Here is a 144,179-nt window from a genome sequence, read left to right as displayed (position 1 = left end):
CTCTGCTACAGTCTCTGCTACAAGGGCTATCACAGCAGTAATACTCACCTCCTCTGGGATGTTGTGAGCATTATTTAACATTTGTAAATGTTACAGTTATTGTTATTGTAAATGTAACAGTTTTCAAGTTGCAGTGGGGGAGGTTTAGATTGGATATTAGGAAAAACTTTTTCACTAAGAGGGTGGTGAAACACTGGAATGCGTTACCTAGGGAGGTGGTAGAATCTCCTTCCTTAGAGGTTTTTAAGGTCAGGCTTGACAAAGCCCTGGCTGGGATGATTTAACTGGGAATTGGTCCTGCTTCGAGCAGGGGGTTGGACTAGATGACCTTCTGGGGTCCCTTCCAACCCTGATATTCTATGATTCTATAAACACTTTGATGACAAATATTACATTGGTGATAACCACTGGAACCATTCACTGAGCATCATAGTGGATTATCCATCACTGGCAATTTTTAAATCAAGATTGATTGATTGATTTAGAAAAGAACATCCAAAGATATGCTCTAGGTACTATTTTTGCCTATGAGCTATGTTATACAGGAGGTCAAACTACATGATCACAGTGGTCTATTCTGGCCTGGGAATCTATATTGTTGCTAAGTATCAATATTGTGGCCTTAGATAATGACAAAATTTTAGCCTCAGAAGTTGTTTGCTTATTAGTTTGAATCAGACTGATAACATCTGGGGTTTAGCACATGTGTTTGGTGCCTGATTTGTGTGTGTGTGTGTGAAGAAAGTGGCATCCTTTTTGTGTTTTCAGTGTGAGCATGCAGTGATGTACATGACTGCAGCTGTAAATCAGAACTTGGCTGCCTAGATGAACTAGAGTGAAATTAAAAAAAGAGAATAGGCAGAGGTGCAAAAGTGCATCTGAAGTTGCTTTCATCAGCAAAATTATGGGTGTAAAAGCAGGCTCGGGTAAGGCTGGTAGGAAAGTCAGGTCCTTTATGTATAATCATCAGCATCATACTTGCTAATACAAGCTCTAGGAGAAGAGCCAACATGTAAATAAATCTTCATATACAGCCAGAGACAAATAGCCATAACAGCATACTTAACACTCCCTCTTCTGTGAAGTCTATAAACTAAGAATTAGAAGCTTCAATAATGGGGGTAGGGAAATAGCACATATTGTACCAAAATATCTCATCTCAATCTCTGGCTAGCCTAGAAAAAGGAAACAACAATTAATTTCATCCAAGTGGTAGATATAAACAGAAGTCTTATCTAATGACAAGGCTAATAACAAGCCCAAGATGTGGGTGGAATGAACTAACACAGATAATCAAGTACATAGACATGTTCACAGCACATTCAATTAAAATAAAAAAAATTAAAATAAAAAAAAAACACCAACCACACCACACTGAAAAATAGAGTTGTCTGATTGCATTAATAGAAAATTTGAGGTTTCCTCAAAACTTCGTCCTCCTCAGTTTTTCTATTCTGAGGCTCAGAAATGGGATTAAAAGGGGATATACAAATTTTCACTTCAAAATAATCCTGAAATACATATTTCTGGGTCTTCCAAATTAAGTATAGTTTAGCAAGAAACAGTAGTGCATAGGCCAGCCCTGAAATCAGCTTTCAAATATAATGGGCTTGATTCACTGCCAACTGCACTGCCAACCAAGGGGGGCTGTGAGAATGTGCCCTTATGGCAGAAAGACAGCCTCTAGAGGGTGTTAGCCAGCAGATGGGGAGCTGCTTTAAGTTGGATTCTGGTTTAGCATGCTCCAGTCTAAGAATGTGTGTGGGTGGAGGGTGTTAAAAAGAAAGAAGGCTTGGGTGTCCAAGTGAGAGTCGGTGATAGGAGAAGTGGGAGTTGTATATGCTGGGGTTAGTAATCAAGAGGATCCAATAGATTTTTGCCTGTACTGTTAAATTTTCTTTGCAATTTTGCACAGTTAATAGGAGAGAGAAACTGATTGATGAAGTAACAACTATCATCGGCAGTGTTATATCTATTGAAAGATTGAAATATTGACACAGAGATTTTAAAAGCCTTCATTGGAAGTATGAGACACTCCCTGAACATCCGGATTATTTCACTTGTCCTTTTGATAATATACCTGACAAGCCATAAACTAATGTCATTACTGTTTATCTCCTGTTTTGTGCTGGCTCTGAACAAAAGCTGTGCATACTGGAATTCCTCACTATTTTATTTTTTAGAAGCTACTTTTCCAGATGGAATAATATGGGTAGTGTTTATATTTCCCCTTCCCAAAATCTCCGTAGGCTCTTAGCCTTGTTGTTAAGTTCCTGCCAAGTTCAAGTTTTTAAAAATGGAAGCTATTTTGAGCAAGTATAGGCAGGCTTATGGGACAAGGCATTTCCCACGAGGCATCAGAATTTTTAGCCTCTGCCCTCCTTTAAGTGGTAGAAGATTAAGCAGAGAATCCAGTGAAATATGAATGGGAGTCCTAGGCTGGCTGGGCGTCCCAGGCCTAACAGAACTTAGATATACACATCCATTGAGGTAAGTCCCACCACCGGAGAAGAATGAGCTCAGGATTTGAACATGTGCAAGCTCTGTTTATCCTCTGTAGCCTTTCGGTTTTGAATTTAGCTTAGTACTATATTATGATTGATGTGGCGTTTCATTCACACAAAGAGTGAAGCTGAACGCAGGTTAAATGGAACAAGTGAAATTTTAGTAAATCCTGTGGACTGCTCTGTCCATGTGTCTGAGTTGTTTCAAGGTTAGCTCTCTACATTCCCTGTTCCATGGGTGTCCCCTCAGTAACAGTCCAGGGAGCATGGGCCCTCTGACTTCATTTCAACTGATCATAGTACTACCCTTATGTCCCTGTGTCCCAGAGGTGGTGATACAGCACTACTCACCCCCCATTGCTTAGACTATACTCAGAGCTCCCTCCTTCCTTTGCCTGTAGATTTTTGCCTCCCCAGTCCTATGCTGGAAAGCCCTGGCATCAACAACAGTAATACATTATAACTGGTCCTTAGTTCGGACTCTACATGCCAACTTTCAGCTCAAAATGAAATCTGATTTACAAGACTCTAAAAATAGGGTTCTCTAATTAACAGGGGAAATGGCACCACTATGATTTAATGAGGATTTACTAAGCCTAGCCTATCATTTTTAATAGGGTAAAAGGTTTTAAAACATATTTGTTTAAAAATGATTTATTTAGACCACCGCTGAAGCCTATAAGATTGAAGACGGCTTTCAACTTGTTATTCAGCCTGAGGTCTCTTGAAAGAGGTAGTGATAAATTTCTGACATATGTCCTACAAGTACAAGCTAACTTCTCTACTGGGGAAGTATTTGATCACTATTGAAATGTGATTGGTTCTTATCAGCCCAGACTTCCCTGTAATTTCACAGTTGCCTGTGAAGGCTTATCAGGTAACTCCTCACTTAAACTTCAGCAAGTTCTTGAAGGCAAAACCATATGGGATAAAATTCCCAGGCCTTCCTATGTAAAGTAATTCCTTACTTGAAAATCCTCCTAATTTATGACCCTGTGCTAATGTCTCAGGCTCTTTGAAGAACTATTACATAAATCTTTTTTAACTGCATTATCATCTCTTGCACACAAACCATAATTTATCCTAAGGACTTCAAAGGTCATCCGTTATCTTGGCTGCAGCTCCAGCCTGATGTGGCAATCTATTAAAAACAGAAACACTTTTGCCCAACAAAGTTTTGCACTTAACAGTTTCAGTCATCCGGTAATTTAAAGAGCTCACTTTCAAACTCATAGTTCTCATATTTTTATCATCTTAAAAAGCTTCTGTTCTACTTCTGCAGTCTATTAAGCCATCAGTAAACTTCCTCATGGCCTTTATTTTCTATGTACTATACAATATTCCGTTTATGATACGTGTATGTATACTTTGAAGTCACCAAGTTTTATTCTTAGGTATCATTTTCAAACACATAAACCCATCCGACTGGGGCATGCATCAGAGTCAAGCGGCTTTTTCTCTGCAAATATGTCTGGAAGAAAGACAGCCTTTTCCAAATATTTCAGTCAAGATCTCTCTGGAGTTCAGTTGAGATCTGCTTGATTCACAACTGTTTATACCTCTGGTTTGAATTTCCTCTTTATATCAAAAAGGATAAACCTTCTGTAAAAATATTTTGAATGTTTCTCTTGCAAAGTCCAAATTATACCTCCAGAGGAACTGAAACAATATACAACCAAAAGAGAAAACAAATAAAGGCTTGAAAGCAAGTCAAACAGAGGGATTTACCAAATGAAAAAGAAGGTTGTAATGGCTGAACTCCCTTTATCAGTATCCTAACAAATAACACCTCCTGTGCTTTAAATATTTAATGTGAAATCCGAGGATTTATATAGCTTACAAAATGCCAGGGGCTTATTATCTTTACAGTCTGCATGACAGGAATATTCATATCATTTGATTCCACTGTCTATGACAACAGGAATTCCTCCAGGTGCTAATGGTAGATAACTTGCGTGCTGCTTCAATAATCTACTAATGATAGAATCCCTCAGGTAGAACAATGTCATTAATCTGATTAAATTATTTATATTGCTGGAAAGCTAAATCTTATTAGGTTCTTGGTATTTTATTTTGTATGTTGTGCAGCTCTGTGTATGGTGGATGGCGTGTAGTAGCAGTACTGTACCTTTAACCGCCATTACCAAAACTGGCAAAGAAAGGATATAGGTTAGGATGAAGCAATGTACCACTCAAATACTGATACTGGCATTTGCAATTTCTACTGACTGCTTTTGCTTGTATATGGTATCCATGAGTAGCTTGCCAAGGCCTCTGAGAACTATTATGCTTGAGCGCCTATTGCTATGTTATATCAGCAAGGTCAGGCATCTGATAAGATTTTAGGTTTATCAGAACAATTTATTGTTAGATCTATGAATGCATTCTGTTACCACATACACTGCTGTAACTGTGTTAATGTCAGTGGAGTTATCAGATACTTACACTAGTGAACAAGAGTGCACGATCAGACGCCTAATCTCTAAATTAAACTGTATGGGGTCCTTTGTACCAAATACGCAAGAAAAATATACTTTGTCTCTTCATATGGAACACCAAATATCATCACTAAACCTAAATTTTCAAACAGGAGACAGTGAAGAAGAATGCTATTTACCCCCCACCTGTTTGTAAGTTTGGGTCTGGTTGTTGTGGTACTGGAAAACAGCTTGCCATTTACCTTAGATAGCAAAATAAAAATTGCAGTTACTTTAAACACTGCAAATACTAAGATGAGCTATTTTCTGTAATAAGTACAATGAAGATAATGAGTTTATATATCCATCAATTTTAGATAATATTGGTATGGTTCAGTACCACCACTGGTATACCACTGTTGGTTGGTATATTTTAAGATCAGTCAGCTCTTTGGGGCAGTAACTATGTCTTCCTGAGTTTGGAAATAGCATAGTTGTGACCAGAGCCTCTGGGTGCTCCTGTAATAGAAGGCAACCACCACCAAAAGTGCAATTTTAATTTAGGACTAATTAACATTATAGCATAAGTTCCTCTCCAATCTGTCAGCATTCAAGATTCCATAATATTCATGGGACTTCTCATATGCTTAGAGTTAAGCATGTGCTTAAGTGTTTGTAGTGTCACTCCAAGCAGCTCTTGGATGGCTAGGAGGGTGCGGGGGCATGACTAGCAGGAGACTGACTTTTCTCACTTAAAAATTATTTTTCTTCCATCTTTTAAAAACGAAGGACATTAAAAATGAAAATAAATGAAAATATATTTTGAAGTACTACTTTTTCCTGTTTTGCACAGGTCAGACTGGATGACCTAATAGTCAGTTCTGGCATTAAAATCTGTTAACTTTAAGGTAAGAAATTTAGACACAAGAAAATGAACATTTGGTTCCATAGTGGCCATAACTTGCACACCACACATATAGGCATATATTTAACTCGTCTAAATACATCAAAATATTATCTATTTGGGAGAATAAAACTTTTTCTCCTCATGCCCAGCCAAGTGTCAAAGCCCAGCTGTCCAACTCAATGCTGGGTGTAGATCACTAGTAAAGGATACCTGGAAAGGGAGAGAGGCAGCATTTTTAGTTGAGTGATGTAATTTGTCACAAAAATCAACTTCCTGTAACTTCAGTTTCATGATTCATCTTTGCTCCTGGCAATAATAAACGAAAGACAAAACCAGATTTGCGCAGGACAGAGGTGAAGTGGCATCTAAAATGTGGGATGTTCCTCCTAATGAGAGAAAGGTTTCTCTTTCAGAAACAGCTCCTGCAGTGAGTCTTGGTGGAAAGCAGCATAAATCATAGCACACTTTCTCAAGCTAAATTATCTGCTAGTTGGCAAAGTTCCAACTGAATATGACAGAGATACACCATCAGAAAATGTGTCCCTCCATCTACCAAAACAGTTTTTGATGTGCTTCTTGAGAATGAGTTGTCTGGGAAAGCTGTGATAGAAAGAAGTATAACTGGGCACAGAAAAGAACTGAAGAAGTTCATGGAGGATAGGCCCATCAATGGCTATTTGCCAAGATAGACAGGGACACAATGCTATGCTTGGGATAACCCTAAACCTCTGATTACGAGAAGCTGGGAGAGGAAGACGGGGTGGATCACTCCATTATTGCCCTGTTCTGTACACTTCCCCTGAAGCTCTGGCACAGCCGCTGTCAGAGACAGGATACTGGGCTAGATGGACAATGGGCTGACCCAGTATGGCAACACTTATGTTCTTACAGACTCAACTTCCACTGCCACCAGCTTAAGTTACTTCTGTGTTTCCAGACTATGACTGGTATGAAGTAACCATCAAGCCAGAAACATCCTTCTGTTGAATTGTTAGCTATCTTTGCTTGCAATAGGTGGCAGAAATACATCTGTGTTTTTTTCTGGACCATGTGAGAGCTAGGTTTTTCATGGGGAGGGAGTGATTAATAATTCTTTAGCTGTGGAAATAGAGAACCTGTGGAATTCTGCATTTTTTTAAGCGAGTCAGAGAGCCATGCACTATTTGCGCCACTTGCTTATTCAAAACAATAACCTCAGGTATAAAATTCACATTTCAGGCACTGATAAATCGCAAAAATAAATAAATATTCATAATCAATCAATCAACTCCTTGAAATTGGAATAGGCTCTAGCAGCAATGTTTCCTCCAGCAAGCTAGTATTTGATGCCATTTATGAGATTTAACAACAAATATCTGCAAATAAAAATGTACTTATTAGGAGAAAAGCACACAGTCAGACATCTACTGCATTCTTTCATCTGCTCTTCCACACAGGGGAGGGCGGGGAAAAAGAAAAAAAAAAAAAGGATATATCTGTCACTCAGACTTACATCTTTTATCCAGAAAGGTATGTTGTTCCTCAGTATATTGGACTGTTTCTTCAGATCAGACTGGTATTTGATCTAGTGAGTGCGAGAACCCTGATAAGACTCAGAAAGTTCTTCCCAATAGCCATGGCCTGTTTCCTAAGAATGTACCAGACTATAAACCTAGACAGAGTTTTATTATACAAAGTTAAATTATTGTGATGCATTAATAACATAATTAAACTGCATCAATAAATAGTGATTATACATCAACAACGGTGTATCTTAGATATTTCTAACATGCCCGTCATCAAGGAGTGCCTCTCTAGGCACCATTACTAATCATCTATACACACCATTTGAACTAAGGGCTTAAGCGTCAAAACATAGTTAGCCTAATAAATAATAGTAACATTATTTTAATGTTTAAAACAGTTCAGCTAATGCAAAATTATGTTCAAGTGCCCCTCATAGACAATGTCCTGCTGCCAGCATCCCCCTTCTTTTACACCAAGGAAATTCCAGCTTGAATGCCACAGCTAATTGTAACTACGGCACCATCACATGGGGATTTCCCACATCTAGAGTGGGAGAATCAGATACTTTGAGTCTAGTGCTTGGAAGAGTCTGAGTCTACACTGCAAAAAAAGATCCATGGCAGAGAGCCTTAGAACCTGTGTCAAGTGACTTGGTCTCGCAGGGCTTGTGCTATGGGGCTAAAAACAGCAGCGTAGATGCTTGGGCTTTGCCTGGAGTCCAGCCAGCTCTGAAACCGTGGGGGGGAGGGGCGGGTTGCATCTCAGAACCTGGACTCTAGCCCAAACCTGAATGTCTACACTGCTATTTTTAGCCCCATAGCATGAGCCCATGTCAGTTGACCCAGGCTCTGAGCCGCGTGACTGCACGTCTTTTCTTTTTAATTTTAAATAAACAGTGTAGGTACACCTGTCGTGCATAGCACTTTGGACCAAGTTATATAGAATAATCACTGTGCAAACCCATCATGAATAGAGCCACATGCTTATTCTTTTAACAGAACGCTTTCAGATATTTAGTTTCCACATGCCATACCACAACGCTGAAGAGATACATGAATACTAATCAAGGAAGCATTTTCCCCTTGACCATACAGAAGCTCTCAGAACATCCTTTAATACTTATGTGAAATTCATAGGCAATTTTGATAAAACTCAGGTAGAAATGAATGCAAAATAAGTGGTCCTGCGTCATTGGTGTGCACATGCAGCACTCCCCAGACTCACTGATTTACGAACCATCTGCATTAATTTCTAATAGTTCAGCCAACCTGTGATAGTAGGTAAAGCTGAGGCATGCAATGAGAACACTAATTTTCTAATGTTAAAATTCCCCAAGAGTATGTTATTGGCACTTCACTGTACTGTAGATAATTAGTTCTAATCCTGTTTAAAATTTGCATTTCAGGAACAAATATAGGCCTGGTGTATTCCAGAAAAATGTGGACAAGCTAGCTATCATGTGGTCCTTCTGGTGTGCCTGTAACACTCCTAGCATTCACACACAGAATTGTTCCCAGTGGTGCACCGGCATTCACACTGCCATTCGAATTAGACTTCCTATGAAGGACACTAACCACTGTGTGGTCCTCTAGTCATCACTGGTACAGTGCCAGAAAAGATGTTGATAACAAATAGTCCTCATGACCATCTCACGATGTACGATCGCTACTTAAGTGGATCACTGGATTTACTTTGTTACCTGTTTAGCTGGAAGCCAGTTAACTGAACAAGTACTGGCTGCACACAGTAGAGCTCAGGCTATTTTCCCAGTGATTGACTTCAACAACTTCTTCTTCTCCATTCTGCTTCTACCCATAACACGTCCAAGAGAAGGTCTTCCTATGAGCAAGTTGCCACATGGCCAAAAGCTAACGTGCAGCCATTGGTGGCCATCTGCGGAGATGAGGTGATCCAGGGCTGGCTGCACTCAGTCATAAAAAGGTCTCTGATGTAAGACCATATGTCTGAGGTGAGTTGTGATGCATGTTAAACATCCTGCAAAATAAATAACGCTCAAAAGACATGTGAGGAGATAATGTGTGTCTTTTTGTGTATTTATATAGGTATGAGTAAGGTCGACAACATAACCAACAATCCCTGTCTATGCTGTATTCTGATCATTCAGAGGTCAAAAGAACATCCTATCATTTAAATGAATTGTAAACATGGGATATCTCTGCATTCATCTTTCTCTGAAATGTATAGCAAATAATCAGTGAATGGTGGAGGAACAAGCAAATTGCCTTATGTTAAATCTATGGCTAAGAACCAGTGGTGGACCTCCTTCAAAGTCATGCTAATTACCTTTTGAACTCCCATCTTGCCAAAAGACATGAAATTGTATAAAAGATCCTTGGGTCCTGATTCTGTCATCTCAGATCTGCTTAGGCTTCATTAGGGGAAGTTTGAGTAGCAACACTGAGGCCCCAGTTATGCTGGTACGTCCTGAATATGATATTTAGACATTGGACTATAACCTATGAACTATTTCTGAAATAACTCTTTGTAACTACAAAGCTCACCATCTGTGCTATGAATCTGCACCTCAATGAATTGAATGTATTTATACTGATCTTTTAAACCATACTCTCTTGTTTTTTAATAAAGTTTAGTTTAGTTAATAAGAATTGGCTGTAGTGTGTATTTGGGTAAGATCTGAAACATTCATTAACCTGGGAAGTAATGTGTCCGATCCTTTGGGATTGGTATAACCTTTTCTTTTATATGATTAAATAAGATTTACAGAATTTATCATCATATTTGACGTGGTTACCTTGATCTAGCCTCAGGCCTCCATCCCTTTAAGGGAACTGTGTTGTTTGGACTTCTGAGTAACCAGAAAGGTAATAAAGAAGATGTTTTATGTTGGCTTGGTAAATCTAAGTATTGGAATATCCTCCAGCTTTATGGGGATTGTCTGCCCCATTCTTTGCAGTTCACCCTAATTGAGTGACTGTAGCTGGCTCCTCACTAGGATCCCGGTCACAGGGGCATTACTCAGACCAGCACACAGTGCCAAATAAATAAAATTAAAAGATCAAGATACTTAAAGCCATTATAACAAAGTCTAAAATAATAATAATATGTCCAGTTTAGGGAGAAACGTGTACACATTCAATGATGATATAGACTGATTCATTGGAACTTACCCCTCCATGCAGCCTGAGGTACTACTGGATAGCTTTGCGGTACCCAGCAGTACAGTAGTGAGGGACAAGGAGGATATATTGGCTTCTATGATCTGGACAGGGAGCTAAAGTAAAAGATATCTGAGGTGTTGCTGTGATGCAGGATCTTTTGGCAAAGACTCAAGATACAGAAAAGTAAGAAGAAAATGTGTGCATGTGTATCTTAATATACACTACAAACGTCACATAAAATTTCTCCTCTCTAGTAATTTTTGGTCCCAGAACACTTATTTTCTTACCCATAATGTATTCATCCTAAGATGCTGCTTTGTGTGTCTATTTCAGGATCATCGTTTAACTCTTACAATATCTGATCATTTTATAAAATGTAAATAAATGTATTGCAACAACTGCCTTGTGAATTATATAAGGGGTATCATTCCCATTTTACGGACTGCAAACCCGGAGCATCAAGAGATTGAGTTACTTGCTCAAGGTTACACAGGGAGTCTGCTGCAGAGTCAGTAACTCAACCCAGAAGTCATGAGTCCCAAGGCCTGAAACTCAAGGCCATCCCTCCCCAGATACTAAGTTGCCTCCCTGATGTTACACAAGAGTGAGTCCAGGATGGACATGTTACACCGCTTCGCTCCATCCTTAATTGTTCCCAGATCTGTACCCTCCAGAAACAAGATTAAGGAAATATTCTAAAAAACAAGTTTTTCCTGAAGTCTAACAAAACACCGCAGCTAATTATGTACTAAAAATTCCAGGGATTATCCAAACAAGATACGTATTGTATACATTGAAACAGAAGGGAAAATATTTTGTATATAAAGAAAGAATACTTCACAAACAGCAGCAACAGTAATGACATTTATTTAAAAGCTGTTTTATGAGAAGTCTTACGAACATCCTCTTAGAGAGGCTTATATCACTCTGGAGACATCCCCTGAATATCTTTTCAGTCACTTTGGGGAATTTTCAACACTCCTCCTTTAATCTTTCAGGTCGTCCCAAGAACAGTTTTAACTGCAGATTCCAACCTCTTACTCTATTCGAGGTGCCCCAACTTCTCCTTACTCATTTATTCCATGAGACAGTAAGTCAAAGGAAATAAACATCTTTTCAGTAGGACTTCCAAAAGCAATGTAGCAAAATACACCTTCTTGGCATGGTTTCCCATCAGAGCAACCAAAACAATCGTGGTTGCCAAACAGGACCTGAAACTGGGAGCAGTTTATTTTTATATACAATTCACATATGGGGTAGTTACAGAGATGATGTATGGATCAATTTCCAGATGTTCAGCATCTAACTATGCACTATTTTCTAGTTCTTCCCTTCCATTCCCCACAATTACGACCCATACAAGTGGGAAAGAATTACACATTGATGTAATATACAGGCAGCATCACACTGATTATAATAAAAAGTAGAATATGTCCCATTTCAAAAATTCTTTATGTTGTGTCCAGTTGAGTTTCTAAGTTTATTTGGGCTAATCCATTTTAAAACTGATTCTTACAGACCCCAAACTTTTCATTCTGAAGATTTGTTCAGGGCAACTGATATTTCAGAAATGTTAAAATTTAGGTCATCTCCACCATTCAGTGCCACAACAGCTCAAGGAAGAAAAAAAATTTCTCGATCAATGACTCAAATTTTTGATGTCAAGGAATTTTGTCTGTAAAATCATTTTTAAACTAATTTTTTCATATGAAAAAGGAGGACTGATTCCTATTTCTGATTTTTATCATGGGAAAATTCACGGCACTTCCTGTCAACATTTTGCAATGTTGAAATAAAATGTTTCATTTTGAATTGACAACTTTAATGTTTTTCGTTTTGTTACTGCCAAGTCAAAGTTTTTCAGAACCTTTCATTCTATGTACATTTTTTATGTTTTCATCCCTGCAGCAGGGACTTACCTGGTCTGGATTCAGTTTTTTCCACAGTCCCAGAATTCCCCCTCAGAGTTCCTTAGTAACTCCTCCTGTGCTCTAATGTGTCAAATATTAGAGTTCAAAAGAAAATTCTCACCTCACCTTCCTAGCTGGTTCACCCCCCTTGATCAAGGGTTTTTAGTCCTGTCCCTCCTGAGACTTTCCTCCAGCCAGCTTGTGTCCTTCGAGCCTTCCTAACTGACTCCTGCTCCCTCTGCAGGCTTGCACTCCACAGGCCCTCTTTCCAGGGTGCTAAGGAGAATCTCTGTTTGGAGCCTGCCACACAGCCCTGGTGTTTCTTTAAGCCCCCACCCCACCTCTCTGAGAGTTCAGATCACCCTGGTATTCTCCAGCAAGCCTGACTCTGAGTCACATGCCCCCATCATATTTAGATTGTACAGTCCTCAGAGCGGGGACTGTCTACTACTGACTGTTTGTACAGCACCTAGCTCAATGGCGTCCTGTTCTCAGTTGGGTTTTAGTGACAAAGATGAGTACTAAATAAATACTAAACATGATTCCTGGGTTCCTTTCCTTCACCTGGTGAGGTATGCTACACCTGGCACAGGTGAGGAGGCTGAGACATAACCCCATCAAAGATATAGCTCACCTTGTGGCATTCCCATTTTGGGATGAAAAACAAGTGTCATATCAGAATTTGCCTCAGAACAAAATTGTCACTTTCCAGGCAACTCTGATATGCAAGAAGAGGTTCTGTAGGACATTGTGGCTATGATATAGTGAGTCGGGACTGGATGCCCCAAGTGGTCTTTCTTGTCTCTACTCTGATATAGCCACACCAGAAGCTTCCCTCTATCCTTACAGGAAAGAGCCCTTTCTTTCTGCCTTCTGTTTGGCATTGTGACTATTCCATGTTATAAGCTGTGCACTCTTTACAGAGTGCTAGAGAGAAACTAGCCTCTGGAGCTACAGAAGGGTAATCTATTAATTTGTTTTGCCACATCTGTGGGCTGCCCTTTGCCAGTTCTGCAATCCCACAATAACGTCATATCAAAACACCTTCTGTATTTCTTGACAATGGTCTGCATGCTGTGGACTTTCGCCTTTCCCAGAAATGCTGACAAGTTATTTGTTTGGACAATAAGCCTATAAGGCCTTGTCTGCTTCATTGCAAGGCTGACATTTTTTACTTGCTTGCAATTTGACATTTGACATTTCAGTGTTCTGCCCTCATCCACAAAGATGACCCCCTACTGATAAGACAGTTCAGGAAGGCGAGGTTCTCTGTTGATCAGGATTTACAATATCAACATATATTATTGGCCACTCTCAGTAGACTGATATCTTGATAGTCACCTTGCACTTTATGCATGTCAGAAAAATTTGAAACTCACCATTAGTTTGAGCAAGAAAATGGGCTTACCTTGAATTCACCAATTAAGCAGCCTATTCCTTCATAAAGCTTTGGGCAAATCACCATTTTTCTCATTCTTCTGTGTAATGTTTTATGCTTCTGTAACTGATGTTGATATTTTCTTGTCTTGCAATACAAAGCTTTTTCAGGGGAATACCAGGGAGATGTAAAATTCAGTTCCTGAAAGCCTAATTCTTAGTGCTTTGGCTTTTAAGTTGTCTCATGTCCTTGGGGAGAGCAGTGAAATCCTGCAACTGCAGTTTTATTTCCTTTTAACAATGAGAATTATTTGCTTTGTTTTTTCTACTTTTACTATTTGCTTTCTTCTTGTAATACAATTGTTCGTCTTTTAGTCTTAGATCTTTAATGTACCACTTCAGTTTGTTATTGCCTGGAAAAACTAAAGTGCTGTAACTGTAAACCTCAGATGTCCTTAGAAAATTCAAAGTGCTTGAATTAAGCTGTTCTCAGTTTCAATAATGTGGGTGTTTGGAATTAGCACTTGTCACATTTATCTTGTGTCACAGCAGTTACAAATGTATCGCTGCAATAATGACAGTTTAACAGGCTACCAAGGGAGGCTGGGGATAGAATAATAATACCTACCTCATATATTATGCTTTTTAATCCGTCAATTTCAAAATGCTTTATAAAAGGAAGGTAAGTATCATTATCCCCATTTTACAGATGGTGCCACTGAGGCACAGTGGTGAAGTGACTTGCTCAAGGTCACACAGCAGGCCAGTGGCAAAGCCAGGAATAGAACATAGAACTCCTGAATCCCAATCTATCCTCTATCCACAGGGCCAAATTACCTCTAAGTTAGATATTTGTAAAGTCTATCAGGGAAAGTTGCAGAATCGTTTTTCACATAGTGTGTAATTGACTGTGGAACTCATTGCCACAAGACATCTTTGAGGCCAAAAATTTAGCAAGACTAAAAGGGACAATACACTGACTTAGATAAGAATATCCAGTTATAATAGTTAACACTAACATACTTTGAAAGTGATATTAAATCATATGCTTATGGCAAAACCCAATCTCTAACTACTAGTAATTAGGAGGCATTTTTACACCACCTCTGAAGCATCTGGTTCTGGCCATTGTCAGAGACAGGATATTGGACTAGATGGACCCCAGATCTGATCAGTTATGACAATGCCCATGAATAAATAAAACAGTCCTCCCATGATGCAGGAGGACTGACTAGGTAACCCAATAGAGGTCACTTCCCACCAAAATGATTCAGTGAAATTATAAATCCAAGAGAAAAAAATTGTATTAAGACAGAGTTAGAGTTAAGAGTGTGTGTCAGTAATTTAAGGGTAAAACACAACAATATATTACAAAGATGATGTAATTACCCCAAACAAACCTCTAACCCAGAAAATTCAAAGTTAAGGTTACTCTTAAAAATCCAAACACATTAAAGCATGGAAATGCATAGCTAAAACAGCCATACAATAATCATGAATGCATTTTAGCCGTCATGGTCCCAAATTAAGTTTAGTTTTCCCCTCATGGGGACACAACAGGTTAAGGCTATCTGGGGGCCGTAACTGTGCATTTTCATATCTTCAGTTTTTGTGAGATTAGCCTTAATTCCCTGGGTTCATAATATTTGGCGGGGGGGGGGGGGGGGAGGGAAGAGGAAAAGAGAAGATGTTGTTCTAACTATCCAAAACAAAAACATCCCTATAAGATTTTTACCTTCAAGTTAGCAACAGGTACTTCCACTCGTAACTTTAGTTTAATATAGTTTTGGTCTGGGAACATCAAGGAGTTTGAATTCTTGCTGTAAGTGCAAAAATCCAGAACTTAACCTTAACTATGGAGCCATGCTTGGCACCTCTATAATACACCTGAAAAATTTTTTTTATATATATATATAAACTCCTGGTCAAACTACATCTCCCATGCTTCACCATAGCCTCTTCTCTTGGTGTGGAGAGGCAGTGAATCAGGGAAGTCAAATGGCCACAGTGCATCATGGGAGATGAAGTGTGATGGGGGCACTCAACCCATGGAGAAGAATAGGAGCTTGAGGCACCCAAATTATCACTCCCATGAGGCACCTCTGTAGCATTTCAGAACCTAAATATTTTGAGGTTTGGAAATTCAGTTTTTCAAAAAAAACAAAACAAAACCAAAAAACCCCACACAAAAACAGTTTTCCACAGAAAGCAGACTTTTTTGCCAAAAGTTGTTTGGTCAGAAATCCAATTTTACTTCATAACAGTTTCATTAGAAAATTTTCCACCAGCCCTAACCTGGACCAACAGCCATTGTATTACCCACACCATTGCTCTTGAAAGGTGCTCAGGGCTGCAAGCATACAAAAGCAGCAGCTATACAAACCAAATTCCTTGGGTTGTTCATTATAACAACAATTAATAAGTTAACTTATCTGATACTAATGTGAACCTAATATGTGCTTCCATGGAAATTTCATTGCAAATGAGCAGGTTATTGGTGTCCTGTAATTTTCACATTGCCAGTGTGATATATATTGCACATTAAAAGAGGCAGAATTATTAATTTTTGCTTGCAAGTCATATTTTTAATCCTTGTTTTTTTTATATAAAGTACAAGTGCACAAAGGAAATGCAAGCATTCAATAAACTGAACCCACAGTATCCAAGAGTTTATACATTTACTCTTTTAAAAGATTTTTGGCAGTTGGTGCTCAAGATATTTACATGCTTAAATATACATTGGTTAGATTATTCATTTGTGGCTTTCTACAGTACAAATATTTAAACTGCAATTAGATTTGTCAGAGTCTCAGGAAGTGGACAATGGTGTCATCAACTGTGGTTTAAAGAAGGGACAGGAAAAGAAATAAAGAAGCAGAGAAAAAAAGGACGAGAGCATGATTGTAAAGTGTGGGTATTCGAAAGCTTTCAATTACATACAAGATGGTACCTGCAAATAACCCCCGTTTGAACTCTGCTGAAACACAAGAAGGTGGGGAAAAAAGAGCATGGGCCTTTGTATGGTTATATATTCCAGCAAACAATGGCACATGGCAGTTCATAGCCCTCCTATTCCCTGAGCTAATATTTGGAGTACATTGTATCCCAGAGGCAATTTCTGAAGCCCTCCATCTCTCCCCTCCCCCCCCCCCAAAACAAATTGGGAGTAAGGAAAGGTACACTTTTATCATCCAAGGTCAGTATCAAAACTCTGCAGTAAGTAAAAGATGGAATAATTAAATGACCGTGAATAATTACATTACCTTAGAGGGCTAAATAAATGTTTATGGCCAGGATCCACTTGTGACAATCCATGAAGTCTAGGTTATTTGCTTCTTCGAGGAAGGAGAGTTAAATCACTCCCAACTCACCAGATCATGCACAAACCCCTCTCTAGTTGTCCTGCAGAACCCAGCTTTGATCTTTGAAAATTAAGATGCTCCCTTTTCCACCCCTGTAGATCCTCCCCAGACAGCTTTGTTTCTTGCCTGTGTTTTCTTCTCAGAGGAAATAAGAAAGGAAGGTTTTGAACTCCAAGGGCTGCCTCTATCACCTGTGCTAGCAGAGTGGCATTGCCATTCCCATGGAGCTGGAATTGCTGTCCCTCCAACCCCGAGAGAGAGGTCTAAGAAATGCTCACAAGCGGAGAACTCTCGATCTAGGTACTTACATGGAGACCATCAGCGGTAGTTTGAACAATCTTTAAGATAATTCAGAATGCTACCTTGGAAAATTTAGTCACTCTCACATGCTTAATGAGCAAGAGAACCTGATTTCTATGCTCATTTTTGGATTAGAGGCTTTTTCTTACTGGAATAATTTAAGCTAATCCATTTTTTTGAAAACTGAAGGAATTTTAAATTCATTAAATGGGCATCACTAAACTGTGACCATGCTACCTTCTGTACCCTTTGGACCACCACAAACAGGCTTGGTGTTTTCCAGGTTTATAAACACCAGGATGTTATTTATTGGGTCCCCTCCACCAGTTCATCAGTATAGCCTTCTAAAGCAACACACAAGTTGGCATAAGCTTCCCCCTTAGCCTACTCTCCAGGGAGTGAGGGGGAAAGATCGCCTCATCCTGAGACCCTGGCCCTACCAGTTTCCTCCCCTGGTCCTTCCTTCCACTCCCTTAGTACATCAGCCTCCTGCCTAATTAAACCATGGAGCACTCATCTCCCAATTAAGGCCAATCCTGGGGGTAATAGCTAGTACCTTAGTGACCAGAGTGCTGGGTCAGATCTAGACTCCTAGCACCCTGAGCCAGGGACATACAGTAAAAATTTCAAAAGTGACTTTTAGGCACTTGAGTCTAACTCACTTTGTAGCTTATGAATTTTTTTACCTGTAATTTTTTCCCAGGTAGCAGAGGTTGGACTGTGATGTTCTCTGGCCTGCCTCTCCTTTTAGTGAAAGCATTGTACATGTGCCTCCTAGTATTAATTGTGATCAAATATTGCAAATGCCGCTAATGTAAGTTTAAAAATTCGTAGTGACATCGCGAAGTCTCGTTCCTCACATTTAAATTTTTTTTTTTTTTAAACAATAGTGATGTCCTTGCATTTGGTCAAGTGGGATCTTCAGCATACAAGAGAGAGAATTACAACAGGTTTGTGAAAGAATAGCTGAATGGTTAGGGGGCTTTTGAAAAACAAAAATAAAACCATTAATGAGATTCAGCTTCCCTTCTGAAGGCTGACAGCTGTTTAAGATGTCTTTCACTCCAGGGTAAGTATCCCCCATCCCTCTCTCATACTGGGTAACCCAGAGATATAATTTATGATGGATTCACAAACAAAATGGTCAATGGTTCAGTACAAACCAAACATGAGCAGACACATTTCTAAACCCGTCAGTCATACTGCTTACACAATCTGTTGATCCACTGAACAAATATATGTTGAAAGATTAGGTGGGAGTTGACTGCCATTCAGTAAGATAAATTTAGAGTAGACTCATTTTCTGCCCGACTTAACACTTAAGGATTTGTATTAAAGGGGGGAGAGGGGGAGGAATTCCAGCCACCTAGATCTTTGGAGTGAGATAATCCTGCCAAGGACCTCACACAGAGGTGCCTACCAACCCTCCTTCACATGCTGAGCTGCCTTTGTTTTTTCTGCGCAAAATTGCTAGGAAAGCAAATGGGTACTCAAGGAGTACTAGCTCTGGCTATTCACACTTTTTGATGGCAGAAGGGGGTGGGGGGAAGGCAAAAAGATGAAGATAGAGTTTTATACAGTATGGTTTTGAGTTGAAAAGAGCCAGCTGGGCTGTCATAAAGTCTCTTTATGAGACAATAGTATAACAAAGGAGCTGCAAGCTATTAAGCCAGACTGAGAACTGAAGGCCTTTAAGTAGGAATCATAGTGCTCATGCTGTCCAATGCCATCCCCCGGCAGATAGTATCTCTAACCTTTACTCAGCTGTTGTTTGTTGACACTCTCCAGTGTGGGGATGAGGCAGGTTTTCTAGAGCTGTATTTGTCCAGTTTTGCCAGCTGAAGGAGACAGCCCTTGCCTAATAAGAACTTGTTTTAAAACCTATAGGTGCAAGGTTATCAGGACTATCCTGGCTTGTAACAGAGCAGGATGGATGGAGGAAGGTAATTCTGTTTCATGTATATGTTCCCATTTGGGCACCCTGATGCATGACCAATATCAGGAATGCTTACATGCAGTTGTCCCTATTCGTCCTGCATCATATAGTAGTTACTCTGGTAGATTTTGACTTAGTTAAATAGATAAGGGCTCATTGTGCTAAGCTTATCCTGCCTTCCAAAGTTTGTTTAGTCTATCTGTTCTAACATAGATTACAAACGCTTTAGCAACTGGGGTGTGTTTTTAAATAAACGTTTGTCCATTTTCTAGCATAATGGAGCACTGATCCTTAGACATACTGCAATACAAATAATAATGTCTTAAATAGATAGCGAATATTGTGCAATATTATTGAATTATTTAAGGTAATTGTCAAGTTAAGGGTAGCTATAGGTCACTCAAATATACAATCACCAGTATCTGCATATCCTTTCAAGCTAACTTTACTGTAAATCTTACTAACATTTTATTAAATAAAGATGTTTTTGCTTATACTGACCTAATACATATGGCGACAAATGCAACTTCACTCACTTTTCCAATGTGTTTGATATTAACATAGTTCTGCTCTCAGACACAGTCTGTTCCTTCTTTGATCTTTGTATCTTTATTGTGGTACTGTGGACATGGCAGATGGTTTATGTGCCTCTGAATACTACTATCCTTCATTCTAAAGCCGTATTCAAACTGCAGCCTCATGAGACTCAGCCACAGAAATCAGCCAGTCCTTGGCCTGTGAACAATCTTGTGATGATGCCCCACTGTACGACTGTCACAGTGCATTTGGTACAACACAAAGTGACACCTGGCACACACCAGTCAGCTAGAATTTGATGTGACCTAGGGTGTTTACACAGGCAGTCTCAGCAGAGAGAGTATTGACGGGCCAGGGAGACTGAACTGCTCTCTCAGCAATAGACCTAGTCTCTGCAGGGCAGGATCGACACAGACAACTTAAGGGAGTAGCACAGAGATGTTTGCACTGCTGCTGTATTTGCTGCACCTTTTCTATGGTCAAAGAGGGGAAAGGAATCTGTTTCCACTATCACCACTGGTTCTAGGTGCACTTTAAGGGAGAAAAGTGTTACCAAAAAAGTCAGTAAAGTGGAGACTCTTTAAGCCTGTGACTTTCATTGCACTGTCTATTTTTTCCATTGATTTGTTAGTCATTTCTTTTAAACAATTTCCTGCTAGACAGTTCAGAGGACACACAATTTAAAAGTCACACCTCTGTCTGGATTTTTTAGCCTATTATAGCTACAACTCTACCAGAACCATTTATGACTGTAAACGAAAGTCACGAAAAACAACTTTTTTCATCTGTTCCCCCCCACCCACCCCGCCCCCAGAGGTACTTGAATTGGTGCACTAGACAGCACTTAGTAGATAGTTTCACTATTTCTCTTGGACAGACATTCCCCCCCCCCCCAGTGTTTGTGTGGGTCTTTCACACAACAGAAAGGGGAACTTTTTGTTTCTTTATTAGAAGATATAATTGTCAAACCCCCAAATTTGGCATGGGGATGTGTGGCATCTGAAACTGGATTTTTATTTTAATTTTTTTTTAATATTAACTTGATCGCAAGTTGACACTGTCCGCTTAGAGACCATACAATAGGTCTCCTAATTATGATTCACCCTAGTGCTCATTTTTATTCTATTGTCAGATATCTGCCTTCTCAGTTTAACAGCAAGTTCATCATCAAAAGGGGTTAGTGAACAGCACACAGTGCTCTCTTACATCAGATTTGTTTAAACTTCACTGCAATTTTAGCTTGAAAGGAATCATTTGAACACCACCAGTGAATTAAATTCTTCCATGCCCTGTGTTTATTTAACTTATTTAGATTTATAACTGCAAACGAGAATCCTATGGGCTTCAGGCATCCTTGACAAATTCTTAACAATACAGCACATCATAAGTGGACTGTGGATAGCTAGCTGCTAATAGCACTGAGACAGGAGCGGGAGTCAGGGCACGTGAATGACAGTAGACATCCTGTGTGACTTAGGATAATTTTTTTCCAAATACACATACTTCAAATTTGGCACCTAAATAAATGACCTGATTCTAAATATCTAAAGGTTGTGGGTGCTCAGTACTGTCAATTGTTTAGGTTACTTTGGTCTTAATCTTCTATCCTCATCTGTAAAATGGGGTGGTGAGATCAGTTAAATGTTTGACAAGCAAGCTGAGATCCTCAGATAAAAGCAGTTTGCACGAATATAAAGCCTAATAGGCTTGTTTGCTACCTCTCATGCAATAAAGTACATAGAAAGAAGTGTCTCCATTAATTCCATTTGGGAGGTGAGGCACAAACTACAGGATTTGATCCCAAGGACTCCATAGAAGTCCAGGGCCATCCATACCATCTATGGCCCGGTGTGCATATTCACCCATACTTTGAAAGAGTCACTCCAGCAGAACCACTCTATCACGGATTAAGTAGTCAATGGTGGCCCCAGGAGATCTGGTATTTTTCCACTATGAACTCCACAGGGCTCTTATGGGGGTACAGTGTCATCACCTTGAGCCTATCCTCCCCCCACCCAAGACCTGTCCCTACATGGATCCCAAACCCATGGAAAGCCCTCCATAAGTCCAGGGGAAGACATTGCAGTAGCGGTAGCAGAGCTGCTTTGTCCACGTGGGCATGGCACAATCATTGCTCAGAGAACCATCTCTGTGTATGGACCAGGGCAGAGAGACAATTCGATTCAGTATTGTTATCCCATTAGTGTATTCTTAACTTATTCCTCTCAGCCAAGGCCAGCACGTTATCTGGCACACCATACTCCATGCCATCAGACATAACAGTACCTGCAATTTTTGTTTTAACTAAAGTTGACGATTTTGAACTGCTTAATCCTAAGCATCTGATCATCCCTCTGGAAGTCCTAGACACAAAACCTTACCGCAAAAGTTATACCGCAAAACAAAGATACAACATGGATTTCACGCATTCACTGGAGTCAGTTTGCATTGTAAAGAAAACAAACTTGACCATCTAGATTAAGTTGCTGCAGATTGTTGGGTATTTATTTGCCTTCAGCCCATACTGCCAACATATATGGCTAGAAGCATCATATTTAGCACAGCAGTAACCTGTGATAGGCAGCATGGCTCTTTTGAAAGCCCTACTCCACTGAAATGAGGACCGGTCAGAAACTGAAGTTAGTATAGTGAAGTATAAGAAGAAGAGACACATAGGGGATTCACAGTAAGGAAAAATAAGGGTCAGTGGCTCTTCAAGTAGCTCAGATATAGGGCCATTCTCAGTAGGTGTAAGCTTGTTTGGCTGCACTGAGCTCAATGAAGCTATGCTGATCTACATCTGCAGCAGACCTGGCCCTCACTGTCTACGGAGCATCTAGCTTTACTTCCTGGAAACAGTTAACTGCATTTGTATTCTGCCAGAACCAAGTATTCACAACCTTACCTTCATGTTATACTAGATAAACTTAAGACATTCTAAACATATTTCCATGCGAATTTTCAAAGATAATTAAAAGAAACCCCACTTCAAATACAGGGCGTTAGATTAGAATCTTTGCATGGAGAAGCCCCACTGTGTTCTAAAATACCAGAATCAGCAGAAGGTAAGAAGCAGCATGAAGCATGTATTTATTATGTCTTGAGATTATACCACAGATCACCCCTGCTTTCTGTTTACACTGCAGTGACCCTTCAAGCTCCAGGAGCAGTTTGTTCAGCTGTGTCTACAACCAAGGTTTTGTACTGTATTTCATCCATTAAGCCACACTTTATCTTACTAGTACTATAGTGTAGATAAAATACACAAACTTTCTGAATAGTCTCATTTAGACTGTAAGCTCTTTGGAGCAGGGACCATGTCTTCTTGTGTATTTGTACCATTCTTTGCACATGGGGGCCCCAAACCCCCTTTGTGATTTTGGTCACCACTATAGTACAAATTAACAGTATACACATGATATATACTGCTTAGTGCTATGATCATAACGAATGTACAATATATATTTAAATATATATATATTATATATTCTTGATCAGTGGATTGTGGTTACTGGAAAAGTTACATGAGGACAGTTCTAACACTCCCTGTGTGACTTTTCCAATTACCACAACGCACTGCGTTTATATTCAGTAGAAATAGATCAGTGTTCCACACCATACTAATCAGGCTGGTTTATAGTACAGTCTCATCCTTTATTTTGCAGATAAAGGATGGGTTTCAGAGTAACAGCCGTGTTAGTCTGTATTCACAAAAAGAAAAAGGAGTACTTGTGGCACCTTAGAGACTAACCGATTTATTTGAGCATAGTGAGCTGTAGCTCACGAAAGCTTATGCTCAAATAAATTGGTTAGTCTCTAAGGTGCCACAAGTACTCCTTTTCTTTTTGCGAATACAGACTAACACGGCTGTTACTCTGAAACCCATCCTTTATTTTGGAAACTGCTCTGTCAAGATACATGAAGCCGTTGGTCGGGATCAGCTACGTGAGATAAGTGCATGCAAGCTAACAGTTTGATGATTTTGATGTTATTTTAATTATGCATCCTATTGTAAGCCCATCTCCATATACTCTAGACTGTAATCTTGACGTGGGTGCTTAACTCTAGATAGAGAGGATTTACACTGCTTCACTTATCAGAGGGGTAGCTGTATTAGTCTGGATCTGTAAAAGCGGCAAAGAGTCCCGTGGCACATTATAAACTAACAGACGTATTCGAGCATAAGCTTTCGGGGGTGAATACCCACTTCGTTGGATGCCTGTGACTGCTTCACTTGTATTTTTCAAGAGCACATCAGTTACTGCAGGAGGGGAAGTGATGTGCATGTGACATCTCTGGGATCCCCACATATCGGAACCACACTGGTATTTTTAATGTACCAATTTCTTCTTCACATAACATAAGCAAAACTCAAAGAGCCCAACGGTTTTCTACAGCCCACTCTACATTGAATCACACACAGAGGAGAACACAGAATAATTTAATCTTTCAGTGTTCTCTTTTTTCCTTCCTGTCTGAGCTTAATCTCTTCCAGTTCTTCTCTCCTATACCTCTGTCTGCTAATTTAACATCTCCTCCCATCTTCTCACCTCCACTCTCCCCATTTCTTTCCCTCGTTCCCTACTATAGTGTCTCCTCTTTCTCCTGAGCTCCCCCGCCCCCATGATGGGGGCTGATGTAACTTGCTGTCACTACAGAGTGCTGGTTGGTGAAGCTACTGGCATAGATTGTTTCCCTGGTTCCTACTGCTTGCCCCACTTTGCTAAAACAAGAGAAACAATGAAAACTGGGCAAGTGGGGAAGTGGAATGGGAGAAATGCAGAACTCAGGTAGCTCTGCTCAGAGACACAATAGTTCATAGGAGCCGGAAGGTTGCCTTACACCCTATTAATTCTCAAGACAGGAGAACACAGATCACCAAGAAGAAATCTGGGATTTCCCAATCAGATCTGGACTTCTGGCAAGAATGGGCTGGCTGGGAAGTTAAAAGAGAGAAGGAGCTTAGACACCTTTCTGAGGTGACCAAAAGAACAAGAGGTAGAATTTTCCCAGCATGAGGCTTAATTCATTAAAGGGATCATGATGAGAGACTAAGTGGGAATTGAGGGACTTGGCAGGGTGGGGGAGAGAAGGAAAACTAAAGAAGGATTAGAGTTACTTGACTGCGATGGGAAGGAGCATAGTCAATAAGGAAAAGAGGAAGAGAATTCTTTTAATAACTGGGGGGAAGAGTAATGCCTTTGTGCAAGTATAACTGGTGGACATGAGGTGGAAGTTCACATATGTAATTTTGCCTTCAGTTGTACCAGTAGACAGGTTTGGATTCATGGAGCCTACTCAGAAAGACCTTATTTTCTTCAACAGTTTATCTTCCTCCCAAACAGGTCCTCTTGCAGATGCTTGAATTAGGGACAATGGGACTCCTTCAGGAAGGAAATAAAATTTGCACGAGCTAGAGCTATCAAAAGAACAAAACAGCTCCTCCCTTCCATCCTGCATAGGTCTGCTAGACTGCTTCTCATTAGCCCCAGAAGCAGCAAGAGTACATGCGCCTTCTACATCCTGGAAACTCAAGCACAGAAAGGGTGGGATTTATTGCCATCCTTACAAAGTCTTATTTATGAGGTCAATCACAGTTTACCTATTCATATGAAATAGTGCAAATAACTCAGCCCTCTGAAGAACTTGGAGAACAGGGTTGTTGTTCTTTTTAAAATCAGGAAAGATAAGAGGATAATCTGAGAATTCAATAGACCTTTCTTATCTCCCACACCTAAGACTAGAGAGACAAAATGTGTGTAAAAAGTGAATCTTTTTTAAAAAAGCTCAAAACAACAACAACAACAGGAAAGAAATCAGTTAAAATGAAATCGAATTAAAGTTTCTTTTCTAGGAGGTGGAAGTTGATTGCTATGGGATACTCAGACAATTTCTCTGAAGTGAAGCTGTTCTTATTGTTTAATTTCTGTTTTCTTTCATTTTGCTTTTCATAACATGAGTTTCTTCAGACCAGCATAGCAGCAAGCTACCTCCCAGGGAGCTGGAGAGACAGTCAAATAACTGGCAATGTTTTACTTTTGATTGAATGTCTTGCTTGAGGCATATTTTCAGGCTTTGGAGGAAAGCATGGGAAATTGCTATGGATAAACCTCAGACTTTAAAGTAGTAGTGTAGTGGGGAAGACACTTGCTATAACAAATATTGTAGTACATTTCAAAAACAACGCATCAGAACACAATTCTATTCTTGGTAGAAGAAGATTCTAAGTCACCGTGTATAAGATTTTAAAACAAAACAAAACAAACAAAGCCCCACACAATACAAAACCTATTTTAGCCTTTTCTACAGTACCCACAACACCTAAAAAGCAGCACTCTCACCAATAAGTATGTTTCGTTATATTATTTGTCATTTTGCACAGCACAGAGAACAAGATTAATTGTAAAACATTTTAAATAGTTCAGCCTAATGGTTTTAAGGTGACTTCCCTGTAACACTCAGCAGTTTGGGGCCTTTTGCGGCAATGACCTATATATATACACATACACACACACACACTTCTTGTTCATCTACAAGACAGTTTGGTAGCTTCTACCTACCAACAATAGAGGCGGCAGATAGGACTGTGAACGAGACTTCCTCCATGTAAGCCCCTAGTCCACCTTACTCCCCCAGGCCATTTGTCTATTTTAATAAGGAAGCATGGAGACTTCACCTCACCCACTGAGCTGATATCTGCTCCCATTCCTCCCTAGCTTCTAATTCTGCTTAGGCCCCTTTTAAAAAAAAAAAAAAACCCCACACATGGAAGAGCCATGATCTTGGACCCTTTCACAGAAACCAGTTGGTGTTATTGCAATCAGAGGGAGAGGTTGGAAGACAAAGGGCTATACAGCTCAGGCCCCCACAGAAGGCAAGGGGTTATTCTCAGGGGAGACATCTCGGAAGCCAGGACGTATGCTCACCTCTCTGGAATTTGATATTGCAGGTTCTCCTGTAGTCCTTTCCATCATATTTGGAAACATGCCTGATTTCTCTAGCTTCCCTCAAGGGCCAATATGGTCTGGAGATCCCACTATTTTAATCTCTTAAAATGTCTTTCCTTCTTACCCTCTTGCTGCATCACCACATGGAGCCCAACCAGGTGGCCTCGGAGCATTTGGAGGCTGGAGGAATTGAAACTGAGCATCAATATTCTTGAACTTCAAGTAGAACTGGAATCCTCTGCTTCCCAACTCTCATTCTACTTGTCACTTCCCTGAACAGGAAGGGGACACCCGCAGGGAGACCATTCTCAAAGGCCTTCCACCCAAGGAAGTGGAAGTTCCCCACGAGAACAACAATGCCTAAGCAAACTGGTTCAGCAACTGACAACAGGGGAATCTGTTATGAGATTTTAATACATACATTACATGACTGCCAAAAATGTGTCACACATACAGTATACTGGTTAGCCAACCTAACCTGGTGGTGCTCTCTGAGCTCAAAGCCCACAATCATAAATGTGTGCATAGAATTGCAGAGTGGAACTGGAGTACCGGTTCTTTTACAAGCCATCTCCCAAAGATACTTGAAGTGGGAGCAAATCAAGGACAGAGAGAAATATCATCACTGCTCTCTTTGTTGTCCTCACTCTCCTCAGTCAGATCTCATGAATTTGATATTCCATCTTGGTTTCTCCTTGACCTCCGCTCTCATCCTCACCTCCAAGTTAACAGCTTGGAAATATGCATAGCAGCTTCCTGAAGAAAGCTCCGAGGAGGTTACAGATCAGATAAATAGAAGCAAAAAGCCCTTTGGCACCTTCTGGACTGCAGTCTGGAACACAAAGGCTCATTCTCGAGCTCAGCAGGCTACAATGGCCTTCTTACCAACTGGTATTTCAAAAGGGACACACTCTGTCTATAAATAAAATACCTCAGTGAGTGCAGAGTGGCAACATGGTCATCTCCTCACACATCCATAGAATAAGACCAGCTGGATCTACCTGCCATGTAAGACACTTCCTTGGTCAGGTGTGGCAAACTAAACAATGAGGTAAACACTTGCCCCATTGAAGGTTGCCACTTCTTACATTTCTTTTCCATGGTTTCCTATAGCTTATTCCTGCTATGGGAATTTCGAACTGGAGAGAGAGGGTGGACTGGCACCTTGCCTTCTGGCTACACCTAGCAGGATACAAGAACACGAAACTTGTAGACTGGGAAAAATTAAACCATGATGAATGGAAATATTGGCGAGTAGTTTTTCTTCCTATAGGCTAGCCAAATGATGCCCACTTCCACAAATTGGAGAACTACTCTGAATTCAACACGAAGAATTCCAGTAAAGACAAGTGCAAAGTACTTCACTTAAGAATAAAAAAAAAAAAAATCAAACACACAACTACAAAATGGGGAATAACTGTCTAAAAAATCATACTGCTGAAAAGGATCCAGGGGCTATAGTGGATGACAAATTGAATGAGAGTCAACAATGTGATGCAGCTGCAGAAATGGCAAGTATCATTCTGGGGTGTATTAACAAGAGTGTTGTATGTAAGACACAGGTGGTAATTGTCCCACTCTACTCAGCACTGATGAGGCCTCAGCTGGAATACTGTGTCAAATTCCAGGTGCCAGACTTTTGTGAACAAAGTAGAAAGAGTCCAGAGGCGAGCAACAAAAATGACAGAAAGTTTAGAAAACCTGACTTATGAAGAAAGTTTTAAAAACAGTGCATGTTTAGCCTTGAGAAAAGAAGACATGAAGCCCATAGACACTATAGAAGCCAATAGAATTTAGTCCAGGGTTTGGTCTATGCCACACTACAGAAGTATAGGGGTTTAGCTTACCTCTCTGACATCAAATCTCAGCCACCGCCTCGGTTCTCCCTTTCAAACATGTCTCAGTGTCCCCTCCGAAGACAGTGCTCTTATTCTGGCAGCTGGGTGATTTGGCTCTCCAAACAAATATAAAGTCATCTTCAGAGGTAAATCCAGAAGTCCAAACAAACAGAACAGTCTCTCTTATTGTGGGGCTCAGTAATACTTTGACCTCAGGTCTCTCTGACCTGCCCCATCCAATTTGCTGCAGTGAATTGAAAGAGTAGGGCTTCTTTTCTGGGATCCCTAAAAAATAAGCTGATATTGATACGATGACTCAGCCCACTGTGTTTGTCCCATCCATTTTCCTTTACTTGTATAGGGACGGGGCTGTGGGGACAGGGGTGGAATCAGGGCATATCCCCACCAGCCCCACTCAGCCCTCTGCCGAACCCAGGCCGGGACCCTGGCAGGCAGCGAGCCATTAAAAATCCTGCCTGCCTTGGCCCTCTCTTCTCCGCCCCTCCCTGCCCCCAGGCAGGGTGAAGAAGCTTGGTCCTGTTGGCTGCTGCTGCAGAGCAGACAAGCTCACCCCCACCTCTTCCCCCAGCATGCTGGGTTTCTGCCCCTCCTCCTCTCCCTCCCTGCCCCCAATCAGCTGATGGCCCTTGCAAGCGAGCGGGAGCGGGAGAAGCAGAGTCGCAACATGCTTGCTGCTCCCGGGAGGCAGAGAAGAGGAGGGGGTGGGGGAGGGCGTGGGAACGGGGAATCAGGGCATATCCCCTCCAGCCCCCTGCCGTGAGCCGCTCAGGGCAGGGGGCGGGGAGCACCCCTGCCCTCTGCCCTGACCCCTGCAGCCCCCTCACACACCCCCAGCCCTCTACCCTGACCCCTGCACCCCCCACGACCCCAGCCCTGATTACTGCACCCACGCACTCACATACCCAGCCCCCCCACACCCCATGTCCTGACTCTTGCACCCCCTACATTCCCACCCCTCACACCAAATGGGAGCTACCCAGGTAAGCACTCCACCCCCAAATCTCCTGCCCCAACCCTGAGCCCCCTCCCTCATTCTAGCTCCTGGCCAGACCTTACACCCCAACCCCCAGCCTGCTCCTTCACCCCCAGCCCTGTGCTCAGTGCACTCCCACCCTCCGCTCAGTGCAGAGAGAGAGGAAGAGAATGGGCTAGAACCAGGGAGAAGGTAGGTACCCACTCTATGTGGGCAGTGCTGGGATCCCAGACCAGCAGCAGGCTGAGCGGGGCCGGCAGCCGGGACCTTGGCTGGCAGAGGCCAACGGACAGAACCCCAGACTGGCAGCGGGCTGAGCGGGCTCAGCCCGCTGCCAGTCTGGGGTCCTGGCCGCCGGCCCCGCTCAGCCCACTGCCAGTCTGGGGTCCTGGCCGCCAGCCCCTCACCAGCCAGGGTCCCACTCAGCCTGCTGCCAGCCTAGGTGAACAGAACCCCAGGCTGGCAGCGGGCTGAGCGGGCCAGCGGCGTAAGATCAGCATTTTAATTTAATTTTAAATGAATCTTCTTAAACATTTTGAAAACCTCGTTTACTTTACATACGACAATAGTTTAGTTATATAATATATAGACTTATAGAGAGAGACCTTCTAAAAAACATTAAAATGTATTACTGGCACGCGAAACCTTAAAGTGAATAAATGAAGACTCAGCACACCACTTCTGAAAGGTTGCCGAGCCCTGGTCTATCTACTAGGCAGTTACAGCTGTGTTGTGAAGATGGCCTAAACACAAGGTAGCACGTCTAGAAATAGGATATGGGGGGAGGGTTCATTGCATGTTGGGTTATAAGAGAACGTGAAATGAATTTTAAAATTTTCACTCAGATTCTGGTTGTAAATGTCTGGCAGAGAATTTCCTGGCAGAGATGAACTCCTCACTAATTAAAGCTGGCAGAGTTGGAGTGCCAGCCACCTCCACCCCCAACATAGGTGGCAGAGAGTGGGCTTTACTCTGCTACAGTGATCCTCCACTAGTGTGTGGCCCACTAAGAATCTAATGCCAGTGGTATAAAACAGAGCAGCCACTAGGCTGATTTTACTCTTGCCAAGGCTGGGCCAGTGCAGGGGATTATCAAATTCTGTTGCTTTGAGATTAGTTTGAGAAATTTCTTTGGAACATTTTCTTTAAGACATTTTGAATTTGATTTTAAAAAAATGCTGTTGAAATGCTGAAAGGTTGCTTCTGGGTGATAGAGTTTTATCTATAAGTGCCCCAACAACCCCTTTCCATCCTCCAAAAGTAAAAGAAAAAAACCCTATCAGTAATATTTAAGCTTCCTCAGGCAGGTTGGCTACAAGCCTGGCTAGGATAATAATTTGTTCCCTCCTTCAACCAGACATAATACAGTCTTTATTCAGAAAATAGCAAAGTCGTTTCACACCAAGCCAAAGGTCAGTTTTTGCTGTATTAATAGCTGCTCTGGGAGGGTCAGTGTCGTGCTATCCTACATTTTTTCCAGGGCCTGGAGATGCAATTTCCTACAATCTGCAGGCAATTTCCCACCAATTTTCTTGGGGAGCTAATAGGCTGTGACAGGAGATGGAGCTAGCAAGCAGCAGGCGGCTACAGAAAAGACAAATTGCATCTCTGCCACCTAACTGGGCAATCTAAATCGACAGAGTTTATAGCTTTGTAGTGTTATTTGGCCCCATGCTAACAGCAAATCATTCAAGCTGCTATCTGAATTTCATATTCTTTTCCTTCTGAATTTGTTATCACCACATATCACTTTGTAGCACTTTTGCTGGAAACCAGAGTTAAAAATGGACCGCATATGATTAGTAGTTTAACTGTCTTTTAAATAGCTTACTAGACATTGTTCACTTTTAAAAGACAGGAATGTACAGTTTAATTGTTAAATGTGCAGTGATGTTTTCTCTTTATTTTCATACCTGTCAGGGGTCTCTGCACAAGGCATGTGTCTACAAAAAGGGATTAATTTGTTGGCTAAATTTGAATGTATTGCATTAAGTAACAAACTAAGGAAACAAAACAACAACAAAGCCCTTGAGGGACTCACTTTTTGGGTGTTTAAAAAAAACCCTTGTCTTAGACCTCATTTGAATATACATTTTCATGAAACAAGACTCTAAAACAATAATCAGATGTTGACAACACAATCTCTGAAGACCAAAAGTACTTGAGAACTATAATGTGAAACTGATGACTGTAGTTTCACTTCATCAATTTACTGACACACAACTAAAACTGAACTAAACAAAAAGTAAATATTTTAAATCACCTCATTAAAATGATCTGGGGATTAGTAACAATGGCAAAGATTTTTAAAAGTATTATCTTAATATCTTTTTGTATACAGATAGGTATATTGGTAGCTTGAAGCAGCTAAACCCAGACAAAAACAATTTACACTGAAAGAACCATTAAAAATTAACCTCAGCTACTTTTACTACTGTTTTTCCCATTTCAAGTATAGTGAAAATTGTAGGAGAAGGGTAAATAATGTAAACATCTTTTTTAATGGCACCTTATAAGTGAACAAGTTTCTAAATGATATTTGTGTCATTTAAAATAATTTTAATACTCAGGAAATTATAGTCATTAGAAGTAGCAAGGTTAAAAAAAAATTCCTCAACATGAATAAACTAGGTAGAATAAAAAAATTCCCATTTAAGTTAAGGCTGTCTGTTGGCAGAGAAAATTAGTTTGTACTTAGTACTGGGCTTTATAAACTTTTACTATAATTCAGCCCTAAGGATTTTTTGAATTATCTCAGTAATGAAAAATATAAAGTTACTGTGAACAAATGTTGAAATATTCTAACATCCATTCTCAAATCCTCAATTTGAAACCACTTGCCATTTCATATTTGAGCTTTTAGTGAGCTATTTAAAAACATTGCAGGAGTAGGGAAATTATAAATACAGTATCAAGACAATGACATGCACATAAAAAATAGCCGACAAATGATAACGCTAATCAAAACTAAATAAAAAAGCAAGCTACTCATTGCTTAATTAGCTGGACTGGCAACATGCACTGGTATCATAGCTACCATGATTGAGTGGAGTTTAACAAATCAAAAATAATGCTGGATAAATGTATATGGACTTATATCGAGTGAAGTACATATTTAAAGACTCAATCATCTTCCAGATCACCCAACTGATGTCAGCAGCACACATTATGCACTGTATTAAATTATTACACTCTACTTTGATTAGGTTACTTCACTGGAAGCACTTTGTATAATGGGTTAGAACATCTCAGGAGAATTGATATGCACTCAAATGGACGCAGAGTGAGGCATGGTACTGCACTGGGTCACTGCATGGAATGTGATCACACTCTGTCCCAGGAAGAAACAAGTGTCATTTTTATTTCATGTGAGCTGGAAATAAGAAATCTGAATAATCTGACCCCAAAGTCCTGGAAACGTATGCTGTGTGCTAGGTTACTAACATTCTGGACAGAAGTACGTAGCTGAATCATCAGCCACAATGAAAACATTTTGTTAAATGCCAGTGTTCCTTTAGAATTCGCCAACAATAAAATGGTGCATTTACTTTAAACCCAATTAAAAAAATTTCTTGGGTTGGACTGGAAAAACAAATTATTGGGATCATTCAGAAGAATAAAGGGAAGCTTGGGCATTTTCCAAAATATCCTGATGCAGTTACCCACAAAAATAAGAATTATTAGTTTATCAAAATTGCATAATTTTTTACAGTAATGGAGTAATCCACTGTGGATTGCTGCAAGGAAGTGGAACAAAGAGTGTGAAACGAACAGATTGATTTTATTTTAAACAAATTAGGCCCACTACCAAGGATGTAATAAATGATTTCTTAGTTTTCCATGATATAGGTTAACTTCCCTTTGTGACCTTTTCAGTTTGCTTGCTAGTTTTTTCCTGCCATTAAATGTTCTCCTTGAAGAAACATGAATGTTTATTATTTTCAGTTGCAAGCTACCATCTCCATTTTCTATGCTCATAACAGAGTGCATCAAAAGACTAAGCATAGCAGTATGCGTGATTACTTAATCTCCAACTCATTCCTGGCAGAATTCACAGATATAAAAGACGTTCAGGAAATATAACACCTTTGTTCTGTGGACACAGCAAAAAGGCAGCCCTCGGTAAGCTATGTACAGTATCAGAATTTCATAGTACTGATTCCATTATCTTGATATGAATTAGTGTGGCCATAACATGGGCAAAATTTGCATGGAAAATTACAAAAAAGGATTAGTCTCTCTATCCAAACCTTACAAGGGGTGAATATAGGTAGCAGACCCTCTCACCCACAAACATAGTAGATAGCCCAAAAAGAAACAGTTCGCCAGAATGCACAGACTAGTTCAAGAGATTACTGCACCTCCATTTGTACTCCTTGCTTTCAGAAAAGATGAGAGATGCACCACACCACACCACGTTTATAATATTCTGTATAATGTTGAGAACTACTTTTTTTTCAAAAATGAAAGTAAGACTAAGTTACTGTTACAGACCATCAAACTCATATCCCACCATTTCTGGTTGGAAGAGTTCATCTCAGATTATTTTACATTTACCCCACAGAAACCACCAAACAACTAAGTATGCTGATTACCTGGTATTTGAAAAATACATTTTAAAAGTGTGGTTGTTCTTGTATGTAGGAAACAGTGACACCTTCTTACTCCAGGCTTTTCCCTGAGCAGTTTTCAAACCCTTTCTGCTTACTTCAATGAGATAAGTAAGATACTATAATTTACTCTTGTCAGTGCTGCAGAGCCAACACACAAGTGGGAGAATAAACCAGATTCTTTTTTGGCCCATGCATCACCAACAGATCTGCTCACTAAGGTGCAATTCCAGAATCTGTACTGCTGCTGATCCATGAACCAGAAAGAAAAGCTTGTTTTTCATATTTTAGGAAGAGCCTGTGGTGCTGGCAATTAGAAATATAAGCCAGCCATCTTCTTAGTTGTAAACTGTAGAGTTGATAAGGACGTCACTGAGATAACAAACACAGAACCCCACAATGTCAATTTTACAGTCACTTTTGCAGAGCAGAATTGCACTTTTAACTCCAACCCAAGGAAATATAAATCCAGCTTTGTGAGGTACTATAGTCACACACACATTGTCTCAAGGCAAGTATCTCTCACAATACTGGGTCCTCTGAACACAAACTGCTTCTCATTCAGCTTTCTCATCTCCTTTGGGTGTTTTCATTATTTGTTCTGTTCACAATTTATAGAGTGGGCTTTTTAAAAGTATTTTTATTTTACATTATTATATATTTGCAGAACCAAATTTGCCAACACAATAAATACAAACAAAAATGAAAGCAAAACACAGAACAAAACATTGTATTAAATATTTTTCTAGTTCTATTACTGGACTAGATCTTGAAGATATTTAGACATTTGAATAACTTTAATCATGTGAGTAGTCTCATGGAGTTCAGTAGGATCACTGGGTAAAATTTGCAAAAGCATCTAAGTGACTTGGGTGCTTTTGAAAATTGTACCCACTTACACAAATGATGTTGCTAATATAGTGAAGTGATTTCAATGATGGCCCATATTTTGTATATAAATGTGTATGTTAGATTGCATGATAGACAGAGAATCAGTTTTGACATTTACACTATGGCAAAATGTAATTTTACCATTTTAAATGTCTATGCACTTAATATTCCATTTGCTACACATACTTCTTTAAAATAAGAGCTCTAGAAATATTAAAGCCTCTTAAAAGAATCCATCACAAGTATTCAGACATATTCAGGGTCTTTTATTGAGGACTGGAGGCTTTTGGGTTGATGGGGGGAAAGTTCTTTGCTTTGAATGATATAAATAGGATTTTATATAAATAGGATACATTACTGGGAAATGTCTCATAATGTCATGCTGTAATTCATAATATAAACAGACAAAATAGATGTGTGAACTAGTACAATGTCTTTGATATTTCCACAAATCTTGTCTCCATCAGTCTTTGTTTGCATTGACAACCAATATATAATTTATAAGGCTTCCCTGCTTCTGTCTGACATTAAAGTGCTCTTGTGTGTTGTTTAGGCAATACAAAGTACTGAAGGCCACACAGCAAGTCAAGGTAGGTATTTCCAGAAAGGGGCTAAAAAGGAGACTCTTTTATAACTGAAGGGCAAGAAGAAAAATAGAGAGACGAGGTGAGTGAGGTAGTATCTATCTGTTGGTGAAAGACAAAAGTTTTTGAGCTCCACAGAGCTCTTCTTCAGGTTTGGAAAAGGTAATCAGTGTCACAGCTAAATACAAGAAGGAACAGATTGCTAAGCATACGGCGTTAACACATGTTGGAAGAAACCTAGCTGTGACACTCCAATTACTTTTTCAGACCTAAAGAAGCGCTCTGTGGAGCTCAAAGGCTTTTCTCTTTCACCAACAGAAGTTTGTCCAATAAAATATATTATGTCACCCACCTTGGTCCCAGGATATGAAAGACAATATAAGAACATAAGAATGGCCATACTGGGTTGACCAAAGGTCCATCTAGCCCCGTATCCTGTCTTCTGACAGTGGCCAATGCCAGGTGCCCCAAAGGGAATGAGCAGAACAGGTAATCATCAAGTAATCCATCCCCTGTCGCCCGTTCCCAGCATCTGGCAAACAGAGGCTAGGGAAACCATCCTTGCCCAACATAGCAACAACACCACCACTGCAAAGAAGACGATAAATATTTTAAATGACTTTGCAGTTACTCCTAGAATATCCCGAATGCTCAGGTCTCTGGGTGCGTCTTTCAGTGCCATTTCTGCTACTGCAGCAGCACACAACACAGGAAGAATTTTGGCCTGTTTCTCTCCCCAATGCACACCCTACTCCACCCATTATTTTACTAAAAGTTACAGGTTCTACAGCTGCTGGCTCTTGTTGAGAAGTTTGCAGAAGTGTTCCAAGATTTTACTGAGTGAGGGAGCATCTCTTTAAGAAAAAAAGAAAAAAAAAATGGAAACATTTAGGAAGTTGATGTGTCCTTTGCCGTGTTTCATGGGAAAAGCTTGACAGCTTGATAGTCATGTTGAAATACAGTTGCAAAACTTACAAAAATGCCCAGAAAAATTAAATGACTGAGACCAAAGAGCAACAATATGGATTCAATATTAAGGTCCTGATCTGTCAACTTACATGTGAGAGGACTGTTGCACCCACAATTAACCCCAGTGGATTCAGTGGGGATGGTTGTAGACACAGTAGTCTCCCCAAAGGCACCAAAAAATTCCTGGATCAGAACCTGAAATAAATGTGATCAGGGATCTAGTTGTTCTCCTCAAGAAACTGGATTTAAAGTTCCCCAAATCTTTTATGTAACGTAAGCTTATCTTCACAAATAACATTCCAACTCTGTGGGTGCAGAGCCTAACCACACAAATCAGGGGTTGTTAGTGAATTGCCATCGGATTAAATATTATACATAAAAGGTGGTGGGGGACATTTTAGGTGTAATTATGTTTTTCTATCCCTCTTGGTTTTTTTAATGCAAACTGGCATTTGCAAAGATTACAAGGAGCATCCCAGACTATCAAAAGCAAAGCATTCTAGTGCCATTTCCTTGAAAATACGCATGAAATAAAAAATATAAAAGGAAACTTTAATAAAGTTAACATATTAAAAACTTTAGCCCTATTTTTCCATCTAGCATTAGTCTCTTTTGGGATCTACAATTACTGGTTAGCAAAGTGCAATACAGACAGTAGGCTCCCAATAACTAACATTTTTGAATAGTAGGGACATTTTTAAAAGAGTAACTTGGAGTAAGCTTGTACATTTTTTTTTTAAACTCTTCTTTTTAAAAATGGTTTAACATTTTAAAAAAAATCGATTGTGCAGTTATATCAACCATGCTTCTGGATGGTGAAAACCAGAGTGTTTCAGCCTCACACCTAACAATGTACCAAAAGAGAATGAAAAATTTTAACCACATCTGGTCGGTCTATCATTGTCATACAGATGCACAGCACTAGGCACATGTATGGATTTGTATAGATAAAGCATCAATTTTAAACGGCAACAAAACTAGACTATCAAGAATGGTTAACATTTTACATTTGAAATGCAAAGTTCTATATTACGGCTATTACAATTCCATAGTGCTATGAAATGGTTTCAGTAGAATGGTCACATAAATTGAAAAGAAAACTAATGTCTCGGCAGGCATTGGAAACCAGAGAGGAAATTTTCTCCCACATGGGACACACTGCAGCCAGCTAATGAATCTCTCAACCACAGCCTTGTCTTCCTGGTAACTTGTCTTTTTTTGTAAGAGCAGAGATGTGGGCCACTTATGAAACATCAGGAAGAAAATCCGTTCTTTGCCAATAAACCTTAGTTTGCCATTTATATAACCTGAAGCATCAGTTCAAAGACTTCCCTCCTGTTCCTCTGTACTCTCCATATATAACATGCTGTTATTCAGCTTATTATCTATGACCAAGGTACATATGTGACTCTCCTTAGCATAGTAGCTGAGTTTATCATGCAAACATTAGTCCTAATTAATAGGATTTTGTCTATCATAACCAAACAACAGATGCAGTTTTCCAAAATATACACAATTTAAGTGCATCAGCAGTAGTCCTCACAAACTCTCTTCCCAGCTCTATCTTTAAAGCACATGATGCCAAGTCAGATAATTTGGGGGCTTCTAGCCTTGGTAATTGGCATCAAAGCAGAGTTCTTCAAAACTACAATAACAGTGGCACAGTCAATGGCAGGGATACGATCCAATTTAACTCAGGGAGCCCTCACTAAGATTTCACACAGCCTTAGACATACAGAATGACCATAAGTTGCCAGGCCACATCACTTCCTCAAAGAGAAACTAGAATCTGAAGTGGTATAATTTGTCCAATAATGTTTATTCACTTTAATCTCCATTTAATACACGAGAGATTTGATGTATTAATTTAAAATGTAGTTCTGAGTGAACTTGATTAATTAGGTGTGTGAGAAAAGTCACCTCTTACTGTATGCGTTTTGGAGAGAGCTCAATGGGTTATAATTAGGCACACATATGTATATTACATCTGCCAAATCAAATACATATTGGACATCTGAGAAAAATTAGAGTTAAATGCACATCTTTATGAATTGTTCTTCAATTTTTATATTGGCACTAATTGATCAGTTACAAAAAAAAATTATTTTCAGTTTTCTGTAGCATAAAACAGTTCCTACTGAATTTTATAAACGGGTCTGTGAAACTACTATTTTTCAGGTATGATAATGAACTTGATGGTTAGTAAATAAAGCATAGGACATAGTTTTTGCATTTTCCTATAAAAGGTATTTATATCGCCAAAAAGTCTTTAAATAGATCACTTAATAAGTGAGAGCAAAAAAGACTGTTGGTACTAAAGCCTTTACTGTAATAAACCAAATATATTTACAATTTATACAAATGTTTGACCTTCAACAAAAATACAAAAACATATCACAAGATGCAAAACCTGAAAACAAGTTCATCTGAGACACCACCGCTCTACACAGGACAGAATGCAAGTTGAACCGCAAGGAAAAGAAAAGTAATCCCACATATTCAGGCAATGAGAAAGATCTGCATGAGGTCACAAAGAAAGAAAGAAAGAAAAATAAAAGGCTTCAACATTCATCAGCAGACTCAGTTTTTTTCAAATCCCCCAAACCTAGGTTACATCTGTCCATCTTGCCTCTGTGTTTCATTTGGTCCAGGTAGCTGATACCTAGTTGCTGGATGTTGCCTTTTATTTTATTTTGTATACTTGGAGTTGTTTCATTACAAGGTCTGAAAATGGATATTTTGTTCCTTTTTTAAAAAGGCAAAACCTCTCTACTTCTACAAATTAAGAACATTTGGCCCAGTTCAACTCTATAAGTTATGTCCCCATCACATTTTTCAGTAGATGACTTCATAGACTGTAGCTTTCTTGTCTCCAGAGCCAGTGACTATGTATTTATCATCCACAGAGATGTCACAACTAAGCACAGATGAGGACTCTTTGGACTAGATGGGGAAAAAAACAACATAAAAATTTGTTACTAATTTGTTCAGTAACTACTGTTCTTTGAGGCGTATTGCATATGTCCATCCACTTCAGGTCTGTGTGTGCCCAGTGAACCAGAGGTTTTTCCTTTAGCAGTACCCTTCGGGGAGGTGAATGCACCATCAGCCACCTCACGCTGCTGCATGATGGTATAAAGAACAGAGCCACCCCAGACCCTCATTTCCTTCTAACCAGACAGACTCCAATATAGAGGGGATGGAGGGTGCATCACGGAATGGACATGAGCAACATGTCTCAAAGAACAACAGTTACCGAACAAGTTAGTAACCATTTTTAATTCTTCAAGCGATTGCACATGTCCATTCCACTTCAGGTGACGCACAAGAAGTACAATCCAAAGGTGGGTTTTGGAGTCTACCTGAACAAGGACTGAAGAACTACTTGTCCAAAAGTGGCATCATCTTTGGAATGCTGAGATATAGCCTCATGAATAGTAAGATACACTGATGACCAAGTTGCTCTACAAATGTCTATTATAGGTACATGAGCCAAAAAAGCTGCTGAAGCTGCCAGAGATCTTGTAGAGCATGCTACCGTCCTTTTTTTGGAGGGGGTACATAGGCAACACCATAGCACAGATGTATGCAAGATGAAATCCTCTGAGTTGAGACTGGAAGTCCTTTCATTTTTACTGTAACTGACACAAACAGCTGGGACAATGATCTACAAAACCTAATTCTGTTCAAATTCTCTTCTAACATCCAAGGTATGGAACTTCTCCTCATCCTTATGAGAACGGGGCTTAGGAAAGAAAGTCAGTAAGTATATGGCCTGACTGAGGTGGAATTCCAATACTTTAGTCAGGAATTTCAGATGTGGGCACAAGTATACCTTGTCCTCATAAAAAAACTGAGTGAGGAGGGTCAGCTACCAAAACTCATAACTCCACCATCCTTCTCATGGAGGTAATAGCTACTAAAACCACTGCTTTCATAGAGAGATGTGGTAAGGAGCAGGTAGCCATTGGTCCAAAGGGAAGACCCATCAACCTTGTTATCACTAGATTTCGGTCTTAGGGAGGAATGGGATCCATGACATGGGGATATAGCCTGTCCAGACCTTTTAAGAATCTGACTGTTATAGGATTAGAAAACTCTTGAGTGGCCTGCAATTGGTGGGTGGAGAATGGAAGCAGCTGTCAGATAAACTCTGATGTAAGTAATCAATAGGCCTTTTTGTTCAGATGGAACAAACAGTCCAAAACACGTTGGATAATGGCCATGACTGCAAAAACACCTTTCAGCTTTGATCAGAAGAACTGTTTCACCTTCAACAGGGAAGTGTATCTAGTAAATGGCTTCCTGCTATTCATGAGAACATTTGCATATTCTCCGAACACTCCACCTCTAAAAATGTTAAGCATGGAGCATCCAGGCAGTAAGATGGAAAATGGCCATGTTGGGATGTAGCAGGCAACTGTGGTCCTGGGAAATCAAGCTGGGTTCTGTAGATAGCATCAAAGGAAACCTGGAAGAGAGGCTCAGCAGACTGGAGAACTAATGCTGGCGCGGCCAAGTTGGTGCTATGTGGACCATACAAACATGACTCTTCTTGGGCTTGGGAAGTAGCAGAATAGGAGGGAAGGCAGTTTGTCTTTCCAAGAAAGCAGGAACGCATCTGTCAGCAATCCCTGACTGTGAACAAAAGAGCTGACACTTCATGAGTAGTTAAGAGGTCTATGTGAGAGACCTGGTTTGAAAAATGAACCTCACAAGCTCCGACCTGACAAGACCACTCATGATCTATGCTGGACAAACTGCTCAGGCAATCTTCCAAGTCGCTCTGAACACCAGGAAGGTGACAGGCTTTGAAATGAATTGCAAAACTCCCAAAGATGTATCACCTCTTGACAGAGATTGTCTGACCTGGCCCTTCTCTGTCTGTTCATGTAGAACATCGCTGCAGTTTTGTCCATGAGGACTTAGAATCATAGAATATCAGGGATGTAAGGGACCTCAGGAGGTCATCTAGTCCAACCCCCTGTTCAAAGCAGAACGAGGCTAAAGGCAGGAACACCCTGGCTACTGGAGCATTCAGGATTGTTCTATACATTGTATTCTCTGAACTGGGAAGAAGATTGACTTGTCCTGATTGTTCAACATAACCAGAATACTGAAGAGGGATTGGATCCTGGATCTAACTTCCACCTCTAGCTTGGATCGATCCCGTACCAGCCAGTCATCCAGGTTAGGAAAGACTTGGAACTCCTGCTGTCCTTAAGAATGCAGCTACCCCTGCCATGCATTTTATAAATACACAGACGTAGGGCAACAGACAGGCAGAAGGGTAGGATTGCAAACTGATAATGGGTCTTGTTAACCAGAAATCTTAGGAATCTCCTGTAGTTTTGAGGTGCAGCCACATGAAAATGTGCATTCTTCAAGTCGAGGGCAGCACACCAGTCGCCTGGATACACAGAGGGGGATGATGGAGGCTATGGTTATCATGCATTATTTTACTTTCTTTAAAATTTTTACAAGTCCAGGATGGGTCTGAGACCTCCTTTTGCCTCTGGAATCAGGAAATAATGTGTCTAGAAACCTCTATAATGAGGAGAGCCTCTTCTATAGCTCTCAAATGGAGATGAGACTGCACTTGTCAGAGGACAACATACTTGTGAGAGTGTTCTCTGAAGAGAGGTGGGGAAGGAATTTGCGTGGGGGGGAGTGGAAATAAACAGCAAGATACTGTTTCACAGTACCTAGGACCCACTGATCTGTGGTAATATGGGACCAAGGATATAGGGACCAGGAAAACAAGTTAGAAAAAATATGGGAGGGAGAAACTGGCACATCACAATCCAGTACTCCGTCCCCAACAAGACAATCTAACAGACTGCTGGGGATTTCCCTACTGTCTCAAAGAACCCACTGAAGTAGAAATCTGAGGAGGAGGTGGTCTTATCCTGTGGTTTTTCCCCTCATTTTCTAGAATGTTCAGGCTGCATAGGTGGGGAAAACAGAGATCTCTAAAGAGACTGAGAGCAGACTGCTTTCTTTTAAAGAAAGGCATGTAAATTCCCAACAATGTCAATGTGGCCCTCGAGGCTGTGGACCGTCTCATCCATCTTCTGAGAGAAGAGGGTAGGACCTTTCAAGGGGAGACCCTGGGTCATCTGATGGACTTTTTGCAGGGGACCTGAAGACTGAAGCCATGAACATCTGTGCATAGATACTGTAGATCCCGTTGTGTTGGCTGCTCAATCTACCCCATCTAAGGATGTTTGCAGAGAGGTCAGAGCCACCAGCCTGCCCTCATCAAACAGGGTTTGGAATTCCTGTCGAGCAGCATCTCACAACTCGTCTGAGAACTACAGAATATTGTCACAGAGGGAGAAGTTGTATCTGGCCAATAAGGTTTGTTGGCTAAAGATATGAAATTGTAGCCCAGATGTAGAATAAATTTTCCTATCAAAAATGTCCAATTCTTCATGTCTTTTTCCTTTGGTGTAGAAGATGGTCAACCCTGACACACTCTCATTCACCTCCAAGATAAGTAAGGAACCTGGCAAAGGATGGGTATAAAAACGTTCATAGCCTTGAGAAGGGACATGGCACCCTCTGTCAGTTCTCTTAGCTGTCAAAGGCAGAGGATAGCATTTCCCACAAGGATTTTGTAGATGTTGCTGATGGGCAGAGCCACTCTGGAAAGCCCTGCTGAATCCATAATGCTGAACCCAAAAGCCTATGGGAAACTCTCCTGGAATCACTTCAGCAGGAATATCAAAAGAGGTAGCTCCTCTCTTTTAAAAGTTCTCTATAAGCCCTGACGTCATCCCCTACAGGTGAGGAATCCTGGGGGACTACAGACTCATCAGATGAGATGAGGGAAAATACAGAGGAGGCTGAGGCTAATCCTCCTGTGGTGCAGTGGATCCATGTTTGGAAGTATGAAGCTGGTATTGAGAGTCTTCTTGGTATGGACCTTGTGATTATCATCTGCTAGGGGATCTATAAAGCTAGGAAACCAAGGAGGATCTGGAAGTGGGAGGCATACCCCACAGGTTCCAGTAAGGCATAGATATGGCATAGGACCCCAGACACAACTACTCCAAGGATCCATGTCTCTGCACATGTGATCGGTACGAGGAACGGAATTCCTGCAATGAAGGTGAAGGGGAGCGTTGTCAGCTAACCCAGGAGCAAGGGGCATAGGAGCCTACCTCACAATCAAGGAGGACCCTGATTTGTAGGACTATGGTGGTAATGTGCCAAGCAGTGCCAGAGCCTGGGGGTGTCTCTCCAGAGATATTGGAACTGGGAACAGCATGCTGTTTACCTCTGGATGGAACTGAATGAGAAAGTGCTGGACACTCCAAAGAGCTAGCCCCAAACAGTACAGAGGGCTGAATTTGTCTTTGAGGTAGGTCCACAGACAGGGCCTCTCACTGGTACCAGATAGCTTGTCTCCTGGACCATCAGAGAATCTGGCACCATGAGACAGAGTAGATCCTGTGCTGCCACATAGGTCTCCAGTGTCATCAATACCAAGAGATTTTCCTGGTGCTATTATTGTGGTACTGAAGGAGTCAGCACTGTAGCAGGGGTCCTTCTCAATGGCAGAGGCATGGGTGCTGGAGTTGATAACCCTTGATGAGAAGAGGTTGGTAACAAGGAGCCTCTCTTCCCAGAGGATACCCTATTCTGTCCTCCAGATTGTTTACTGATGGATGATCCCAGGGACCTTGATCTTTTAACAGATCCAAGATTCGGCTCCTCTGATAAATGATCTGATCTTCCATGCTTCTTTCTTGCCACTAGAAAAGGGGATTGGTGCCAACCTTCAGAAGCAGTGTCCCAAGGGACAGTCCTCACCAATGCCGAAGTACTTGATGCCCTCCTTGACAGGAAGGTACAGAAGGTGGATGCAGAGCGGCCTCCAGGAGGATATGGCACAATCTCACCTATCTGTCCTTTTTCCTCTGGGGTTTGAAGTCTCTGCAAATCTGGCAGGGATTTTGAATGTGACCCAGAATGAGGCACTTCAGGCAGGTGAAATGAGGATCATTCACTGGCATAGATTTCTTGGTGCCAGCACAAGACTTAAAACCCAGAGACCAACGTATACCTCAGTACTGGATGTCAGTAACCTACAAATAAGAGGGAACCAATGCTTCAAGAAAAACAACCAATAAAACCTACAGTAATCTAACACCAATGAATATCACTTCACTATTTACATAAAGGAAGATAATTTCCGTGTAAAGGTAGAAACTTGAAGCAGCATGCCCATGTGCTCTGACTACTGATCCCAGGAGGTCAGAAGGAACTTGGGCAGTGTCATGAGGGGACTGAGGGCACATATGCCACCCCAGTGGGTACTTTTAGGGGGGAAATTTCCAACTTTGGTGCATTGGGTGCAGACACTCCTGAAGTGGAATGGACATGAGCAATCACTGAAAGAAAAATAAAACATTAAAATAAAAAATCCTTTCTTCACCGTCCCTCCAACACTTTTTGTTTTGTGAAGAAATTAAAGGGGCAGGGGGCTATTACTCTTACCTGGAATATACTGGCTCCATAGGGGGTCCGCCAGGCATTAAGAAGGTTATCTTTTCCAGTACTCACAAACCATTTACCTAGAAATGTAACAAAGGCAATGATAACATAAAAAAAAAATCCAACAACTGACAGATTTTACATTTTCAACTCACATTTATGAAGTTTAACTCAATAGGCATATTAACCTCAGGGGTTATTAGCTGCCTGATTAGCACTATTCAGAGCTCTTGGTACTAATCAACATGGTTTTTGCTTACATCTGTGTGGGGGGGAGATGGGGGGGCGGATATGAAACCCATCTCAGAGGAATGCTGTTGCTGCTTGTAATAATAATACTTTTTAAAAAAATAACAACTTGGTAAGAAGAAAGCACTTTACAAACATTAACTAATTCTCAACAGCCATGGGAGGAAGGTAGATGGGCATCATTTTACAGATGGCGAATAAGAGGCAGAAAGGTGAAGTGACTTCCCCAAATCATAAAGTAACTGGCAGAGCAGGGATTAGAACACAGGAACACCTGGCTTCCAGTGCCATGTTCAGGCCAACTTACCACAATAAGCAAACTTAAGTGACAACACGCAGCTCTCATGCAGATGTAGTTGATACTTGTCTGGTTTATTTACATGTAGTACTTCCACATTGCTGCTCTCCATCCCCACAGCTAGCCATTCACCAGTAGGGCAATATCCAAGGGAAAAGATCTGGAGAAATTAAATGAGGAAAATGTTTATCTTTTTGCAATGTTAATGAATGAAATATCACAGTGGAGGAAAGAGACTAAAACCAAATCCAAACTGTTCACCAGCAAGAATACAGTTCCAATTCCAATAAGAGAATGGGAATATTTAGTTATCTATTCATGTAATTCAAACTATGCTTTAGGGGAGAGCGGGAAGTGAGATGTCAGTTAGGCTATCGTTGCATTTTTGTGAGCCAATAATCTATAGGAATTCCAAAACATAATGCATGTTTTGTCGTCTAACAGCAATATAAAATTTCACACTTGCACTGGGTTTAGTTCTTGAGTATCATCCTAAATAAACTGGCAAATTTAAAAAAAAAATTATAGGAAAAACTAGTCACCTGTGATGTGAAGTCATGCTGTTGTAGCTGTCTACCTTCTCTCAAGTCCCAGGATCTGACAGTGTTGTCCAAACCTCCCGTCCAGAGCTTGGTACCATCATTAGAAATGTCAATACAGCTGGCTCCATCTGTGTGGCCCTGGAATTGCCTGATAAAACAAACCGGATTGAATAATGATTTCCTGCCAGAGTTCAAGGTAAACACTGTTGTGTTGTTAGTTTTGGATTCCGTTTGTGTGTGTCATCTCTTCTGAGTCTGCTGATGTGCAAGAGCCAGCCCCTCCCCCTGGCTGGACATGAAATGCACACATTACAAAAACCACTTTGCAGGTGTTAGGGAAATGATCTGTAGTACAGCTAGCTGAACAAAAGCAGTCAAATATTTCCTATCAGATTTTGGGAGGAAGGAAAGCTATTTAAAACCCAAAGTACAAGTACGTTAGCCATCACACCTGGAAAAAATGAATGAAACACCAAGATTAAAAGAACAGACTATCCAGGGTACAAACTAGTTATTTCTGCGTTTTTATTTATCTGTGAATCAAGAAGATAAATACCTAGCAGATTTGGTTACATAAATATTAGTAGGAAGGAATCCAGAAAACTAAAAACAAACACTGCCACCATGACTGAATCAGCAAAATTATGCCCTCAGTGGTAGTCGATCATGAGATCCCATTGACACTAAAGAGCATATTTTGTTTTAAAGCTTTGCCTTAGGAACTCCCAGCTCTCAGCATCAAAGGGTCAACTCAAGTTGTCCTTGATCCACAGACCAACATCCTCTGAGATGCTTGCATTTTTCACTGGTGATTGGCTTTGGGGAAGTCCTATGCCTTAGTGTCAAAGGTGGAAGGAGTGGTGGGGAGAAAAGACTTTGGGAGTCAACTATAAATCATAAATTACAACTGCCACAATAAAGGTCATGTGGCATGTTTGGTTTTGAGTCACTGATCTGAAAACACAAGGAGTTATCAGTTAGTAAAAGTAGCAGGCAATGGAAGATTAGAAGCAAACATACAGAGGTAAGAAGTGCATCACAGCACTATGGCAGCTAGTCCTGGTCATTCATGAGAGTGTCATAAAATTTAGAAAGATTTTATTTGTACACAGACATAATTTAAATACGTAGGAAGAGCGTACACAGAAGCTCTTACATCCACATCTTAGGACATGCCAAAATCATGTTTTTTTGGTGCCCACTCGGAGACCTTTAAATAGGCCCAGAGTGTGTAATCAACACTTACAGAGAATCAGGGCCATTCCTAATTTAGGCTCCATTTCCTTACAGTACCATGGATCTCTACAAATTTAGTAGCAATGGACCAAAACTTAGCTTTTCAGTGGACCACAGCATTATTATACTATAAGCTATCCCAGGCAATTCCAAATCCAGCCTCTGCATAATGGCAGAAAGGGATAACATTACCATGCAGGGCGCTCACATTTAGAAATGGATTCTGCCTCTAGCACAGTCACTGTTTTGTCTTGAAGTCTTAAAAGGAAGTCAGTTGAGGAAATGACTTATCTGGGCATTAAGTTAATCATACTCCCTGCCAACCAATCCTAAAAGAATCAGAGATTGGTGCAAAGAGTATTACTTATTAGCCTCCAAAAAAACAGACCAACTGTCAAAAATAGTATCTTAAAAATGTGAGGGGAGAAAACTGGGGAGGAATGGCAGAAAAAAACAGAATACATGAAATTGTTTCAACTTTAATTTAACACTATTTATACTATGGTTAAATTAAACAAAATTTAAGAGCTGCTCCAAGCCTCGTTTAACACTTTAGGTGCATCCCAATGCCAGTATAATCCACTGTATGTTAAAAAAAATCTCCTTCATCTTTGCTGTTGTGTTCCAGTAACACATGGTCAAAAGTATAATGCCTTGTCAACACCCATTTCTCAAGCACAATGGACTATTGGTATTTCATGCCTTATTGATACAGTTGGCAGAATCCACACTCTTCTAAATCACTTTTGGATAGTCCAATTTTGTTACCATAAGCAGGTACTTATGTAATAAGGGTCAAAACAAGCCAAAGAAACATACCTCAATACTACCCCAAAGTTTGCATTCACCCTTCATCAACCATGAAGATTAAAGTGATATATATGCCACGGTCTGCAGTGATTTGGGGCTGATCCAAAATTCACTGAAGTCCATGAGAAGTTTTATATTGACTTCAGTGGGCTTTGGATCAGGCCCTTTATGAGCTGGGAGAATGTCTTCCAGGACTAGGCTGAGATCATCACTAAACAAGGATTCAATCTGTTCTCTAGATACAGGAACTACCTACGTTTAACACTTTTGTCATGAAATACATTATGTAGGAACAATGAATATTCAGTAAAAATCCTTTTGTAAAGAAAGAATAACTCACCTGACCAATGTCTGATTGTGCAGATCCCACACTGCAATATTCCCATCACTACAGCAGGAAAAGCAGACCTTGGAATCGGGGCTGATAGCCAGAGCGTAGCAGGCTGGAGCAGAAGATGTCAGCTCTGCTTTTATACGAGGAGTTGGTGCTGCCAGGTCCCATATAGATAATGTGCTGGCTTCCCCACCAACTATGAGGGTGCATCCATCAGGCAGCAATTTACAGGAGCGGATGTAGTTATCTCTGTTCTGTACAATACAAGCCACCTCAGTTACATTAATAAATGCCTACTGATAATAACCAATGACATGATCCATGGTGCATCCAAGTTTTAAACACTAGGTTGTATTTTCCTGGTGCCAAAGTACACAAAATTCACCAGCAGTTTCTAAATGGCTTCCATCTCCTACCTTTCACCACTGAGCAGAGAGTACAGCTGTAGAAATTGAGCTACAGTTTTCATATTGCAAGTACGGAAGCCTACTTTGTTTTGAATCTGATGGGTAGCAATTCTTACATCTCATTACTAACTGACAGAGCCAAGCTAACAGAGCCAAGAGCTTGCCTGCTGTACAAGTGCACTCCTTCTGCTACGACTGCCAACACTGCAGGAATATTTTCAAAAGAGCAAATGACCTCTTACTTTGGCAGTGTGAAGAAACCATCTATGAAAAGCAGTTTGTAAAACCAATGCCACCTTTGAGTTTTTTTCCTTAAACACTATTTTGTGCTTACCATTTACAGCTACAAACGCTGCACCTTTTATGTCCTGACTGCTTTTAACCTGTTTCTTGGGACTGAGACTGGGTCTTCGTTTGTCAGTGGGGCTCTTACCACATAACTGGTTTCACACTTGTGATAATGCTGCTGACTAAAAAGTACTAAGGGGAAACAGTCCAGGCTTCAGCCATTACAAGTTTTACTCCATAAATTATTGGCTGTCATGACTTCCCCATTTTAAATAGCAAAATTACTGCGATGAGCGCTGTGCAGCAGCCAAAAGAATAAAGCCTATAACTCAAAACATTCAAGAAAGCAATATTACTATTTGTTTTGCGTTCCACTTTCCTTACAACAGCAGAACAATCATTTTTTTGCAGTAGCCATATTATATCCTTGCCTGCCTTATTATATTCAGCAATAAGACTACATAACCTACATGTAGATAGCTATGAATACTGCTTCCAGGACTGCATCCTCCACAAAGCACATCCTATATATTCAGCAATGATATTTGATGGCTAGCACTGGGATAGTAGTAGTAACAAAGCCAGACTTTGTACCTTGGCTCATACCAACACCACTGAATACTGAGAGCAAACTGTTTTAAATAGATACTGTGGGGATTTATAGCTTATACCCTTAGTAGAGCACTTGCCTTCACAGTTCACATTTTACTGGTTGCCTTTCTTTCCAAACTTTTTCAGCTGGTTTTATTGGTTGTGGAGCAGAGTATGGTGTATGAAGCTTTCTGAGCTAGTTGAGCAGGCAGACCCTGCCTGCTCCATGATGTATACAGCACTGAACTCATTGTCAGCTCTCAACAAATGTACGTTTATGTTCAGAACAAGAGCAAATACATATTAAGTTTAAGACCACTCCCCGTACTATAATCAGGCACACTGTAACTACCTTCTATTTAAGTGAACCGTAGCAAAAGAGAAATACTTATGGAATGTTCTAGGCATCACGGAGCAAGCCTGACTGCATTCTCTTTCTGTCACTTTCATCTCATCTAATGGGGAAACCCCCATTATCTGTAAGAGGGAGAATGGGGGACAATTTACATTTAAAAGTCATCTGTCTAGTGCAGTATATGATTATTACCGATCATATTTGTGATGAATAAACTACGATTCTTCTCTTACCACTGCCACCATTTTATTTTAAAAAATAGTTACATACCTAAAGCAGGAAACAGAACTGCCTGATATTTCCTTATAATATGAATAAAATCCAGGCCTGGAGAGCTATTTCCTTATTGAATCTCCAAGGAGAAGTTACCCTTGTGCACAAGTTCCTGTTTGCTTACCAGGCAGTCCAGCTGAGAGACAGGGCTCTTGTTGCCAGGTTGGCTAATATCCCAGACTTTGACACATCCCTTTCCCCCAGTGTACACGTGTCTTGTGGGGTTGCTGATGGTAACTGCACACACTACTTCCCCATGATTCAGAGTATTGATCTGACGAGCATGGCGAGGGATTCCTGGTCCAATGAGGGCATCAGGAGGAAAAGGTACAGGCTGCATCTGACCATCTGCAGTAACATGAAAGGAGTATGCTCTTTTTTGGGAAAGAGGGAAGAGGAGAGAAAGAGACAGAAAGAGAATTAGGTCAACCATTACATTGCTGAGTTGTGAGAAATAAGAGCAACCTTTAGCAGATTCTTTGCTTGGCTAATTTTATTTTTCACATTATAATCAATGTAAGCTGCAATGCCAAATGCTATAGGCACAGAAAATTTGGGATGGGATGAGACCACTCAAAGCAGACAGTTCTATCTCCTCTTGCATGAGAAGTAACTAGAGCAAAAAATAAAAGTGCATTAAGTGGTACGATTAACAAGTCCCCTTAAAAAAAGTCTATATACATGAGGTCATAGCAACTTCCTAATCACCTTTTAGCCTCAGGGAATTTAACCAAACACCTAGACTGCAAATATGAACTAAATGTGAGTCAACAGTGTAACACTGTTACACAAAAAGCGAACATCATTCTGGGAGTATTAGCAGGAGTGTTGTAAGCAAGATGCGAGAAGTAATTCTTCTGCTCTACTCCCCTCTGATTAGGCCTCAACTGGAGTATTGTGTCCATGTTTCAAGAAAGATGTGAACAAACTGGAGAAAGTCCAGAGAAGAGCAACAAAAATGATTAAAGGTCCAGAACACATGACCTATGAGAGAAGATTGAAAAAATTGGGTTTGTTTAGTTTGGAAAAGAGAAGACAGAGGGGACATAAGAGTTTTCAAGAACATAAAAGGCTGTTACAAGGAGGAGGGAAAAGAATTGTTTTTCTTGACCTCCGAGGATAGGACAAGAAGCAATAGGCTTAAATTGAAGCAAGGGAGGATTAGGTTGGACATTAGGAAAAACTTCCTAACTGTCAGGGTGGTTAAGTATTGGAATCAATTGCCTAAGGGGTTGTGGAATCTCCATCATTCGAGATTTTTAAGAGCAGATTAGACAAACACCTATCAGGGATGGTCTAGATAACACTTAGTCCTGCCATGAATGCAGGGGATTGGACTAGATAGCCTCTGGAGGTCCCTTCCAATCCTATGATTCTATGAACAAATGGAGGCATTTCTGATTATTTGTACAGCTTTTGATATTTGCATTCCTGCCAGCGTCTGAGTACGAGTGAACTGAAACTGATGGGCTGGGATGTGGAGAATGGTAGCTGAATAAAGATACATATTCCTTGAAAAAAAATGTAGATAGGCAGATGCTCCACATGTATTACTTTCAGAATACTCCACTAATAGTAGATAGGACCTAGTGTTTTGAGTATTTCTTTTATGGCTCAAATACCATTATAGGACAAAACCTTTTCACTAACTTAACACATTTTATTGCCTCGGTGAGATCCCTAATTTTATCCTAATGTTTTTAATACATGTCTGATTCACATCACAAAGACCAATACTACCATCAACGCTGATGCCACATTTATGACAGTCTCAAAAAGGCCAAAAACTGAATGAACATGGAGAGGAGAATGAACTACCTGCTCACTAATACAAATTGGGCAGTTTGAGTCACACTGTTTGGTGCTCTCCCTGGTTATCCCTTTTATTTTTTCCTTAAAATATCCTTTTCATAAAAGGATGATCAAAGTACCTACCCTATATTCCAAATACAGCCTTCCTACAGCCTCTCAGTCAGTGTAAATCAGATGAAATTCAGTATTACATACACTTCTTTTACATATTGCACTATTTAATTGGCATTCTATCCTACAACTGTTACTCTCAGATTTTTCCGATATGTGTTTTCTGTAATATCATGTGCTAGAACCAGGGACTGAAAAACTCACTCAAATGGGGTGAGTATGCTGACTAGGGATGGGGAGAGAATAGATCGTACAGCTGGCTCCTTCCCTTGAAGGAAGGGATTAAGCCTGAGAGTAGAGCAGCCCACGTGCTATTATTGTTTTCTCAAAAGAGTAGAGGGAAGCAAGTTGCATTTATGTTAAGGCATGGATGTTTCTTATAGCTGGCCACATGTGGTGGAATTCATACTTGAGTGAATGCACACAGTGCATGAGTACGGATGAGAGTGAGAGCAAAAAACAGAAGGAGGGGGCTATACTAGCTAAGAAGTGAAGGAGAGAAAGATCTTCAGGCAGATGTGCGCAAGAGAAAATGTAGGACTGGCGGTAAAGAATAGAAGATAACATTGGGAAAGAAAGAGAAAAAGATACAAGGGCATGAAGAGAAAAAGAATGGAAGGATACTCACTCCAAACAACACAATGTATATAATAGGATGGAAAAGTTGAGTAAAGCCAAAAAGGGGAAACAAGATACAAGAAAAAGCACAGGAGACAAAGTTATATTGCTGCAAAACTTATTAAATGGGAAGTAGATTGATAATGCAAAATATAAACACAGTATTCTTTTAAATTGTCTAGGGCATGGCTTTTGGGGCTGTGACGGCACAAGTGTTTGTCACATTGGTTAATAGTAGATGTTGGGAAAACTTCTGAAGCCCCCTAGTAAAATAATTTGAATATAAAATGTTCAAGTTTTGTCACGATACATTCCCTGCATTGAACTGAATATATTATTTATCTTCATGATGCTGATAGCCAGACTCATATTGCCTATTGCCCTCTCTCTGTTTTATTGACTGTCTCAGGTTTATAGCACTTCCTTTTTGTTCATTTCCTCCTTCAGGGCACAGGAACAAAGTGAACACTAGCCCTCAACAGTTAATATCTTGTAGGTGACTCCACTAGTTATATCTCCTTTCATCCAATGAGTATTTATAAATACCATTAGTATTTGATTTAGAGGGCAGTTTTTTATTCACTCAAAAAGCCCACCGTTCTAAATACCATAATTACTGCCAACGTTGTTACTCTAAGAAACAAAAACAAAGGGATGAACAAAATGAGGCTCTGTGATAAAAATACTATGTGATTATGTAACTAAAGACTGTCCCGTAATGCATGTGCATGGGAACAAAATTAAGGTTGCACAGCCAACCATAATTCTGGCATTTCCTAACTTTTGACTTTGCAACTCTACTAGTATTCTTTTACACATTGCTTTCTTGTGTGAAATTTCCTAGGTTTTTAAAAGTAATAAACTGAAAAAGCTGAAATTCTCCATCAGGCTGACATCACCAGGGGTCATCAGCAGGTTTGGAATCTTTATATCTACCACACTGCACACCACTGTGCCACTTGAGCTCAGGGATAAATTGATAGAAGACTATCATCCTCTATGTGGACCAGCCCTACAGTGGGTTTCACAGACATTTACTGAGAGCAGAAGAATTGGAATCTTGAGTTCCATTCCAGGCTCTTGAGGGGAGTGTGATCTAAGTGGGCACAGACACCGTCTGTCTGTTCCCCCCTCCCCCCCCCAAGACTGACCCCTTCTGCTCTGTTCCGCCCAGCCCGTGCGTATAGTTTTTTCCCCACACAGCTCCTCATTCCAGTCCCAGTCTCCTCACCTATCCAGTCCCAGGCTGCACTCATAAGACTTCTCATCCCAATCCCAGTGCCCTTGCCCAGCAAATCCTAGTCTCAACTCCTTCAGACTCCCCGTTCCAGCCTCAGTCTCTGTCCCTTTTCCAGTCCCAGTCTGTTTATCCAGCCAGTTCAAGCACCCCTCACCCACTGGCTCCTAATCTGATTAGTCTCCCTGGTCTTCATGCACACCCATGTTCCCTTCCACAGGGGCTCCAGTCCAAGGCTTCTCCTCAGGCTCCTCATCCAATCTCACTGTCTCCCTACCCCAACTCCTTGTCTCAATCTCACTGCCCAGCTAGTCCCTGCAACTTAGTTGCTAATATCGAAGAAGTCTTTATTGACCGGATGTGATTTTTCAAAGGCTTGTAATCCCAATATTTCGGCAGATTTTCCCAGGGATGGCAAAAGACAGAGTCCTGACACAAAGGTCACCCCTTGTCAAATTTTATGTCACTGCTCCAAAGCATGGGGTCCTTGAGTTTTCATTGAAAATGTCACCAGAATTTTTTAACATGCGCAAAACAATATTTTTTTTCCCTACCCTCTTTCTCGGAAGTGACTGAATTGTTTTTTCTGAAATTTATTTTTTTAAATTCAGCCTGAGGCAGACATCAGGCATGGCAAACTTCAGCCCAAACGTCTGAAGTTTGGCAAAGTTAGAAGCAACTGAAACCAGGGTCTTATAAGCAGACATGTCAGGCAATCTTAATAATAGACACTGCTACCAGACCCAGCTATAATAAAAACACATACAAACTAAAACACCACCACCAAAACATACATTTCTTACATTCTGTAGGAAGAGATTAATTCCTTACCCCCTTCCTTTTTTGGTTAATTTTTACTCTTCCTCCAAGTCTCCTCATACACAAGAGCTAAGATTAACCCACAAGGATGCTGGAAACTTCTAATTGTGTACAATGGACAAGTAACAGATAGTTTGTAAGTAATTAAATTAAAAACATATGACAAACAACCCCACTCCTGCCTGAAAAAACCCTAAACGTTATTTAGGTTACTAAATCAAGCTCTTTAAAATTAGGAAATGCCAAAACTGAGGTTGCCAATGAACTACAATAAAGTATTTAATTACATGATCACATATTTCCTGCCTCATTAAACACACAGGATTGTATTACGGTAGTGGTTAGAGGCTCCAACAGAGATCAAAGCTTCATTGTGCAAGGTACAAACACATAATAAAGATAATGCCTGTCCCAAAGAATTTATAATCTACATAGACTAGGCAGACAAAGGGTGGGAGAAGAAACAAAGGCATAGAGCAGTGAAGTGACTTGCCCAAGGTCACACAACAGGTCAGATCTAGGAAGAGAATCCAGGTATAGAATCATGACAGCTGTGAGAGGCTGTAGTTGGGCTTATAGTCTGGCGCGCGCTCTCTGTCTCTCTCTCACACACAAGCAGAAGTTTAAGTTCCAGTTGCAAAATTTTTATTACTGGTGAAAATACACAGGCAGAAAGATACACAAGTAAAACACAACTCGACTTTTAGATCTCATGCTGGTTTTGCAGGGCTGGCAGTTATGAAGACATTCTTTTTTTTACTTGTAGATTGACCAGATTTGTTCTGGCTGTGACAGAGGTAAGAAACATGAAGTCCCCCACCGAAGCCATTTTTTTCAGTCACCTTTCAGAGTAATAATCATACTTGTGCACATTAATTTTTTTTCCAAAAAATAAAATCTTACTTTTGAAGGTTACTGCTTGACTCCCAATATTTTCAAAACATCAGATTTTCTAATATTTCAGTTTATTTATAAATTAATATGCAAAGTTTGTTAGTCCTGGGGAAGAGGAGGGGCAGAGACAATATCTTCCTGTGTGTGTAAAGTGCACATTCAATATGTCAATGATTAATCCTAGAATGTAAAATCTTGAACCTAATTTAAGGCTTGTACATTCATGCCAGTGTATGTTCATTCTCTTTTAATGCAAGTAATTCAATTATTAATCATATCAAACCAACAATATGCAATGTTGTTGTAGCCATGTTGCCCTAAGATATTAGAGAGACAAGGATGAGGGAATATCTTTTATTTTAACATTTCCCAGGTCTGAAGAAGAGCTCTGTTAAACTTGAAAGCTTATCTCTCTCACCCACAGAAACTGGGCCAATAAAAGGTATTACCTCACTCCTTGTCTCTCTAAACCAACAACATGGCATAACATCTTATTGCTTCATTTTTTTTTTCTTTTAAAAAAATTTTTAACACTTGTGAAAATGAAGTGATCCTTCCTCAGAACAAGTACAGCACTGCCAATGCAGGTGCAAATGGCTTTATTTATTCCTCAAACTTTTCTTGCAGATTTCCAGGCTACCTCTAATCTTAATCATTGTATAAATAAAGACAACCTCCTCTGCTGCTTCTACAGAAGAACTGTATTTCCAACCCCAGGCCTACAGCCCTCGTACACAGAAACACACACACACACCCCCACACAGACAAGTATGGAAGAAAAATAAAAGTACTGTTGACCACAAACCTGAGGTACTTCCTGTGGGGCTGAGTGATTTTGATAGGAAAATATGCGTCCTTCAAGTCAAGGGCAGCATACCAGTCTGCTAGATCCAGCGAGGGGATGATGGAGGCCAAGGAGACCATGCGGAACCTGAGTTACTTCATGAACTTAAGTTCTCGCAAGTCCAGGATAGGCCTGAGGCCGCCTTTGGTGTTCAGTATTAGAAAATATTGGGAATAAAAGCCCTTTCCCCTGTGTTCCTGAGGAACCTCCCCCACTGCCTCTAGTATTAGAAGCGACTGAATCTCCTGGATAAGGAGCTGCTTGTGAGAAGGGTCCCTGAAAAGGGATGGGGAAGGAGGGTGGAAGGGCACAGAATTGTATGGAGTATCCCCTCTCTACCATGCAGAGCACCCAGCAGTCCGACATGATACAGGACGATGCACGGTAAAAAGGGGACAGTCGGGAGGAAAAGGTATGGTGGGGTAGACCCAGCTCTGATCTGGTGCACCATCCTCAACCACACCTTCAAAGGGCCGGTTTAGGGCCAGAAGGCGGTTTGGATTGGCCAGAGCCCTGGCCTGAAGATGGGTATTGTCTCCTCCTGCCACTTCTGTTCCTCCTCCGAGAACCGTCCTGGCGGTTCTGCTGAGGGAATCTCGGAGGAGGCTGCAGTCTGAAGTGTCTCCGCTGTGTGGCGGGAGTGTGAAGGCCCAAAGACTTGAGGGTGCCTCATGAGTCTTTCAGGCTGTGTAGCCTCTTGTCTGTCGAGTCACACCCTCAAATGGGAAGTCCTGAATAGTCTTCTGGACCTCATAAGGGAGCCCAGAGACTTGGGGCCAGTAGCCAGGACCCTAGTGGTGGCATCTGCACCGTCCAACGTGGCTTGGAGGGAAGCCTGGGAGACTAGCTTCCCCTCCTCCACCAAGGCCTAAAACTCTGCTCAGGAGTCTGAAGGGAGGAGCTCTGTAAATCTGGCCATCGCTGCACAGGTGTTATAAGAGTACAGGCTGACGATGGCCTGCTGGTTCAAAATACGGAGCTGCAGACCCCCAGTAGAATAGACCTTTCTCCCGACAAGGTCTAGTCGCTTAGCCTCCCTGTTTTTTGGGGAAGGCCCTTGGAAACTCTGCCTCTCACGCTGGTTAGCAGCGTCCACAACAAGAGAGTCAGGAGATGGGTGGCAATACAAATGTTTGTACCCTTTGGAGGGCACAAAATAACACCTCTCATTGCGCTTGGCAGTGGGCAGCAAGGAAGTTGGAGTTTGCCACAGGGTCTTGGTGGTGTCCACAATAGTCTTAATAAGTAGTAGGGCAATACGAGAAGGTCCTGAGGAGGCAAGGATGTCCACCATGGGATCAGCCTCCTTAACCTTAATGCCCAGATCCTGAGCAGCCCTTTGCAGCAACTGCAGCAGTACTCTGTTGTCCTCAAGCACCGGGGCTACAGCTGTGCCCACCAATGCCTCGTCTGGTGACAATGAGGAGAAAGCACCTATAAGAAGTGGATGCTCCCTGCCATCCGCTCCCAAGGGGACCCGCGACCCTTGGAGCAGCGTCGGCGCCAACGGAGTGCTTGCTAGTGCTGTCGACGCCAAACCCAGTGTTGGCGCAGCCATCGGCAACACTGGTGGAAATGTCGATGGAGCCAGTGCCAAACCCCATGTGCACCAATGAAGGTGGCGGGCCAGTTGCCGGCATCGATGCCTGCGCTGTAGTCGAGATTGGTGCCAGCACTGAAGTTGGACGAGTCACTGGTGCCGAGGTCGGTGCCGAGGCTGGAGGTGTTGGTGTGTTTTTAAACCATGGGGACCGCGGCATACCACGGCTCTGGAGAGTCGAAATGCAGGGGACCCCCAACAACTCTAATTAGTCTAATACTAATAACTAAGGTAAACTACATACAAAGAACTGTAGAATGCGCTTGCTAAGCAAGGGCTACGGGAAGTTCCAGCCAACAGTCACTGGTGGTAAGAAGGAACTGAAGGAGGGGCGGGATCGCAGGGCTCTATATTGAGTGCCATGAAGGCATGACTCCAGGGGGCGCCCAGACTGACCCGACCGATGCTGCTATAGGACAAAATCTTCCGGCCACCATGCACGTGCATGCGCACACACCTGATTGGAATGGACATGAACAAGCACTCGAAGAAGAATCAAGGTTTCTTGCTTGCTGGTTTAAATCATGAATAAATTTGATTTTAATTTAAATCAATCCACCCTGAAGCAGTCTCTCTGACCCTGGTTTACTGAGACAGTAAGTTGCTTTTCCATTTGTACCCAGGATTTTGGATTGGTACCAAGAATACACTGTTTCTCCTATGCACTACCATAATACAAATAATAGTAATGTATTAATTTGTCTCAGATTAATTTGGTACAAATTTAAATTTGGCACTTTTAGCTCTCCATTTTCCAAATAGGATAATTTTGTTTTATGATTATGACCCTCCCAGGAGAAGTCCAGAATTGTTCTTTCCATTTCAGAGAAATATCTAGAAATAGCGTTTTCATAATAAAATTGAACTGCAGAACTTTAATCATATTTATCATGCTAATTCTTCCTCAAAGTCAAGAAACTGATTTGACCAGCTCTCTCACTCTAGTTGTTCAACAAAATTGCAAAAATGCAATAGTTTTGGGTTCTGCAGAAAGTGTCCCAGACAGCTTATAACTAGGACTTGCATGCTAAACATTTAAACAAATGAAATGCCATTTCCTTATTAAAATTACTGACATTATTTTAAAAAGAAGTTACATTTTGCCTCCATCTAAATCTTGTCTATAACATTTATATGCTCTGAACTAGATTAGAAAAGTACAAAGAGCACCAATAAGAACACAAGTCCTTAATACAATCATTCAGGGTGGATAAAAATCAATTCCTTTAAAAAAATCGGATTTTATTAATTTAGATCAGTTTTTTTGATAAAATGCTTTTTGAGGAAAAAACCTACCTAAAGGTAGTTTTTATTAAGATACATTATAGCTCAAAGATATCTTATAATGGAATAGGGATTATAAATTCTAATTCTATAGTATACGACAATCTAGTCACGTAATGTTTAAGAAAAGATTTGTAAATGAGTTCCAATAGTTCATGGATTAGGGACCCAATCTTATGGGGTTCCAGGGGCTTCTGTATAGATTATTTAGGTTAATCTTTCTATCTACCCAATGGGACTCAATGCTCAGTCTAGAAGATACAATCAGAGATGCTTAGTTTTGCAGTTCTCAAACTGTGGATTTGTGTCTTCAGAGATAACATGTTTGTTAACAGCAAAAAAACAATTTTTTTTAAAAAAATAAATACATACCTACATACAGAGAGAGGAGAAACAACAGACCTCAACCCTATCGTCCCTCTGAAAATTCATGTACGCAGAGTCAAATGCCTTACCTCTCTCTAAAAGTGCAAAGCTTCAAAAAGTTCAATGAATAGAAGATTGTTGGGGGTGGAATAGATCTGGACAAGGAGAAGAAGTCTGGAGATAAATGTGGGAAGGGAGGGACAGGCAGTAGAAACAAAAGTGAAACTGTTTGAGCAGCAAACTCCAGGTCTTGAGGTCTTTCTGAGTGTAACCTTCATTGATTTGAGATCTACCATACCATTCTCTCACTAGAAGGGAAAACCTTTAATGGCAGAAGGCTGTAAAAGAGACCCAGTTTGGGAATATTTTAATGAAGGTCTTCTACCTGTGGATAAGACAGGCATGCATACAAAATGCAAACAGTGCAACAAAGAAATGCAAGGCCTGGTTGCCTGATTGAAACAGCATCATGAGAAGTGTTCCTTCTCAGGAGGAAGCTGCATTGAAGATGATGAAAGGAACATGTCTGAACATGCCGGATCTTCAGGTTGATAAACTTTTTTATTTCATACTTCTTTCTTAAGAACTGCCTGTCTTCCTTCTGGACTAAAAAATATAGTTATTACTCAATGGTACTATCATTTTAGATGAAGCTGTGATAAAAAAAATAAATAACTGAAATAGGCAGATCTTACTTTTATAATTTCACCTCTAAAGTAGTACTGAGTGTCAGTGAATGCAATGAGTAATACTAAATGAGTAGTATGGTAATAATAATTAAATAACTGCATTGATATATTTTGTTTAGGAGAATCCATCCTCAGACAGGATTCTGAAGACTATCCACCGTCAAGATCACCATCATTTTCTATAGTTTCAGAGTTATCTGCCAATGATAGTGTTCCAGTCACATAGCCACGGTACATCACCTGTAGCAAAAAGAAAATAAATCTCCAGCATCCAGAAACAACCATAGATAAGTTTGTGATAAGAACCAGCAGATTGCAAAAGGAGGTAATTGATGAAAAATTGCAGTTTGTTTATGCAACAAACTCTCCTTTCAGTATGACTGAGAACGCACACTTCATTAATGAGATATTAAGACCAGGATACCGTCCATCCAACAGAGCAGATGTCACAGGCAGATTGCTGGATAAAGTGTACGAAAGAGAAATTGAGCACTGTGCAAAAGGTCTAGAGGGTAAAATTGTTTACCTGAGTCTTGATGGGTGGAGCAATGTCCACAATGATCCTGTTGTGTGTGCTTATGTGACACCATCAGCAACAGTATCTCTGATAATGTCACGGCAAACCTGGTGGCTGAACTTTGTGACTTTGTCCTCACCCATAACTATTTCACATTTCGGGACAATGTATACTTTCAAATCAGCGGCACTGCTATGGGTACCCGCATGGCCCCACAGTATGCCAACATTTTTATGGCTGACTTAGAACAACGCTTCCTCAGCTCTCATCCCCTAATGCCCCTACTCTACTTGCACTACATTGATGACATCTTCATCATCCACAGAAAAGAAGCCCTTGAAGAATTCCACCATGATTTCAACAATTTCCATCCCACCATCAAGACCAATCCAAACAAGAGATCCACCTCCTGGACACTACGGTGCTAATAAGCGATGGTCACAAACACCACCCTATACTGGAAACCTACTGACCGCTATACTTACCTACATGCCTCCAGCTTTCATCCAGACCACACCACACAATCCATTGTCTACAGCCAAGATCTACGATACAACCGCATTTGCTCCAACCTCTCAGACAGAGACAAAAACCTACAAGATCTCTATCAAGCATTACAACTACAATACCCACCTGCTGAAGTGAATAAACAGATTGACAGAGCCAGAAGAGTACCCAGAAGTCACCTACTAGAGGACAGGCCCAACAAAGAAAGTAACAGAACGCCACTAGCAGTCACCTTCAGCCCCCAACTAAAACCTCTCCAGCGCATCATCAAGGATCTACAACCTATCTTGAAGGACGACCCATCACTCTCACAGATCTTGGGAGACAGGCCAGTCCTTGCTTACAGACAGCCCCACAACCTGAAACAAATACTCACCAGCAACACACACCACACAACAGAACCACTAACCCAGGAACCGATCCTTGCAACAAAGCCCGTTGCCAACTGTGCCCGCATATCTATTCAGGGGACACCATCATAGGGCCTAATCACATCAGCCACACTATCAGAGGCTCGTTCACTTGCACATTTACCAATGTGATATATGCCATCATGTGCCAGCAATGCCCCTCTGCCATGTACGTTGGCCAAACCAGACAGTCTCTACGTAAAAGAATAAATGGACACAAATCAGGTGTCAAGAATTATAACATTCAAAAACCAGTTGGAGAACACTTCAATCTCCCTGGTCACTCGATTATAGACCTAAAAGTCACAATATTACAACAAAAAAACTTCAGAAACAGACTCCAACGAGAGACCGCTGAGTTGGAATTAATTTGCAAACTGGACACCATTAAATTAGGCTTGAATAAAGACTGGAAGTGGATGTGTCATTACATAAAGTAAAACTATTTTCCCATGTTTATTTTTCCCCCATACTGTTTCTTATACTTTCTTGTCAACTGCTGGAAATGACCCATCTTGATTATCACTACAAAGGTTTTTTTTCCTCTCCTGTTGGTTAATAGCTCACCTTACTTGATCACTCTCGTTATAATGTGTATGATAATACCCATTGTTTCATGTTCTCTGTGTATATCTATCTATCTTCCTACTATATTTTCCACTGCATGCATCCGATGAAGTGGGTTTAGTCCACGAAAGCTTACGCTCCAATGAATTTGTTAGTGTCTAAGGTGCCACAAGTACTCCTGTTCTTTTTGCAGATTCAGACTAATACGGCTGCTACTCTGAAACAGAAGAAGGGGATGTCTTCCTTACAGAAACAACTGATACATCAGGAAATGTGCACACAGCAGAATACTTACAAGTAACAGTAAAAGCTATAACAAACTGTGAAAAAAAATTCAAATGTCTAGCACGCAGCTTGGTCACAGACAATGCTGCAAATGTATTCAAGATGAGAAGAAATTATTTAGAAGAGAGTCCCAAGCTCATAACATACGGTTGCAGTGCTCATTTGATGCACCTCCTAGCCAAAGACTTCAGTGTTCCAGAAATAAAGGCTAATATTGTTGAAACTGCAAAATACTTCCGTAATAACCACTTTGCAGCAGCTGCTCTGAAAAAAGTGGGAGGAACCAAGCTAACTCTCCCACAAGACATACAGTGGAACTCAGTAGTGGACTGTTTTGAGCACTATATCAAGAACTGGGGCCGGTTTTGTTCAATATCTTCATAAATGATCTGGAGGATGGTGTGGATTGCACTCTCAGCAAATTTGCGGATGATACTAAACTAGGAGGAGTGGTAGATACTCTGGAGGGCAGGGATAGGATACAGAGGGACCTAGACAAATTGGAGGATTGGGCCAAAAGAAATCTGATGAGGTTCAAGAAGGATAAGTGCAGGGTCCTGCACTTAGGACGGAAGAACCCAATGCACCGCTACAGACGAGGGACCGAATGGCTAGGCAGCAGTTCTGCGGAAAAGGACCTAGGGGTGACAGTGGACGAGAAGCTGGATATGAGTCAGCAGTGTGCCCTTGTTGCCAAGAAGGCCAATGGCATTTTGGGATGTATAAGCAGGGGCATAGCGAGCAGATCAAGGGACGTGATCGTTCCCCTCTATTCGACATTGGTGAGGCCTCATCTGGAGTACTGTGTCCAGTTTTGGGCCCCACACTACAACAAGGATGTGGATAAATTGGAGAGAATCCAGAGAAGGGCAACAAAAATGATTAGGGGTCTGGAACACATGACTTATGAGGAGAGGCTGAGGGAACTGGGATTGTTTAGTCTGCAGAAGAGAAGAATGAGGGGGGATTTGATAGCTGCTTTCAACTACCTGAGAGGTGGTTCCAGAGAGGATGGTTCTAGACTATTCTCAGTGGTAGAAGAGGACAGGACAAGGAGTAATGGTCTCAAGTTGCAGTGGGGGAGGTTTAGGTTGGATATTAGGAAAAACTTTTTCATTAGGAGGGTGGTGAAACACTGGAATGCGTTACCTAGGGAGGTGGTAGAATCTCCTTCCTTAGAAGTTTTTAAGGTCAGGCTTGACAAAGCCCTGGCTGGGATGATTTAATTGGGTCCTGCTTTGAGCAGGGGGTTGGACTAGATGACCTCCTGAGGTCCCTTCCAACCCTGATATTCTATGATTCTATGAACTGGCCTAATCTAATGACAGTTTGTGAACAAAATAGTGAAAAAATAGATAGCATTGTCACAGCTAGAGTTCTCAACATTGGGCTTAAGAGAAATGTTGAACACATGCCGAGTACCCTGAAGCCTATTTCTGTAGCCTTGAACAAAATGAGGTGAAATAGCTGTTTTATTCCTGACGCTGTTGAAATTTGGAAGGAACAGAGAGATCTTAAAAAGAAAAATGTGCAATGATAGAGTTAAATTACAAGCATTAAAAAAACAAATAGGACAAGCATTATCTCCAGCTCATTTTCTTGTGAATATTTCTCATTACTCAGTACCAGGGTCAAACCTTAACTGCTGAATTAGAGGAGTTGGCTAGGACATGGACATCCAGCAATCATCCCTCCATAATGCCAACTATAATAAACTTCAGAGCTAAGGGTGAACCATTCAGGAAATCTATGTTTGCTGATGATGTTTTAAAGAAAGTCACACCAGTGAACTGTTGGAAGTCAATTAACCACTTGGATTCAGAGACTGTTGAAGTGATAATCTCACTTTTAACAGAATAGCTTCTTCAGACGGTGTAGAAAGAATATTTTCATTCTTTGACTAATTCATTCCAAATTGAGAAATCGTTTGGGACCTGAAAGCTTGTTTTTTTCCCCCCAGATTATAAAGAAACAGGAAAATGAAGGTGAAGATGACTGAGTAGGCTGAAGAAACCAATATTTTAAGTTTCTCCTGTTGACCTGGCTGGCATAATCGATTTAATTTTTTTTTAAATTTTTCATTTAACTATTTCAGTTAAAAACACTTATCAAAAACAAACCTGACTTTAAAAAACTTGGATGTTTAACTAAATTCAAAAATTCATATGCCTGTTTTGTTAAAATATTATGTGTTTGCTGTTGAAGAAAAAAATCCAGAATACATAACGTTGCTGTTTTAATTAAAATAAAACACTTTAAATGTTTGTCTGATGATGTTTTCCTCCAAATACACCGTGGCAAGAAAATCCTCCAAATATTATTAATTAACCTGTTGAATTGGAGATAGTTCACCTCCAAGTGACTTCATAAATATCTGATTCAATTACCTGCTTTTCTGATATAGATGTAAAACTAATCTGAAAAGTTTTCAAAATAAATCACTTTAAAAATGTATAGTGTGCATCTTCTAAAAATGAAAAAGACAGTTACCTTTTCCGTAACTGGTGTTCTTCGAGATGTGTTGCTGATGTGTATTCCACATTAGGTGTGCGTGGAGCCCATGTGGGGAACTTTCAGGCCCAAGGCCTGTGGTCGGCTCAAGACCCGACCCTACATATAAACTTCAAGGAGCTCAGGGCGGTGTGGCTGGCGTGCATGGTAGTCAGGGTCCTCACAGACAATATGGCCTCGATGTTCTATATCAATAGGCAAGGCAAGGCTTGATCCTCTGCCACGAAGCCCTCAGGCTGTGAGACTTCTGTATAGCCCACGACATCCACCCTGCATTCCTCCCAAAGGTGGTCTCCACCTACACATGGGTCAGGACATTTTTCTACCGGTCCTCTGCCCCAAGCCTCACGCATCCAGTGAGGAGTGCCGTCTCCACACGCTCGATGTGTGGCGGGCTCTGGCTTTCTACCTCGAGCGGACCAAGTCGTTCAGAAAGTCCTTGCAACTGTTCGTCGCCTCGGCTGAGAGCACGAGGGGCCAGCCGATTTCCACTCAGCGGCTTTCCAATTCGATTACTTCATGTATCTGCTCCTGTTATGAGCTGGCGGGTGTCCCCCCGCCACCCATTTTGAGGGCACACTCGACTCGGGCGCAGACCTCGTTGTCTGCCTTCATGGCCCACATCCCCACCCAGGACATTTGTAGGGCTGCCACGTGATCACACGTTCACCTCGCACTATGCAATCGTTTTCCAAGCCAGGGATAACACTGGGTTCGGCAGGGCTGCCCTCTGTCCTGGGAACTTGTGAACTCTTACCCACCTCCAACAGATATAGCTTGGAATCACCTATTGTGGAATACACATGAGCAATAACTCGAAGAAGAAAAGAAAAGTTTTTCCGTAACTGAAGTTCTTTGAGATGTGTTGCTCATGTCTATTCCATATCCCGCCCTCCTTCACCTCTGTAGGAGTTGTCTGGCAAGAAGGAACTGAGGGTGGGGGGAGCGCGCAGCTCCCCTTATACCGTGCCAGGCAGGTGCCACTCCAGGGGTCAGCGGGGGGGGGGGAGGGGCGCTCCCCCCGCCCATGGGTACTGCTGGGGAAAAACTTCCGGCATCGGTGCACATGGCGAGCACGCACACTTGTTGTGGAATACACATGAGCAATCACTCGAAGAAGAACCTACCTCTATCTCTGAGTTGTGAGGAATCTGTATTAAGGTTATAACAACCAACAAGAATGCACTTTTATGTAGAAATCCATGATTAAATCGAGTCTTCCTGACTAGTGTTTTAAATCAGTTTGATTTAAATCAAATCAACCCTGCAATCATTTCAATTGTGTTTTAAGATAGCATGTTCTTTAATTATCAGGTTAATTGTCACAATGTTGCTACCATTTTGTAACTCTAGTATCAATGCTAAGTGCAGCAACCTAGTGCTAGAAAAAGTCAGAACTCTCACCCTGGGAAAACCTGTAAGATCGTTAACACAACAACCACAGGGGACTGTAAAGAAAGCTAAAAACTCCACTGGAATGACTAATCAAATGAGCAAATATGAATATAGCACTAAGCCAAAAAGAGTATAAAATACTGCATGTTGCTCACTGTACAGTAGGGAGAGAAAGGACAAGGTGCACAATTTGTCATACACCAGATAGTCATCTCTGAAAATAGTACTGATTTCAGGAGAAAATTAATTACTGATTTGGAGACCACACCAGAAGAAAAAGAAAAACAACAGAACAAGTGCTGCCAGGAAAATCTAAAGAAATTCACTCTTGTGCAACATGATGAATATACCACAAGATAAATTAATAATTGGCCAATAGCTAAAGAAACTGAAGTAGTTTTAGATCTGACCTCTTCCAAACACTACTGAGTATGAGATTTTAAAGTATGAGCTTGAATCATTCGGTATGAGGATGGAAGCATGAAACTGGACAAATTCTAAAAAGTAGTAAGTCATAACAGCAGTTAAAGGCAGACAAAAGAAAAATATAGAGAAACATGAGTCCCACAGTAATAGGAAAAATTAGCAGCGGGCTTCAGCGATGGAGGAAATATAGAAAGATGATATAGGAGAAAAGGAAAACGTCACACAACCACAGAAAGAGGGCAGGAAAACTGAAGAATAAATACTAAATACAGCTTGACAGCAGGATGAAGAGAAAATGGAAGGAATGGTTCCCAGGGAGAGAAACAGAAAAATAAAATAAAAGAATGTCTAAGGGGCACCTGCTCTCATCTGCCAAGACCAGCTAATTTGTGGCAAGGGGAACTGAGAGTTGAAACACCCTACAGCTTTCTAGGTCAGCATGGAATGGCCCAGAATCACTGGTAACAGGATTAGGCTCTGAAGAGAACAAACTTGCCAGTGGCAGATTTAAAAAAAACAAAACCAGAAAAGGTTGGGAGTAAGGGACTTAAACTTAGTGACACAGCAGAAGGTGAAGCAGTAGAAAGTAAGGTGTTTTCCAGAGGGAATTCTTTCAACAGCAGCCAACTGAAAAACAAGAGCAGGTTCCTAAGAGGCAGCTTATTTTTCTAACAGCAATCTATTCTATTAATAAGATCTCAGTGTGTAAGTAGTAAGTCATAACAGCAGTTAAAGGCAGACAAAAGAAAAATATAGAGTGGTCAAAGAAGAACAGGTGCTCACAGAAATGCTGGTCCTTTGGAAAAAGAGAACTGAGTCAATGGTACTTAGAACAACAACAAAAAACAAGGGCCCCAGAGTAGCTACGGATAACTACAGTAACCAGCAGACAGATGGCAGGGGATTCAGTATTTCTAACTGAAAAACTTCCTCCCCCATCCCACCTGCAACAGGATACACAACTAAAATGCCGTCTCTCATGTGGCATCTCAATGTGTGTGTCTGGGAGAAAGTTGGTTTCAAATACAAAACCGAGAATTCCCCTGCAGTCTGTGAAATTCTGTGACAGATGCCACATTACACCCATACTTTGTACCAGAAAATGTCAATAGACTTAACACAGATAAAAGATGCAACCATAAAGTTACTCTGGGCAACGGAAGACATCCTGCTAGTTGTGGATGAAGAGAGCTAAAATAAGTCTAAATCCTAACGCAGTCAATTTTAGACTACCCCATCTCCTGGGATTTCAAAAGTTTACCATGTCTATTTATAGTAAGAACAGGAAAAGGAGGCAGCAACTATCAGCAAAGGAGGCAAGAAAGTATGACCAGGAGTATGACTGAGTATGTAACTTTTAACTGCAAGTGAGGGTTCTCAGAAGCAGATTCAATAACTAAGATTTTGACCGAGAGTTTAAAGCTAAGTGACCAGAAGGAAAACACCATAAAGAACACAATATTTTTCATTCAAATAGTACTTTTTAAGCAATAGGAAACAGACATGGCTGATGTGCCTTGAACACTGCAAAAATGACATCTACATTTGAGCCCCCTTCCCCAGTACACTTTTGATTAAATATTTCTGGAAGTCATGAAATGGAAATAGTGAAATGGTTTAATAAATGAAGTCCAAGAATTAAAATTACCCATATCTATTGGCCCATGAATGATCCAACAATAATTTATTTATAAAACTGTGGGCCACATTTCACTGAAGTCACTAGGAATGAATTTGGCCCCAGAAACAGAAACATCTATTTTAAGAACTAGTCCGCTCTGCAATATTTAACTTGACAGCCAATGTTTGATGCATAATACCATCCTTAGACCCCTGTTAGTAATGCAGTACGTTCAGTATCTCTTCTCTAATCTTTCCCTCAGGTGGGGATTTCATACATGAAATTCTGTCCAAGCAGGAGCTTGAGAGTGCCAACCTATTCGTGGAGTCTGCATGTAAAAGTGCAATAAGTAGCAAAGAAAACAGATTTAGGAGGAATGGTTTGCATTAATTCCTATGAAAGAGGAAAAAGAAGGAGAAGAAACATGCACTACACAAGGCACCATATTCACTACACAATTTAATCAGTCAGGATGACAGGCACAGCGGCACATGAGGCTGAAAAGCATGGTGGAAGCAAATCAAGGTATGTTTGTAAAGGTTCAGCTTGTAAGGTTCAACACAGTAAATGTTTCTTAGAACTTACAATTCATACCAAAAATTAAGTGACTGCATTCTTTTGAAAGCTGTGCAGGACAAGTGAATCTGTGTATGTGTAAGCACAAAGCTTCATAATAAAGTCGTGAGGCAATCAGGAGACATATGATGCATCTGTGAGAGGAAGACGTAAGTGACGGGGAGAAAATTTAAACCAGTTTCACTACTAAATCAGGCAGATAGATTAATGGAAACTAGAACCATATTGCAGAATATTTGTAATCAACAGGAAGGATTTCCCATATGCAAATTTGGTAGGTATTATAGATAAACATTGCCAGGAGACTGAGCAGGTAGAGAGGGAAACTATATACCTATTTTAAAGGAAATACCATCAGAAAATGAAGTTTTATCAATAATGTATTCTTTGGAAATTATGCTCTGTTTAAAACTGTGTACAATTATTTTCTAAAAATATTTAAGAAAACTGCTAAAATAAGAAGTTTTAGAGGTTTGTTTTTTTGTGTGTTTGTGTGTTTTTTTAAAAAGAGGCTGTATGTATCTATGATTCTACCCTAAATGTTTTTTAAAAAGAGGCTGTATGTATCTATGATTCTACCCTAAATGTGGAACCTAACCAGGTTTAATTAAGGCTACTTAAACCTTTACAATCTACTGAAATAAAACTGCTGCAAATGCTGCAGGTTCAACAAAATGCTCACCCACCAAACTGAAACACATATCTTAGTGGCATAATTTTAAAATGTTGCTTAATATGCCAACAAAACACTATATTGTGAAAATACAGAAAGCAAGACATCTGTAAGAGAATTTCAAAATTCATCTGACAGAATAGAATATTAGCTAACTGTAAGACTGCTTTAATTTTATTACCTTTACTTCCTCAGTAAAAAATGAAATTACTCTAAAAATCCAAAACAGAATAAAATACTTTGTTAAGTGACCGTGCTAAGTGCCCTTTTCTTTATATAGTGAGTTCAGTATTAATACAAGCATCTAATTTCAAGCGCTGCTGTGAAAATAAATCCTCCTACATTTATATGTTCACTGTACATCTTTGCCTGTGTATCCTGCTGCTTTGCCTGTGTATCTACAGCTGCATATCTCTGAGGTAGTTTTCAGAAGTTCATTATTCAAGTAATGTACCATTTGCCGAAGTCAGTACTTATGATCCCCATTAAGTACCACCTAAATTTCTGAAGCTTGAGACACAGTGATTTCATCAGACCTTCACTCCTGCTCAAATATCTACCAATACAAGGGGGATGTGATTTGCACCCTCTATTTGTAGTGGCTGAAAGACAGCTTGACATGTTTCAAATTTAAAGGTGAGCTCTACTAGTTTCCAACTCCCCGACCTACCTCTAGTTCAATAGCAAAGCTTGAAAGAAAGGAAACTCAGGGATGTTTCCCACCAACAGCTTCTCTCCAGAAATAACTAAATGTTCACAAATGTGATTAAGATTACAGCTGCCAGTTGAGACTTTATAAGAAATACTCCTTATCAGGAGAGGACAACAGCAATCTCTTTCAAAACACCCAAGATATCATTCCATTTGGAAGTCTTGTTCACTGACATAATATAACTAAATGCTCTCGCCATTTCACATGTTACTAAAGTGTTAAAAGTTACTTACGGTTTCCCCCCAGGGATTCCTGCTAGATTTGGAGGGATTCCAGGTACTCTCATGTGAGGAGGAGGATCAAATCCAACCTGGTAATGAAAAATGAATAAAATTCCAGCCTGTTGAATGAAAAAAACACAACTCTCCTTCCTTCACCCCAACTCATTTTATATATTTAAAAAAAAATAAATGGTGTAGAGCATTTTAGAAATGCAAATGTTATTTATTGGAATGCATTAAAGGGACTCTCTGAAGAGATTTATTTTTTTGTTTTCCAGGGTTCACACTGAAAACTGAACCAATAGATGTACATGATCGTAACAGCTTAAATATGACAGTAATGATATGCTTAATACATTATGTACTACTTTAGGATTTCCTAGCATTTTAAATCTTATTATATTAATTCATCTAGCATAAATACACACTTCAAGCAATCCCTACAACAAATATGGGCCAAAGTGCATTCAAGTTCATCCTTTGAAACGGTATACATAACTTAAAACCATAATGCATGTAGTTTTAAAGACATGTATATGCCACTTACAATTTCCATCCTTCCTGCTCAAGAAAACTGTTTTCCAGTTAAAAAGATTAGCCTCATTCTAGAATTTAGAAAATATAGCACCAAGCCTCACATATCCTGGAAATACTGACACACAACTTTACTTATAAATAATCCCAATTAATTCACTGGGACTACTTGTGTGCTTAAAGTTACCCATACGCTTAAATGTTTGAAGAACTGGGCCCCTACTTACTTTTACTTTATGGTAGTGGTGACTACAGACTACCTTATTTGCACTGTTGCCAGGCATAAGGAATTTTCTAACTTTCCAGGCCACAAAGCAATAAAAAAAATGACTTCAAATGACAGCCAACTTCAAATTTTTATTTTCATAAAAAATAAAACTACAAGCACAGAAAAGTGGATAAAAAGCCTTCTATGTGCTGCAAGATTAATTTAGGATGTCTATAAAGTGTACAAATCTGCTCCAGTAGGAGAAACACAGATGTCCAGAGAACCAATGAAGTGCTTTGTAGCTTCGAACACTACCTTTTTATTCAAATAAATACATACATACATACATAAATAGTTTGGTGTTTCTTAATGAACCAAAGCACTAATGAAGGCAAACAAAAACTGAAACATTCATAAATACACTGAGATTCTTTGTTTTCAAGGCACAAGTTTGTTTCTCTAGCCACAGAGTAAAATGAAACATACAGTGAAGTAGTTAAGCCTCTGGCATTGTTATGGCCTGGGAGTTAGACAATGTTAAATAAGGCATGTAGCCTTTCCCAGTGAACCAAACCTCATCCTATTGAGATGGCAAGCAATGTGTTTCCTACCATAGGAGATCGTCCATAGGCAACCACGGCGGCTGCAGCTGCAGCAGCACTCATCTGCGGGGACATATTGTGCAGACTGGCATAAGCTGCCCCTGGACTGGTCAACTCTCCGTTCATGCCAGCATGAGGTACCATTCCAAATGGAGTAGGGTATGGTCCTGATACTGCCAAGGGTGTCCTCAAGCCAGCAGCTGCAGTTTAATGAAATAATGTGCTCATTGTGAATTCAAGTAATTTTCTTTCTATTTCTCTGCACACAGAGAAGAAAACACTGTAATTCCAGATGGATACGTCTTTTGCAACACCCAGTCTTTCCCTCTGTCCACAGTCCCTTTGAATGTTGTTAGGTACATTCTGAACTAGGCTCATCACCACCACTCATCCTGGCTCTGTGTAAATGAGAGCTCTTATATGCATAGCTATTCTGATTACTTTTAATATTCCCTATACAGACTGTCCATTCCTTCCTTCATATTTTCCTCCTCCCCATTGTTGATGTTATTTGGTCTTTCTCCAATTCCTGCAATAAGACTGAGAGGTATAGTTTAGAAAACTGACGTCTGAAGTCTGAATATCTCTCTGAATCTGTCAGGATTTACATTTCAGCAAATATTAGCTGCTTCAAATACAGGATAATGGGCTAGGAAGGAGCTTGCATTCAGAATACTTATCAGAAACTTTAAGGAAGTCATTACGTAGTTTAGATTATTTTCAAAGAAGATAAAAACAAATGTAAACAGTCAGTCTGAAAGAGGTACAAGCTGCTGAAAACTAAGTCTGAACATCTGTTTCTTATCAAACCTCTTCAATAATATGAAGAATGAAGCAATACATTTATTTAGTATTCACAAATTACATAAGTAAAAGATTAATGAAAGACTGAGAAAAGCACATGAAAAGCAATGCATTACCAGCTTGATTAACTAGAGGGTCCATTGTTGGAGGTTTTCCAAGGCCTGGACGAAGTCCTGGAGTAGCACTAGTGCCCGGAGTTGGCACATCACTTCGAGGAGTCGGTGTGCTGGATTTCAGAACAGGCGTGCTGGCTTTTTCATGCTGGTATCATTAAACAAATTAAATGAGTATTATTTTTAATCCAGGCCATATTACACAATTTATCACAACAGCAGCTGGGACACTGGGCACCTACTACCTACTCCCTCAGCCAATTTTCATAAATCCACACAATGTTGTTAGCATTAACTTGTGAGAGAGAAATGCTGACCTTTCCTATTCCTGCCAAAATTAAACAAGGAAAAAATGCAGGAGATCATTTTTTCCTTCCTCCACAGGCATTAAAAATGTCTGAGATAATTTAAATTAAGGACAATATTCTATGTATCGCCAAATTCCTTCAGTCTAAAATCGGCATCTCAAATATTACAGAAAACAATTTGTCTAATGTCCCAGATTAAAGTCCAAAAAAAGAGTGATACGTAATTAATAATCTCCTAAAATAAAATAATTTAATAAATTGTGCCAGTATAACAACCAAAGATCTTATGATCAAATAATTTAATGACATTTTACCGAGAGTAAAACAACCTATTTAGAAGAAGGGAACCATGATTCTGCAGAACATTTAAAAGATCTGTGTGTGTATGTTTTGTCTATAGTGAAGAATAAGTGTAAGCTATTTTCAGCTCCAAAAAGAAAACACTGTTTAAAGTGAACAGTTTGCATTATACAGTAAATTTGGAAACCATTAGCTATAAGTGCATAGGAAAGATCAGTGTGAAGTAGAAGCTTTTATCAGCGAAGAAGAGGGTTGTATAGTACTATAAAGGTCTAGGGGAACAAGAACATGCTTCAACTTCAAGTGTATAAAATCAGACATCCGCAGCCAACAAGCAAGTCACTATGCACAGTAATTAGTAGTGAGACCATACATGTGAGAAATAGATAGGTATTTCCTCTGGGCTACAGACTGCTTTTAATACTCACCAAACTCATTTCTTTGGATTTCAAGGAAGTGGAACTTCCTGAGGAGGCCGTAGATGCTGGACTGCTGGAGGCATCTTTTTTCAGCAGGCGGTTTTTATCTATGCCATTCTCACGTGGCGAATGTGCCGGACTTGCCCGTGGCGATGAAGGATCCTAAGATAATAATAATACTAATAAAACAAAAAACAAATACAAATGCGGGGAGGAAGAACAGCAGAAAACTGCTTTATGGCCATGGGCTTGTACAGAGCACTGCCATGGAATTATCACCATGGAAAAACTGGAATGTTTTAAACAGGTAAGTTTAAATAAATAATTTTTTTAAATATTAGTTTTTGTTTGTTTCTCTGTGACAATGCCTCCTCTTCATCTGGTCAGTGGGGGCAGTTAAGCCCACTGATTAAAATAAATCCAGTTAGTTTTGCATGTGAGTTTTAAATAATAACATGGTAATTTTTTCTTAAATATATAAAGAGGAGATTACAATCTAATTACAGATAAAATATGACAAGTGTGTGACAAACAGTGAGAGGGAAGGGAGGACAAGAGTAACAGTAATAAGATTATGCAGTTCATAGTGTCCACAGCATGATAGCTCTGAATAATGTAAACATTATTTTAAAAATTTCTTGTCAAATGATAACCCACTTTGCTTATCCCCACCCTCAAAGAAAATGACCCTGAGCTCGTGGCCCATAGAATATGTATTGTCTATTGTTTTCTTTCCTCTATACAGATTGTCCATATTACCCCTCTGTGTAGCAAACCTTCCCCTCACTCCTCTCCCCGCCACCCCCCGGGTGCCTGCCCTGGGTAGAGGCTGCAAAGCCACCAGGATTCCAATGGTTCCTCCACACTCTGCTGCTCTCCTGGGGGTCGGGTGGACCCCTGCAGGTGGTATCAGGTGCAGGAGAGCAGAAAGTCTATTAATCCATTTTGTATCATGTGCTCAGATATTGCTGTGGTCTGGGCTTCTGAAGATGTTGCTAGTTACCTAGCTCCCTGCTCAGGTACCCACTTTCCACCATCCAATCCTACGAAACTGACGGCTGACAGAGTAGACCTCCTCTGTACACCATGGCTTGGTAAAGGCCCTGCCTCCCAAGGCAGATCGGAATAAGGGAAGAGGACTGATGGCAACCTATGCTCCCAAAGTCTTGTATCTGCAGGACATAAAAGACGGGGAGGAGGGAGTTGGACTAGCCCCCTCCACTGTGGTGCTGCTGGCAGGAACTGCTGCTACCTACACTGTCTTTCCTGAAGAATGGTAGGGTTTTCTTAAATGGCCACTCGCCCTAGGAAATTCTGTGGACATCTCTAGTTGCTTCTCAACTCTCAGTTTGCTTTAACCCTGTGTTCCAACCCCATCCCTGCCAAAGACACATTGATTTAAAAACACTGCCTGATCAACCCCGGTCCTGTACATACATCCTCATCTTAACTCTTCCCCACCACACAGAGGCAGTCATGACAGCGGCTGTAAAATGTTGGAATGCATCTTATGGGAAAGCTGAAATGTGTATGAACCAGTGCAAGAGGGAGCATATAAGTCAGCCCAATTTGCTCTGTCCTGTAATATGGCAGCCAGCAGGCATTACATTTTAAGGTTTTTCAGGTTAATTACCAATATCAGTAAAAAGAAAATAGGCAAGCATTTTTATATACATTTAGATGATCGTGAATTTTTCCTTCAATGCTTGGGCAAATGTTAAAAATGCAAAAAATGAAAACTGAGTTACCTCATTGGACACATCCACAACCAAGTTATCGTCACTCTTGTCCCCATCGCTGTCCTAGAAAAAAATTGTTTATTCCATTTAATACACTTGAAAAGCATGGGAAAAGGCTAAGCATCTGCTGTATTCACAACCTGAATATTAAACATCACTGTCCTACCCAAATTAGACAGACAGAAAGAGGAGAGCCACACCATTAACAGCAGAGAGCCCTTCGCCACTTTTATAAATGATAGGGCAAACATACAAATTTGATGAAAATAGGAGCACAGCTTTTCTTCCTTTTAGCTTTACATTACATTTGAGATATTTGAAAGAATATTTGTATTTAACTATAAAATATAAATGATGTATGGCTAGTCCAATGACTGTTTACACTCTGAGGGAAAGAGACATCCTTAACTGCTCTCATTGTTAACCTGTATATTTTAGTCCTAGCAACTGTAAAAGGAGAATTGCAGAATTAGTTACAGTTTTCACAGTGCTTTGAACATGTAAAGCACAATGGCAAGGATTTTCAAAGAAGTTTCCTATGTGTACTACTTGTTTCAGAAGATTTTTCTAAGTCCAAGGTAATTTTCCTGGAGAAGTCCAGGGTCCAGTTTGAGGCCATCCCAATTTCCATTTTAAAGCTTCATAATATCAAAAAGTTTTGAGCAGAAATTAAATTGAAAGATCTTGAACTTACTGTCCTATTTCCAATCCCACAATTCCCCTTAGCCAACTTATTTCTGCTTTCTAGACACAAATGCCTCCTTGTCATTAAAAGTGCTGCTTTTAGGAAAGCAGCAAACATGTGAGTACAGTTGGAAATCTAGTAAATCTTTAAATATTAAGCCTGTTGCAGAGTGGAAATATTTTAAACTCTTTGTTTTAAGAGTTAAGTATTTATTTTATCTACTAATAATCCAATTCCATTCCTAGTGCTTCTACCAAAAAGAGAAGTTGTCCTGTTTTCCAAAAAATCAAGAGTTTCATATTGTATATGATTCCCAAGGAAACAGACAATGGTTTAAGCACGCTCTCCTTTGAATAAATGAGGTTACTAATACCCCCAAAACTGCTAGCATCTGGACACTAGTGAGTTGAAAGATTTTAGTAAATAGGAAAGTTTGTCAAAAGTTCCCAGCAACAAAACAAGATACAAGATGGAAGAAATCACAGACTTTGGTTTCAAAGATGCAGTGGTAATACAGGGCTAGGTTAACAGGAGAGGGAAGGTGCCCCAACCTGCTTACAGTTGCTCTGATGAAACCCCAAAATCAAAGAGACTACAAGGGTTTCACTGAGAATAGAACGGAACCTATTGTGATCAACACAAGCATCTCGTGAAAACTTGGGATCAAGTGAAGGAGATAAATCATACCCACAGATGTTGAGAATTACAATAGAATCTAATTTTCTTGGGTCAAAGTGACCAGCAATGCAGCTAATGCCTGAAGCCACAGACCCAAGGCATTCTTGCCACTGTACAATTGTGTCACAATTGCACTTTTAATAAAAAGAGATCAGCCCTCCCCTCTGTTTCTCTGTGTGACTAACATCTCCATTCCCTCTCCAATTACTATTATTTCTATTTAATTTACATTAAATTCTGCTCCTCCCATGTTATTTATCATAATCTTAGAAGAAGGTTAAGGGCAGAAATGCTGAGCTATTGCAGCCAGTGCATATGATCCACGACCCTTTCGGCTGTTGGTTCTTTGGAACTTCAGGGGCAAGTAAAGCTTGTCAAAAGACAACACACAAGTTGCACAAACATTTTACTGGTGGTTTCTTTTTGGGGGGGGGGGTCGGGGGGGCATTGCTTTTCATAGTAATTTTGTAATTTCAACCAGCGTAAGTAGTAGGTAGCTTTGTTAGGTTACATGGCAAGCAGAAACCTGTGGCAGTGTGTCTCAGAGACTGTACAGACTTAAGCTTGAGAGGCTTGCACTACAGTGCTAAAAATAGCTGTGTAGACATTTGGGTTCAGGCTCCGAAGTTAGGGAAGGGGATGGATTTCACCACAGGTTACTGCTTGCCTTGTAGATGTACCCTCACAGACCCTGAGGCACATTCAAGCTACAATGGCGGCTACTATTACAACTTATGTAAGGGGAAGAAACGGAGCTAAACAACTTGCTTCTGAATCCTAGAAAGTTTCTGACTCCTAAAGGCAGGCACAGCTGGTTCCCTAAAATCCAGTGACAGTAATAATCTTGGGACTAGGTTAAGCTATTCAGTCATTACACTACATAGAATGAATGAATATGAAGAATATCAGTAAGTGTGGCAACATGAAACCTAAAATACAGCTTTTAACGAGGGTGGATTTTTTTAAACAGGTTTTTTAAATTTAAATCAGTTTTTATTTTTGTTTTTAATAAACCTATTTAAAATTAAAATTGGAATTATGACAACCTATGGTGAGGCCTAAACTTATTATAATTTAATTTAAATGCAAAAATAATATTAAGCAGTACATATTTGAAAGTGCAGAGAGTTTTCTTCATTTCAGTTTATTCAACTATTTCAGTTCAGTGACTAGTTCATTCAAAATTAAGGAACTAATGGAAGTTGAAAATGCAGGAAAGCTTGTTTTCCTCTTCCAATCAATGAATGAAAGCTAGGTTTGAGACTATGAGATCTACTAGTTCTAAAATCTTAAAGACATGGTGACCAGAAACACTCAGATTCACCAACTACAGATAACACTTCTTTTGTTTAATAAATCAGATTGTTTTAAATGCAAAACATATTTTGTTAAAATTTTTGATAAAATTTGAATAGTTTTATCATGTTTTGATAAAATTTCATATTATGTATGCAGTACATTTAAGACAGTTTAATTAAAAATTAGTATCCCATTTTTGTGCTCTTTTAACTGAAATTCCATCAAAATAGAGCTTGACGTACATCTTATGTTAAAATTAATCACTTAATAAATAAGAAATGCACCATTCACATTTTCTAACAAAAAATTAAAAATGAATTAAGAAAAATTAAGAATCCAAATAAATGTACATTATTCAATATAACTGCTTAAATAAAGGTGGTGTATCCTCCTGATTAGCAAAAACAAACACCAAATTTAATGTGAAGCTATATTTAGTTGTGATTCAACATGAGAACTAACCTTCTTTAGGAAAATAACCAAAAAGTATAAACACAAAACCAGATTATAATAGATTATTTAAATGAGGTTGCCTGTTTGCTCATTTAAATCATTATTAAAATGGGTGATTTAAATAACTTTGATTTAAATCAATCAATCTGCCCTACTTTTAACAACTATTTAACTGCTCACACACAAAATATGTGCAAATAAATTAATCATTTATTTGAAACAGATTTGCTTACATAGTGGCTGGAATCCTTATCATCCATCTTTCTTTTTTTAATGTCATTGGAATATTCAGGACCATTCCTGCGTTTATCTGTGTTTCGCAGGCTGTCCGGTACCAACAGAGAATTACTCTGTAAAGACAAAAAACCAAGGTCAACCAAAAATTCCTTCCCAAATTCCTTCATATACACCTGAAAATTAAAACTGGATGCAATAAATATTTTAGAAATGTAATACCGTCTCAATCTCTCATTCGATTTAATTCAACTCACCGAAGTCTTCAAAGGCAAATTATAGAGATTCAAGCATTTTACATTTTGCTTAATCTTTGCATACATCAACCTATCAGAAATTTAGTTCGCTCATCAGTAACTATTTGTGAGGTTACTTAATTTAACTCGCCTTATTGTTTTACTTTAGGAGAAACAATGTTTATTTGTGAGCATACAGTATTTTATATTTTTATATTATATATATATTATATATATATAATATATATATTATATAATATATTATATTATATATATATTTATATTATATATTTTACTCTCACACACACAAACATACAATGGCATTTATAACTTTAAATTTACAATTATATTGTATTACCTAAGGATGGATCTCTCATTTTTACAATGTCAAAAGCAAATAAAGCTTGGAGGATCTGCCCATTGCATGTACCATTATGAACACTACCTCTTAAAACAATAACAATTAAGTAGGTGTTAGCTACAGAGTAAAATTACCCAGTGCTCATTTATTTATTAGCTGTGATAATAACCTCAACAGAAAGATTAAATATTTTCACTGCCAACATAAAATTCACCCTTAGTGTGAATTTTAAGCTATCACATTGTTTAATCAGTCTTGGACTTAAAAACTGAGGCCAATACACACACACAAAGACAAGAGCAAAGACTAATCTTTTCTACAAATGATACAGGCTACTTTCATTCAGATATGCTAAGTACAAACTGTTGACCCAAAGAAAAAAAGGCATTTTAAATATTTTTGGGTCACATGACACAATTGGACATGCCTCAGATTCCCATCTCCCCTCCAGCTAAAGCATTAAGACATGTTACAATGAGTTCTTTTAAGTACGGGATTAGCATATGCAAGAGGGCAATTTGTTCAGTGATGTGTTAATGCCATGAACAATGCTGAATGAGTTGTGCAAAAAACTCCTATTAAAAAGACCTGATAAGACTGGTTTCTAAAAGCCATCTAAAAAAAAAAAAATCACCACAAGAAGGAAGCATGGTGCCAATACACATTTACTTACTTAAAAGAAAACTTACTTCAGGCCAAATCAGATACAGTGGTGAGTCCATAAGGAAATATAATTAAAAGCCATGGATATTTACTCTTAAAATATCAAACAATAACCTAATAGTCAGTTTACTACTCATTGAATGACTCCGCATTTGAAACCAAAGCTTTGCAGTGCTCAAACATTAATGCTCAACCACATGGAGGAAGAAAACAAAACAAGGTACACAAGACAATTTGAATCCTCTTTTGCCTACTTCAGAGGCTGTACTTTAAAGCTAGCTCTAAGCTCTTTTATTCATAACTATTCAAGCTACACAAATACCAGAGGGCTTACATAAAGCATATGGGAGGGTCCAATGAAATTCAGTATAAAGAAGCTCACAGTAATGTGTTTACCACAATGTTTTGCAGTTAAAAGGTGGGCTTGTTGGATGACTGAACTAATTACCTTGATAAGTATAGGCAAAATTTAACCCATCTTCTCCTTCCAAACACACACACACACACACGCGCGCGCGAAGATAAGGAAGCCAATGTTTTGGAAGCAATATATACTAAAATCCATTTCTGATGAAAAATGGATTTGTATTTTAAAATGAACACCCAATGTCTGCAATAGAAGATACAACTTAAAGAGAGGTTTCAGAGTAACAGCCGTGTTAGTCTATATTCGCAAAAAGAAAAGGAGTACTTGTGGCACCTTAGAGACTAACACATTTATTTGAGCATAAGCTTTCGTGAGCTACAGCTCACTTCATGCATCTGATGAAACCTTATGCTCAAATAAATGTGTTAGTTTCTAAGGTGCCACAAGTACTCCTTTTCTTTTAGCTTAAAGAGACACTGTCAACTCAAATTTGACTACAAATTAAAAAGTTGTGAGGAAAATAAAAAGCCTGCTTTTGCTCAACCCAAGGCCAACAGAAATAATACTTTTTAAAAAAAATGCTGAGAAATAATTTTTAACTCAACTCAAATATTGCAGTATTGAGAAGCTAAAAGGGAAACTAACAAAACGTAAAACTGACTTCATTAGTTTTCATTGTCCAAACTCACAGAAAATAACTGCAAAAAAGGAAAGACTAATTTGTATTTTTAAGACCTGGATCCTGCAAATTACTCCACATGGGTGTAGATTCCAGTCATGCAAGAAGCTTGCAAGATCCGTGCCTAAAATATGGAGAGAGTAATTTCAGGTATTAAAGATAAGAAATAGGTTTTATTGTATTTTTAAATTTAGTGTCCTTTTAATGCATAGTTCCTGCACACATGATTGTATCCTACCTATTTCAGAGTAACAGCCGTGTTAGTCTGTATTCGCAAAAAGAAAAGGAGTACTTGTGGCACCTTAGAGACTAACCAATTTATAAATTTATAAATAAATTGGTTAGTCTCTAAGGTGCCACAAGTACTCCTTTTCTTTTTGTGTATCCTACCTATGTTTACATGCACATGTCTATACAAAACAATGCTGACACACTTCTGTGCAATTCAGTATTCTAAAAAACAAAGAAAAACTTATTTATCAATCCAAAAAGCATACATGGCACTATATAAACCCAGAAAGCATACTCATGCACACACACACAAGCAGTTCCTATGATATGCATTTAATTACTAGTTTACAGAATAGTAATTAAGGGGCAAGGGTCCACAGTTTCTGGGATGTAACTTCCCCATCCCAATAACCACTAGTCATCCTATCCATTATTTTTTGTTACAAACTGGAATTCCTAAAAGCAGGAAGACTATAGATCTTGAAAACATCTAGTCAAATAGATAAGAGCATCTGCAAACTTCCTATATAGCACCACCTCTTGGCTCCCCAATGCTCTGGGGCAGTGGCTGTCAACCAGGAGTAGGTGCGCCCCTGGGGATACGCAGCGGTTACATCAACTCATCCAAATCAGAGGTTCTCAACCCATTTACCATTGTGGGCCACATATGCAGCTCTCTGAGTGATGTGGGCTGCAACCACATAATAGCTATACTACTTGTATAGCACCGAGGATGTCACATGGACCGCACATCGGTGCTGATTGGGCCGCAAGTGGCAACGGGCTGCAGATTCACTGATCTAGATATTTGCCTAATTTTGCAGCAGACTACATAAGAAGCACTAGTGAAAATCAGTACAAACAAAAAATTCACACACAATAACTTGTTTATCCTGCTCTACATACTATACAAAGAAACGTAAGTACAAAATTTTTGTATTCCAATTGATGTATGATTATATGGTAAAAATGAGAAAGTAAGCAATTTTTCAGTAATAGTGTGCTGTGACACTTTTATGTCAGATTTTGTGAGCAAGTAGTTATTAAGTGAGGTGAAACTTGGGGTATGCAAGACAAATCAAACACCTGAGAGGGGTACAGTAGTCTGGAAAGGTTGAGAACCACTGCTCTGGGGCATTAACAATAAAGCAAAATGTACCTTATTTATAAAGTGTTAATATCACCATTTTTAACGGTCACTTCAAATGCTACCTTGCTTTCTTTATGTCAGCTATGTGCGACTTCCAACATATTTTTAAAACCTAACCATTTTGATTCGGTATAGTTTGGGGTGTAGCAGACAAGATAATTATTTTAAAGGTCTTGGAAAAAATAACTTATCTTATTGGGTACTAAATGCAGACTTGATCTATTGCAAACATTCCCAATTACTTTGGATCAGGTCTTAAATGCAGAAACTGTTTTCACCAAAATTTATATCGGGGGCAAAGGAGTAGGGGAAGGAAGAGAGTCGTTTGAAGTGTGTGTGTGTGAGTGTGAGTGTGAGTGTGAGTGTGAGTGTGAGTGTGAGAGAGAGAGAGAGAGAGAGAGAGAATGGGGAGGGGCAAGGCATGTTAGACCTACCCCCAGTACAGTTTCACTACCTTGGAGGGTCACCCCGGGGATGGATAATGGGTAGCAAGGAGCTGAGAGACTGAACTTATTGGCAATCTTTTTCCCTGACAAGTGCTGAGGCCTTTGATGTTAATTGATCCTGCTCACATTCCTACATGACATGTCCAACATCCTAGAGTTTGAGATCTTGGATGGTTTGGGTGTTCATTCCCAGATTATGCCAACACTGTTCTGGGTTGTATAAAATCACAGTCGACAATAAAGGGATTTAGACTCAGTAAATTCAATGATTAGTCTGGGCAAAAAATGAAAACAGTACATTAAAATATTTAAAGAGTTAAGAGCAAGCTTCAAAACAATTGATGAAAGTATGTTTTTATGTATGTACACTTGTTACTGCAAACTGCTCCTTCTTTAGTTCTGAGTATCAGTTGTATGGAATTTCGTCGGGTGGTATGAAAGGGTCTCCATTTTCCACTCATGTTACTAGCGCTTTATGAAATACTGAAGCGACACAAATGACAGTAAACAAAAAACTAGGACACAGATGACAATATCAAATTTTTTTTACCCAGGGCTCAGCATGCCTCCTGCCAGCAGAAGTGACTTGAGGGTTCAGAGAACAGTTACCAATTAGAACAGCAAACTGAGAAGATTCTCCCATCATGTCAGGTCAAGTACTGTCTATATTTCCCACATGATTACTGCCCTAAATGGTATAATATAGGACTGATAGCATGAAAGAGCAGGAGCTTCACAACACCTTCATGAGGCTGATATCTCTAGAGATATCTAATCAGTTATCTTCTTCTTTTATGCCTAATTTAAATACAACAAATGAAATAAAAAAGGTAGCCTTACCACTCTACAAATGACTGATTTTGAAATGTTAGAATTACTATTTTCCCTATAGGAATAATAGAGATTTTATAGATAATAGTACAGACTTTTCATTTTGGATTGAAATCTACACTGTTAACTGATTTGATTGTGTGTCAAAAAAAAATCTGGTTGACTCACTAAGAAGAAAAACAGCATGACACCAATTTTTGTTGTGTCTTAATTTCAGTAGACTAGACACTTAATTGAGGATAATCCTTCTTTTCGTGCTAAGAACCCAATTTATCAGGGATTAAGAATGCAAAGTCTACGTACAATGTATCCAGATTGGCATAAATGATTGAATCAATTTTATAACTAACATTTTATTTTTCTCCAATGGCTCAACATTATTATTTATTTGCATAGATTCCCTTCTTCAGTAACTCCTGGGGAAAAAAAAAAAGCTTAATGTGACATTACTTCCTGTCACTGTTACCAGACAGCATAAAGGCAATCTTGGATCTCAAAGCGACTTTGCTGCCAACAAAATTCGAACACTGAAACCATCGGCAACAAATGTGAAAGGAAAACCCACTCATGGATGCAGAAAGAGAAGGCAGGTTCCCTAATGTGAATATAATGCACATTATTCAAATGGATTTCCTTAGCTGCCATTCTGATTCCCCTTAGGAACTCTTTCCAAACCACAAGAAAAGTATTTGTGTCAGCAGTACAGACTGGGAGCCCAAAACACCTCATTTATCCTCGGTTATACTATGGCATAGGGAAGTTAATTTGCTAACACACACCACATTGACAATTAGCTTTACATTGAACATAACAATTAGGTAGCAGAGTTCCCATGACATCTGTGTGCATGCTTTAACTATACCTGGGACCCATTAAGACATTCTCTAGAGCTGGATTTTTTCCACTGTGCTTGGTCATTTTACAGATTCTGCTGTACATCTAACCAACTGCAATGACTGACCTCAACCATTATAAGAGATTGAGCTCACACTTGTCTGCACTGTCAGCAGACAAAAAAAAAGGCTGCTATGTACATTTAGCTAACACAGTAGACCTGATCTCCTGCACTGCACACCAGCATTATCTGCCAACATCCCTATATACCAGGAAAACAAACATTTATCCTTTGTCAGAAAGAAAAGCAGGAGCAAATCTAACATCAACAACCAAAATATCAGAGGGCCAATGTAAGCTCTGGTGCTCACTATCAAGAGAAAGATGACTATTCATGCTCCACTAGTAAACAAGAATAAACAGCATGAGTTGAATAGGAGGGAAGATCATTTCACAGATCCTATAGGGTGTAAATTTTTAAAATATCTGCCGAAGAGTAAAGATTTATTTGACTCAAGTCCTAACAACTTGCAGTTAGTAACAACTCTACCAGTGTTCTCTACCCAACCCCCACCACCCTGAGATATTAGAACTTTCTTCCAGAAAAATAAGTTGTAGAAAATTAATGTTAAAATAAGTTGATTTTGTTTTAAATATGAAGTCTTATTGCTCTTTTGCCATCTTCCCTCATTTCTCTTTTTATCCTCCCATACCCCGCATCCCTGTTTTCTTCCTCTACTTGAAATTATAAATATTTTATATTTTTACAGGATAGAGCAGCACCTCAGATACTATTAAAAAGTTGCCAGTTATTTACCTGCTCAGCGGGACAAGTTGCCTGAAAACAGGGGCAGAAGTTTCAAACACCGAGAAACAGACTGAAGAGTACATTGTTGGATTTTTGGGGGGAGGAAAGGTTAACTGAAATGAGTGTGCACACTAATTTAATAATTATTTTTAATTTACATATACAATATCACAATTGTCAGAACCTATTATAAGCTACAGAAACCACTACTGTAGACTGGTAATGACCTGCACAGAATGAGGAAGGCTTCCTACATAAAAACTGAAGTGTATTTGAAAAAGTTTAATTACAACTGGAACTTCAACTAATAATGGCAGCAACCACCATCATAAAAACTGGTATTGTCACATGATAATATGAGCACAGTGAGAAATTCTAAATTGCTTTCCTCTGTGCTTTAATAATCAGAAGAGGTTAACAACGGATAAAATAAGGCTTCTGTTGAATTCAATATTTTCTAGCTAATGCCTGTGAAAATGGGGGTCAGGAATTATCCATAAATATTTATGCTCCACTGCCCATTGCTCTCCTCTTTTGTTTTGTAACTTTTGTTGTCAGCCATCAGCACTTGTGGCTTCTAGTTAGTTTCACACTAGACTGCAACACAGCATTCCACAGCCCTTGCATGCAGGTAACTCTGGTTAGAGTTAATTGGTATTGTGCATGCATTTGGACACAGGATTGGGCCTTATGTTTTAACTTGACATGGCCCTTAAAAATAAGAGAGGGATAACATATGGTTAAAGGAAGCATGGTAGCGTCCCTCTTACAAGCTCTAGGAAAGGTACTATCTTCTTTGTGAAGATATTAAAGTATTGGTTCTTTAATATATAAATGCATACTAAGCTTTTCAAATTATTATTTATTCAAAATTTCATTTTAAATAGTTTACTTAAAACATTATGTCCACCACAATCACCTTCCCCAAGAAAGAGAAGCACCCAAAGAAATATTTTAGGATGTTTGTCTTTGGGTGTTGTTTGTTTGAGCTCTTTGTGGGTGGGGTGGGGGAGCGAGAAAGAGTTTTCTATTCACTGTACAAAGAACGTGACTGCTTTATAAATATTGCTGTTTTCACAAATGGTAATCAAAGCAAAAATTAACTACTTTCAAACCTAAAGGTACTTTATAAGTCTTCTAAAAACATACTGTCGGAATTCTTGTCTTCAGACAATATGAATCGCAAGTGCATAAAAAAAGATTAAAACTCCACTATCTATGAATTACTGTTGATTCAATACAGTACTTGAAAACATTTGCATTTCTATGTTGTCCAAATAGACTGCTAGAACAGTGACAGCACAAGTGATAAATGAATACATGAGATGAGTCTGATGGATGTTGCTATTGTACCCTTTAGAGAAAAATTTGGACAAAGCTTGCTTGCATCGGAGTCTCCTAAAACTCTTATTAAACTTCAGTTACAGAACTTAGTTAGCATAACTGACTGGTCATCTTCATTAGCCATAGCCCAAAAGGATCGCAATAGTTAAAATGTCTGCATTCCCCCACCAAACTCTGTTAAGGTGGCTCAATTCTGGACAGCTGAGATCACATCAGTGGAAACTTGGCTGAGGTTATAAGTGCACACCTCTGCCTTCAAAACCGACCAGTTTGAATTTTAAAGTTATTATCCTCATCAGAAATTGTGCACAAAATAACTTTTTGAAAAATAAAATCTTGCAGACAAGTTTCACTTATACCAATTTCCGGATTTTTAGGGTAAGAAGAGTGACAAGGTAAGGGAGAAAAAAAGATTTTGTAGTCCAGCCACCCAGATGCAGTGAGAGTATGTACAGTAGCAACTTCTATAGGCATTGCCCACACATAATCATCCAGAATTATAATAAATTTGTTTAATGCACCTCCACATGTGGAGTATTTTACTCCCAGCTTTCACTATCTCATGCATCTGTTTCAAACCATAGTTATAAACTCTGACTGCATGTATTAGTCTGGGTGCACTTTGTTTTTTTTTGTTTTTTTTTTTTTCCAAAAAGAGCCTCACGAAAAAAACCCTGAACAGCTTTAATCCATTAAGTTACATTAATACCTCACAGATGAGCATTAAAAGCTTGCTTTGTATTTGAATACTTTTACCTTGCAACTTAGAATAATCAACACCCATTGATTTCACTGGAAGCTCACACCAGTTAACTTCACTGGAAGTTATAGTGAAGTACTGCAAAGCAATATTGCAGCTACCTTAGATTAACAACATGGTTTCTAGTGTCTTGAGTGATCAGAGCATATTTCTGTCAGCAGTTTTGGCAGCATCACCATATGCATTTAATATGTAAAGCCTCACTGAAATAAATATGTAGGTCACCAAGATGAATGATTTAAATAGTAATCTGCAAGATAAGACTATAGTACTAGGTTAGGAAACACTATGATAAGATTTATAGTCATGTGAATATGACTTATGTAACTATGACCACTTAAATATTAGCCTTAAAAGGTGTTTAAATATAAAAACCATTTCAAAGTGACATTAAAGATGTGACTGAGAAAGAAAATTCACACCAACCAAAACTCGCTGTCAAATAAAAAGAAAAGGAGTACTTGTGGCACCTTAGAGACTAACCAATTTATTTGAGCATGAGCTTTCGTGAGCTACAGCTCACTTCATTGGATGCATACCGTGGAAACTGCAGCAGACTTTATATATACACAGAGAATATGAAACAATACCTCCTCCCACCCCACTGTCCTGCTGGTAATAGCTTATCTAAAGTGATCATCAGGTTGGGCCATTTCCAGCACAAATCCAGGTTTTTTTAAAGTCTGCTACAGTTTCCACGGTATGCATCCGATGAAGTGAGCTGTAGCTCACGAAAGCTCATGCTCAAATAAATTGGTTAGTCTCTAAGGTGCCACAAGTACTCCTTTTCTTTTTGCGAATACAGACTAACACGGCTGTTACTCTGAAACCTGTCAAATAAATGTTAGCCACAAATGTTAAATCTGAATTTGGATAACGTTCCATGGATTCTAAATATCTTTAAAAAAATAAAAAAGCAAACTTCTGTTTGCCATGAAACGGATACACCAAAATAGCAACGCATTTTATATGTGTTAAGTCCCATGCTTAAGGTCATCTCTATTCAGCAAAACGTGTAAACCCATTTAACTGTTTTGCTGAACTGGGATCTAAAGAGTGGCAGACATCCAATTTTAGGTGGCATATCCAAACAGCAAGAAGGACAATCAGCATGTAATTTTCTTTACATTTACTGTTCATTCTTCAGGGCCCTGAAGTCCCACATTGCTTGCATGATCTTAAGTGACACCCCAGAATGCACTTATACTAGTTAGCTCACACCCACAGCGGAGTAACATGGATTTGACGTATGATGGCAAGTTGTGACTGTGGTGGAACTGTTTTAGTTAACTGTATGAGTTGAATTATAATTAAGAAAATGAAACTGCAACCCACCCAATGTACTAAAAAGGCTTTTCTGGCAGCGCTACACAGATGACCAGATTTAGATTGCATCTACTTCCTTTGTTGTGCATAATGAAGGGTTGCACAGAGTCTGCATTCTATAACATTGCTTTGTCATTCTGGGCACCTAAACTTTAAAGTCAACACATCTCAAGTATCCTTTGCATATTTGCTATTTAAGCATACTGCATATTTTTCAAATTATCACATTTTTCTTAAAATTATTTGCAGAATATTTTTAGCAAAGTATTTTACACAGAACCAAAAAAAAAAAGTGTGGTTAGATCCATCTTTTGACTCTGAGAAAATACTTAACTGAGGGTGGGATTCTCAAGAGCACCAAATAGACTTAAGAACATAAAATCCCATCGTTCTATAATGGGACTTGTGCTCCTCAATCCCTTCAGTGCTTTTGAGAATCCTACCCTTTAACCATTTCCACAGCCGTACTGACTTTAATGATGCCACTGCACTGAGCAAGGAAATGAACAAAAACTGTTAATTCCAACTTGGAAGCAAGAGAGAAAGATCAGTTTATCATATAAAAAGCATGCAGGACATTTTTAATTAAGATATTTTCAAGCCCTGCCATTCAAATAACTGGCATTTACAAGCATTATAAACAAAAAGAGGTAAGTGTCTTAAGGCTATCAGACAATGAATAACCCTTCCTAGTGAAACTGCATCTTACATTGTTGTCTAATTGAGAGTAAGAAAGAATAATCACAACTCATTTTGCTGCATAAAAGGACCAAATTCAACCATGGCATTAGTGAATACAGTTTCATTTTATAAATCAAAATAAATACCTGCTGACACCTGAATTTGACATCATTACTCAGACACAAAAGTGTGAAGAAAAAACGAAGTACCACCCTTTGGCAGACTTTTCTTGGGATGGGGACAGAAGGGTGGGGGCTAAGCCAGATCCTTATTTTATAATGAAATTTTTATTACAGTTCATGCCTGAAAGAAAATTATTCAAGGGAAATTGCAGATGATGCATAAATCAAGTAATGAAGACATTTGTATGGGTAGAGAGATTCAGTTAGAGAAATTACAATGCCCAAGAGACTGCAAACAGCAGTAATGTGTGGATTTTGATTTCTCACCTGTTCTGCAACTTAAACTTTTGCAGATTTTTTTTTAAAAAACACCTTAACTGCCACTCAAAATGTGAGCAGCAATAAACATGATTTAAAAAAAAGAAGCAGCTCCAGAAGCCAAACAAATCAAGTCTGATTAAAGTTCAAATCTCCGCCATTGCCATGATTTTATCATGACCACAGAAATTTTGTAATTAAACAGTTTCTTTTAATTTTTCCAACTTAAAAAAAGTACTGCATTATCAGAACAGGGTACATATTATGCCTATCGTATCACAACTATGACTACACAGGAGGGAGAACAAGGACACCTACAGAGAAAGAACAGGTGTGAGTAATTTTTGTTTATCAAGTACTGTTGAAGCAGAAACATTTTAATGTTAACAGAAGTATTGGTACTTACTGTGCCCGGCTCTCTGTCTGCTCCCGTAGTAACCAAGAAATGCACAGACATGCCCGTTCAGACACAGAGGCAAGAACAGAAATAAAAAAAGGGGGGAAAAATTAGAACACAAGCCCCGAACAGTTTTAAAATGGCTTTTATTTATATAAGTCATTGCACATTCCTAATACAGTGATTTCCTGAAAATTACAGTATTTTGTAAACATGATAGATTTACAGTTTAAACATACACAAAGCCTAGTTTTTATTTCATGACAGAATAAATTATTTTTTTCAAAAATTAGTCAAGTGCAATTTTGCCCAATATTTAAATGTGTACTAGAACTTAAGCCTATGAAACTAAAGTAACAGATACAGTTATCTAAACCTTTCATTTAACACATTCACTTCAAAATTTAAATTCTCATTCCCGTCTTCCCTTCTCCCCACCCATTTAACAACATTAGTTTCTTTGAAAAAATTTACCCGATTATGCAGTTTAACAATTATCCACAATATTGTGCAGGCACTGGTGTTACACTAATCATTCCCCAGGATGTCAAAATGCCCTGCAATCTATAAAGCAGGAGACACCTAATGGATAGCCTATTTCAAATACTGAAAACTTCCAAGCTTAATTTTGCTTCAGTGGTAGAAATGCAGACACACTTTTAAAAAAAAATTTTTTACAACAGTTTGTTCTCGTTTTCATTCTATATAATTCGATTTCTTTAGAGATGCACATAATTTGCAGCAATGTGCGAATCTGACAACGTCCTAATCAGGCTTGCCATGCCTCTCACCTCTGTGGTGTTCTGCATCATGATGCTTCTTGTCATCTTTTATTGCCAAGTGAGACTGCCCACCCAAAGCACTAGAGAGGGCAAGAAGGCCAGCACTGCTTCCAAGCGGAGGAATTCCAGGAGGCTGAAGTCCTGATGGGTGTGGTGTAAGAGGCACTGGAGGTCCATGGCCATGGGAAAGATGCTGAGCCTGCAACTGCTGCTGCTGTTATGGATGGCATTGTTATTCACAGGAGAAAGTATGCGAAGCACATAGTTGAGGAAGAAAAGAGAAGAAAAATGTTGGTTAGCTATTCATAATCAATAATATCCTATTTTTACCCATCTTCCTCTCCTCTCCACCCCACCACACTGCGTGTCTCCTACTCCTGATTTGAGTAAAGCTAAACGAAGTGGTTAAAAATACATTAGCCCTGTCTACAACAGCACTGCCACCAGCGATGAAATGGTGGGTGCCATTTTTAAGAAAAAATGTCTACCAAAAAGAAAGACATCATTTCATGCTTAAATAGTCCAACTGAGCTTTTATAGAACCTGTATTCCTAAAATGTTTTAGTGTCTACACTCTAAAAAACCTAGCTAGCATCAGGCAGTTTGTGTATTCAAATACAGCACTCCCTGCAAGCATTGTGGTGCTTATGGATTATGACCTCTCAATTTCAGGTGCGGCTTCCTAGATCAGGTGAATACCTCTGCCTATATTTAAGGTTGTCTAACACTTCCTATTATAAGGCTCTGTTTTAAGTTGCTTATAATTTTACCAAACATTAACCATTCAGGATGAAATCTCCCATGCTGGGGGCGTGCCTCAAACGGAAATTTTTGGGTCAAGTTTCTGCAAAAAATGATTCTGCCATTTCCAAGAACAAGATGAGAGGAAAATAAGTTGTTCTGCCCAAGTTAAAAAAACTCCTTCAATTAGTTTATTGAGAAATCCTGTTTTGAAGTAGGGATTTGAAATTTGGCAGGGGGTTTCCTTCACTTCAAGGATGTGCCTTTTACTGCCCCATGTAAATCCATCAAAATTTCTAAATGTGCAGTTGTTAGAATTTGGCAGCTAATTTCCACAAAGATTTCATTTGTAAAGGGCCTGTGCCACTCCAGTTAGGCAGCGATTTTCCTGCAATTGCTGATCCTGACTGTTATGCACAGCTGTGGCCCTGGGCGCAGGAACTAAGGGCTAGTCTACACTGGCAATTTAAAGCACTCCAAAAAACCCACCCCCACGAGGGGCGTAGCTCCCAGCGCTGGTGCATTGTCTACACTGTCACTTTACAACACTGAAACTTGCTGTGCTCCGGCAGGTGTTTTTTCACCCTCCTGAGCGAGAAAGTTACAGCATTGTTGTAGCGGGGCAGTCACCCCGCTCCGGCTCAGAAGGGGTTAAAAACCAGCCCTTGGAGAGGACTGGGGCTGAGAGAAAAGGCTCTAGGTTGATTGGGAAAACAGCAACAGCTGGGGCCACGCCCCACTCAGGCCACAGCTGGCCCTATAGAAGAGCTGTGAGCCAGGTGCTGAGGCACTCTCTCTCTCAAGAAGGATCTGGCTGCCTGGGAGAAAAGGGTACCTGGAGTGGAGCAGGGCTGGGGTAGGGCTAGAGGAGCTCCAGGCCTTGCTTAAGGCCAGGAAAGGTACTGGGGTTACAGAGGTGTAGCCTGAGAATAGGCAAAAGGTAGCAGGTCCAAACCCCCCTTGCTGATGAGTGGTTTACAGACTGCAGTCTGCCCCAGTGAGCAGGGGCTAAATGCTGACTGGCAACAGCCACTGAGGTAGGGTGTGGCTAGAGGGTTGGGGGGTTCCCCTGGGAGGGGAGACCCAGAGTGTGGGGCACTGCCGGGTGCAGTACCCCAAGGTAAAGGGGCAATGGGGGTCTGAGAGGGACACAGGGGCCAGCAGCAGGTGAGGCACTGGCCTGCAGAGGGTGCTCTGGGCTGGAAGAGCTAATTCCTGAGACAACCAGCAGGAGGTGCTGCAGTGGTGAGTTCTTGCTTTGCTACAGCTATAAATTGCCAGTGAAGTCTCCCTGCTCTAAGGGCTTGTCTCATCTCTTCTGTGCTTTCAGTTCACCCTGTGCTAGCACCATGGCAGTGTGGAAAAAGAGTAGCTTTATTGGAGTGCAGCGGAAACAGCAACCAGACTGTGGGGCAAGGGGACATTGCAGAGGGTACAGATTGGGACAAGGAGCCATTGGGTGATGGAAAGAATTAGGACTGGGAGAGGAATAGACTAGGACTGACCAGTCAAGGAGAGTGGGTCTGGGCTCAAGGGCTGAGTATGTGGAGACTGGTACTGGCTAGCAAACTGGGTCTGGGACAAGAAACCATGGGGATAGAGACTGGGAGGAGGAGAAAGAGGAGGGGAGAGACAGGCTGGAGGAGCAGAAGGGAGTCAGGCTTGACAGAAATATCTGTGACCACTATAGACACTTCTCTGCAGAACCTGGAATGGAACCCAAAATTCCTGTGTCTCCCTATTCCTCCTCAGTCTGCAAACATCTGTGAAATCTCACGGACAAAGTGCGTGTTTCATTCCCCTCTAGAATGTGCTGGGCCACACAGAAGATGACAACCTACTAGTGCTATCAGTTACTCCATAAGATCAAATGGCTGAGGAAAATTCAGATCTATGCATCCCAAATTAGGCACCCATATTTAGTAGATACTTTTGACCTTAACGTCTGTGTCTCAGTTCCCCATCTAAAACAGCCTCCTCAAGATGTTGTGAAAATAAATTTAATATTTGTGATGCACTTGAATAGTACGGCAATGAATGTCACAGAAAAGCCCAAGAGTAAATTTAATAATTCTGTCCGCAGAGCAGGGTTGGAATAGCATGCACTAAATAGGGCATGATCAATGACAAGAAAACAAAATACTGAATAGTTGCTCATTAAGTGATCAATTATTTCTGTACACTCTGAGGGAAGAGGCCTGTGGAAAAACCAGCATGTGATCATGTAATTAAAGATTGCATCATAATGCACACAAACAAGGACACCAAATTAATGTTGCACAGACTACCATAGTAACTTCAGAGTGCTTGACTTTGCAACCTTAATATTTTTCTTTTGTGTGTTCACATGTAAAGCATTGGTTACATTTCTCAGAGCTATGCAATATTACATATCTAATATTAGCACAAGATGCATATTTGCACCTGATTCACATTATTATTTGGTCCAATTAGTGTTTCAAAAAGAACAGTCTTGCACAAGTGGTGGAAAGGGAAAAGTTATGCCTTACTACATCTCCACACAATCCATACATATGGCTGAGGATCTCTAGCCCCTACTGACTGACTGGGCTTGTACACATGAGGTGGAAGGGGGGAAAGGTTACATTAAAACTGTGGTTTAAAGAAGCTGTTTCCTTTTTTCTTGTCTTGGGGTTGCGGTGTCAAATGAGGAGGAAGGGAGCAGAGCCAAGACCAGCCAAGTATCTTCTCAGCTGCCCTTGCGCCCACACACAGCCAGCTAGGTAACCTTAACAAGCAGACTGATCCAATCCTTTAAGTGATCAGAGCTATCACTTGACACAGCATTGTGGACCAGGAATACTACTTGACTGAAATGGTGCAGCTTCCAGCCCACAGCAGTACTCCAAGAGTTCAGACAGAACTGATATTAGTAAAGTTATTGGACTTGCACAGCCGAAGCTGTAGCAATACTTGGAATGTTATGAGCATTCCAGGTCTGTTGTTGTAGATACCTAAATTCTCTAGTGTACATCACCTGAAGTGCTTGGGTTAAACTAGCTTTTTTTTTCCTCCCTCCCTCGGGGCAGCTATTATACCTCACTCTCCTTTTAGCTAAGTTCAGTAGCTGTAAAGGTTTGGTGAAAACATTTGAGTATATCAATATTAAAACTGAATTTGTTTTGTATCCACCATCTGTTCCTGCATCCATTCATAGTGGTGCCAGGCATGCATTTTGTTTAGAAATCAAAGAGTAGGGTATTCTTCCTTAATTAGGGTATGTCTACACTACCTGCTGGATCAGTGGGCAGTGATCGATCCAGCGGGGATCAATTTATTGCTTCTAGTCTAGACACGATAAATCGACCCCTGAGCGCTCTCCTGTCAACTCCTGTAAGCCAGCTCCACAAGAGGTGCAGACTGAGTCGACGTGGGAGCGGCAGCAGTCGACTCACCGCGGTGAAGACACCATGATAAGTTGATCTAAGTACATAGACTTCAGCTATGTTATTCACGTAGCTGAAGTTGCGTAACTTAGATTGATCTCTGCCCCCTAGTGTAGACCAGGGCTAAGACCGCAATCACTCATTTCACCTGCTGTACTCTGAAGTTTTCACCAAAACATCAAAGCAGCAGCCATGGGGAAAACGCTTTCTCCAGTAGAACTGCGGAAGAATCCTACATGATCCTTTACAGAACTGATCTTGGTCCGTGCTGTGTCAGCAACTAGGAGAGGGACAGACCTTGGCCTATTTGTAAGGACTCTCCATTATATAACGATCTGCAGAATGATTATAAATTGATAATTGCTATAAAATAAGGGACTAAATTTGGTCTCTTGCACCACTGGAGCTGTTGCACTTGAATGTGTATGATTTGAATCTAGCTTCAATTTAAAACAACTTACTTTATATTCCAGCCATGCATAGCACTGAGAGTGCTATATGAAACACAGATGAAGACAATCCAAGCCCCAAAGAACTCATGTTCTGTGTCCTTTAGAAAAACTCGGTTACTAAAAGGTATGGCTACACTACGCATCTTTTACTGACAGCTGTGCAGCTCCAGCCATGCCATTAAAAGCAGAGCAGCGTAGCGGCTGTTTGTCGTCAGGAGAGAGCGCTTCTGCCAACAAAGCACTGTTCACACCGGCGCTTTTTGTCGGTAAAACTTTTATCGTTCGGGATGTGTGTTTTTTTTTTGTTTTTTTTTTAACAGCCCTGAATGACAAAAGTTTTTCCGACAAAGTGCCAGTGTAGACTAAGCCTAAGATATTAGTCCTTTTCCCCAGCACCCACTCCAAACAGACAGCCTGTGCTGTCTGCAAATGGGGAAAATGAAAAGAGGGAGCAGGAGAATGGATAACAGCAACAATCAGAGGACATATTTACAAAATAGGCATTCACCACTTTAGAGGATGGTAACAATTATATTATACGTATAATCACCTGTCACTTCAAAGACACTAATGCCTGCTCTGTCTCTTTTTAAGAGTTTAGCAATAGTGAGCCATAAAACTGAAGAAGTTGGTAGAGTATCAAGGTCTGCTAGGCATGCTCATTAGCACTTAATTAAAACCCAGACACCTACCATAAGAAATGTGCTCAGAAGGATGAGTAACAGGTCTGCCTTACTACCAATTACTATTATTACTTGCAGAGCAAGAGCAGTGTCCAGTTTTGGGGGGTGGGGATTGCAATGATGCATGTACAAGCAATTGTGTTGTGGTAATTAAGCAGAGTATTGATTTAAAAATAATCTCTAATTCAACCAGAACTGCTTTGTTACAACCACCTTTCCCGGCCTCCCCAAATCCTTTTAATATTGGCAAAAGAACAATTCAGTTTATCATTTGAAAGCTGATTCAAGCAGCGTTTATTTCCTCAAAATTTCTGTCCCAATTTCCCCTCACCCTCAAAGCCCAAAAGACCAAGTATTAAAAAACTCAGTTATACTATCAGGGGGCAATATTTCACTGGTCCTCTGGTTTGGAGTAAGGGTGTTGTCAAAGTACAACTCTAGTCATTAAGAAAATAGTTTTGTTTAAAGCATGGGACTGCGACCGAGTAAATCTAGGTCCAATTCCTAGCTCTGTCAGGCGTTTCCTGTGATCTGCTGAGCAGGCTTAATCTCTGTGCATCAGTTCCCCATCTGCAAAATGGTGATACTTCTTCCTTTCTTTAACTCATCTACTTTATTTAGATTGTAAGCTCTTTTTATACATCTATATAGTGTGATTTCTTAAGTGTCTAAATACCCACGGCCTACTTAAATTCTCCTGTAGTTTTACATTTCCAATGTTCTTGCGTTCTTCAACTGCTGTGTAGTACATTGTATGCTACTAAAACAGAGGTAGTGTTTCAAATTCTGAGGCACTTGCAATTCTGTGGAGGATAAAATGGATCTCTGTATGTTTTTTATATATATATAAAAAAAAAAATCAAGGGCCACATTCCACCAAATTTACCAGAGTGTAACTTCAGTGGGCCACATTACTAAAGGTTGCAGAGCAAGACTCCAAGTTTGTAATAAGATTTAGAATCCTTTACTTTGAAAGATGCTCTTTAAGTCTAGATTATTCATATCTATTAAACAGAGGTTCTAATGATTCAAACCACTAATATTTCTCTTATGGTTACCACCTCAAACATCTTAAGTCTGCAGAGGTGTGTCACATTAGCATATGATTGTACTTACCCCATACAGACTGACCTAGCCTGGGGTTCCTATGTCTATATCTTACATATTTATTTGGCTCCCACCACAGTCGTATCTCAGCACCTCACACTCTTATGTATTTATCCTCACTACACCCTGTGAGGTAGGGAAGTACTGTTACCTCTATTTTACAGATGGGAAGCCGAGGTAAGGCAAGACCTGGGCCAAGACCGACAAAGATCCTTAGACACTGACATTTTCAAAGCCATCACTGAGCTGCCACCTAATGCTGTAGGCACCTAAGTCTCCAAAGTTTCCACCCGTTGCCATTTGCAAAGCCACCTAAGCCCTGACACCATCCCAGAACTAACAAGCTATTTGGAGCAATACCTTAAATCAAAGCTACAGAGGCTCTGAAGCTTTGCAGAGGAAGTACCTCTCTCTTTAGAATAACCCAGTACTGTAGGCATGCTCTGAGTATGGCTAAGAAACATCAGACCCTGCAGAAGTAAGGCCAGATGCAGGCCATTGATCGCAGAAGGAGGCCAGTATAGTACAGCCAGCACAAGACACCTGTGGACAAGGTAGGATATTTGTGTGCGTGTCTTCCCATCTCTCTCCTGGGGATTAGGACACTCACCCAGGATGTGGGAGACCTGGGTTCAAGTCCCTGCTCTAAATCAGGCCTGGGTCTCCCACATGTGCAGTCAGTGTCCTAACCCCTGGCCTACTAGCTATTGTGGGGACTCCCTTATTGTAAAAGCTGTTAAATGTGTCTATTTTGTGCAAATGATTTTGGCTGCTAGCATACGGGCTATCTAAACAGTTGACCTGGGTCAGGCACCTAACTGCTGGACAGGGTTCATGACTCATCCTAAGCACAGGGAAACATTTATCTCCAGCCTGTCAGCCAAGCGCACAAACCTCTCCCTCCTTCCCCAGCATTTCACTGCTGACTAGCTTAGGTGGCTTCCCATCAGCTGACTTCTGAGGATCTCTTTCTCTCTCCTCATGCACTGTTTAGGGAATGTGAGCACACAGCTCGCGGCAGAGGGCACCTATTGGTTAGGTGTTGAGCGGAGGAACAGCCAAGTAGATTTGTGGATCTGGTCCTAAAGTGACTTGCTCAAGGTCACACAGGAAGCCTGTAGTGGAGTAGGGAATTTAATCCAGGGTTCCCAAGGCTAGCAATCTTTGCCAGGAGCCCATTCTCCTCCCTACACAGTGATTACATTAAGTTTCTAAGGACTTCTCTAAGCGAACACTTAGTGCACAGCACGCTACTGAGGGGCAGGTTTACACCCCATCTTGCTGTGAACTAGGCGTTCACTTTGATAGCTTCGGGCTTTTCTGTCGGGCTTTTCTGTCATCCTTTTCCTGCCCCACATCCCACGTTCCTCTTCAACCTTCTCTCCCCCGCAGCCTGACTTCCATCACTCCCCTCTTTTCCCAGTTCCTGACAATGGAAAAAAATTGAGGTATTCCATGCCATTGTCTAGCAAGTTCTTTGTTCTGCCTCCCTGTCAAGCAGAGACAGAAGCAGCAGTTCCACCCCTCCTCAGTTACTGCAGTACTAAGGGAAGCACTCCCAAACTAGTAGTCTCTCTCACTTGTGCATACATAACAAGGTGGAGCGCTCCCCAGCAGAAGTCTCTTCTCACTTTCTCTTCCTCAGCTTCTCTATGCAATTTGATATAAGATATGTACAAAGCATCCATCACCTTAAGATCTTGCCATTGGACAGAAAAAATAAAGGGCATGAGATGTAGAAAAAGCAGTCTCTGCTTTCACCTTCTGGGGCTCAGTCACTTGTAACGGAAGCATATTTAGTTTCTAGGTAAGTGGCTGAGCCCCAGAAGATCCATGTCTTGTGTCCCTTATTTTTCATGTGTAGTGCCTAGATATTAAGGTGACTGATGCTGTATACATTCCTTATCTATGCTGCATAAAGGAGTTGAGGTAGAGCAAGTGAGGGGGGACTACCATCTTGGAAGAGCTCCACCTTGTCACATATGCACAGTGCATGAATATAGTCACACATTATATAAAGACAGCACAGTATAGAGTATACGTGCCATTCCTATATCTTTACACACTCCTCGTACTTCCTAGGATTGTATGTTTTTTCAAAAACATGCATTTTGCACTAAGCTCTGAAAATGGTTATGGGTAGTACATATTCAGCTCTTCCTATAGGGTGATCCCCAGCCCACCACTAAAAATGCCGTAAATTACAGATCCTACTAGTCTCATTATGGGCAGATGTAGCTTCTCTGTCCCTGCTCTGAGCAGCAGGCTAGAGTCAAGGTGTAGAGAGGAAAAACCAGCAGCCAGGGACTTAGAAATGAACAAGCACTCAGAGGTTACCTGACTGGGCTGAGACCAGGTTACAGACTCAAAAGGTGAAGTATGCTCAGCAGCCTGGACATGGGGTAGATACAGACTTTTAAATTGGGATTTGTCGTACTGCAGTTAGGCCCTGGTGCAAGTAGAATTTGCAGGGCTATATCCAAGCCAGAGATCAACACAGCACCTACCAAAGAGCAAGGCTAGTGCAGACAGTCTCACCACCCAAGCAGAAGCCTGAACCATATTCTTAATGCCTATTATGTACAGAGCGGTAAGCTCAGACTACCCTGGTGAAACTCAAGATGAGTAGGAGAGATAGGTACTGCTATTGCCAGATTTAACCTCAAAAACTAAAGCTGCCTTCCCCACAGCCACAAGTCTTTCTGCCACCTTCTTTTGTGCTAGTTGAAGTTCTATCCCACCTCTACTGCAACCCTAGAAATCTGGACTATGAGCAAAAATATTGTATCCAGATGGTTTTCCCCCAATAATAAGTACATCTAATCAAAACCCAGGGGGGGGAGGGGGGGAGACGGACACGACGACAACAGATGACAACAGCTATGAACGTATATGAGCATATGAAATATTTAATTCCAACTTCTTATACTGCCCTCATCAGTATAATGTCTGAGCACCTTCCAGTAGCGTATTAAGTGACATAGTTAATATCTGTTACATGGCATTCATTCTCACATCCTTTCCCTAAGGGAGGAAGTGCATGTGTATTGTAATGCTGTGTTTGGTTTTTGTGTTTTATGTACATGCTGCTGTGTGTTTCCATTAGAGAATGCGAGGTCAAAGATGTGCAACATGCACTCTGAGCAGAAAGTCATACTCTTTGTAAATACATTTGTAAATTGCTAATTAAAACAGGCACACCTACATGGAGTTTGGAAGAAGTAGTGGCACTTTCCTAGAGAACAAACTGAGCTTAGTTTCCGTGTGGATATACGAGTTTTATCTAACTTTACCCCAATTCCCACCCTCATTCCTGTAACTCATAACCTCTCTCAGGTCATAAGAACAGAGTACACGTTGCAAAACGTAAACCGTCTCAGACATATGTTTCTTCCAACAGCCATTAATGTCTCTTATCATACGGAAGGCTAAGAAAAAAGGCTATGTCACTGTGTCTCACATCCTGAACTGGCCCCAGAATGAACAGGGTCCTAACTCAGGAAAGCTGAACTTTTCTGCACACCCTCCTGTTAGCAATTGGTGCTGAATTTGAAAGGGAAGGAAGAAGCGTGTTCTCATACATCAAAGCTGCACTGAGATAGATAACGGAGTGAAAACACCCCCAACTTTATAGTCATACTTCCCACTTCCATCTCTACATCAATCTTGGTGAGCATGGAGCTTAAAGGACTTTTGGCCCTCCAGGATTCTGCTACGGATGAATGGAGAATCCTATGGAGGATAATGGGGGGCGGTTCTGAAAGTGTTCTCACCCCTGTGGTTCCTTGCTTGTCTATGTAATCATTTTTCAGGAAGTCTCTGACTCTGCACTACTACTAGAGCAGCTCCATTGATGGTGGCAGGATTCTAGTACTAGCACAGAGAAGACTAGTGTTTCTACCACCATGTCACAGCCACTAGTTCGAAGCATGTCCATACAACACAATGGTAAAGGCACCTATGCCCTTCCCGCAGTATTTCCATGGTTACTACCACTGGAGCTGTTCCAGGGGTACTGAAAAGGTGGGAGATTTCCTGAAGAATGCTTGGGAAGCACAGACACTGTTTAAAGCCTTGAAATACCTGTTTTTGCGAGAAAGAGACTTTCCAAATTCAGCCAAAATAGAAAGTCTGGAAATATTTATTGCTACACTCAGCTTCACTGCCTCTTCATCCCCATGTGTGATGGTGTTGCCCTGTTTAAATGTAAGCACCCAATTTTAAAAAACCCACAGCTTTGGAAACTCATGATAGCTAAGAAAATCTCAGGGTTTTCTTGGACTCCTCAATATTCCTGAATGACAACAAAAGCAGCAGGGGCCAGAAACACCTTTTTCAGTTCCTGTTAGCTCAAAAATGGTCATCACTCTTCAAGGATGCATACAGCTTTGTCGCCTCAAGGTTAAATCCACTGATTTTGGAGCTAATCTTACAGGCCACTTTGGGTCTCCACCTGGTGTTGTATACAGCTGCTTACCCTTTAGGAAGCACAGTCAAAAAGAAATCATACTCTTGCTCTAGTTGCTCACTCAAAAGTATATTAGCAGTCAGGAAAGTTAAAGCCAGTAGCCACCTTGTAAGATACAGAGGGCCTAAGCGCTATTGCCCCTTATCTGTGCTTCCACAGCCACACTTATAGGAAAATGTTTCAGCTAGAGACCTAGAGTTCTGAAGGTAGTCTAGCGGGAAGAGTGTCCTGTGGTGCCCTGGAATACATTCTTGATTCGCATAAAGCACTTTGTAAAGTACACTGTATACCAAAACAAATCCCAGTACTAGTATATATACTAGTATCCCAGTACTAGTATAAGTGTGCAAAAAGGCCCACATTAAGGACAATGTTATCCCAGGCTTTCCAATGACAGCAGACGCCAAACATCCCTCAAATCTATCTTTTAGATACCATACACTTCCATCCTGGGTTATGCCAACGAGAGGCCGTCAGCAGAGAAGAATACGTTTTCCCAACCATTGCGATGTGCTCTTTTTTGAGCTATATAAGCACAGCATCCATGAGGCTGGAGTGTTTGTCCATGAAGTTGTCAAATTAGTTGTATCTCTAAGTTCAATAATATCATAACCCAATTGTTGGTAAGTTTCTCCCTACCTGAGTGAATTTGTGAAAAGTGAAAAAAGTTAGGATGCAGCCTGGACTATTGGACCAAGGAGAACAGTACAAAGGGGAGAGGGTAAAGCACACTTGGCTTATTTGCCAAGAGTGTCCCTGAACATTGAAGACAATACTACATTGGTTGACATTCAAAGAGTGTTCCTAACCATAAAGGTCTAGAAACTAATCAAGCAGGTATATTCTGTAATATCTTACTCCATCATGGAACTAGATTGTTACATCTGGAGTGAGCCTACAGGCTGGGCATCTGAAACCAGTTACCTAATCCACTTTGGAAGTGGTTTAGGGGACAGAGGAGCAGCCTTTAAAAACACTTAAAGCATGCTTTTCTATTTTAGACAAATATGTGCAATTTGTTCTGGAAATTCACAAGTCTAATGAATATTACTAGAATAAATTTGTCAGCACGTGTACTGCTCTCAAAATTCTTCAACTAAAAGCAAAGAATACATTTTTGTTGGGTCAAACACATAATCTTTGTAATTCTGCCCATCTCCATCTACATTTATTTGCAGGTTCAGTCATTACACCTTTGAGATGCAGAGATGATTAGCTCAATTATGCACCAGTCTAAAGTGATGTAAATATTGTGTCCTTTTTTGCTTTTTTTATGATGGATTGGGGGGGGGGGGGGGGGGGGAAGAATCAGGTTATAAAATAAGAGCTGAAAGTCAAGGTATCTACTTAATCCCCAACATTAAGCAAGTCACTTGTTCTCGAAATGATGAATCCTGCCTCAGCAGTGATAACTAAAAGGAAACAGATTACTTGGGTTGTATCTAATGTAAATACACAGTAAGAAATCCCATGTAATTTAAGGTACAGCAGCAAGTTTGTGTACACACTTTTGTACATACATAAAAACTATAAATATCTGAACAGCAAAGTTTTAGCTTGTTTCTTATAGGCTGGTACATTATGAAGTGTACCAAAAGATGCATAAGTATCTTGCACTCAGCTTTCTTTTTACAGAAAGCTAATAAGTCATTGCTCTAAAACCCCCCACAAACGGCACAAAATACAGATCACTGTTGAGAAGGGTCTAAAGTAATGCTACAGCTGCTTAGCTCTTCCCCTGCACAGAATTTCGCATTCATTTCTGCTCTAGTCTGTATTTCTGTTTTATAACGAAACATACAGCCTAGTTATTTATAGGCTTTCCAAGGATTAACTACACACTCATAAGAATAAACCCTCAAGAGGTTAACCTCATCCTCTTAAGCTTCACACACTACCATCCCAGAGATAGCTGGCAACCTCAGCCAAGGAGAGAAAAATAATTCAGCAGTTTGCTAATCCTTTAGCCAATCACCTCATGCAACAGTGGAGAGCTCTTTTGGAGGTCTACAACTCAATCTGTCTTGAAAAGTATTGTCAATCCAAAAAGATACATTTTACAGAATCATTAGCAACTAATGTCAAACTAGGTATTCACATCTGTATGCTACATTCTCTACCTTTCCAATTTATAGAACTGTAGTTCTAAATTAAGAATGTACACTTATATAAATGTCTGGATTTTATTAATGTTGCCCGTATTTAAGTCTTGTAAAATTACATTATTGCTGACGTTGGGATAGACTAATTATAACTGTCCCTTAGCTCTTCCTGGTGTGAGCTGATAGGCATCTGATTTTCCAGCTTGCTGCTTAATTATATCTAAAAAAAAAAATCCCTTCAAGTTCTACCATGATAATCCACTTAATCCTTTCATGCCATGATCAGGATTCTCCCCAACCCCCAAACATAGACTTCAGGCAAAGCTCTGAAATCAGTGGTGCCAAGGAGTTAACAGGTGCACCGATCCTTTACAATCAAAACTTTTCATTTAAGTACTAGCAAATCTACTAGTTCACTCAATCAACTTTAGTGAAAAATAGTAGTACAATGAACGCTGACTGGTGTAATTCATAAAATTACAGACATGTACAATGGCTGAACACGTACAGACATGTACAATGGCTGAAAAGTAAAATACTTAGCTCCGCCAAACACACACATGTAGTGGCTTGACATGAATAATTAGACAATCCCAACAACACATTTCAGTAACCATTAGTAAGGGGCTGTGGATGAGTATATGCACAAACACATCTCACAACTGATCTTCCAACATCTAATTAAAGAAGTTAACACTACCTGAATTATTTCATTTTTACTCATTAAAGTTTCTGAATGCAACAACGCACTCATTATTCCTTATTCCTCCAATCTAAATATACTTTTTCTTTTTATACATTGACTAAAATTGCCTTTACATTAGGTAGATAATTCCCCTCCTTCCCCCACAATATCTTGCAGTACTGCTCTAAATTCAATTTTCCCAAGTAACTAAAGTAGTAGTGTGTTTGTATTTTAAAAGTGGCCTATCATGAAACAAGTCTTAAGGCTTAGCTACACTTAAAATACTACAGTGTCACAACTGTGGTGCTTCAGTGAAGACACTATTTGGGCTGATGGGAGGGGTTTCTCCCAGCAAGGTGGTAGCTAGGTTAATGAAAGAATTCTTCTGTCGACCAAGTGCTGTCTACAAAGGGACTTAAGTCGGTTTAACTGTGTTGCTAAATGGTGTGGATTTGCACACCTCCAAGCGACATAGCTGGGTCAATCTAATTTTTTAGTGTCCACCAGCCCTCCGTTTTCACTAAATTACAAAGTTTGGTTTTTGCTTCTCCCCCAAACCAGTATGTGCGCCCAATGGAAAAACAAACTCAGTCGTGACTCTTTAATAACAAATTAATGAGGCAAGACTGAATTTGCAAACAGTTATTTTGAATCATTATACCATGTCACAGAATCACAATCCTTTTTTGAAAAAGGAAAGAAAATCAGTGCTCAGACAAATGCCAAGAATACAGATTTTACCTAGTCAGGGAGAACACCTAACTGAACATCTGCTAAGAAAATGCTTAACTTTCTTCCCAACCCCAACATTTATGATACAGAAATATCTTTAGCACTATGATGCCATAGGCTACTTGTTAGAGAATGCTTTGGCCTATTTGCATTTTAAAGAAGTCTTTCATGATCTTTCACACTCATAATAGAGGTCTAAACCCTTAAACTACTATTTCTTTTCTTAGCCTGAAAGACACCGCAGTTTAAGAGCATGGCCCCTCTATTGTTCTTTACACTAAGTCGGGTCCCTGAACAATACTGACAGCTGCTATCAAACTGGTCTGCGTTTACTTTCAGTGCAGCTGCTGATTGTAGGAAAAGCCAGCCTCCTGATGCCTCCTCCCCTCTGGGGAGACAGGTTGACACACTGAATGTTCAATGAAGGAGAGCAAAGGTCCACTGAATTGTCAACCCAATTTTATGCTACTCTGATTTTCCAGGATGCACACAATCCCTTTCAAACAAAATCAAGCATATGTCAGAGCATGAAACTTATTGTGCAGCACAGGATAATTATCGATCACCTAAAACTGTAAAAGATCACTGACATGCATCTGATTTCTGGTATGCATAATACACAGATCTACATTGAAAATTAAAATACATTTGTACTAACTACGTGTTTATTCCCTCATTCACAACATCTGAACTACGACAGCATTGCTGAGTATTTGTTCATAAAACAAATGGAAATGCTTATACTGAAGGATCATTGGTAGTTTAAAATTAAAAAATTCTGAGGTTTCTATTAATCAGATTAACATACCTCTCCCTACCTCCAAAAAACCCTTCCCATAAAAAGTCTTAATTGTACACTGTAGTTCTAGACCTAAGAGCACAGAACTGAACAGAACACATTCAGCAAATGCCACTTGGGACAACACTATCATAGCGAGTTTGGTAAGAGGAGTTTTGCTATACAGTAAGTCCTCGCTGTCAGGACAATTTCTTAGTCTAATGACAAAGACGTTTTAATGCACTTTTTAAAAAAAAAAAAAAAAAAAACACTCTGCAAAAGTGTCCTACAAGTTTAGTCCACTATGAAAGGACTTTTTATTCAGGATCTGCGCTCAGTGAAATTGTACACTTTTAACACATGCAAGAAAACACAGATCTATTAATCTTTGCTAATCAAATATTATTCATACAGTATTCTTGCATGTATATTTGATTTGATCTTCAAAATAAGGCAATTCATTACACAAGCAAAGCACAGAGAAGACTGCAGAAAAATGCAGATGTAACTTTTATTAAACATGATTAGTGAATTAACTCAGTAACAGTCAAAATTTGAAAATAAGGAAAAAAACAGGGCTCCAATTTGAAGGGGGGGTATGTTTATGCAACACTAATCTGTCAAGTGTAATATAGCAGCTTGAATAAAATTTAAGCTGAAAATCCACTGAACCTCCCCATTTGAGGGAGCAAAAAAGCTATTAAAAGGAAATGAAGGTCACCCTCCCAGTTTATTTCACCTAATTGACTGCCAATAGCTTACCACAGGCAAACCGACTGCAGATCTGCAATTGAGAAACTGATGAAAGGAGAGTTTTCAAGCTGAGGCTCATTCTTTTAATCCTCCCTCGCTCTTATGGGTCCCCCCCCCATCTCCAGTTGGGATGTAATTTTAAGCACAGATGGATTAACTGGTTCCATTGTCTGTAGACGTCATTGGACTATGGCACTGTTAATCCGTACAGCAGCATGTCTAATTATCATTACAAAGTGTCTGAGGGAACTATAAAGACCAGCAGGGCATCTTCTCACAAGCAATTAACATAAATTGATAAATGAGTAATTTGAATCCGCTCAAGGCGCTCACATATGAATAAAATCAGAAAGGACGGCTTCTTGTTTCCGCTACTTCTTTCACTTAGTCTGGAAGGGCAGAAAACATGAGATATATTCTAGACTTAGTGATGGGGAAAATGAACTCATGCAGTGGAAGGAATGCACGGTTCAGAGACTTCATTAATGCAAAACAAATGACTTGTGATTGACAACCAGTCACAAGCAAGTAGTATTAACTTATTTCAGCATAGTTAGAAGCACAAACTTGGTGAAAGGCTATTAGAACATTATGTCAGACAATTAATACTACTTCAAAAGCAAGAGAAGTTTCTTTTCATTAGCCTGCTACTTTAAAATTCATGAAAGATGCAGAAGAAAGGAAAAGGAAGAAGACTGAATAGTTGTACAGGTTCCAAAAACTCAAATGTCACAAAAAGCAGGAGGCAAAACAAAGGTAACTTAGATCAAGTAGCATACAATACCCACGATCAATAGATAATAAATCTTTCCCAAACTCCCTGGTCTTTCTTGCAACAAAGGTTTTGATATAATATATGGGTGCAGGGAATGAAAAGCCATTCTGTTACAAAATAAGCTGCTGTTAATTCTACCTCCTCTAAAATCTGAGTGAGCCAAGTCAAATAAGTTTGAGCAACAATATTAGGTATCGAAACAGAATTAGATATCAAAAAATTCTCAAGTTTATTTTAAATCGACCAAAGCAATAAGAAATGAAAGATGGTTATACACACTGTAGGAGGTAGACCTGGAAGGCCACGTACCCCGATGATGGCATTTAGTTCAGCCATGGTCACTTGTTTGGCACGTTCTACTGCTTGGGCGACTTGCTGCTGATGCTATTTAAAAAAAAAAAAATTAAAATTTGTGTTATCAAGCTGTTGAACAGCTATACCAGCTTCTCCTCTTACCACCCCATAAAAATCGAGACCAGAAACATTTGCAGTATGCACAGAAAGTTTCTGTACAGAAATTTGCACAATAAGACAGAAGCCCAGGTTATCTATTATAGGTCATCTTATGCCATTTGTTACTCATTGTTTAAGAGTGAGGCAAAAGTCATAAAGGTAACAAACGTTGAAAACTTTTGAAGAGAATATCTTCTAGGAACTAAATCATTAGTTTCCAACTGAGATGAGAAGGTTCTGACAACTTTAAACTAGTGTCTGTTTTATAAGTCATTTATAACTCCTGCATCTAATATAATGAACACAGTGGAGGTATCAACAAAAAGACGAGGCAGCTTCCTACATTTAATCTAACAAGAGCATCAACTAGTCTAATCCAAAGCAGATTCCAAAACTGAACAGAAGTAGTCTTTAATATGCTACAGTTGTAGTCAAGCAATGTTTTATACCCTTGAACAACATTTTGTATTTGAGTTACCAACTGTGTGTTACCTACCCAAAAATAATATCTGAATATTTTTGTATTGAAGGCCAACATTCTTATTTACACAGAACTTAACACTTGACTATTAAGTAGAACTTAGCATTGTCATTAAAAATGAAAACAAAAAATTGTTTTGTTATTTTATAGTTTTTCCTGAAGAGAATTAATTTGAGGTTGAGCTATTGTCACCAGTTTTTCAGTTTAAACTCAGATGTTAGACCAAATTAGTAAGGGGGGGGTTTGCACACTTCAGCTATAACAGATGTTCCTCACACTTGAGCATTGTGATAAAATTAACATCTTAAAACTAGCTAATTTGCAAACAGAGAAGCAACATAATTGCACTTTAACAGCTGAACAGTTTTACTTACTTCCTGAGACAAAAACGGGATGACTTGTGCACAAATAGTATTCAATCTCTTGGCGATTTCTGTCTATAGGAAAAAAAAAAGTAACTATTTTGGTTTAAACATGGATGAGGTATGTTATCATATATCAGCTACTTTATAGGGTCATATATTAAGTACAAGCACTGTAAAAATTCATAAAGATGCCTAGTGAAAGTATAAATGATTACTAATAGGTCCCTAATCAGGCCACTGACCTAGTTCATTACTCTCGGACATCTGCTATGTCTCAAGTACCTAATCTCTATATACATTTAAGAAAAAAATCTGGTCTTTATAAGTCATTAACAAGTAAAGGATTTGTTCAAATCCAACACAAGCTAAAACCTTTTAAAAGGCAGATTTATTACTCAATTTACCAAGTTGCACAGAACAGTGTTCTATGAAAATGGCGTGTGAAGTGAATATCCTTTCATGTGATTTTTATCAGGTGCTGTAAGTTTAGACAATGCTTTTAGAGAGCAAGATGTATTGTTTGCCATGAAGAATTTACCATTTAAAAGTTAAGAAAAAAAAGAACACACAGTTCAAATAATGGAGAGGATGGAAAAGATACAGCAGGAAGGATTACTGAAGAGGTGCATATGAAAGAGGAGAGGGTGCTTGGCAGGTATGTAGAGGCAGGCAGCATGACAGAAGGGCATGAAGAATGTGACATGGACAAAAGGAGCAGAAAGCAACAGAGGACTGAGAGCTGAAAGAAATAATAATAGACATGGAGGTAGGAAAAAAATTTACAGGACCTTGAAAATGAAGACTGAGAAGGTGGTAAAAGAAGCAGCTAATGAAGAAACTGATCTAATAGAGAAGGGACAGTGAAGAGATTAGGAAGTTTTGAGACAGCAAGATAGAATCAGGAGTGTATACGAAATACCAAAGAGACAGGTGCAAGACAGGGCAGAGATATTGATTTGGGAAACATCCATTTAGGAACAATTGAAATAATGGAGCAGATGAAGGAGGGAACAGAACCCTGAGGGCAAACATACAAGGGGCATGGCAAGGATAAGGAATCACTGAAGCAGTGGATAACTTATCAGAACAAGATTACAGAATTGTAAAAACCAAAGGAGAAACAGCAGAGGAGAAAATGATCAGTATCATTGAAGACAGTAGAGTTCAGAACTTAAGAGGCAAATCTCAAATACTTCATTATCAATTTTGCAAGACTTCCATTAAAATGGAAAAGGGAAAGGATGTTTTTACCTTCCTTCTCAGACACAGCACAGTCTAGAGTGGAGCATATGCCTCCCCCACCCCCACCCCCCCCTCCGCTGGGGGACCAGGAACTCCCAAATTCTACTCCCAACTGTCATTGACATTCATCTTTTTTATTTACAGAATTTAAGACATTTATACCTCTCTACACACCTATTAATTATACAATAAGTGTCCTCCAACTTGCAGCAAGTCAGTATCAGAAGAACCCAGATCCCCATCTGTCTGTTGATAGCAAGGATTCCCCATCCATTTACCTGAAGTCAAATTCCAATATTATGGTGAATAGAGGAACTCTTACTCAAAGATCTTAGCTGCAGTTCACAGCTGAAGATTCTGCTGTGAGTCAATCACTGAACCTCCCCCTCACCCAACCACCCTAATGATCCTAGGAGATTTTCTGCCCAATTCTGCTCTTTGCACCACCCAGGAAGCACAAGAGACGTGGAAGCCACCTGCAAGTCCCTGCTGGGGATTCCCTGGGTGTACAGTAGTGCCCAACGGGTGCAGAACTGGTAGAATTGTCTGAATGCTCCCCTCTCCACAACCCTTGGCAGGGAGGCTGGAGAAGGGGAATGCACTGAGCTTAGCATCCTAGGGAACTATAGCCAGCTGATGCAAGTTAAAGTAGTCCCAGGGCCCTATAGCCTGCATCAGAGCTGAAGCAGAGAATCAGGGACCAGCAGGCAGTTACTTGATAGCTGTTCCACTGAAGACTAGCACAAGCAATAGTATTCCCTTAACGTGAATTTTTTTTTAAAGGGGTGAGAGGGTGGAAAGGAGGCAGGCAATTCCCTTTCCTCGGAGGAGGAAGGGGTGGCTGCTTCTCTTGTCATCCTGTGGAATGGGAAGGAAAGGTAAGTGCCCAGAAACAGCTTTTTTATTTAAATAAATGTTGGCGGGGGGAGTGGAGATAATTTTGTTTGCATTCTTAGTCCAGAAGGGCAGAGTCTGACTGGAGCCTTCAGTGATAGTGCAATCCAAATAAAAAATGAATAGCAACAGTCATATAGGAAAGCTGTTATGTGTCTGTAGCAGGTTTAAAAATGATCAAGCTATTGTTGGCCAGTTTGTGCATTATGTGCATTTTACGTAAGTGTTAGTTGCATACGTGGTTACCAAAACTCTCTCTTTTCAGGATGTTCCCCACACACTTGCCCCTCCTGAGATGGAGATCTGCCAGCAATTAGGATGCCAGTAGACTGCTGTGTAATGGGCTTGCATCCCCATGAGAGAGGAGTGTTAATATATAGTTCCTGATCGAATGAATGACCTAATTAAAATTAGGTCATGAGTCCTTTGTTTTCAGGATGGGAGGAGATGAGTTCTCATTTCAGGTGAAAAGCAGTTTTGGTCAGAAGAGTAAGTCTGGGGTTCTCAAACTGGGGGGGGGTCACGAGCTGTCATCCTCCACCCCAAACCCCGCTTTGCAGCCAGCATTTGTGATGGGGTTAAATATATAAAAAAGGGTTTTTAATTTATAAGGGGTGGGGGGGTCGCACTCAGAGGCTTGCTATGTGAAAGGGGTCACCAGTACAAAAGTTTGAGAACTACTGGTCTAAGTTCTCTGGCCTGTAATCCTTTACTGTAACTGATTAGAGATTTTGCTTTTTTGGATTAATTATGTGTTTTTTAAAGCAAGTTTTCTAAAATATTTGGTGTTTTATGGCAGTCTCACACTTTGAGGTTTGGGCCTTCTGTGCATATACAGGAATTAAAGAAATTGAATGAAAAATGGTTCGAAGTCAGTAAAGCAAGACAACAGGACTGCTGATAACTTTTTGGTTCCAAGTAGTTCTCCATGAAATTTAACATTCTCATGGAATTTTCAGATTTCTTTTCTCTAAAAAACCACTAAATGGGTCAGACAAATGTGAATCTCTTGATACTGGGGGAAAATAATCCGCCTTCTGACCTTACATCACTGAAGTGTTTCTATTATTTCTGAAGTCTTTGAGAATTAGTTTAGATCTAATCTGTATTTCAGAATTTGTGGAACTTTAAGATATTTACATAGTTCAATCAAATAAAAGTTACGAGAGATTTGTGACATGAACAAAAAAATCAATAAAAGGTTTTGGGGGTTTTTTTTAAATGCACTGCTTCCACTGTTCCCCTCAACTCTTAATTCTTGATGTCACCTTTTACTGTACATTGAAAGGTTAGTTGTTAAAACATGAGACAAGGTAGGTGAGGTAGTATCTTTTATTGGACCAATTTCTTCATGTTAAAAATGGGAACTTACTACTTCAAAGGGGCACCATCAATTTGAAAATCATTTTCATTTTATGACACTGGCCCTAGTATTGTAAAAATTAACATTTATTACTACAGCTGAAAAAGAAATGTCTAATTTTCAACTTTACGTTCATAGGATTAAACTATGGATAGACAGCACCACTGCCAATCACATGCTAGCATAAGAGCAGCACCCAGGGACTGTTCTGGTGATGCACACGCCTACATATTTCCCAAGGCCCTGCAAAAGTGTCTACTAGAATAACCACAACAGCAAACCTGAAACCAAAGAGTCAGCATATGAACATGTGCACTGAGACGAAGGGGAGTGAAGAGATATCTGTTCTTGGTCTCATCCAAAAGTCCCTTCTGAACCTAAACAATGGGGAAGCAAAACCCTTAACATTGTCTGGGTATGGTTTGGGGTTTGTTTTTGTTTTTTTTAAGTTCACACCCCTACAAACCCACCCTTTGCTACTGAAGACCCTAGCAATCATAATTTATAAGTCTTCTGTGAGCCCATTAGTGGTCTTTTGAGGCCCCTCCCTCCCATCTTCCCTCAACTCCTATGGACATGCCCCAAATACAGTATTAAGCAAAGTAGGTATTTTGGTAGGGATAATGGAACAGTAGACTGATGACCCCATTTATTGTTCATTTCACCAAAATGCCTGGAAATTGTTTTAGATCAGGGAACTAAAGGATGAATAGTTAATCCAGTTATGTAATATCATGCACAATCTAGCTTGCCTTCGCTGCCTATTGCATCACCTTTGCAACAAGGTTCATGAAAAAGTTGACTCCATATCTATAGAGTGAAATTCTCAAGGGCTGATAAATCAAAACCGATTTTCACCAGAATATGCCAAGTTTCAAGAGCTTACTAACATAGGAAAAAACAAGTTTCACCCATCACAGATTTCACCATCCTCTCAAATCAAACAAAACTTTGTTTTTAAAATGTATCTTCAGGAACATATAAAGCTTGGAAAGTTTAAGCTTGAAAGATTAAAATGACTAAACCATGTAACACATATATTGATGAGAAATAAATAGTCATCATGTACATCTAGCCACAACATTCACAATTCCTACAATATCCATAGATAATACCACAATATTTAACATATACATTTACGTATACGTATAAATATACGTAACGTATACGTTTTTCTATTTTGACATTATTGTAACAATGATTCTCTATTCAGACTCATGTACCAAATGAGTAATTTTCCTTTGCACCTGCCTGTAGGGACCTTTTAAAATACAGAAAGTTAGAAATTTCAGTTCAGAGAAAGAGATTGTTCAAGTAGCCACCAAAAATCCATTAACAGCTAAATTGATCTATTAAAGGGATTATTTAATATCCAAACTGTCAGTTTCCTCTCTCAAACACTGGAAGCATGACTAGTGACCACAGTACACTTAACTTCGCCCCGGCTCCTCTGAAGTCTTCCTTCCCCAAGGGTTTTAAAAAAAAAAAAAAAAAAATTTCCCATGAACTTAGGCTACCTAGAAGTATACAAGTAATGAGTTAGTTCAGTTTCTATATATTCACCTCCACCACGTTATTACCTTGTAAAGAATATTAGTTGCTCATTTAGCAATCCAGGAAAGAACACGAGTGTATTCTGTGTTCCAATACAATTGCCAATTGTGAACATTTCAAATGCAGATCCAGGGAGGACTACAGCCATTTAAATCCATTATTGCAAGAACAAACTCACATCACAATTCTCCTAGAAAGAAATATGCTTGGAAACCAGAACTCAAATCCTTTAAGAGAGTCTGAATGGTTTAGCTAATCATGACGTAAGTCACCAATTTTTGAGGCTTATAAAGATATATATTTATATTTAGTCATCTGGCAGTTGCTAAAAGTGTTCTTTTAACAGTTTCTTGGGGGAAGTCTCCCATTTGATGCAGCTATCCTCAGATTGTTTTAACTGCCCTATGTAAGCCTGAAGACCAACGATGAGGGGTAAAAAAATTCATGCAGAAAGATACTTGTGCACAGACATGAACACTAATGGCCCATGTTCTCTTTGGCTCACTGGCAAAGCAGACTGCACAGGCCTGCATTGCATGTGAAATCTCTTGTATCTGTATGGCAGCTCTTAGCAGAACATCTAAAGTGCCCTTAATTGTTTATGTTCTTAATGCAGAGCCTCTTGAATACATTCATTTTTAATAGCAGGCTTGAGTGTGGGGCCTATCAAAGAATGACAAAGCAACTCCATTCATTGGTTCTTGCTGTTGCAATGGTGGTCTTTTGATTTATTTGCAAATGACAAGCTTGTCAGACCCCTGATTCAAAGTGCTGCCCTCCTTTTTGAAGCATCATTAAAATTAACATGAAGGAATTCAGCTGCATTTTGCAAAGTGAAGCTGAGCCTGCAGTGTTGTCTTCATATAATTTTTTTTGCCTTGGTTCCTTCTAATTAATGACAAATATTTTGACCTAACTGTTGCTAAGCATAAGTGTTTGTATTTTTAATGTGTCATTTTGCTATAGTTGCATTCTTGACATAAATGACAAAAAACAAAGCAGCCATGCTTATTCCTGTATAAGATTCTGTCATACAGATCTTTTTAAGCACTTAATAAAGCAGTGTTTGTACCCATACAACAGTATTTATTTATTCCATATTGTACAAGGATGTTTAATACTAATAAAATTTTTCACAAATGATCCAGCGGATGATTCTGTACTCTAAAATACAACCTGCAAACAATTTTTCTTGTTTTTAAAAAGCATAATATACAAGCCCATGCTGAAACCAACCATTTCTTTTGGAAGCTGCTAGTTTTTGCTTTGGAGGTGAGAGAGGAAAAAGCGCAATGTAATCTTAAAAGACATCACCCCCATATCAGGCCTTAGCTACACAAGAAAAATACTTCAAGTTCTCACCATTACCACCACTAGCTCATCTTTCCTAGTAATGTTAGGAGAAGCCCTAGGATAGAGGGCACACCAGGCATTTTGAATCAGTGTTACATAAGTCTCCTCTGACTGGGGCAAGTCAACATATAGTATAAGGCAAGTGAACTTTTTACACTAGGGCACCCAACATAGGTAACACTGTAGGAACTAACCATATGTTAATAATGCAATAATTTTATTTATTACGTGTATTCTACAAGTATAGACAGGGCGTAAGTGTCCTTAGCAACAAGGATCCATGAAAACCACCTCTAGCCCTGTAAATGATGCATCAGATCTCAACCAACTTTATCTTAAATCATATATTTGGAATATTTAATAAGACGTGTTAAATATTGTCATTCAATACCATTATCTGTTTTCAAAAGGCACCTCAAAACTTAGAGCCCAAATTGAAAAATAAAAAAACATTAGCAGCATATCATGTAGAAACACTGTGGTTAGTGTACTTTGGGGGCAGACTTCTCTTTTCACATAGATCTGAAAATAGCACTCTGTAGGTCACAAAACTAGATCAAGATATGAAAGCATTCAGTCTGATTCTGGTGTATGTTAAGCTTGTGAGAGCAGGATTTTGCATGCCACATTTGTGGCCTTTTAACCTCCTTATAATTATTCAGTTTTCTATGCCACATTTCATATCCATTTTAGAATGCAATGATAATGTGGAGGTCAGTTTAAGAGGAGTAATAGGAATAAATATCCAAATCTCAGTTAGTCTTCTTATAATTTAAAAAGTAAATTCTTTGCCAAAGGTGCTAGAGTCTAAAATATAAAAACCTGATATTCAAAAAACACTTGTCTTTGCTTTAAAATGAACCTACAGTCCACGTTAAAATAAAAGATCGCTACAACTACAGATGTTCTGCACCTTTTCCAAGGACAAAAAGAAAAGGAGTACTTGTGGCACCTTAGAGACTAACAAATTTATTTGAGCATAAGCTTTCGTGAGCTACAGCATCTGATGAAGTGAGTTGTAGCTCACGAAAGCTTATGCTCAAATAAATTGGTTAGCCTCTAAAGGTGCCACAAGTACTCCTTTTCTTTTTGCAGATACAGACTAATACGGCTGTTACTCTGCAACTTTTCCAAGGACATCTGTGATTCGAACAAGTTTGCGTACTATACATGAAGTCTCTCCAGACATAAAGTTGGGCAGGTGGCAGAAAAATAAAGTTATTCATAGAAAGTGTTGCAAGATGACCATTTGCAAGACTCCCACTGACTTCACTGGGACCAGGACTTGACCCTTAGTGTGGCTTATCAAGAGCATATTCTTATGTATTCTTTGTAAATCATGAAATAGCAAAAATAATCTTTTACAGGAATTACTAGATTAAACCCACTTTAGAGTAACTAGTCACTAATATATTTCAACTGTTACACCAGAATTCTATTGTAGGACAAAAGCAGCTTTAAAAAAGTAAAAACAAAAAAGCATGTGAAATGCAGGCATACAAGTGATAAAATCTAAAAGAAGAAAACTGGTCCTATTGTGTCAAGTTTTTGCCCGTTAGACCAAAGCTAATTAATTACATTTAGAAGTGGCCTTAAAAATAAATTTAGTGACTAATCAAGTTATCCAAATTTATCTTGTTTATAAAAGGCATCCTAGTGTGTGACAAGGTTGGAACTAGTATCTTAAAGAAAAAAACCACACACAGACACACACACAAGGACAAAAATTATAGACTGTCAATTCAAGTTTACAACAGCATTAGAAACTAAATTTAAGTACTCTGCCTTCATTTGCACTTCCCCACATGGAAGGCCAATCACAGCACTGAACTTCTGGATGAAGGAAAGTACTTCCAGCCATTTATATTGTGTAACCCTAACCCACCAGGGAATAAAGGTCAATGTTGCACTCTTGGTCATTACTGAATCATTTGAGATGATCTGTGGAGAGGATGAGATGAAAATCGAAGGATGTGAGAATGTTGCAAATGGCTTGACCTCAGACCAATTTTCATCTCCAGCTGTCTAACAGACGTGGATAAAAGCTCTTTATGGGATTCACTTGACTGTTTTAAAGCCATGCTGGAAACCAGGAATCAGTTAAACATTGCATTAATTATAAAAAAAATAGTTTCACACATCACAATTCTGTTTACAAATTGTATTCTTCATCAGTCGAAGTTCAGAGGTATGTATTTTCTCATATTCCTGCAGCATTGCTGAAAAAGCAACACAGTACACATAGTGAAGCTTTTATGCTTTTCAAAAAATCAAGATCCTAAAAAACAAAAAATGTGTTCATAACTCATAAGTCCCATCACCACCACCACCACCACAAAGAGGCACTTCCAAACTTCTTAGTTTCCAGTATGCCTGCTAAAAAATTGTTATTTAAAGACACTAAAAAATGCTAGTTGCAAATCATTTTTTTTAATATAACAAGCTGAAAACTTAAATCATTTGAGGCTTTTTAATATTTAAGTTTAACACTCTATGAACTCTGCTGTTCATAAGCATTATTGAATTCAGGTTGAGCACTGAGATAAGCATATATTATTAATAACCATTTATTTACAACTAATACAGGCCCTTGTTTTGGCAATGGCTGCAAAAAGAAAAAAACATGAAGACAACATGCCATTTAAAAGTTGAGGCCCCCACAGTATATCAATGTCAAACAACAGCGTGTCAAGCTAAGATTCAATTCAGGTAAGTGCCACTGCCAAATTTTCTTGTTCCCAGACGTGCTTTAAGATTATTTTATTGCTTAAAATTTAATTTGTTCCAACTCGCGTCTCCATGACAACGTTGGCTAACCCTGCAAATCATTTGGGTAATTGGATATCTTATCTTTCTATTGCTCTCAAATCGAATGATTCTGCTAGAATTGTAACAGCCAATCAAATTTACAGGCCCCCTGAGTAATAGACTCAGAAAAGTAGCCACATTCATCTCCTCTTTACAGCCATATTAACCAGTATACGACAAACTGCAGAAGTCGGCTTTTAAACTATATTTTAACATTATAAACACTGTCATTACTAATATTCTCAACAGGAGGGATGAGGTTTTACACTCTATGAAAGAGAAACTATCTAATAAGCAGCAAAGGGTACTCGTTTCAAATAAAGGGAACAATTCCTGTATTTGGGGCAAAACCCAACAGTTTAACATGACAGCTAGTAAATGTTGCTCTGCCTCTGCCCCAGGTTTGTATCTGTGCTCACTTTAAATCACAAGGTCAGGCAGCCTCAAGATTATGAGAGTAAACCTGGGAAGATGACATCCTCACATTTGCTTTAATGATTCCCCACTGAAAATGTAGGGTGCACGTAGTTTGTTTGGGAAGTAAAAATATCAGGATCTCTATTAAAGTCTCAAAGCATACTATGTATGTTTCACAATGCAGAAATTTACATTTTTGATTCGAGACCCTAGGCTACATTTTTCTGAAGCCTCTCAGATGTCAGTTTAAGCTATAGAAAGGCCAAAATATTCCAAAGTGTGTGTGTGTGTAATATATATATATATATATATATATATATATATATATATATATATATATATATATATATAAAATGCACAAGTCAACTGTTATATTTATCAGATGTGGGTTTGGACTTCATTCAACTTTAAAGTACAGTCACTGGATACATTTCACTTTTCCAATTCCAATTTTCTCTGTAATAGCACAGTGAGCTGCTCTGCAGCAGCTATTGACCAAGCACTGTAAACAACTGCCCATCCCACTTTCAGCTGTAAATGCTGTTGAACCCAGGCCAACTGGCAGGAATGAGGAACACTTCAGCATCTTGACAACAGCCTTTCGCACATCTTTAGTATGTCAGGCCTCTTTTTAAATTATGCTTAACAGAAGGACACTTATCACCACATCTCCCTTCTAATCCAAATTTTCATCATGTCCCACTTCATGAATTCTGACTTAACACTCAGGACTTATGCACATTCACAGAGGCCCATAACTAGCCTTTCAGTTCCACTGTTTTGTTTCAATATCTAGCCTCGAATACACACGGAAGTTTTCTTAGCCCTCATAACTGAATAGATGTAAAAGGAAGCTTCGCCTCTGGTCAACTGTTTATCACCAAATTCTCTTCTTGAAGCACCAATTCCACCTAGTTGTCACTGTCCCCTCCTAGGAACAAGAGCATCTCCAAAGCCATCCAACATGCATCCAACTTAAAAGCGCAAAGAACATCAACCACAAACAGTCCCTCCCTCCAAAAAAGAAAAAAGGGGGGAGAATACAGTATCTCCTTCAGCTAGATGCTGGTGCTACAGTTAGAATCTCTACTTTCTATACAGCATTTGATTCCCGTTGATGCTGGTCCTTTACATTAAGGCCCTTCCTTTATAGGAATTAAAAGGACCAAGAACTGACATTTTACTTCCATCTGCCTTCTCCCTCTTGGACATCTTGTAACTACTTTAAATCTTACCCATTTTACACTGATTGTAGCCAGTTCTAAATAGCCTGTCATCTTTAGTAACTCTTTCATGTCTACCCTATGCTAATCATAGAATCACAGGACGGGAAGAGACCTCGAGAGGTCATCTAGTCCAGTCCCCTGCACTCATGGCAGGACTAAGTATTATCTAGACCATCCCTGATAGGTGTTTGTCTTGACAAGTAGACTTGGCCCTTATACCAATCTACATAGTCATACCCACACACATGCACCAATGTGCACGAATGCCCTCTGAAGCTTCTATAGAAATTTCCTGTATCAGGAAGTAGCAATAAAAAACCCAGAAGTGTTGCACAGCTGGGGAGGCCTCAGAGTTTTTCAAGTTAGATCATGAACTCTTTAGGCCAAATAAGCACTTTTATGGTACCTAGAACAATAAGTTTTGGATCTTGATTGAGGAGGCCCTTTGGGTGCTATCAAAATCCAAATAAAAGATTAGAATGCTGGTGCAATTTGGATTTCAGTGGAATAACTCAAACACAAAGTCATCAGATTTGAGGATCAAGAGAAGGAGCTGCTTGGAGTTAGCATAACATAAGGAAAAATTCACACTCATACCACAGAAACCGGAATAGCCATCCCCATGTACATCAAAGTATAAAAATAACACACAGAAAGTCTTTACTGAAAGGTATGTACACTAATTATGCAACTTTTATACATTTACACAGCAGAATGACAATATATTACCAAGGAGTGTTGCACATTTAATAACCAATTACATTTAAAGAATAAGGATTTTCGGGCATTATTAATGGTACCAAGAAAGAAGCTAAGTGAAATGTTTACACTGGCCATGTTCCTTTAACAAGAGTTAAATCTTTCAGTTTAGCATTGATTTTGAATCTACTAAAATCCACCTGTTTCTACACTGATACCAATAGGTCATGCATGTGAATGTTGCCTTAAGCTACTGCAGACATAAGACTCCATGAGCAAGAGCGGCAGTATTGCGAACAGTTTACCACATGGAGAATACCTGAAATCTTCCATATTCTATTTTACAGAACTACTCAAGCTAACTAATTTCCATCATTTCTTTTAATTAAGCTAAAAATAAAACCTTAATGGGATCTACTACAGGGCAGAGTACAACGATTGGGTTTATCAGAAGATAAGCACTTCTAAAACTATTTTAGAACTAGGCAGACTTAAGCAGATTGTGTAAAACCCAAAGCTTCAGTTATAGATGCCCTTTCCTTATCCTGACCTCCCAATAGCTGGGTTTTTTTCTTCTCATGTGCGTAATACCTGATCAAGATGCAGCTAAACAAACAGACCCATTCTGCTCCCCTTCTCCTGAACGGAAAGCTATCTTTTTGTTTTCACTCACTAATCCATAGAAGCTTTTCACATGGCACAAATAGAGGTAGCAGCATTTTGTTCTCTAAATCAATTTTCTCCTCAGCCATCAACTAGATGTTCCGGCACAGAGAAAGAACAGTCCTTCCCTTCTAATTCAAAAATCCATACTGCCATTGCCCTTGCAAACTGCTAAACAAGCAGTATCGGCAATTCACTTGTGTTCTGTAATATATTTACTGCAAATCCCAATGGCTTGCCTCCTAAAGCAGTTTTCTATTGTGTCTATTCTTGTCAATACACTGACTGGTCACCTTACTTGTAAGTTACTTTGACCAACTGTTTATCCAAGACATCAAAAAGCTGCAAGAGGAACAAAATCATCAGTTGGGAAAAAACTCAGTTTGCAGCCCAATATCTTTAGCAGCTTAATTACTACTTTGCCAAAGATGTTTTGTTTTGAAACACCTACCAGAAAAGTACAGGCCACATTCCAGGATATAACACAGGCATATCCGTGGTAAAAATTTTGTTTTACAATTTAGTTATTAACACCAGTTTACTTAAGTTTGCAAGGAAATTGATGAATCGAAGTACAGGTAAAGCTGTGATTAGTTCTGTTTGTGTCAATGAAGGCTTGCTGCATTTTCTTGAAGTTTGCTTAGGTGTTCTTTTTAAAAAAAATAAAAGTTTCTCTTTTACTAACAAATGGATTGCTGAATTCTTAAAACGTTGTCTAAATCCATTTTTTCCCTGAATTGTCAGCTATAAAAATTAAAGTTACAGCACACTTACAATTGAAAATCAAATGGCTCATTTTTAAAGAGACACCAACTTGAAAACAAAACAATTTTCAGTTTCTTCTGCTTCCAAATGCACTGCTGATAAGGGAGACAAGCCCCATGGAAAGCTTGCTACCATCACATTGTTAACTCCGTACAGTATTCCAATTCCCACAGGCTGCGTCTGTATTTAAACTGTAACCTCTCTGAGACAGGGACCATCTGTTTGTTTCATGTTTGTACAGCGCCAAGTGCCATGGGGTCCTGGTCCACGATTCCTTGGTGCTAAATTTATCTGAAGAATAATAATAAAGTACCCATTTGTTTAACTTGTGTTTAAATCTGGTCCAGCTGCCGAGACTAGTTAAAAGGATTGCAGTAATGGTGTCTGACAAAGTGGCAAGCTACCTACTTAGAAACGGATGAAGACTACCAGTTCATTTAGCACAGTCCACTGAATAACTGACAGATAGTAGTAACTACATCATTGACCTGGGCAAGCCAATGACCAAGAGGTGAAATGTTCTGTCTCATTACCAATCCTCTCAGCTTTCTAGTACCCAGAGCTCAGATTGGGTATACAATGATGACTGCGCTCATTTAGAAATGTTGATGGTTCTTTTATATATTAATCATATTTGTAAAGTAAATACGACATTTTGAGAGGGGAAGAAAGTCATTATGATCCTATCTTGATGTTTCCTTTAAGACACAAACAGATTCTGTGTATCTTAAATTTCCAATAGTTAACAAAGCCACTTAATGTCGTCATTAAACAGCATCAAAATCTTTAGGAAAAATTCATAAAAGTATTGACTCCAATAATTAAAATGCAATTAAGAAAAAAAGGCAAAAAATTAAATTTATCTTTAAAACCCTTTCAACAATATCACCATCCTATTAAAGAGCTGCAGAGAGCCAAGTTAGCCTCTTAATTCTCCTCTATTTAACCCACTCCTGGAGATAGTGATGTTCTAACGAGATAGTAAAAGACTTGGGTCTTGAATAAAAAAGTGATTTCACATGACAGACTGAACTAAGTGGACTTTTAACTCTTGTACTATTGGTTAGTGTATATGCAGTTAAGGGTTTTATTATATTGCAAGAAGAAAGGCAACAAACCAAGGAAAGTGGAAAGACACATTTGCCTGAAGGCAGGTCAAAGATCACAACTCAGAGACCCACTTGTCAATTTTAGGATGGCAGAAACTCACCACACACTGTAGTAGTTGATATAACTTTGTCAGTGGCTTCAAAAGTGATGGCTCTCTCTTTGGCTGCCTGCCACTGAACAAAAGCTAATCTTACACCTAAACAATTTGGACATTAAACACACAGGAAGCTTTATCTCCTGACTTATTCCAGAAGACGACAGACATGGCTGATGAAAATAAAGAGACATTGCTCTAATACCCGATGACAGCAGCCCTTCAAATATAATATGGCTATTAACACCCGACAGACAGTATGCCTTGGCGCCAGCAGCTGCAGTGCGTCCATTGCTGGCCATGGATGTCACAATAGGAAAGAATTGAGAATGAAAGTTAAGATTAAAAAAAAAAAATAAAAAATAAAATGCCTCCCCGTCATTGGAATGTAATGTCCTAAACAGTATAAAATCTACATGCAATTCAAGTCAATATATCCTGAACATCTTCTCACCTCTGCTACACACATCCAAACACTAGTTGAGAACAATTCTATAGGGGTTTTTTTGTTTTGATTTATTAAATTTTGTTTTGTGTTTCTTCATTTCTGTTTATTTTAATGTGGATACCTATAAAACAGCATAAAAACCTATATTAAACAATGTAAGGAGTCTAATGTAAGTGTACCAAAGCTAGTTCATGCCAAAAACAAGAAAGGAAGCTACAAACTGAACAGTGAGGATAAATATATTTAACAGACACTGCTCACTAAGCACGGTCCGTGCTCCAGGCTGAAGTAAGGCAGAAGTCCTGGGAAAGGCATATGTAATTAAAAACTACTGTAATATATATGCACATGGGGCAGAGTAAAGGCTGTGGAGGCAACCTTAACTTTGCCATTTCCTGACCTGCGTGCATCACTTTCTAACTTAAGCATTCTTTTAATGCAGTACATTTTAGAATAGATTATTTACTTTTTAAAGGGCTGTTTATACCAACATTCAAGTCTTTGTGAATTTATTCCAGACAATTTATTATAAACTCCTGAATTAAAGATAATGGAACTGTTGATACAACATTAACACATAGCTGGTGTGTTGCACAGATATTTTTACATGAAAAGGCACGCTATAATTACATCACTTTTTATTTGGGTGACACTTTTATTTTAACACTGGTGCAGTACTTCACTGTGTGAAGTGCCACTGAAGTAGTATAAAAAAAATTCATCAGACCAACACTCTGAAGGGCTTCACACAGAGCAAGGGTAACATCTACACAGGAGACAAGCCTTCAGAACATTAAAGCTTGTTCAATGGAAAGTTTCCCCATCACTGCATTTTTCTGTAACAAAGATGTTGTCAGAAATGACAATTTCTTGTGTCCCCTGATGATGCCTTGCTAGCATTTGGTTATAAGCCATAAAGCAGGAATAATTTCATCCTGTCAGGAGTCTAGCTAATGCCCAGTTTCCCCCTAGAGAGAATTCCTGTCAAACGTAATGAGAGCTCCAAAGGCCCTCTCTACAACATAATGAGCACTTAGGCCATGCTGGTGATCAGCCAGCAAAAAGCATCAATTTGAGGCTGGCTACACCCTAGGGACTAGACGTCACCAGTTTTAATAAGAATTATGATTATTATCTACCAAATGCCTCCATAGTATTTGAAATTTAGAAGGATGTTTTTCAATTTAAGACAATTTATACTGAACTGTAACAGTGCTATTTTGCATCTCTGTCGTTTAGTTCTGAATTTGAGGCTTTAAAGCAGTGGTTCTCAAACTTATGTACTGGTGACCCCTTTTCACATAGCAAGCCTCCGAGTGTGACCCCCCTTATAAATTAAAAACACTTTTAAAAATATATTTAACACTATTATAAATGCTGGAGGCAAAGCGGAGTTTGGGATGGAGGCTGACAGCTCATGACCCCCCCCCCCCCCGTAATAACCTCACAACCTCCTGAGGGGTCCCAACCCACAGTTTGAGAAACCCTGCTTTAAAGATTCTGCACTCAGGTGGAAGATTGGATATGGAAGACATAAGAACCCATTAACATTAAAGCAGCTTATTTTCTTGTCAATTTTCATTTTTTGGATTGCCATGCACGTCCCAAGTTTGTTCTTTCATCCCTAAGATTATGATTAAATAAAAACAGACATTAAAATTCACAATATTAGGCACACCCAAAACATACTACCTTTCCCAGCTGGACTATCGCAGGTTATAATACATTATTTCATTTATTTCAAAAGTTTCTATGCTATATCACCACAGCAAACAAACATTACATACCATTTATATGTAATCATTAAAGCCTGGCAATACACAGAAGCTATGGTCAATGTGGAAATATGAGCTCTGAGGTTCCTTGATTTTGTGGACTTAACTTTAGAGTGACAAAGGTCAACATTTTTAGTGCATTTATACACTAAATGCACGTTCTCATCAACTGTTCCATTATTTTAAATCCATCTACAGGATACTTACAAGAACTTTTGATCCTATTATAAGTTTATGTAATACTTGTAGCAGAAGAGGTTTGCCTTTAGATATTAATCACCATTAAGTGATTTGAAGAAAAGGAGTTTTTTCCACTGAGCCCAAAATAGTTGCCTGAAGTAAAAAACTGACAAGGTTCCAAATTTAAGTTGCAAAAGAAAAAAAGAAAAAAAAATTCATTCAGCTCTAGATCTAATCTGAGCATCACAAATGGTAGCAGAAATCTTCTCCCTACAAAATTCATTGTTACCTCAAAACAAAGTTGTCATATTTCTGTATTAGTCAATACTTCAAATTTAAACAAAATACATCTCCAACGGAGCATGTAAAGCTATACATCTAACTCCACATTACCAAATTTGATATTTTTCAGGGCATGATACTTTAAGAAAAAAATATCAAAGAATTCAGAGTTACAAAAACAGAATTCAGCTCTGAAATATACTTGCTTAATGAAAGTCTTTGAATGTACTGAAGATCTGAAACCTGAACTAATCAATTTCTTTGCTGTGCCCTAGCCGGTCAGCCATGCTCTTTAATTTAATGAAACAAGAGTTTTAGATGAAATAGCACATATACATCAAGAAAGAATTGTATTGTTGCACTTTGAAATGTGTCCAACTGTGCAACTTCATCTAATGATAATTTTTTTTAAGAGGCCATCGATTTCTGAAAGACTTATTGTACCAGTATCTTGATGAAAAAGTGAATGTCAGCATATCTACAGAATACTTACACCCTACCATTAATGCTTTCTTTGGCAGACAATGAGTACTCAATTGAGGGTCCTCTGGGCTGAGCAATCATTTAGCTTTTCTTCTCTTATGAGGTCCTTAGTGCCTTGTTCCAGTTCAATACCTCTTTTTATTCACCATTATAGTGGCCATAAGTGTGAATTTTATGGGAACTTGCAAACTCAGGCATAAGAATTTTCCAAGTCACTAATCTTTTCATACTTTTAAATTGCTAGGTTTTCAGCAACTATCAACATACGCTGCAGACGCATAAGAGACTGACTGATTCGACAGATCTAGGGGCTGTACCAAAAAAATCTATTTCCTTATAAACCATTTAACTCAAGTGTCTTGTTTACAGAGACGAGCCATTTCCTATATATTTATCCACATCTTTCAGAACCAGCACCAACACAACCATTCTGTTCCGCAGACCTTATTTGTCCCGTCATTTTATATTAGGTAAGTGAACAATGTTTACTAGTCACAACTATGAATCAATCCACTCTTTCTGACAAAGTGCACTAATTCAAATATAAATCCAAAAGCTGTGTTTTAGTACCCTAAACACATTACAAGTTGGACTATAAATTTAGTAGTTATTAACTTAGATGAACATCTTACCTGTTTATGCATTTCAATGTTTAATCCATAGGACATTTCATAATACTGCAAATAAAGGAAAGTACAATTTAAAACCAGCATACAACAGTAAAGTAGTAGAAAATATTTGCTGTAATAAACACAAAGGAAAAACAAATCTTTTATACTTACCATCACATAGTGCCTCTGCATTTCTGTCTTTTCACTTGCCAGTTTCTCACATTCCAATTTAAGGCTACAGAAATAAAACAGACACTTTAATGTAAATGTTATGACAGTTGTTTTGACATCTACCTGCCCTATTTGCACTCTGATAGCTTATTAGTCCTTTCCCTTCAATGTAGATACCATAAACTTTAGCCTGGTATAACAGAAAAACTGAATATGAATATAAAGAGTACATAGCATCCAGTAAATCAGATCAGACTCATTTTAAATACATACTAAGTAAGGCTTTAATATCAAAACACTATGCTTAGGGTGATTACCAAAAATTGTCACAACCCCCAGACTATGATATTGCCTGAATTCACTATAGTTTAAATATGAAGTAAAAAGATCTTTCTAGGTGACAGGAGTTAGTGTACCAGAGTTCAACAACATAACCACAGTAGAAGACTCACCTGCATTTCAGTTCTAAATCTTTACTCCAAGAAGTCTCCTGATTTTGTACTTAGCTATTTTGCCAAAGCCTTGAAGATGTATAGCCTTTGAGCATTATTTAGAATTTGATACGCTTTTTCTTTTTATATACGTATGAGAACAAAAATAAAGTGAGGGAACTGTAGTTTCAAATAACCTGGACCCTTACTACTCCAACAGCTCTAATTAAAACAAAATATTAAATACCGTTTCTTTGCAATATGGACTGGTAACTGACTTTTTTTAATTAAAGAAAATAGTAAACAATCTATCAAAGTGGTTGGTGTGCATGCTCACTTTTTTTATATATAACAGTACACCGTTTAAGTTTTGCCATTTTTAAATATAAGAGCTATCAAAAATAGGCTCCAGAGGCCTTGATAAGTTGGGTTTTATCTGTATAGATAAACACTATATATACACACACATCATCATGAAGACCTAATCCAAACTTCAAAAAGAAGGACATTTGTACTTGAAGCCTCCTATTCATCTCTGCTCAGCCACAGGATACAGCTACACACCAAGGAACACATTCCCTGTTAATGCCAAAAGTACTGTCTATGCAATGAGGGAGAAAATACACCCTTGATATCTGCAGAGACCTCAGCAATAAGCACAAGAACTAGCAACACAGTTCCCAGCTTCAAGGATGGCATAGCAACCATCACTCAAATCTACCAAACCAGTGAAATTCACTTATCTGTGGTAGCACACTAAAATACTTGTATGCTTTTTTAAAATCCTTATTTGCTCTTTAAATACTGTTTATTTTCATTTTTATATTTTTGCATTAATATTGTAAACAAAAAAGTGCAAACACACTACATGAGAACTAACCGTAACATTTTCTGCTACAGAGTTAGGGTGGATATTCTCTCAGAATACTTTTCATTTATGTAGGTTTTGCACTTAAGGATCCTACCAAAGAGTTAAATTTCACACTCCCACCCTGAACATTTTACAGATGGTCACGAACATAATATTAAGTGACCGCGCTGGGCTTAGAACCTACTGGTCCCAAACTCAGTCACTCTCATTTTCACCACTAGACTCCACTGCTTCCTACTGAACTTCTAGCTCTTATTAAAAGCTTATTTCAACAGTGCCTTGGTACTGGAATGCAGAAACATGAGGACAAAGGCACCCATTGACCTGCTGTTCTGAACACAGCCAGTTACAAAATTCCCAAGAGCAAATATTGACAGTTATTGTGAAGCACTAAAAACCAGACAGAAAAAAGTTCATCTGAACAGCAGCAAAACAGGCTGTGAAAACAATGGCAAGGAAAGAAAAGGAGGAGTAAATGACAGGGTTTAACTGAGACTCCACACGCCACCATCTGGACGCGGATATAAAACACCACTTCTCCCACCAGCGAAAGTGGAGACAAGAAAAAAGAAACACACCCCACCGAACAACACGTTGTGCACTAGCCTGAATCCTCAAACGCAGTATGTGCCTGAGGCCTATGGTGCAGAAAGAATTGGTTATGAACAGAGCATGCTGCACCCACCTGTGATACTGAGCTTGCAGGAACTGAAACTCCTCTTTGATCCGATCCAGAGACTCTGGAATAGTAAATTTAAAAGGCTGACCTGCAGCCTGGTGCGGTGTCTAGAAAGGCCAACAGAGGAAAAAGCAGGCACAAGAAAAACGTTTCAATAAAAAACAGTGAGTAAGGCCCTAGGATAGGCATGAAAAATAAGCTACTTATTCCACTGTCTGCACAGCTCACTTGTTAGGAACCATTCCCCAGCACCATGCCACCCTACACTCCAACTGGGGCACCTCCAACAGCAATGGGTCCCACACTCATAAACATCACACCCCAGAAAAGAGAGGGAGCTTAATTCCAGCACAGGGTACAAAAGGAGAATGCTAGGGAAAGGGGGAAGAGACTTGGGGACCCAACTCACCCCTCAACCTGGTCACTATTACTCACCACCCCTCTCCAAAAAAAAAAAAAAAAAAAAAAAGTTGGTTTTCACTCCACCTCTGGGATATAACTCCACAGGGATGGGCAACAGGATCCACCCCCAGCCCATTACACTTGTCACCACCATACCAGGGAAAGGAGTCGGTGCTAACTCCTCCCTGCGGTAAAATCACGTGCGGAGGGAGGGGGGCAGCACATATCCTGTCTCTGCTCCAGGCAGAGTTTATTTGGCCGCAACTGAAGAAGGGGGAAGGAGCCAACCTGGCGGCGAGGCGAAGGAGACTCCCGGCCCCGCCATTGTCATTTATATGCAAATAAGTTACATATTAAAACAAAGGGGCGAGAGGGAGAAGGAGCCCGTCGCACAGTGCCCTCCAGTACACAGGCCGGGTCCGTGGTCCGGGAAAGGGACACACGGGGAGCAACCCAGGAGGGGGCAGGAGAGCCAAGAATTTGCCCCGTGGCCTGTTGCGGGTCTGTCGCTCTTGGGGCAGGAAGCCCTGGGGCCCGCAGGCCAGCGAGGGCTGGAGAGCGAAGCCCTCCAGGCAGCGACAGAGGCTGGCTGGGCAGGCAGGGGTAGGAGCCACTCACCCAGCAGGGCAAAGGGGATCCCCTCTGCCATAGCGCTCCTGCAAGGCAGGCAGGGAGGGGGTGCCGCGAGGGTAGCCCGGCCCAGGGGTTACTTACGGGATGCCGGCTCTGGGGGAACATGGCTCTGGCCGCCGCTTTGCTCCTTTGTAGCTCAATTCTCCACTCAGTCCCCAACTTTAGATCCCGAGCCCCGAGCAGCCCCAGCGGGCAGACGCCGCCGCTCAGCGGCCCGGCCGCGGCATCCTCCTCCCGCCGCCTCCTTTGTTGTTGTAGGGCTGGGGGCTCGGCCAGCCACGCGCCCCCGCCGCTTTCTGAAAAGTCACCGGCAGGTGTCGGCTCCGTGGGCGCGTCGGCCCCAGCCGGTCCCCAGGCCACGCGGCTCCGCTGGGCGGGGGTGGTGCAAGGCGGGGGGTAACTGCTCCCCTCGCTGCCCGACCTCCTCCTCCTCCTCCTCCTTCTCCGGCCGCTGCTTCTGTCCGCAGAGTAAATAATCCCCTTTCGCAGGCTCGTAACTCGTGCAATTGTAAGACCGGAAACTCCGAGCGGAGGCGACTCCTCTCCCCACAGCTCCTGCCCGCAGGGGAAATCCAGGCCGGGGCGCGGGCGGGCTGGCACCGGCGGGACACTCAGCAGACGGGGGCGCAAGAGAAAGTCCCCAGCGAGCGCCGCGCTGCTCCCGGGCGTTGGCGAAGGGGCCGGTGGCAGAGTAGCGGGGGCCGGCTCCCGCGGCACGTGCACCGCGGGGAAGGGGAAGCCCGCACGGCGGAGACTCCTCGGGCCGTTGCAAAGCGAGGCACCAACCCCCACGCCCTGGTCCCAAGCCACCCACCCCCCGGCGGGACTAATCAAAGGGCAGCTCCTCCGCGCACCACCGCCACTTCAGCCTCCTCCGGCCGGGCGCGCATCGGGGAGCAGCGACTCTCACCAGCGCCCCGCAAGCGCCGCGCGCAGCAGCATCCTGGGCTCTCCCGAGCCGGCGCCTCGCCTCGCCTCGCCCCGCTCACGGCCGGGACAAAGTTCTCTCCAGCGCCCCGAGGCGACACATCCAGATCCCGGCGGCTGGGGCGGGGGGGGGGGGGAAGCAGCCCCGCAATTACAGCCGCCCCGCCATGGATAATAGTGCGCAGTAGGCAAACTTCGCGGGGTAGGGCCCGGGGGGCGCGGCGCGGCGCCGCGGCACTAGCAGGCTCTCTGTAAACGGGACCCAACGTATCCGCCCGCGCTGCTAACATTAACACGCGGTTTCGCACTCCTCTAGCTAACCAGCCACCCGGCCCCGCCCACTCGAGGGGAGGAGGGGATCGCTGGCCAATCGCCTGCTCACCAGCCAACGTGGGGTGCTGATGTACTCCTCTCAACTGCCCAATGGGACAAGGCTCTGGTCCCGCCAGCTCTCCTGGCGGAGTTGCAGGACCCTTCCGAGCGGACCAATAGGAGGCCGTGGAAGGCTCAGAGAGGCAGGGAGAACGGGAAGGTCGGTGGGAAGGAGAGGGGGAGAGGCTGAACTGTCAATCAAAGTAACGTGGGCGGGGGGGCAGAGGAAAAGGAGGAGGAGGGAAAGGGAATGATGGGAGGCGTGTATTGCTGGGATCTGGTTTATTCCTCCACTTTTCCCTCTCCCCTTTCTCTACTCTCAATCTGTGAAAGTAACACGGAGAGAGAAATACTGCACCCTTCCATGGAGCAGGACAAGCTGCAGTTAGAACCAGACATACAGTACCCTGGTTACACACACTAGCTGGGGGGTGGAGCCTTACGCTCCAGGCTTTGAGGTTGGTGTTCACATATCTATCTGTATTAAATTTTTCTTAGAATAATTCGCCTCAGCGACCAGACCCAACATGGACAACTATAGCCCAAAAGAGAATTTTTCAGAAAATTATGAACATGACAAAATTGGGGTTGTAGAGAAAGACAGTTTACCCATAACATCTACTGGTGGCCCACTATTTTACACACACGGACTTTATGTTTCAGAGTAGCAGCCGTGTTAGTCTGTATCCGTAAAAAGAACAGGAGTATTTGTGGCACCTTAGAGACTAACCAATTTATTTGAGCATGAGCTTTCGTGAGCTACAGCTCACTTCATCGGAAGTTGTTGTTATAATACAGATATATAGCCCATCCAAAACAATATTGAAATCACATCAAATAAAAACAGGTCCCATTCTGCTCTGTTTTCCTCAGGTTTTTATCCAGAAGAACTCAGTGCTGTTCATTGCTGTAAATTGAAAGCACGTTTGGGCCTATGATTTTTGATCCCAGAGTTTACATCTAATTCTGAGGGACAAATATGGCATGCATACACATTTAATTTATAGGTTACATACACATAGGTGCACAAACTGTGGCACTTGTTTATAGTATACTCCCATAGAGAGAAAATATAGTAAAGTGAAATGAAAGTCTCAAACTTGATCTAATGCACTGTAATGCACAAACTGCAATTTAGTTACAGTGGCCTTCAGACAGAACTGAAGTTGTCCTTTGGATAAAACTGACTTTTTCCAAGAGGGTTCCACTGGAGTTAAGTAGTCAGAAACTTCCAATATTATAAACAGTTTTTGGTCTATTGGAAGTAGACTAGGGGTCAAATAAATTCCAAATGCTCCATGTATGACTACTGCCCCGCCAAATACTCACACAGCCCACAATGGGATATAAACATCTTCAGAACACATCCTCCAGTAACAACCATCTTATTCATAAAAGAATTTAATAATCAAGCATTATGTACTAGTAGCTTTAAAATAATGCTTTAATAAATAATTTAAATTTAATGCTTTAAAATAATTTCAAATAATGCTTTAATAAATGTTCATATACTTATTCAGGTAATATATTTTACCTAAAGGAGAAGTCCTAAAATATCAAAGGGAGTCACTGGAACATAAAAGGAGCAATTTTATAGTAAACATTTTCTCACCCTACAATTAAACTTACCTTTAAACGTTTATGTGATTTCTTCATAATTGTATTAAATTTCACTATGTAATTTAAATTAGAACTGATTATGGCTAAAATTCAATAGGAGTGAAATTGTTACATCTCTAAACAAGAGCAATTTATGGCTTTATTCAATTCGCAGTGTTATTTTTTTAAACTGCATTATTACCAGTTTTACCTACAATAAAAAATGACAAAAGGCGGGGGTAGGAAGGACAAAAAAACAAAGCAAACTCTCATTACCTGCGAGTATTTTGCAAAACACCAGATGAATTTTGCACTCCTCAGGGTTTTGAAATTGAGTGCAATCTCATAAGTAAGAAGGTATATTTTCTTTTTTCACCGTTTCCTAGGGGCAGTCAACAAAGGTTTGCTTTTCAGTAGAAGGCAGTGATTGTTGCACCAGACTGTAAATTTGTCTAGTGGTCCATGCAGAGCACTGGGAGTCAGAATTTCTGAGAGTTCTATGCCCAAAACTCTGCCAACGATTTTCTGCATTATCTTGGGCAAGTCAGTTCACCTCTCTGTGTATTGGTTTATCCATATAAAAATAAGTATTAGCATATTTAGCTACCTCACACAGGCATTAAGAAGCTTAATTCATGCTTATAAAGCACTCTAGATTCCCCAGATTAAAAGTGCTATAAAATACAAACCATTATTATATATGCTGTGGGTGCACCTGGTAGTTATGGAACCTGAGACAACATAACACTTTCTTATCCAGTTTTGGTTAATACTATGCTTAACCTGCTGGCACAAGTTGTTAATGAGATAAAAACAGATAAAGCATTAAAACAACAGTGTATTTTGGAACAAGAACAGAAGTGGATTTTTTTAATTGCTCACCTACATGAAAGTTGAAATGTCTTATGATCTTTATTTACAATATTTAAATTTTTCAGGGCATGTTTTAACAAATACAGCTCTCTGTTTTCCTCATACCTTTTAACAAGTGCTTTCTGACCTACTGAGATGCTAGGAGAAGAGACTTAAGGGTATTTTGAGCCTCTTCCATCAAAATCAGTATGGAAGAGCAGTAAAACCAGTAGTAGAACTGTTTGGGGGTTGATTTTTTTTTTTTTTTAATGAAAGCTGCTATATGAATAAAATAAGTAAGTAAGTAAATTAAATAAATAAATAAACTCTTTCACATATTTAACTTACAGTTGAATACCATGGTTGATGGAAGGGGACCAAAATCTGTTCTTGGTTACACCTATGTAAATGTAACCTGAATTTAATTCAATTGGAGTCTATGATGTTCCTTAATACTTAAACCAGTGGAACAAGAGCAAAATTTGGATAAGTGAATAAGCCTATAGAAAGCTGTATCCCATTCAAGGTAATATATTCTCCCAGATTGTTATGCTGTAATATTTATACTACTAAATTCTCTAACTGCATTAAAAATAATGGTGTTTAAACAATCAAGCTGCTTTAGTCTTATGTTTTAAATAAACATACAATTTGCAGAGGCTGCCTTCAATATTAATATACCAGAAATCTTTCCGATTAATCATAATTTCTACTCTTCTGTCTGAAGTCTGTTAATTTTCCCACTATGAGCATATTAATGTAATTTTCTTACTTCAAACAGCATAAGAGCCTAATTCTGTTTTGATTATGTACCAATACTAACATTGAAGTCAGTGGGAGTTTTGGGTGAACAAACAAATCAGGATCAGGCACAAAATGTAGTTTTAGTATATTAGGTTTCAGATGTAGCATCTTGCTCTGTTAGGGAAATGACATTCAGTTTACACCTTAGATGTTTATGGGTTGTTGGTTTTTTTCATTTCCAGTTAACATTATTGGTTACAAGCAATATGAATATATGTTTTCAGGTTTTTAAAAATTCCCACAAAGTGGCAATATAATAAAATGCTACATGATGTCAATTATTAGGACTTTGCTAATGCAGAAGAAAACTCTTTCTAAAATTTGTATTTTATTTCACTCTTTTCCAACCCATAATGCAGTGAGAAAACATATGTTAAAAGGACAATTATAAAATTCAATAGATTTTATGCTTTTAAAATTCTGGATTTCAGAGTTCTTTGGATTTTCAGTCAGAAAAAGAAAGTACATGTGTTTAAATATTTGTTTGCAATGTGCAAAGAGTACAGCTAGGAGCCAAAAGTAAAAGTGCCTGAGTCATACAATACATGTAATACAGTAGTGCAATATTGTTGGGATTATAATTGTTATGATGAAATGCAAAAGGAGTATTTGTTTTTAAGATTCTACCTTATTTATTAAATCAAATGATGTGAGAAAGTTAAAAGAATTAAATTTCTCATAATTCACTATCTTACAGTTAATATCTGTTCTTTACATTTTTTATGATTTCAACTTTTTCTTTCAAATTAATAATTTTCCTTATGCACAGGAATTTTTGAAAAGTTCCAGAAGAGCATCTCTATGTTACCTTCCCTCAGTCTCCTGCTGTTAAAAAAATTCTTCCAGACTAAGTAGGAAAAAAAATCAGTAGCAAATCATGCAGCAGTAAAACCTCAAATAAAATCAGATCCAAAGAATCTCTTGTGGTTTCGCACAATATGGTAAAATTAGAGATTGCAGGAAACGAACAAAATTAAATTGGGAACATCTGAAGAGAAATGACCAGACTTTATGAAAATGACACATTGACTGGCCAGTATGCTTTTTTATCAACAATTTCTTTGTTGAAGCACAGATCAAAGGAACCTGCATATGTTTTCATTTTGTTCTAATTAGAAAAATACATCCAGATGTTTAATAAGCATTCTGTTGGTTTTTCTGCATTGATTAGATATGTTGGTACTGTTTGCTTACAAGTGTAGCTGGATCATTAGCTAATGCAAAGAAATGTTTGCAGTGAGTTGCTAATTAGGTCTTTTGGAAACTCTCCACACTCAGGAACAATTTGTACAGTGGCCAGAAGAATTTGCGGTACTTGAGGAGTTGCTTTCCCTTCTGTGTCTGGGAAAAAACAGTCAGTCCCTTTCCCTAATCTTCTTTTGCCTACAGGGATTGCAGTTTGATCCCAGTGGGTTGAAGTGCAAATAAATTAGGAAGAGACCACACACACACACACACACAAATCTCTTCTATCAGTCAATCTGCAGAAATGCTATTTGACAAAAAGTTAACCAATATGCAGTGTTTAAGACTAAAATGTGTTAAATTTTCCACCTTAATGTTATCAAATACACAGCATTTTTGAGCATACTCTAGAGACAGATGGGGAAGCCCTTTATGATAAATGAGTGTACTTGAATCCATTACTGTAGTACTTATAATTAAAGTAGCTCCTTTACAACTTCAGTACTTTTGCAGAGTACTTAGAGACAAAGCTTAGGGGAAGTGAATACATGCCTGGTGAAGGAAAAGGAAAGGGTGATTAGAACCACAGGGAGGGACTCTGAGAAAACGGTTTGCTTTCATAACTTTAATCTTTTATACTGTGTTAAAGTTAAAAAGGTGTCAGAGATATTACCCATTTACAGTGTTGTCAGAGAAATTGTTTTAGACTTCATGGCTCCGGCCTGATAAGCTTCTAGGTGCAGTGTCACCTTTCAAAAGATGCTTGACAATGTCAATGACCTTTATAATGAAGACCACCTGTCAGTACATCATGCTTTTGCCTCTCTCTACAGAGAGAAATCATAGAAGAAAGAACAGTGTGTATTTTATGTAGCAAGCACACACACATGCACACACATCCTGAAAACACACATATGCTTAACTTTATTCATGTGAATAATCCCATTAAAGACACTGGCACTGCTCACGTGAGTACAGGTAAGTATGTTTGTTAGACATTATGGGATCAGCGTTGTACATAAAACACATACACGCACTTTTATAAATGAGGCTGTATGAATCCAGAGATTGTATTTTCCTCTGTGTTGGAAAACACCTAGAACTATTAAGATTGCTACCACAAGATAGGTGGTAATAGTAAAAATAAATGGATAATATACCATTGGTACAAATGTTAATTTTTATAAGCTATGACACTTCTCTCCTCAGGTCTACAGTACTCATAAAACTGGTATTTTGCAGCTATTATATACTATGAATGCATCAATAGAAACTCCACAGTAGAGGTTCTGTTGAGATTGTATCTAAAGCAGGACTTAAAATTATTCTGCTTCACCATGAAAATGAATGATTGAATTTAATCTCCAAATTTGGCTCTCTAAGTCCTAATAGGACAACTGAATTTTTCTATGTAATTTTTAAAGTAAGAGTTGCTTTTGTAAATTAAACATTTATAGTACTCCCTTTTTTGAAATGTTGCCCTATTTCTCACATTTCTTTGGGCACCTCTAGCTAAACAATCGCATCTCCCATGCTTCAGAACCACATATTATGCAAAAATCTCAGACACAGGTCACTTTTAAATTGTAAAATTAAACACATAAGGAGTTATTCCTCTTATTTATCATAATCTAATTGGCTTTCACCAAGACTAGCCAACAGAACTGCACAGAAGGATCAGCTGTTTCTATTTGCCCTTATTGTCAGCCTGCTTCCTTGACAAGAAGTAACATTTTGACAAACAAATGACATTTTCCAAAAATTGTGTTATTTATTCTCAAAAATGGTTTTTGTCAAAATCTTTTGACCTGCTCTATCCCTAACTAACCAGTGGTTGCCTTGCACATTCTCCTGTATTCCTGGTGAATCAGGGAGACAGACTGGGCAGCAAAAGTGAGAGGAAAGGGTCTGGAAAAAAGCTCTGTCAGGTCATAGGGAGATAGGAATGTGGGAGAGATTTGGTGAGGATAAGGGGCTCAGAGGGAAAACGATTATCTGCTGGGAAGTTGGGGGGAACATAGGGGAGGGTTGTGGCTGTGAAGGGCACCTGGGGTGAGAGCACCCCAATGTCTGTGCTGATGTATAGACACACAAAGGGCTCCTTTGATGCTCCTGACTCATCACCTGAGCACCGCGGCAGCAACACCCTGAGGAGCCCTTCAAACACTGATCAAGACACACTCTGGGGAAATCTTGGCCCCACTAAAGTTGATGGGAATTTTAACATTGACTTCAATGGGAACAGGATTTCACCCTCTGTTTCCCCAGCAATTCTGCCCTGGCCCTCCAGCATATTGAGGCCTTGTCTACACTGGGTTTGTAACTATCTATGCAAACCCCCAGCTTAGACCGGGGGATTTAAGATTTAAAACGGGGGAAATTTAGGCTGCTGCTTTTATGTACTAGGGAAGCAAGGCAGAAGCATAGAGGGAGCCTTTCAAGCATCAATGCCTGGACACAGAGACACCAGGCTCCCCCGTCTCTTCTACCTAAACTAGCCTCAGATTGACGGCCCTACCAAATTCATAGCCATGAAAAACATGTCATGGACCGTGAATCTGGTCTTTTATGTGCTTTTACCCTATCCTATACAGGTTTCAAGGGGGAGACCAGCCTTTCTCAAATTGGGGGTCCTGACCCAAAAGGGAGTTGCAGGGGGATTGCAAGGTTATTTTAGGGGAGTTGTGGTACTGCCACCCTTACTTCTGCGCTGCCTTCAGAGCTGGGCGGCCAGAGACCGGCAGCTGCTGACTGAGGGCCCAGCTCTGCAGGCAGCAGCACAGATGTCAGGGTGGCCGTACCACACTGTGCCCTCCTTCCTTCTGCGCTGCTGCTGCTGGTGGTGGCGCTGCCTTCAGAGCTGGGCTCCCTGCCAGCTGCCACCGCTCTCCAGCTGCCCAGCTCTGAAGGCAGCAGCAGTGCAGAAGTGTAGCAGTACTGCAACCCCCCCCCACAATAACCTTGCGAACCCCCCCCCAACACACACAACTCCTTTTTGGGTCAGGATCCCTATAATTACACCACCATGACATTTCAGATTTAAATAGCTGAAATCATGAAATTTACCATTTTAAAAAATCCTATGACCGTGAAATTGACCAAAGTGGACCCTGAATTTGGTAGGGCCCTACTCATGTCCCTGCCATGATACAAAGGCACTGGACTCCCATACAGCCCAGGCTACTCCCCATTGCACCTCTTTGGGGAGCCAAGGTGAGATGGAGGGATTATGTGAGAGGAGTGCTGGTCTGCATGGGAGCCAGGAAGAGAAACAGGATTGGGGAGCGTGGAAGACACTGGAGCTATGCAAGGTAGCATATGGGGTTAGTGGATAACATATCCATGAGCTAACCATGTGAATAACTATCAACTCTGATATCTATACTGAATAAAAAAACTGAGAAATCCCTCAGAAAAATGTTACTTTTGAGTTGATTGTTACATGCAAATCAATCACTATATGCTTAAAAAAGGAAGGAAATAGCAGTTCAGATCCCCAACACCCCATTTACACTCCACTTATCTGTTCCCCTTCTCAACCAGAACTATCACCCTTCTGCCATACACAGTCCACATAAGCCAGCCCTCATCCTAACCAACCACTATGTAGCCCTCAATTCTGACCATTCATATAATATACCAATGCACCCAGATATGCAGATTTAAATTTTATAATTTATTCATAACAAATTGAGAACAATCATTAATAAGATAGGTCTATCCAAACACAACGTTTTTAAACATTACATAAGAACACTTATTGCAGCCTGTGTCCTATTTTTGATTCCATTATTCTGATATTATACTACTAAGCAGTGCAGTTACGTTGGTGTAAAACTGGTGTAAAGGAGTGAAGAATCAGGTCTACCATTTGCAGTCAGATCTCCCCTGACTTAATACAAAAGCACGTTCTGTCTGATAAATTAAAGCCACAGCAACCCTGTACCAGTCGGCAAAACACATGAATGTGTAACTAATAAACATGGTGGGATACTGAACAGGTTGAACACTGATGTACAGGATAAAGCTGGCTTGAGTCATGGTAAGGGAGACAGTTCAGGATGGAGAAGCAGAACTGATGACTGGAAAATAGATGGGATGTTGAATACAGAACTGTTGGATCCTTGCTTTTTGTGGTTTACATAAATAGAGATGAGTGCATCCCGTAGCTTAAAGTTAAGGAATGATTTTGTATGGGAGATTTAACCTCTCTGTATAATATATAATTTAGTATGGGAGATTATGGATACAAAATTCTTCATTAACTTTGAGTTAAGGTGGCTAGTCTGCAGATCCCACCAACGCAAACCACAAAAAGCAAGGAAATAAGTAGGACGTTTGTGCACATACATATATATCTTTTTTAGTATAAATATACATCACAGTATATTGAATGGAATGTTTTTATATTATGCACATGGATTAGTAGTGACTAAGTGTTAATATTTTCCCATTAATTCCAGGTTTTCACACAACTGGAGTAAATACATTATTAGTCTTCTTGAACTAGTTCAACTTGAGTGTCTTTCTGCCAGTGCTCTCCACATTCACAAGTGAAAAGAAAAGGAGTACTTGTGGCACCTTAGAGACTAACAAATTTATTTGAGCATAAGCTTTCGTGAGCTACATTCAGTGCCTCCGATGAAGTGAGCTGTAGCTCACGAAAGCTTATGCTCAAATAAATTTGTTAGTCTCTAAGGTGCCACAAGTACTCCTTTTCTTTTTGCAAATACAGACTAACACGGCTGCTACTCTGAAACCATTCACAAGTGAGATATCCTTGAAGGACATGGACAGTATTTTGGGCTTTGTAGAAAGCTGCCAGTTACATAGATAATTAATAATGAGATTTTATGAAGTTGGGCACCTTTTTGAACCCATTCTAATGACTCAGAATACAGACAGTGCACGTTTTGTTTTTTGTTTTTTTCGTTTTTGCTTTTAGGTCAAAGAGTAGGAACCATTTGACTAACAAAAGAAATAATTAGTTAAGCATTTAGTGATATATTCTATACTCATTGCACATAGCATACTCTGCAGTCTTGCAGAACAATTGTAGAATATGCCATGTAATTTTCAATTAAGTGCACTAGCTAGACTGAAGGCCAGTTACTTCCATGCAACTTCGTTTGGAAGCACTGAATGATTTTTTTTTCTTTTAAAAAACATCTTTTAAAGCTGATCTACCTTATGTTATTTTCTTCACTTTCTTTTTTTAACAACTTCAACTTGCTTATATCCCTTATAAATTGGTTTTAATGATTACCATTTATTCAAACAAATACATATTTTTATTTTGAAATGACACCAGTAAATCAAGCAGATATGATGACTGCTTTCTAGATGAAAGGATCTTGGTCTTCAGTCTGAATTAATAGTATATACCTTCCTTTCCCTTGAATAGTGTTGAAATTACAGTTCAATTCAAAACATAATACCACACATTTTGAAGTAAAATAAACTTGGGGAAAAACTATGGTCATTATCATTGCTTAGCTTTAGCTCTGTGACAGGCCCAGTCTACCCTGGGAAAGGGGACATATTTGAAAACAGCTTTTAAAAATTATTCAAACACGGCTCCTGCTGAACCTTTTCCTGGCACAGTGGACTGGTGACTGTAGATAAGGCCAAAAAATGTTTTTAAATGGTTTGTGAATATGGTTCTAACTCATGCCAGCCATTCAAACCATGAGCCAAATTATGTCATCCTTAATTGAGCAAAACTCCCATCGGAGAATTCCTCAAGGATGGATGAATTTGACCCTATGTTTGAAAACAGTAGGGACGTGGGTGAAATCTTGGCCCCATTGAAGTCAATGACAAAACTCCGATTAATTTCAGTGGGTCTAGGATTTCATCCAATATGCCTGCTTTTTATCCTACAAAATTATGAGTGCTCTAGGAGGTGCTGAGCATCCTGTCAATGAAGATCTACAAGTAAAGTTCTGAGAACTACGCACCTGCCAGGATCAGGTTTTAATCTGGTTTTCAAACATAGCTCCCTTCTCAGCATAGACTGGGCATCAGTAAAGTTGTTTATGGAGCATTTGTAAGTTTTTTGCAGCTGTATGCAAATGGGTGGCCATCTTGTCCTGCAGCCACTTATGCAACAGTCTCTAATAGTTTTTCTGCCTGTATAATAGAGCTGGGACTTGTTACAGATTGATTTATAAGACTTTCCAGGGTGTGTACACATACACACAAAAAAAGCTTTAAAATACTTTAGTTGGAACATGTGTACTAGCTACTAGATTTTTAAAAACCCCACTTTTTTATCATTTGCTCAATTTCTGTAGCCTTTCCACTTAATCCCACAGAAATTTTAACCTCTAATGGCCACATACTAAAACTTTTAAAAATGGAAATATTCTGATTGATTTCCAGATTATTTTGACAATCCTCTGGTGCATTGTTTTATGGTGCATAAAGTTGAAACTCATCAGTAAATCTCCAGTAAAAGCAAAGAACAAATTTATCTGGGTAATAAGTATTTGAAAAGCAATAGATGGTGGCAAATAAAGTTTATTTTTAACTGCTACTTCAGATATTTGCTTTGCTGTCTTTTTTCACTGAAAGTAGTTGAGAAAAAACATTAAATCAAGACTTGGGCCTAGTTAGATTATTATCTATAGGTTAGATTATTTTTCAGTAGCAAGAATGATTAATCTTGCATACAAGCTAGGCTGTATTATATTTGATCCTCTGAATTTAGGTTTATTTCATATCTAATACACAATTATCAGCTTTGTGCTAATAAATAAACCTTTTGACTAGGGCTGCTTTTAAACTAACAGAGAAGGCATGAGTTCGATGATAAAAGCAGAAGCCTTGGACTTCTCCAATTTTTCCATGCTAAGTGTATTTTTCCAGCATCCCACAAACAGTTATAACAAAAAATTACAGATTTCCCGCAACATGAGGAACAGAGAAAGAAAGACTCACATGTGACAGATGGTACTTATGTCATTTAAGGTTCTCAGATACCACCATGATGCACACAGTACAAGAGCCTGAATAGCAGAGGACAGAATATTGCAACTCCTGATTTTTTTCACAAAGTTCAAAAGAGACTTCTTACCTGGTAAATAGAGAAAATGCTTTATCTATAGATATTTTAAATCCACACGTTCAACTCACAAATAAGACAATCAGTGGATCAAGACCAAGACATAAGTAAAACTGATTCACATAAGTAAAACTTTCAGTTCTTGGAAACAACACAAACAAGTCAAGCCTAAGGTCACCTCACCACGATTGTCCCAGCTCTCTCGAAGTTGCAAATG

General features: G+C 39.8%; 1 protein-coding gene across 3 annotated transcripts; it reads right to left on the bottom strand.

Moving 5' to 3' along the window:
- Nucleotides 1-38,529: 38,529 nt before the first annotated feature.
- LOC140911638 (transducin-like enhancer protein 1) lies at nt 38,530-132,007 on the bottom strand. 3 transcript variants are annotated; one of them, XM_073345080.2, is made up of 20 exons: nt 131,239-132,007; nt 130,129-130,229; nt 128,142-128,205; nt 127,992-128,036; nt 110,013-110,075; nt 108,984-109,088; nt 92,031-92,235; nt 91,249-91,265; nt 79,685-79,801; nt 76,346-76,399; nt 74,607-74,759; nt 73,574-73,718; nt 72,663-72,853; nt 71,322-71,398; nt 50,739-50,988; nt 48,707-48,954; nt 46,321-46,468; nt 45,788-45,938; nt 45,235-45,311; nt 38,530-39,672 (listed from the first exon to the last, which is right to left on the bottom strand). In XM_073345080.2, exons 1-20 carry the CDS (start codon nt 131,260-131,262, stop codon nt 39,565-39,567), a joined length of 2,343 nt encoding a protein of 780 aa, XP_073201181.1. In that variant the 5' UTR covers nt 131,263-132,007; the 3' UTR covers nt 38,530-39,564. The 3 variants fall into 3 exon arrangements, with proteins under 3 accessions (XP_073201181.1, XP_073201182.1, XP_073201183.1); XM_073345081.2 differs by having other exon boundaries at nt 109,014-109,088; XM_073345082.2 differs by lacking the exons at nt 108,984-109,088; nt 110,013-110,075.
- Nucleotides 132,008-144,179: the final 12,172 nt, after the last annotated feature.

Source organism: Lepidochelys kempii, chromosome 5 (genome assembly GCF_965140285.1).
Source record: "Lepidochelys kempii isolate rLepKem1 chromosome 5, rLepKem1.hap1, whole genome shotgun sequence".
NCBI classification, from domain to species: Eukaryota; Metazoa; Chordata; order Testudines; family Cheloniidae; genus Lepidochelys; species Lepidochelys kempii.
The sequence above is the reverse complement of the archived record's forward strand: the minus strand, read 5'-3'. Positions and strand labels throughout refer to the sequence as shown.

Coding starts and splice junctions, on each gene's coding strand:
- LOC140911638 (XM_073345080.2), bottom strand. CDS start 131,262: ATGTTCCCCCAGAGCCGGCATCCC. Junction 128,206..130,128: donor CTGCAAGCTCAGTATCACAG/GTGGGTGCAGCA, acceptor TTATTTCTGTAG/CCTTAAATTGGAATGTGAGA. Junction 128,037..128,141: donor TGCAGAGGCACTATGTGATG/GTAAGTATAAAA, acceptor CTTTATTTGCAG/TATTATGAAATGTCCTATGG.